Raw genomic sequence first — 126,552 nt, forward strand, 5'->3', positions numbered from 1 at the left:
GCCGCACTTCAGTCACATCTCGATCTAAATGCAGGATCTAATGTTCGCATGCGTCAGAGGAGATTACCTGGACTCTTTTCCAGTGCTGCAGATTTTCTTACTTGTTAGCTTGAGATACTGTACTTCACTATTGCCGCGAATAATACTGTCCGCAATAACTACCGTATAAACGATAAGGAAAACTAATATGTGTAAGTCATCGTCACATTTCTAGTGGAGTTACTGGAATATATAATAAAAGGAGTAAGGACTGCATTTGAGCTTGCGGCTGATAAACTCCCCATGTACCGCGAATTAACGGTTAGTAAAATGTCCTTACTGTATTTTGACTTGTGCTGAGGCGTGAATCGATCAAGGTACAATAACAGCAAAAATCTTTGTGCCGGAAATAGTAAGCACGTCTTAATTTACTGTTAAGTGTTTAACAGCTAACTGAATCACAGCGAGTTTAATCCAATTAGCATTTGATCGATAATTCGGTACAAAACTGAAAGCGTGTATATGACCACACGTAGTTCGTTTTATGAACAAATTATTGTGTTTCCCTATTTTTTGGATCATCAGGAATAACCTTTCTACGGCTGTTACAGCAGATTAGGTACGCTTAAACGCACATGATCTCCGTAATCATTCGGCATGCCTGCCGTAAACTTTAACGGGAGTTTATTTGCCAACGCATCGGAAACGGATGTTACAAGTGCAGACTCAGGATGGGCGATTGCGGATCTAATGAAGCGACTCCATGACGTAGCATTATGCATCCGTGAAATGTTTCCTATTTCGCGACTGATCGGTAATTCGACGGAGGATTATTTCTGGCTGAATGGAACACAGAATAACACAGACAGCGATGTTCTTGCGGATCCAAATTTTTCGGAAGAAGACGAAAGCTCATTATTTCATACAGTTATTGTTGTATCTGTGTTCTGCTTGATTGTGCTTGTGCTTGTCATACGGTCCAGTCGGGGTGGATCCTGGGTGTCCTGCAAACTGGACAAAATCGCTGTCCAGAATGCTAAACTGCAGGAAACTCTCTTAGCCACTCAAAATACGCCGAACGCTGCAACATATCCGGTGATGCCGAAACCGATCAACCAGCACATCTCAACGGCTCGTACCAGCCAAGCATCAGCAAACGACCAGGAAAATGATAACTGACTTTATTGATTCTCCCAAAACACGCGAACAAACTTATACAAAAGGGCAATTTGTCAATTGTCGCCGCAACTGGTAAAATTTGATTACTATTCCGCCGCTTTTCCACACATGCTAATTATAATACTTGGATTCAGAAGACTGTGCGAGCACATATATGATTCGAATAACCATGCGTTGCTACGATTAATTGTTCTTAATCGTAGTGAGCGTGAAAACAGCTAGCAGCATCAGTGTGTGTTTTCTCTAAATAATTATGTTGCGTTTTGTTGCGCGTTGAACCGATTTACATCTTTAGGCACCGAAATTACTTGCACATTAATTGTTATAATGCCATCTTTGAACCCTGCTTGGCCACCCATTTTTCACTGCGCTATGATGTATACGTACTTCGAAGTGGTGCTTTAACGCGCTCTTGCTGAAAATAAAGAAAACTCCATATACATGTATAACATGTTTGATTTAGCTATACAGCATAACCTTCGGCTGGGGTTATGACTCCAACGCTCAACCGACTGGAATCGCGAAAAACTGGATAATTTAAATTAGCAGACAGCGATATGCCGGTACCATGCAGTCAATTACAGCAAAGTACTTCTGATATTAATACGCTTCTGTTGTAATTAATCCGAGACCTGGTTTAGCATTACATAAATAAATAATACGCTGCTCAGCAAACCGCTTGCTTGTACAGAATTACGAACACAAAGTAATATTAATAACCAATAATCTAATTAACCATCACATCGGAAGAACGATTGAATAGAAAACTTCATAATCTCCAGTTCTTTCATTGGGAGTCAAATGGTTTTACTGGGCCGGCACACGTCCCTCCTTTATTTTCTATTTGGAATGTTTTTCAATACCCAGTCCAATCCGTCCCGCACTCCTTCACCGGTAACTGCGCAGCACGGCTGGATCTGCCATACTCGATCCCGAATGGTGTGCAATTGTAAACCTTCTGCGATTTCATTGGCCGGTGCCGCATGGTTCAAGTCCTGCTTATTGGCAAAGACCAAGATTGGTACCCCGCTTAATTTTTCCTCCATCAGCAATTCACCCAGCTCCTATAACAAATTAATGTGCATATTGCGAAAATAACAAGAAAAAACAAAAAAGGGAAACTAATTCGCATGTCACAGCGAACTGCAAACAGCAAAGCACCACAGTACAACTGCCAGTAGTACGTTTGTCTACGTTCGTACCAAACAGAAAGAAAGATCATAATTATGTTAACGTATAAATAAGTATGTGGTAAATTATTGCTTACAGTGACCTTACCATTAATTAGTTTAGGTTGTTTCAAATTAGTGTAGGTTTTAGGTTGTTTTTAATTAGTTTAGGTTGTTAATTAGTTTATTTCACCTCTGTTGTTCCGCTCTAGAGTACTTAGTTAAATAACACAGATTGGCGGCGTCAACGCTGTACGTGTTGATATACCCAGTTCTAAACAAGTAATTTGCTGGCGCGATGAGCCGGCAGTTTTAGGGTCGCATGAACCCCACAAATGGGCACCCAATACATCCAGGCCTGGTCGCCGGGGTTTTCCGAGGTGACCGGACCCTGGATCATTGGTTGCGCTACTCGGAGGACATTTTCACGCGTTATTTCGGACGCACTTCGAGCCCACGATGGGCCACTGTTGACGCAGAAAAACAGCTGTTTTGGGGCAAGAAAAGGCCCATCCGTAGGTTTTAATAGAACAACAAAATACCGCTCACCGGCCGTTTTCGAAAGTCTTTACACTTTATTGTGCACCCAAAAAATAAAAATTACATGAGAAAGTACACCATTCGGCGACCAATTTCGACGTTTGCACAAACAACATAAACGTACAAAAAATCGCACAAATTTAAAATAAAACTACTAAATATAAAACTAAAAATAAAATACTATGATCAAAAGCCTTCACGCTGCGTTTTCGAACGTCATTTTTCAAGAATAATGAATAGATTACGAAGATCAAACGAAGTCCAAATCCTTCCTTTCGATTTCGACTGAAACGCGACGACTTGCTGCAACAGCTCCTGTAATAAACACAGCTGTCAATTCCAGTAAAGGTACAGTAATCGCACAAATGTAACGGAGAGGCTGACGGATAACTCGCCAACAGACAAAACAGCAATTAGGGAAACTGAGTTACACGTTTTCTAATTTCTCATGTAGCCAAGTTATAATAGGTTTACCTGTTGAACTTCGTGGCTTGAGGGACCTCGAATTCGGCGTTTCAGATCAGTCGAAGCTGAGACTGTCCACATCCAGAAGAGCGAAAAAGAGACTGGGAAAGTTCAGATGTTCGACCGTAAACTATACTAGATCAGGTTGCAACTTTCTGTCGATGACACCTCCATTTCAACGCTAACATCAAACTAAATCTAAGAAAAGTTTTAAAACAAAATCAGTCTCGAAATTCGTTTAGATTAACTGAAAGAAAAAACAAAAGTCTAAAACCTAGCAGACAAACATCAACAGGACGAGTTCGCTGCAGCTAAAATTTTAAAATAAAAGTGAAAACTAAACTTGCACAAACGCAGCGGCCATGCGTAGATTTGAATTCGAAACTGAATGGGCATTGGCGGAAGTTAAATGCCCGCCCCTTATGCAGCTTATAAACTGGAAGCCATGGCAGCCGCCTATGGCGGCGCAGTTTCAGCATGCCGTTCATTTTCGGTGTTTCGCCCGATCACTGGCGGCTTTCACAATAATTTGTGTTTAATATGCGTAGTTGCGGCCGCACAAAGGCCCCGGCAAAATCAACCATTCCGACTGGGATAGACACAGATATCTATATACTTACAGTACTTAAAAATTATATAAATATAATTAATAACACGCGCACCATCGAATTCTTAATAAATTGTAATGTCTGTACAAATTAAACAGTTAATAGTACAGGCTGTTTTTTTCAAATTCGATAATGATCGAGACAACTTTAGCTTTGCAAAAATTAATACAAAAGCTTATAAAACGAAATACTTGCATGACAAATGCAGTATGTACTGGGCATGCAAATAACATTAGAAGTACAGTAGTTGTACAAGTAAGTACAGAACACACAAGAACTACCGACCTGTGCACAGGTGGTAAAATTAATATGGATAGTAAATTTATCAGTTCTTATGGTACGAATCTGTAAGTATTAATTAGATGCTATCCTTTTACTTCCGAATAGATTGCGATCACGTCAGCATCTCTAGGACAGTTCTTATCTTACTTTAATGTATTGTTTCTTGTACATTTAGCTTATACACAACAGTTAACATCACAACGTAGTACACTCAATCAGCAGAAAACAGCCTCGGGAGGTCTAAGAACAGAGAACAACTGATCTAAATTTGCTCCCGGTGGAGCTATTCCCTAAACGGAGGCCGCGTTCCCGCGCTGGCCGGATTCCTATGCTGATACGCTGGCGCAGGTATTCCGGTGCTCTTGCCTCGCCAGTTTCGTGCCGTACTCTTCTACCCACTTATCTTACTTGCTTAAGTAATTTGTTTACTTATTTTCCAAATTATTTATATATCACAAATACAGGATTTTCACTACTTTCGAGTACTCGTACTTCACATGTACAGCATGGCGTTGATTGCTACTAATCATGAGGCGTGGCAAATTGTGACGTTTCTCCTACTCGAGTAATGGTTGGAAATTTGGAAAGAACTCCAAGATACAGTACATGGCCGAATGCAGTTGGTGGTGACAAAGTACAGCAAGCTGTCTTTGCTCAGTTTGCTGATTAGTTCGTGCGGAAATCGATGTTTATTTATCTACCTAATCGAAATCAGCAAGAGCCGATTTTGGCATTATTTTTCTACTCATAGTTACGGTATTTGATTACCAATAGCAAGGCAACATGTCCATGTGTTACCGTGCTGAGACAACTGACAGCCACAAAGACGGACTGCGACCATCGTTCTACAAGGAAGCGAATTGGCTGCAAGAGCTTGATGACCGCTTCTATTACCCCGACTGTGATGGAAAATGGATGTTCTTCTTCCCACGTTCTGCCATCGACGACCGCTGGAATGAAGCTGTGGGACTGTATCGCGCAGGAAAGCTTGCAGGAGTAGCTTCGATGCAAGTCAGCACAGCGTCGCCCAGTCCGCGTGCTGGTGACCAAGTGGACCACGTTATCCTCTTCTTTTGCGGACCTTCTCATCTTGAAGACCACGTGAAACGCATCGGTGCTTCCATTGCAACAGCTTTCCCGCCGGGGCACAGTGAAATCCGCTACAAGTCCAATTTCCAGACATTCTCAGGAACACGTGCGACCGGACAACGGATTAATTCGCTGTACAGACTGAGAGGATGTCCTACTCGTCCGAACGAGTCACGCGAAGAGTTTTACGACGCGGTCAAACCGGAGAAGACGGTAACTGATACGAGCACTTAATGGATTTTTATAATAAACTGCAAAGCATTTTGGGATCTGCTGCTGTATAATGACTGCAGATATGTCGATAAGGTCATGTCCGCGACGTACTGCTGAAAGTGCGGCATGGTTCATGAACTTTCTTTTTACGTATTGAACTGGAATGTGCGTTGCCAAAAGGTTTTATGTTTTTTAGTTTCAAATCTCATATTATTACAGGTTTATTAAGCACATAATTATGGCACTTTATAATTGAGAGTACAGGTATTATGTATATCAGAGAATCGCATATATCATTAAAGTTAATGGAGTTTTTCGATATATTCTGGAATTTCTAGTAGACGGGAAAAATAGATGTTGTGTACAATTAACTGGGTTACAAATACCTTGTGCTAAAATGATTCTGTGAAGCAACCGTAAAACAACGGAAATGTGAACATGAACAAGGCTGTTATCGTCTGCCAGCAAGAAATCTCAAGAATATTGACGAGTAAATAGAGTTACGCAGATCTTGCTTACGTAATTCATCGGCAGAATTTCACTGTACTTTGTCCATGCAAAATAGACTACTAATTAATTTCAGGTTATTATCAGTAGCGGCCGTAATTAATTCGTGATGAATTTTCATTTCGCGTTATCACAACTTCGATAAAATGTTGTACTCCAATCGACTGCACTTTAAAGCTAATATTACTAGTAAATTGCTACAGATAGTAGTAATATAGTGCACATAACTGTGATTATTAATAATACAATTATACACACAATGTCATATCTTGGAACTTTAATTTTCTATGAAATCTCAGGTCGTGCTTGTGTCGTCTTATCTACGAGTCGTAGAATGTGCCAGCAGAACACACCTGCTGTACGTATACACAATATGCAACCCGTAAACGCTAAAGCAATTTGCGGAAGAAACGGTAGCCCAAAAATTTTCGATCTGGAGCTTCGTGCAGAACGAATTTTCTGAAGATCTGCACTGCGCAACAGCTAAACGTAGCGGTGGTCGACTATTCTCAAGTCGCACATTGTGCAATGTGCATCGCGGTGATCTGCTGATGAAAAGCTTGCGGCATTGATGTCCTGTGTCGAAAAGAGAGCAACTTTTGCCAGCTTTTCTGTCGCATCGTTAAAACAAGTAATAGCGAGCAAACGCTGACTTAAATTGTTGTAATTAATGGGAACCCGTGCAACCGGGCAAAAAATAAATTCGCTTTATAGTTTGTTCGAATGTCCTACACGTTCTAATCTACCAAGCACGGCATTCTAATCATGAAAATCTTGTTTCCTGCGTTTAAAGCAGCTCAGATCCTGTTGTTAGTTGATCTTTACTGTCTTTGTGCCCTATCAAAAAGCCGCTCGCTCTCACTCACTTGTAAGAAGAAAATATTCAAAGGTTTCTCGCAAGTTGCGGAAGATTTTTCAATAAGGACGAGGTAGCTGCTGTATAATAAATGAATATTTCCCCGCAAAAAAAGTTATTAATCGAAGTTAACGCCAGCTGAGGTATCTACAATACCATACGTTTACGGACTGCCCATTCTTTGCCCCTTATGTATGCAGCGGCGCATGTTCGAAAATGTTTGATGTAAAAAGTCTTTTTAACGGTCAGATTTTCAACACGGTTTAAACGGTTCATAACTTCATACATAGCGGTCTTTACCTAAATAGCTAACATACTGGAATACAATAAAAGCGACTACTTTTATAGGATACTTACACCCGCAGTTTCCTCAAATCGATGGCGATCCGCACTGTCTATGACATAAATCTGAAACAAAAAAATGCAGATAATATGGTTGGCTCACAACTTGGCTGTAATGCCGCATATGTATATACTTCGTAATAGTGTAGTAATGCCACTTTTCATGTAAGCTATATTTACACAGTATAATATATATAATATGCGTATTTTTTAGTGTGTAACGTGTACTTGCACATGTACTTCGAAGTATGGTTTAAATATAATAATACTGTTTTAATGTAGGCGTAATTCGAAGTATCTAGTCTTTCTTTTTTGCAATGTTAGCCCTGTACTAAACAGCGGCTTCACGTAGGCTTGTCGTATTTAGTCACAAATCCCAAGATTGTAGTTAAATGTTGATTAATTGATTTCCGAAATAAGTTAGGAGCTGCACTTACTAGAATATCTGTATTCTCAAAGTAATTTTTCCAATAAGGCCGGATTTTTCTTTGTCCTAAAATTAGAAACGTATTGCAAAGGATGAACTTGCAGTGAAATGAACTCGCCAGCGTACCTCCAATATCCCAGATATTCAACTGTAAGGAAAGTATCGCATTAATGATATCATAATTATTATGATATGTTCTGATTCCCCCAGTTTACAAACGACTGGTTCACACTTACTTTAAAACCAGCTGACTGGACACTTTTTATGTTGAATCCTTGTGTTGGTGTAACATGCGTGACATCCTCCGTGGCAAGCTTTTTCAGCATTGTGGTTTTTCCGGCGTTGTCTAGACCGAGCAGCAACATTCTTATGTCACGGTCTGGTGTTGATTTCAGTTTCCGTAAGAAGGCTAATAATCCCTGTATGCCGATATAAATATTATATGTGTATACACATTTAATCGATGAAGGCGATGGTATGAAGGAAAACTTGCCATATTGGTATCGGTATATGACTTCCGGTTTTCCAAAGAATTTCAGTTACGATTGAGTTCTTTTAAGGCAAATGATCACAACAGATCTTGACAAAATCTCCAGTAAGCAATAGTATTTCGACAGTTAACGAGGGAAGACATCACAGTTCTTTATGCAAAGCAATGAGAGCATTAATTTTCCTATTCCCAAGTAATAGCGGAATTATGTCATAATTTTCTAACATAGCTGCGGGAATGCGGTTGCACTACGGTGTAATACGGCGGACTACTGTTTATATGGTACCTACTACCTGTTATCCGTTCCCGTGGATGTTCTATAATCACCTTCAGTCAGAACCTGCTACGGTATGACTCGGATCAATAAAAATCCCGACATACGGGATGACTCGTAGTAATAGCACGGTGCAGGGCAGGCCTGTGATATCATTGTTCGGGAATGCACCACTACCGGCTATAACCTGCGCAGACAAGCATTGTTGTCGTACCTTATCCACGACTTTGCTGTCGACCGGTCTATCACTTACTGCAGCAGCATCTTCAAATTCTGCTCCAGAAACGAATTATCGACGAAATGGGTTTAACGCTTCCCACGGTGAGATAAAAGTAGTCCATAACTCAAAGTTACTTAATACTGATGCACTGAGCCAATAATAGGTAGTATGTATTTAATCCAGTACCATAGTTATGTGCACCTCCATCAGCTCTATGCGCCGTTCCTGGCAGCCATTATTTTCCACAGATCATACTCGGACTTATTAACACAACAAACAGAAGTTCTTGCCGGCGCGCTCTTACCAGCCCAAAAATAGCTATGTAATTGTAAGACAATTAAATCCACACATGGAAATAGTATACTGGAAAAATATCCAGCCATAACCGCAATGAAGACATCAAACCAAAACTACTAAGTCACTGGAAGAATTAAAGGATACCCTAACAAATCAACAACAACAGCAGAAGTACTAGTAATGCTGAGTCAGTTGGAGCTGCCTTACGGACTCACTACAGGTCGGCGGATCTTTCGTCGTCTCCGGCTAAAATTCCGCTCTCCTTTCAGTTTTTGTTCACTGGAAGCATCAGAATCCGAGTCGGAATCGTGATTTAAAGCCGAAAATTTGACCGGGAGGGTATACTTTTCCAATATTCGTTCGATATCTCCAACAGAGAACTTGCCGGCAATCTGATTAAGAGTGCGCTCCATCTGCTCATCGAAATGTATGTCCGGCAAATCTTCGCCGTTGTCCATTTCATCATCCGATTCCGAGATACCCTCAACATCTGACGAGGAGCTGTCGGCGGGAATCATACCTTCTTTCCCGTCCATCACCATCATTTCCTCGTCCGAACTTAGATCAAAATCCACATTTAAGCCGGGCTTATAGGACTGATTAAACGGCCGCGTATCGGTTTTTAAACCATGGAAGAAATTTGTGAGGATGGACTTCGGATCTCCAGTCGATACACTGTCAATGTGTTCACAAAAAACCTATAAACAACAAAAACTGTCAATGCGTTTACAAAAAACATACAAAACAAAGGCACTGCAGCAAAATCGAACGAAGCTAAAAACTACGCTATTAAAAGCTAGCAGCATTTAACGGATTCTAACCCGAATAAGCTCTTCTCTGGTGGAATGGGCCGGAAGCTCGATATCGAAAAACTTCATGTATGTGAGAAGATCTCCAGTCGTAAAACATTCACCGATACCGTACTGCAAAGAGAACACAGAATCAGTTCAAAACACAGCAATCCTTGAATGCAATCAAAAGGAGTGGCGCAAGTCAAGAAAAACAAAATATCTCGTAAATGTGCAAGGAAGGACAATGAAGAATGTGCCACAAAACTGAGAACATTCATCGTATCTGGAATCCTGCAATTTGAAAAGCTGTAATTCACCTTTCACAGATTCAGTTGTACAATCAGCATTTTGGGATCAAACATGCTGCATTCAAAAGAAACTTATAGCGACCTTTATGACGACATTTTGCACTGCATTCCTTTAGTGAGCCTTCTGTCGTCATCATTTTGCCATCCTATGTCCTAGCTATACACTAAGCAGAACATTTACTTACCAGAAGGTCAGCAACAGCCGGTCCATTCAGCATTTCTTCTTCTGAACTGTCATCTGTTCCACCATCGGGACTCTGCTTAGCCGAAGATACTTTAGTTTCGTGTGACTGAGCTTTCCGCATATCAACAGGCGTAGATGATGGCTCACTGTACTCCTTAATTTTTCCTTCTGCTAGCGCACCAGCAGGTTTGTGAGCCGGAGATCCATTCATCCGTTTGCTGTCCTGTTCAGTACCGGCATGGGAGCTTTCTTCAGGTTTCATAGTAACTCCCCCATGTGAGGCGGTTGGTTCACCGCTAAATGTCGGGAAATGTGACGTATGAGAAAACTGCCCCTGACCAGTGTGACCACTGGAATGGCTGGGAACAGTGTTAGGAGGGGTAGCCGGAGCTGGACTGGGTCCAGAGGGCACAACGATGCGCAGTTTTTGGATGTAATTTTTATGATAATCGCAAATGTATTGGTGTCCCGCCTGCAAATCGCATTTGCAAAATCTGAAACGGTGATGGTCTCAACTGCATAACATTAATTACTCTTATTTACCACATTGTCTTCGGTTAACAACGCTCCGCTCCGTGTCACCAATTCGCGAATTTTTATTGTAAAATTGGCAGTACCAGCCGGACGATTGCATCGCGTCCCACGATCCAACAAACAACAGGTTCGGTTCTCAGGACTAACGAAGATTGTGCTAATAGGATAGAGAACTCCAGAGCCCGAGGGAGTACTGTAGGCACCGCGATGAAAATCGTCCGTTCTGGATACCGGAATCAAGCTTTGCGGGAAATAAGGGAAACCAGCAGCGTCAGGTAAATGCATGCGCAAATCCTGTAGATGCGGGGTGCTGAGCATGATCTAAATAAACAAGTGCAAAGTAAGAGCTTACGTGAATTATGAATAACAGAAATTCATAAACCAAACTGACGGTCCAACTTTCAAATTAACACAACATTTGCATATGCAATGTATTAGTTGTTTCTTGCTGGTTATACAGATTCGTAAGGCCGTACTATTAGGATTAATCCCTAAATCAAAACGATCTCAGAAATGTTCAAAGTTTTGGGCAATGCATTTTAAAATGTATAGTAAAGCACATCTACCGATCTACGTTAGAAGCTAGCATGTGCAAATTCAAAGCGGCGAATCTGCAACTTACGGGGGCATGAATAGGGTTCTGGTGCATCTGAGCAGCGATGTGTCGCTGCAAAGAAGCGTCAAACTGGTTCAGCTGCTGCTGATGGGGTGCGGGAATCGGATGCGCAATCAAGGCAGTTCCCGGGGGAAAAGTGAACGCAGCCTGCGGGACAGTGGTTCCTGTCAGCTCCATAGGGGCCTGTTTCGGCCGAGAAGAGTGCGGATCGTCCAACGCTCCCAAACCAATCGTACTCATCACAGGAGAAAGAGACTGAGCTGGTTCTTGAGGACCTAATGAGATGAGATCAGGAAACTTGCATCTTCACACCGGGCTCAACGCCAATTATTATTAGCACTCGTAGCGGATACTGATACAGTGATGCAGTAGCAAGTTGTAGTATGAATTGAATAGTGAATCGGAATGACTGTAGCAGATCAGCCTGCTGTGTTAGTATTGTATTTAATTTCAGATGACATTGCAAATTAATTATACGGTGTATTCACCTGCGGCACTTACCATTCATTCGCAGGTCTTTATTGTTAAAAATAAATCCTACAGGATACCGATACATGCCCAGAATCAGTAACCGTCCGAATGTTGATCATGATCGTGACTTTAAAGTATGAACAGAAGGCACATTCCGGACATTCGGATTCCTTTAATGCTCGATGTCATCACTTTGTAGTAGCCTGAGGCTTCACATGAACAGGAACTAAAAAATTAGCCAAAACGAAGGATAGAAGATCACAGAACCACAAGGTGAAAACGATACGGGATGAACTCAATGAAGAAAAACTCGCCAGGTGGGATAAAATTGTTCACAGCTTGCTTGCAAACAAGAAACTGTGCCACCACCAAGTCCTCCCAAGTTCTGAACGAATGGCGAAAGCTACGCGTAAACTTATGGGCGGAGTTAAGTTTTGCAGGCTGTAATGCAATGAGGCGGTTGGACCTGCGACAAAGCCGATAGTGCGGTTTGTAAAGTCAAATTGCTTCCAGGTTCCGAGTCCATCGGTTATCATCGCTGCTCGACTCACAGGCCACATCCAAATTGCTGTACAGTGCGGGCTCATCGGGGACTGACGATGGGCGATGGCGATGGCGATGATGGATAGGAAGATCAGCGCCAGCGGGCACCGTAAGCAAAGTAACTGAGTGAGTTTGATTTCCAACGAAAATATGTGTCCTTTGGAGTGTAGGTTCCTTTTTCGTTTTTATTTAAAGCGAGCAAAATGGCTTAAAAATATGTACTGCATAATTTAGCTCAGACCCTTCTGCTCTAGTAGCCAGTAGCCAGTGGCCCAGTTGCTAGCCACTAGCCAGGGCCTCCACTCCGCCAGGCTATTCAGTAGTGTGCACTATGCATTTTGCACCTGCTTAGGTAGACGGTTTCGGTTTTCCGGACCGACAGCTCTAAAGTCTAGACCAAGAAAATGGCTCCCGTCTCGATTTTGAAATTCCTAAAAATGCCCGATTTGGCGATTTCAAGACAGCTCAAAAGTCAAAACATACAGGTTACGGGGTGTGGAATATCGAATAGTGACGAATACGCATATCGTATTCATGTAGTCTTACGATCAAGAATGCTAACAAATTAGTAAAAAAGCTTTGTTGGTTTCCCATTTGGCAGCCAGACTGCATTTTGGCTCACCACACCTTTGCGATACTTCTATTGCGGTTTTATCGCTAATTTGCTTGCGCTAACGGTTTGTCGAGCTGCGTAACTGCGTTGTATCACTTGTATGATAATTTGTTGGATTTGGATCAGTCGTTTTCCGGGATTTTCCAATATTTTTTATGCTCATCTGTAGTATCATCAAAGCCTGAACATTGTCAACCGCATTGAGAGGTAAGCCTTTTCTCTTAATAACACGCTGCAAGCACGTCAAACGTGCCGAATGAGCTAGCGTTGCGTTTTGACGATCCTTCTTTTCTTTAAAATAATGAAGCTGGGTTTCTGAGACTTTCCACCGAGCCCGAATAAGTTACACTTATTCTGGCATGCATCAGTTGCATAAAACAAACGGTATGGTCAGTATGGATCCACACTACCTGTACTGTCGATAACAGCATAACCATTATGGCATAACTACTACTATAGTACTTGCGGTCCGTGTTTCTTTCTGAAAATCACAAATATGCGTGACAATCGGCCAATCTCTGAGGCAGTTGAAAATTAATATTATTTATTACCGTATGGCGTATAATAGCATGATTTAATGCTGATGCCGTGTTGTGCTGATTTATAAGTTATAAGAAAGTGGAACCAATAGATAAATGTTGCTGTGATTGTTGTAACTTTTTATTTTGGGCTGTGCTTCCATATTTGACTCCGCTGTCTGAACGGCATCGTAAGTTCATAATTACTAATAACTGACGAACTAAAATTTCTTGAGTTCACAATCAGTTTTGAACTTTTGAATGATTACAGCAATAAAGGAAACGAAATGAAGATTTCGGCTTCGAGTTTTGTATTAGCTGGAGGTGCGATTTTGTATTGTATCGAATCTGATATTTCGTGTATAATAGATTTAGATTGTGAAGTGTTCAATGTAGTATACAAGATATGGGGAGTTCCGTGAGTGCACAATAATATTGTGCAGAAGTGGCGTCTTAGGGGGCATCCATAAATTACGTACGCAGAAAACCACGATTTTTTCACCCCTCCCTCCCCCTTCGTAGCGGTCCGTCACATTTGCTTGACCCCTCCCCCCTGGTTCGTTCAATCGTAATATATGGAGCTGACCACCCCCTCCCCCCTGGGTTCGTCGAGGCCGTCACAGCTTGTCACGCTTTTTGGACCCCTCCCTCCCTGGTTCGCTGCGTACGTAATTTATGGATCCCCCCTTACTTGATTTTATTCGTGATTTTACAGCCATTGCACCATCTGCGGACCCTCCAGTTGTTAAGTGACAACGTAACAGAAGCACGCGTGCGGTGGCCCATGCCACAGGCTGTTTTAACGTAAATCTTTGAAAATTCATAACTTTGTTCATTCCTGCATTAAAATTTTTATGTATAATCTGAAAATGCAAAAATAATGCACAGTATTAGGCAAAATAAATGTCTTCTCTGTTTCTTCTTCAGGGTAACGCACTAGGAGCCCCTGCGGTTAACATAGCCGCCTATGACAAATCCTCCATAGGCGGCTATGCTAGCCGTACAGGCTAACAGTGCATAACCCTGAAAGAAAAACAAAAAGAATTTATTTTCCCTAATACTGTGTATCTGCATTTTCAAAGATATACTAAAAATTGTATGAAATAATAGTATCTTTCAAGATATTAAAGCAGCCTGTAACATGAACCCCGCGTGCTTCTGATACGTTATCACTGGAGATCCTATCAGGAATGCAATGGCTAATAAATCTGAATAAAATAAAGTAGACATACTTCTGCTGTCAATAAATATGCCTCGTTCCGTAAATTTATAGACAGATATAGGTGTATATGCACATAATATATGTTGCATAATTGCACGATAATTAATAATGTTGTTGATGCACCTTTTTTGCTTTTAAGATACAAGTACCATTTTGGCTTTCGGAATGGCGAATCCATTTATTCCATTTTATCGTACATACTCGTATTGTCAATTTGTCAGTATTATTACGCACCTCAGGACTCAGGTCAGCAGACTGAGTTACAAAGTGAGATTGCTAAATCGCTTCTATTGTACTGTATTGTCCAAGGAGTCGGATCATACTTGTATAGCACTATACCTGCCCAACACAATAACATTTCGGCTTGATTTCAGTTTCAAAACACCTTTCAGTTTAGACTAACCGAAAATGGCCTTACTTGTTAGATCAATAATGGTGACTGGCTTGATATCGTCTCGACATATTGGGGCGAAATCACGTACAATACGTATATATAGATATAAAGGTTGTATACCTGGAGTAGGTGGTATGCATACTCTTATGCAAACCCGTCTGAAAAGCAGTTGCAGATGGCAGGAGTAGAACTTGAGAAGTATGCAGTAGCATCGCCAGTTGCTCTAGACTGGTTAAACATTCCGCTGGATTGCCGTAGATTATAGAATTAAAATCGAATGGAGTCGTAACGAATTAAGAACAATAATGAGTTAATGACTGAAGATGAACTAAAAAATTCCGATGTCCAAAGTGAATGTAAAAATGATGACATTCTAGACGCTGCCGTTTAGGACCCTTGTATGGAAGCAAGAACTAGGGTAGTCCGGAAACTTAAGAATTATGTATGCACAAGACGATAAAAAGTAAACTAACAAGTAAGAATAATAAAATCTGTCTACGTTGTGCCGTGTTTTGTTTTGAAAATATCTATACATTTCTCGTAGGTAGTGATACACTGACTACGGTACTTGTAAAGCGTAGTATACATACTGTATCTGTAATACTAGAATATTATAATGATCTGATGTGTTATTGACCACGATCTGGCCTCAGAGCTATTAGCGCAAAAGTGACCCTAATTATAGCAAAATGCTTCTGTTCTGCCGATAATTGTGGGGCAGTCGTTTTAATGTGTGGATTGATGTGGTGCACATGCTGAAAATTACTAAAATACACTTCACATTTGTGATTTTTTGACAGTAGATGTTAACGCTGAATAAGCAGATAAATCTTCAAGTTTGCCGAGTAGTAATATTATGCGCTCAAATTCTTGATGTACACCAGAGGTTGCCCATCTCCATTCTATTATGGGATTGGATCCCATTTTTTCCCCATTTACCATTTTTCCATACTAAAATGGTATGGATGGGAAAACTGTATTTATGGATGGGAAAAACGAAGAAATGGGCGGAAAAGGGAAATTTAGAAAATAGGATAAAAATGACGAATTAATACATTTCTACAAGTATTTTGGTTGGCAAAATTCACAAAACCCCCGACACCTTCGCGCTTCGCGCGGAGATTACGCAGGTCGCAATAATTTTTACACGTTATGATGGAGAAAATTTTGGCAAAAACAGCGCTAAATTCACGCTTTACGTGAATAGCTGATTGCCAACAAGGTATTCCGTAAGCCAGCGTCAAGCAAGTTTTTGGTTGTACGTTGTAATTTTATTTTTAAAAAATGGGACGCTAAAATGGGGATGGAAGAAAATGGGTCTGATCCAAAAATTATGGAGCAGAGATGGGTGGGAAAAATTGTAAGAAAATGGGGTATGGATGGGATATGGAAATAGCAGAAATGGGCAACCTCTGATGTACACATTGTACAGTAATAGATGGTCTTTGGTCGTATTACAGTAATGTACTCGTACAATGCTTGATAATTTTCAGCGCGCACAGTAGTTGATACCACGCTCTACGCAGACGCTTAACTTCTTGTATGAAGTTATGAACACTGACATAAATCAATTAGTGCCATTTATGGCCATATATTTTCGAAAAAAACAGCCGAAATACCGGATGGTTCTGCCAGTATTCGGTGCACGTAACACGTAGATCATGCCATCGCCATCAGTGGCATTTGAACAGTAATGAAGAATACAGTGAGCGGTTTTCAGTCTGCTCTCCCAGTCTGCTGGAGAGCAAAACTTTCTCTGTTTCGTATTTCACTACCATTTGTTCACCGATAGTTTAAAATTCTTTTTCTCGTAAGAAATTATTAATAATAGGCAATATCTACACTTGCACGAAAAACAATCACAGGTGTGTTTCGATATTGTATGATTAAGTACTACGTGAAATTTTTCGCTTTACATATTATGCCGAAAGTGTCGTGAGAACTGCACGGGATACTGTGTTATTCGGTGGCATTTGTATTCAGTATCCTTACTTGACCAACATGAAGTTTGTAGAACTTTGAAGTGAGAAAGGACGGCTATTACGAGTAGTAATTTGGTTTCTTTATTTTCATTGAGACGATCATTGCCGTAATAATCCTTATGTACTGTATATGAAAGATCCTATCTGGATGAAAGGAAACTCATCAGCCACTGCAGCACTGAATGTGGTATCGATGATCGTCACTGTATACGAGTATCATGTATCATCCCGACAAATTACTTGATAGTTGGTAGTATTGGCGGACTTTTGATTGCTGCTCTGCCGAACGTCGCTGTAAGTGAATTGCTTCACGAGATTGCTTCGCGGCTGTGCCAAAAAAAACCGGGCAAGTTTGAATTGATTTTATATTCGTACTCAAAAGTTTTAAGGCAGTTTAGTGCCTTTTTCTGAAAATGTTTCAGTGTTATGATAACATAACATATTATGATATCATGACATCAACACTGTTTTAGCGTTTGCATGTGCGTAAGAGTGAAATGTTGAAATGATGATTTGTTACAGGATTTTTGTGCCTTGAAAAAATGTGCTGAAAATTTGGTCGTGTTCCTTCTAGAATTCATCAACTCGGTTAAACGAAAAGTTTAGCTCGCACTTTACAGTTACGGTAGTATTGGAGCTGTTTCCTCACAATCAGGAAACGTATTACTGTACATTATTATGTGAAAAATAGGTTGCGTTTCTTTTATTAATATTGGCATTTTGAAACTAGAGACTTGTTAGGCTTTAGACTAGAGACTGCTTACTTGTTAGTCATTATTGTTTATTGTATTAATTTTAATTACTGATGATTTAATGATTACTTCCATATTTTTATGTGAAATCAATTGGGTGAGACATCTAGTGCTTACCTTTTAGTACGTACGTAGGCTAGTTAAGCAAGTCAGTTAAAGCTGGTACAGTATGCTGTGGGTTCATGCTCATACTCGTACAGCCGTAAGATGTACCTTAAGAACCATGCGGGCGGTACGCACGTTGGCAAACGTCGGCGGTTCTGGTTTGGCAATAGTGCCTAGCTATGTCGCGCATGCAGGCGCGTTTGGTAAAACGGCGGTAAAATGCCGCGTGGCGGCGCGGGCTGGATGCCGTATCATGTTGCTTTACGAGAGTTGCCAGCAGAAAATTGACCAATAAGAATGCGCACTGGGTGGTGCTTAACCCTTTGAAATGAATTTGGTTTGCGTAGATTTTTTGTAGCGTCGAAGGCGCTTGCTGACTTTATTTTGTTTCTCTTAGATTGATGAACTTTTCATCACGGACATGTTAATAATATTATTATAACATTCGATCGGAATAATACGCGTTCTGCGAATCAACCCGACCATTTTGTAATGAGGAAATTGGATATTTTACATCAAGATCGATTTAAAACTTACCCGGATAGCTTATACATTGTGGAATCACTGAAATCAACGGATTTGTTACTGCCCATACAAATGGACTTTGAATGCCACCTGTTATTATCATACTTGAAGTATCAAATTACGGGTGACCTCAGGGCGGAAAAGTACAATGAAGGCGGTTCTGTTGCTTCTCTGTTTTGTTTGGTAATGATTTGCACCTGTCCAAGTTGAATAGTAGCGGTATGTCAGCAATATTTCGTGAACGATTCGGAGCAACGGGATCCTATAAAGTACGGGAAGCGGAAGCCGTGTCGGAACCAAACATACCATCAATGCGTTCAACTGTGCCGGCTACTGTCCAGTTCCTCGATGAGTCTAGTTGCACATTCTACATTGAAGTATGTGAAGATCTCAGCGAGCGATATCTCTAATATCCGTAAAATATTGTCTATGGCTGTACACTATTTTGTCTGCATTTATGATAATTCCACATTTTTGCAGAAGAATGCCAAAGGACAAGATCTTCTGGATCTGGTTGCGGATCATCTTGATCTGGTGGAGCCCGACTACTTCGGTCTTCAGTTTATTGACCCAGATTTCGAAACTACTTCTGATGGATGGGTAAGATTCTCAGCAAGCTGAGCACTAGACTGATTCTACAAAAATTACGGATTACGCCAGCTACGCACCGTCCTCACCTTTTAACATTAAATTTCTCTTGTAGCTCTTATTATATACTGTATTACATCTATATAGTAATGTCACCTAGATTCCATATTTATAGCAAATACTATAATAGTGAGCACCTTTTAATAATTGTAAGGTGGAGGTTTATGGTTACTTTTCGCTAACAATCTGAAACCTTTGTATTACAAAAGAATGGTTCATCATCGTTTTTGAAATTACATGAAAGTTAAAATCAGTTACTTCGAAAGTGTATCTTGTAGGCATTGTGGTTTTTTGTTTTCTTGCAGAGGTGGCTTGAGTCTCATAAATTTGTGAAGAAGCAAGTGCGAAGTACGTATGTCACTATGAAATATTTACAACTTGTGACTTCTTAATTTTATGGGATGGCATGCCCTATTTGCACAAATGGATAATTTTTCAGCCGGTGTTCCATACGTCTTTATCTTCCGCGTGAAATTTTTCGTATCGGATCCTTGTTTACTGCATGACGAGTACACTAGGTAAGATTTCAGAAATAACGTTTTGCGCTGCTTGCCGGTGGTTCTCTGAGCGGTGTATTCTTTTTTTTCTGGTTGTAGGTACAACTACTTTCTTCAGTTGAAAAAAGATGTCAGGAAGGCAAGCTACCAGTTCCTGAATCCATAGCAGTATTACTGGCAAGTTACGTTGTACAGTGTAAGTGTCATAAATTAACAAATTTTATTCGAATGGTTAAAGCATAGAGAGACCGAGCAATACCGCTTCGCTTTGCTCCGCTCTGTATTAAGAGGAGCGTATTCGTATTGTTCGGTCTCTTTATGGTTAAAGTCTGGCTCATGTTTTGCATTTCTGGAAATACTGGAGTTATAGTGTGCGAGAAATTATCGCCGGTGTTGGGTGTTAGTAATTGTGTGTGCGCTTAGATACCGCACGAATTTATAATCGTGATGGTGCTGTAGTGAAATCTTTCTCACGCTCTTGTTAGTGCATTTTACTACAAAGTTTGTGTTTTCTTGTTAGCCGAACTCGGTGATTTCTCACCGGAAGACCATCGACCTGGCTACTTGTCCGATTACACATTCATTCCACACCAGCCTCCTAATTTTGGTGTCAAAGTCCATGAACTGCACAAGTTGCACAGGTACGATTCGGATATAATTGTGTTAGTTTTAGTGGATAACAATATTAATACGTACTCACATGAAACGTAAAAGAGTTTGTCATATCTGGCATTACATGGTTTCACAGCAGTCTCATATACCAGTTCCATGTTAGGAGTATGTAAAGTAGGGAAATGTTGAGAGTTTAGTAACTTCAAAAGACTGTAAATAAAAACCTCGGTAATGTAACTTTTTACAGATATTCCAGAAACGGGAATATCATCTCTGCAAAAACAACAGTGCTTCGAATTTTTATTGAACAAAATCTGATTAATTTAGAGGCCAGACTCCAGCGGATGCTGAGTTTAACTTTCTCGACCAATGCAAAAGACTGGAAACATACGGCATCAGTTTGTACAATGCGAGGGTGCGTAATCGAACGGATTACTAGTATGGTGTTAACTTTTAAACGCAGACTAGAAATTCGCCATGCATTAAATGTATCTAACTTTAAATAACTGAATTTTGATAATATCACATTTAAGAGATGGTTGACTACGGCGTTAGGCGTTTCTGATATGAGCTTTGAGTTTTCATTAACGACAAGCTGTTATTTCTTAATTCAGGATGCTAACGGAGTTGATATCCAGCTGGGGGTGACTTTTAATGGATTGGTAGTATTCCAGAATGGGATGCGGCTCAGTATTTTTGCATGGTTTGTACTTTCACAAGCTTTAAATTGTATCCCTAACATTTCCGTTGTGCTGCGTCAACCTGTTGCATTGTGTTTTGCTCTTTTTACGACAAAGCACGAGTTTTCCTTTTTAGGGCCAAGATTGTTAAAATTTCCTTCAAGCAAAAACAGTTCTTCATCCAGATACACGAAGAAACGGTGAGAAATTTGGTGGAATGGACTATTGTAATTGGTTAGAGAATAATTGCTGGTTATAGAAAGACTACGACACGCTTTTGGGATTTTACATGCTGAGTTATCGCACCTGCAAAAATTTGTGGAAATCTTGCGTCGAACATCATAGTTTTTTCCGTTTGAAATCCACACGTCCATTGATCTCAAAGAAATTTAGCTTTTTCTCGCTGGGATCCAAGTTTCGATATAGGTAAGTTTGTTTTTTGTCGAAAATTTGCTGCTAGGTTAAAGTTTTCATCGAGATCTATTGTCGGAATGTGTGTGCAACCTGCAAGTCATGAGAGAATTAAGTATTTTTAAGTCTTCATTAAAGCATTTTTGATATTTGGCCTATAATTATTTATAATTAAATTTTCGTTTTTTTTGACGTCACCAGAATTCGCCATAATTTTGAAAACCGAAAAATGATACGAAGTGGGTTTTCCGTTTGTTTTATTGTGATTATAACTTTGGAAAAGTGCGCTTTCCTCGCGTGGTTTACTTTATATGCATGAAAAAACGGCTGAGTTACAAATGTGATACAAAAACAGCGTGACATTTTTCCGTTGCTCTATCGTCGATGTAGTACGATTACGAAAGAAGAAAATGGTTCTGTCGTACGCGAAGTGTGGAGATCAGTTTTAGTGGATGGTGATAATTGCCGAAATGCCATCGTAAGCAATGTTAAGAAAGCTGTTTAGACACGGCCTTTACGTAGCGTGAAAGTGCATTGGTTATATTGGTTGAATGTGATTAGAGTGAAGTTATACGTCGACTTTTACGACAAATCTAGATGAACATGGCGATTGTGCCTGGGCTGTCATGTTTTTTTCTACGGCTTGTAAATCATCGTATCATGGCTTGGGCTGTCGACTAATAAAGCCAAACCTGTCATGCCCCCGGCTACCAACTTTTACTTTTGTATTCGGCCCCCAATGAAAAATGCTTTATTGCTGGTATTTTTTGTGCATCATTGATAATGATCGTACGTTTGCACGTATTAACAAATAACTGGTTGGGAATCCTTTCGGCTTAATAGCTTCGTTTAGCCCCATTTTTCGACAAAAGTTTTGTATTCTTAGAAGTGTAGCTTCTGTTATTTGTCACGCGCCTGTTTTTATTTCAAGCACTTCTTAAGCGGTGTTAGTGATTGATCTGGTTATTCAGCATGTAGCTTCTGCTTTTGAAAATCTGATTTGATATTATTTTTACAGTACAGATATGTTGATTTATGCGAACATCGCTTAAAGTAATCGTGTATTTTGCGGAACTTCGAACTTCGGTTCCATTATGGATGTTGATATGCTGGACGAACTGACCGGCGACGATCACATGTTTCGCTGTGTCATGATTGTTGATTATCGTCCTTACACTAACAATAAATAGTAAGTGCAGCAAAGAGCGACATTCTTTATGAAGTTGGACGCCTTTTTCTGGAACAGTTTCTTTTTTATGGTAATTTTTTTCCCTTTTTACAACATTGTACGTACTTCTTCATATTCTTTATATGCAGTGTAACTGTGTAACTAAATTTAAATAGATATAACTAAATTTAAGTTGTAATGCAAAAATTTTATTACATAGTATTGTAAGGTATGGTTTGGAATGCATAGTGTCGTCGGCTTTTATGATAGATTTCGTTTCGTTGTCAGTATAGTAATGTTTCGTTATCAGTATAGGTGATAATGACTTTTCGTTGTGATAATGACGAAAAGTCGTTCGTTGTGATAATGACTTTTTTATTTGGCATGGTCTTTATGAATTAACTGAATTTACTTTAAAAAACTCAAAAAATTGCCCATTTTCAGTTGCTCACTTCATTTCAGCCTATCGAGCATTTAACTTCATTTGGCGAATTTTTTTACCACTTATGAATCTTCCAGCGTTGGTTTGCAATGGAGTCGTGGTAACTGCAAGTAGTGACAACAGATACATTTTTATTTATATGCATATTATTGTCAGATTTAAAAATATTTTAAAGTCGAGAATGATTATCTTAAAAATTTGGTCCTGACTTTTGTTATGGCACACTTTGTGTTTACGTAATTTGACTTCAACGCGATATTGTGCCTTTTACGGGCTGTGGAGTGTGGACACTGGACTTACTGTTAGTGTAATCCGAAGTCGACCAATTACTGGAGCACGATGTTTACGTTAATTGTTTTGGTCGTTAATGAATGTAAAGTAGCGTTGGAAATGATTTAATTTTCGCTTCATGTCGTCCGAATTTTGCAAACGTCAATTACGGCGTGTTCTTTTCTGAAATTTGCCAGTCTTAGACAATTAGAAAAATTTATTGTAATTGTTAATCATTGGACTTTGAATCGTAAATGAACAAAAAATGTGATTGACGAATTTTGGTGTTATCCAACTGACACTGCATGCCGCGCAATCTGCCTACAGTGTGGCGCCTTTGAGACACTGATTGTGATAAATGACCGTATTGTTCTTGATTTTTTGCGGTTTAAAATCGCGCAGGCGGTATATTTGGCAGGTTTTTGTTCTTCGTCGAGATTGCGGAATGGAATTTGTAATGAGTTCTAGCTAGTTATTTTGTAAAATTTATTGGCAGAAATGTGACAGTTGTTTCCCGACTTCAGTGTAATTGAAATTCTTTTGTATACGTGCTAATGGCAAACAACGACATTTGTTTTGTTTTCCTGTATTATTTAGCGGACGGACCGAATATGAAACGCTCGAGGATGGAAAACGGCGGTTTCGTGTGGAAAAGTCAAGTATTACTCGGTGAGTGTTGTTTAGTGGTTCGGTTTCGATTACCCAATTATTTTTTGGTTTGGTATACCATATACATATAGATATGATATAGATCTGGTGTGGTTGAATCATATTTTTGCATAGAAAACATGATGGTTGATTGCTTGATTGGGTCTGTTCGAACTACAAGTACCGACGGACTTTTCTAATCAAAGTGTCCCAAGAAATCTGATTTCGTAATTAGGTAGCTCGATTGTAGTTGATTGCAATGGTTGGCGCTGCTTGCTGACCACAGCCGTGGGTTCGTAATGCAACCAGGTTAAAAATCCCATGCTAGATTCTCACCCTGGTCGGATGTGGGCTACATGCTGTGCTCGAATTATATCAAATTACAGATAAATAAAGTGTGCAGACTGCGGTGAAATTTTGAAGTTTGAAATTTTTTGAAGAATTTATTTGAATGTTGGTACCCCGGCTGAGTGTTAACGATTTAAAATTCATACAATACCACTTGTTATCTATAGTACATACTGTATAGCGCCCAAAACTGTACTACTAGCAAATTACGAGCCAGCGTATAGAAAATCGTTTACGCGTTTGCTCCTTAGAGTGAGCCTTTTTAATTTTTTTCATAAGAGAATTTCAGTTTGAGTGCAATGAGTGTTATCAGATAGTTACAGGCGACTGCAGTACTATCTACTTGCTTCATGAGATACAAGACCTGCGAGATTGAAACGCTCAGAATTTTAAGTACAACTATTTTGGGTTAACAATTCTTGTCTGGTAGCCAGTTTATAGTGCTTTTAAACATTTTTGTTAATTATTGTCGGTTCCAGTTAATAGTAACTGCTGATTCATTTTCATGTCTTTTATTTAGCTTTAAGACAAGGTGGATTAGTCCAAAACCAAAATGCATTGCACATAGACGTGATGCATTGAAAAATTGACGGTTATCGCAGGAAGACTTTCGATGAAGTTTCAAAACCTCTGCCGATCATTCTGCTTTGCTTGAAGTAATTATAAGTACTGCTGTAGAGGTACTATGGAAGTCTACTGGTTCTTCTGGGCAGTTTTCGTAAGAATACGCATACTTCTTAATTCGTATAAATCGAAAGCAGTCACTATAGCCCCCTGCCCCAGTAATATGTCAACACTAACCTAACCGTAAGGTGCATAGGAGAAATCTCCTGTGTTATGTACAAATTTACAAATACTACAAGTACCTTTTTGACACTACCAAAACTGGGCTTTTTCATGACTTTCATGAAACAACGGCGTTCGTCATTCTGATGTCTTCCGTTTCTGATCCAAAATATAATTAACATAGGATAATAATAATATATACTTATTTTATAGGTTTTTTAATATTCTTGTAGCTTCTCAAATTGTTGTTAGAAATCTGACTACTAAATTTATTTTTGCAATACGCTAAAATGCATAAGGCAGTCAGATTGTAATCATTGTATGAGCAGCGCGTTTCGCATTTTTGTTCGATGCAGTGGTCAGTAATCCATATTGCGATAAAAAAACATTATTATGTTTTGAATGGTGGTAATTGTTACACTACAATTTCCGGAAACCGGCAAACTCTTTTCCCAGGAGAAACCACTATTAGAAATCTAATAGACATCGGAATAAACACTTTCGTTCACAACGTTTCCAGGTTTACTCGGTTTGTTTTTACTCGATAAGTTTTTGTAACAGGCAACACAAATGCCTGTTTGGGAAATATTACCTAAATTTGGCGGTTATGTTTTTACTTTTGGGTGGTGTGATTGGTAAAGCGTGGCATTGACCAGCTAGAGTGGCTAGAGTAATGAACTTATTGAATAGCTCTGCTGGGCGGAGAGAAAGAGTCACTTTCCTGCCTACACTGCAGCCGAGCAATGGCAATCGGTGCACCACCACCACACACAGAGAGAAAGCATAGCGCAGAGACAGAGTTAGCCTTATGTTTGGTTTTGGCATCTGCCAAGTGGCTTCGAAATTTCCATTCATAGCACTCTCCGTGTGCCTGCTCGTGCAGTGCAGTTTTTGACATCTCCAGTTCTTCATTGTACCCCGTAGTACGGTGGAAAATGACAGACTGGTCCCGTTGAGCTGTGTGGATTGTGTTGTTTTTTTGTCAGATAATGCATAGTGATGTCGTAGCCAAACTGGATAGCCTGTTCTCCTGTTTCAGAGCGCCCAGTAAGCGTTACCAGCGGCGCACCGTAGCTGGCACATCACGGGATCAGATTCTGGAAGAGAAGACCATCGCGCCCGGTTTCCAGGCGGGATTGGCCAAAGAGAAATCCCTCCCGGCATCCCAATCGCATTCCGCCGTTAATCGTGTGAACAGCAGCAGTAATATTATCAGCACCGGGAATAATGTGACGATTGTGCATGTTAATCACGCGGGCAATGAGCATACGAGCAACGGACCCCTCAACCCGACAACGCTGCACCGGAGGAGCCTGGGCTCCACCAATGTGACGCTGAACAATGGCATTCCATCCGTTGTGGCACCGGTTACCTTGTTTAGTCAGCAGGCCGTTAAGAGAAGCTCTCCGGGCCTTAATAGGAGCAAAGTCGACGAGTAAGTGATAGTATATTGCTGCGTTTTATTGTCTGTTTGCTCTCGCCGATCGAGGTTAATCAGTGTGCCTGGGCTCTGCTCGAATATCATTTCCGCTGTTAGAGCGTGTGAAATGCATCCGAAATGCTGGTGTTTGCATAATTGCTGTCGACAACAACGACGCGATATTTGTGCAAAAATTCATTCCTTCAGCTGTTTCGAAAGCAGGCGGTGGTGAATTTTTATTCCATTTGATATGTGTGGAAATTACGCTGGGTGTGCTAGTGTGCGGAGGTAAGACTCTGAAGAGTCAGACTGTTTTTTTGAGGTAGCTATTGATTTAAGTTTTTTCTACTCGGTGTGATGTGAACTGCTGCTTATTAGGCCCTGGCTGATTAATTCAAATTCGACCCCGGTGACAAGAGTTTGTAGAATAGGTACATGTAAACGGTGTTTGGTTGGGGCCGTGCGCTGCTGCTTAGCCAGCCACTGTCGAGGATGTGATGTAGCTTTTTATCGGCAGAAGTTTGTATGGCTGCGGGGCTTGTCCATCTTGTGCTGAATAGGTTCTTGTCTTGAAGGTCTTGTTCAGATGTTCCGGCAGTGTGAAATGGTGATGCTCATAAGTTTAAGCTACTCGATCGTCCGTCGATGACGTACGCTGCTGATAACAGAGACTTATTTAAAAGCCCAGCCAGCTCTATATTTCGGAATATTTCGGAAATCTTTGATTTCAAGAGCAGTATTTTTTGAAACTCATTTGGTAATAACTGGTACACAAAATATTAAGAATATGTTCTGTGAGCTTGTTCTAATAAGTATTACGAGCTACTAGTTCAAGCAGCGCTTTCGCCGTTTTGTGTAAATGATAACCATAGTAAACACAATTTCTGAAAATCTGTTTTTACGTTTGTCAGGTTAATTAGTTTTTAAAATCCTTTTTGAAAGTTTTAGTTAGATACAGTACATAATTTGTACATTTGCAGAGCCAGCTAAATGGCTTTACTTTGCATTCACCGTAGTTTGACACTTTGACTGTTTGGCTGCTGTTCCTAGGAGGACTTGTTCCACTGTTTTGGGCCGCGCGTGAAGCCGCATATGAAGTAATAAAAATGCAATAATTCCAACAGTTGTAAACTTGGCGCTTTTGCATGTAGTGTTATTTTTCCAAAGAGATTGATAGAAGCGTTGGCGTCCGGATGCTGGTAGTAATCTCTGAGAGAAATGCCGAGAGTCAGCCTCGAAGAATGTAACGTTATTTATGAAGTTTACCATTCACATGTGTGTAATAGTCGTATATTGATTTTTTTGCCATTTGGCCTCAGCATGTTTCGGCTGCGTCATAACTGACCTGAATTGCGAATTCAGTTTTGACCGCGTACGAATTTTTTCCATCGTGATACTTTTATCTAATTGCGAGTATGGTACTGTAAAGACATGCGGAGAGATTCTCAGCAGCATAATCGCGCACTACAAGCAGCACGCTGTCCGCTGGTTTTATCGCATTTTTGTAATTGATATTGACAGTTTTATATAACGCTGAACTGAAGCTATTTCCTAGATACGGGTTATCACTTATCAGTCGGAGCGGTTATCATTAGCGATTGGAAGAGAACTAAAGTTTAAGAAAAAGAAAACCTTGCAATAAAATGTTACCAGCCGCTTTCATAAGTCGTGGCCAGTTTTTTGCTTTGTGCGTTCCCGCATATGATACAGTTTAAAAGTTTTATTAGAAATGCCGTTTAGAAATCGCCATGTATTTGTTCAAAATAAGTAAGAAAGTACAGTATCTTTTTCTAATAATATGTGTTTTCACTCCACTAATAGGTTCGATGCATTGCATTACGTACTTTCCTACTGCGTTGTTTGTTATTCGTTGGGGTCCCTTTTCTTACTCCTGTGCACCAATTTTTAGCAAGTGAAACGGATTGAATGATATGCATGTGTGTGCTATGAAATATTTTCTTCTTACATTACCATCTGAAAAAGTACCGTACAATGGATCGAGGGATCGGATGGGATGCATACTTGTGGCATTACTAGTATACTGTATGTTGTACAAGTTATGACAGAAGCGAAATGTGACCGAATTATCGATTTGCGGCTTGGTCGCCATTTGGTTTAAGTAAAATTTATCTTGGACGCTAGATCGATGAGATTCCAGGATTTAGTACTTGCCGGGATTCCTGAGGTGTAATCAGTTCTGTGAAATCCTAATCCATACTGGGTCCATCAAAATCCCCTAATTAACGTCATATGCGCTTTCCAAATGGATTTTGTGAACTTATATTGATTGATCTTTTCGTTGACCATGCGCATGGCTTTGATCATACTCGGTAATAATTTACCTCCAGGTTTCATGAATTTCTCTGGATAGTGGATAGTACGCTAAGCACATACCCGTGGTGGTGCGATTTTTGGAAAATGACTGCAGTCTTACTTCAGTCGAAGATGGTTTGAAGTCTTCATGCACTGCTGGAATGTGGAGCTTTTAACAATTTTCAAGGGAAGTTTTGTAGATCACAAAAGTCTTTTCCTACACGACTAGCTTGAACGAGTGAGAAGTTGAGAACCGGAGCTCGCTAAAAATCGCTTGTTATTTTGTCAAACGGAACCATGTTCAGCTGGAATGTGTTATCACGGTTTTTCCACAAAAACGCTGATATTCGTAGCAGAAAATCCTTCGAAGCCAGTCACTGCAGATCAGGTGACGCTTATCTTCCCGTCTCTATAAGGTATGCGAAATTGCGAATGCGAGGCTTTGCATCGACAATCGGCGACTTGCAGGCATTTAAATTGGATGCAAATTCCTTCACTATATACCTAGTTGACAGTTTGCCTGACTGTGAATATTAACTTATGAGCGGCGGTAAATATTCATTATGATATGAATACTTCCGCCGCGCGTCTGAGGAAAACTGGTTTTGACTCACTGGCGCTTACTCAAAGCGTGCAGTACTGTAAACATTAGAGTACAGTTGTAGCTGCATGTTGTCCATGCACCTGAAACGGGTCAGACTTGGTTAAATACTCTTCGTATTTCGTAGTTCACTGCTGAATAGGTAGCTATGTATGATAACTCGTAAGTTGAAAAGTTTCCGCGATTAACAGTTTTACTGTTTGACGCTCACTGTCTAGTTTCCAGAAAGCGATCACCGACCTGTTATAGTTGCAAAATATTATTTAGACTGCCAGATTTGATTGCTTTGTGGAAATCGTCCATTATTTCCAGACATCTGTAATATTATCAGTTTCTGGATTTTTTGTGCTGGTAATACTCCCGACAGATGTATCGATGCTCGTTCGGCGATTGCCAGTTTCGTATTGAATTTGTATGGAAACAGGTTCGCATTTCGCTCAGGTTTTTTGCATTTTTACGGTTTTCATTAGTTTTGCTCTCGCAAATACCGTGCTTTCTTTTGCATGTATAGAAGACTTTTGTTTTTAAATTTTTATTCGTTCGCATTGCAAAAGTGGGAAGAAGTTAAAGCTTTTTACAACAACAGAAAATCTTTCTCTGAGTCAGGTTTTATCAGTCTACCTTTGTCAAATTTTACTTGGCGTTATCAGTGTACCCTTGGATAGATTTGCGGAATGCTTAAAAGTTCTCTTTTTGAGGATGATAAATGACGCAGTTGCCGGAAAGTGTTGGCAATTGGAGAGTTAGTGGTAGTACACCGGAAGCCCATCAAAACCGAAACCACCTGATTAGCTAATGAAGGCGCAGGCTAGCTGCTCGTACAGATAGTACCGGATGAATATTCCTTTTTTCTTTAAGGTGTGCCTTGAAGCAAAGACTTTTGGCTGTTCTGTACTTCATGTGTTGTGCTACTATATGAAGTCAAACGGCGCTTTTTGATTCCGAAAATGCGCACATGTTTATCAGATGTGATAAATTAATGACGTGGAAGTAAAGGTAAAGCGTACGTAGTGCTTTTACGTTGCACACAACTCTTATGGTTAGTGGTAGTAATTTATTTCTGTTTGCTCTGTATGTGTCTGGTGTTATTAGTCAGTGTCTGAAAAAGGTGTGGTGTGCCGTCTGTAGGAACGTAGGTATAAGTAATTCGGTTCTTGCAATCGGTCCGGATATGTGTCAGTGTATTCTGCGGTTTGTGACAGTACTAACTCGTTAGTTACGAGGAAGTTTCAGAAATTTGTTCCGACGGTGATATTCGTTCAGCTTTCTCCAGTTTCTTTCATGTTCGCTTTCTGATACTGCAGTTACAAACTTGCACACGAGCGGCGAAATTATTAATATAATTTTTTTTTTGAAACACGGTATCTCTGCTACATATTGTCGCAGTTATGCATACTAGTCTGTGGTCGTGTCTTATCCAGGGCGATTCATCGAGATTATTCAGGTGCCGTTTGAAACAATGTACCATTGCAAAATTGTATTTTTTGGCGGAAAGTATTTCTTAAGGGTGTTTAGAAGCCGGCTGAATATCAGCAGCGACGACGTCAAAATTGCGTTTTTTCAGTGATGGAGGCTTCAGGGAAGCTAATTTCAGCCGATCAGCCGGTACGAAGTTCACCAGTAATCACTTACGATTGGATACTAATGAGACGTCTCCTCATCATGCCGTTAATGGATTATCCTACCGTGTTATGCCGGAAAGGAGTCTGGATGGAGTGCAGTCGCCTTCGGGTGGTGCGGTAACCAGCAGCTCCAATCGCGTTCTACCGCCTCCGCTCAGGAAAGACTTAGTGCATCCGCTCCAGCCTTTGGAAAGTGTTGGTAATGGGATCTCTGCCGGTTGTGTCTGCATCCGAATTAAGCCGGATGCCGATGGGAAATTCGGTTTCAATGTGCGGGTATGTTTGTGTTTACTGCGCTGTCCTAAACTAGATATTTTTTAAGTATTTCCGATTGGAATTTTATTCCGTGTGCTTAAAGTGTTAACGGATATTTCACGTTTTACGACGATAGTTCGTGACTGAGATTTGTTGAATTACCAAAATAATTCGCTCAGTTTTAAGAGATTTGGTACTCCGAAAAGGTTAAGCGAGGCATAACCAAGTCTTTTCTGCGTGTATATAACCGGTAATTTCTCGAACTGTGAATATTCATGGAGATGAATGTCTTTCGTCGTTTAGGGTGGGGTGGACCTAAATTTGCCTGTGATTGTCACCCGTGTGGCGCCTAATACGCCAGCCGACTTGGCGGTGCCGAGATTGTACGAAGGTGACCAAGTTATCTCCATTAATGGACAGGACACATCCATACTCAGTCATGACGAAGTTGTTCGTCTGATAAAGTCCTCTTATCAAAATCGGACAGGGGAATTGGTCCTCTACGTTAGACCAAATGGTTAGTCGGTATTTGGAAACAACATAAAGAACTTTCGTTTCAAAAGCTATAATTGCCATGGTCATCTCTTTTTAGTGTATAACGGCGGCGAAGAACCGGATGAACCAGAATTTCAATACGTTCCTGACACACCCAAAGCAAATGGTCTTCTCAGTTCCAGTCCTTTGCATGAATCCATGATGCTGCTGTCAGAAAGCTTGAAAACTGGGAATGCTTTACTGCAGTTCGAGGTGAGATGGAAGTTTTTTTGCTCCCATGTTTACTAAATCTTTGCAGTAAAATCTTCTCGAAGCCTAAGTAAAATCTTCTCTTGCAGTCTCTTCTTATTTAAAAATTCCATATCCATATTTCGTTTTGTATTTGAATGTTGCATAATTCCCATCTTTGCAAATTCCGGTACAAATTGTGGTGTTATTTATTGAATTTTGTTCCGGTTGACAGCAATTATATAAGCGGAATCCGAAAATGTCCATGAAAGATGCGGAAACACTGAACAACAATCCTCGGAATCGATACAAGGATGTGCTGCCATGTAAGCCGAGAATTTGTTGGCTGACTAATTTATGAAGAATTTTCAGTGTTTGATTTGGCAGATGATAGCACTCGAGTACTCATCCATGGCGTTCCAGGGAACGATTACATTAACGCTAATTACATCAAGGTACCGTATTGCTTGCTGTCTGTTGAATCCTTTTCCAATAACTAAATAGCAGTTTGCTGCGTAGATGGAAATTCCTACTTCCGGCATTGTCAATCGTTACATCGCGGCGCAGGGACCCCTTCAACATACCAGCTTTGATTTCTGGCAGATGGTTTGGGAGCAGCAGTCTACGTTAATCGTCATGCTAACGTGCTTAGTGGAACAGGGTCGGGTGAGTAATTTTCTGATAATTTTTTATACTTACTCGCTTTTTGGGCTTCTTTTTTCGCGAGATTTTTGTGAACTTGGGGGTGACTGAGTGGGTTGAAGCAACGCTTTGAAGGATTCACGGAAATGTGCAATGTAATATGTATGACCGCGTAATCGGTCGTTTGACATGCATGCGCATACCGTATTAGACGTGCTCTTGGGTTTGCACAGTGTTCCGTATTTGTATGTGTAGCCCTGTTTGATTACTAATGCTCTTGGTGGGTTGCAGATCAAATGCCATCAGTACTGGCCCAAACTGTACGAAACAACTGATTATGGCGCACTGCAAGTCACTTGTGTCAAGGAACAAGTGCTTGAATGTTTTGCATTTCGTGAACTGACTCTCATCCATATGGAGGTAAGGTGTGGCACTACTAACGTCGACATTGACGGTTTTCGGATTCTTTTCGCAAAGCACCGTGCAGGAAATCACTTACCACTTGCGGCTTTATGATTTCTCTTATAAGGTTTTGTCTCTTATGTATTAAATTTTTGTCTTTTAGCTTTGTAGTTTTCTCGTTTAATTGCAAACTTCGAATATTTCTTACCGGATTTAGTGAACCGGAGCATTTTGTGAAAGTTTTCGGTTTTGAAAATTGTATTAAGAATGTTTGTTTGTTTTTAATGTTTGAATGTTTGTTTTTAACGCCTGATTTTTTTCACAGTATTTCGTTTTTTTGGTGACTCAAAATGAATGACGTGCTATGCATATTTGCAGACAAATGAGGAACGGCACATCACACACATGCAGTACATTGCTTGGCCTGACCATGGCGTGCCGGATGATGCCAGTGATTTTCTGGAATTTGTGATACGGGTGCGGCAGTACAGGGTGGGCATGAATGAGCCCTGTATTATTCACTGTAGTGCCGGGATTGGACGCACAGGAGTCATTATCCTAATGGAAACCGCCATGTGTCTCATTGAGGCCAATGAACCGGTGTATCCTCTGGATGTTGTACGGTGCATGCGCGACCAGCGGGCGATGCTCGTCCAGACCACTGTACGCAACGCTTTTACCCTTTACAATGCTGAAGTGGTGTATTTATTCCTTGCGTAATCACACCATGGTTTTAATTACAGAGTCAGTACAAGTTCGTGTGCGAGGCCATTCTTAGAGTGTTTAACGGTAAGTCACTGCACTGAAGATTGTCTTTTTAATTAATATTTTAGAGATTTTGCTTTTTCTGTTAATGTAAAAATTTTCCCGATTTTTTTTCTGTCGCTTTTCTGTACGTTTGTACGCTTGGATTATTTTATGCGATTCTGGCATTTACGAAATTATGGGTGTGATCGTTTTTTGTGAAAGTTAAATGTCTTGGTTTTACAGACGGATTAGTGAAACCGTTAGATGAATACAGGAGATAGGAAGGTCATGCCAAGATTGATCCGGCGGATGGTGTATTGGCAGTGGTATCCAGACGACGCCGAGATGTTGTCAAGTGTTCTCATTCCCTCTTGTTTCCTTTTTTGACCTAATTTAAGTCAATTGGGGCCTTGGTGACAATTTGAAAGTTCCCTGGAGATTTGCTGAGTATTTTTGGGGTTCGGTTTAGTGTAATGGCAATGGGATGGGTTATCCCAAGAGGATGCTGGCTATTTTGGCCAGTTACTGTTTTTATATATTGGACGTTTGACCATTTGTTAATGCAGCTCACTTCTGGGCTCAGTGTGCGCGGTCTCTGTCGCATAACGGCGTGCCTATGCTGTGATGGTATATAATTTTTCAGAGTGTACAATTCGCACTTGGATGTACAGTGATTTATACAAAATGAAGCTTTCGATTCACTGATTCTGGTTTGTGTAGGAATACCAACGTTAGTACAACAACATAAATAAATATCAACACTAATAGTACGCACTAAATTATCTTAAATAATAGGAACAAAATGGTCGAATAGGAAATGCAGAGTGTTGGCTTGTTTTAAACATGTTAAGTGCTTGCACATCGGTATTTCGGATTTCCTGCTGGTCACCCTCAGATTGGGGTTGACCGCCGGTATGCGCTGTATTTTTAACCAAACGTCATTTTTATCATCTGCTTCCAGTTGCTAACATCGTTCAGTACGTCCAGTCAAACAGGAGTTACAGGATAATGAGTTTTAGATCGGCAGCAAAATTGCGCAGCATTTCATTTTTTATAATCATTTAAGCAGCTATCGTAAGCAAAGGACAATCCGAGTGCAGCATGCATGCAGATAAATATGTACTGTATGTGCTGGTGGCAACATACAGATAGAGTAATGTCTCACAATCAGTTGTATACTCACTCCTTCGTGTTCAAATTGGAGTAATTTCCGTCCACATGCGTAATTGTTGTCCACTTTATAATTCATAAAACCTCAAACACGATTCAGCATCATCACTGCGGCACACCCGCCAATTTTGCCTGGCGTTTCCGGGCTCGCAGTCGGCCATATTGAGCGTCGCATCCAAGTTGGCGGTTAAGCACTTGTTGCTGGGAACATGCATGATCTTAATAGCACGTCGACCTGCCGACACCGAGTCGGCGTTGCTGCTGGTGGCGCTCTGTGCCAGGAAGTAGTTGAGATTCTTATCGCACAAACTATCCGAACGACGCAGTTCATTCAGCGTGTCAACAAAAAAGCACTTGCTATCCGATGCTATCAGGGAGAACTGTGTGCGCTCCTCATCCAGGATGGCATCCACGGTAAACTGCTGTGAATCATCGGGATTCTCGCGGCAGCGTGACAACACCACACGGTCATCATCCATACCCGGAGCAGCGCGATCCAGCGTGAAACATTTCTCCGAGCCTGGTTGCTCGATGGTGAACAGACCCGATAGGGTTTCCGGTTGCTGAGCGTAGTATATCGGTACTATTCCACAGATGACAAGACAAACCAAATACTGCATTTTTGCAACTGACCGTACAAAAAGGGTTTCAATTACGCTTTGGGCTGGCTTATAAGAACAGATTTTCGACAAAGTCACCTTTTAATTTCTGTGTTTTATAATCTGACCTCGCTTAATTACACACATTCGCCTGGTAGTTTTGTGGTGCTTGGAAAACAAATACTGCTGATCGATGTTTGTATGCGTGATATGGTACAAAGATTGTATCGTGGACTTTCGTCCGAAATTCGTTAGCGCGCTAATTAACACTTATGACACGTACCGGAAATGGGGGTTGGCTTCGCCGTTTAACAGAATCGTTAGAAAATCGCCCGCGTACTATAGAATACGCACTAATAATTTTATACGTTTAACTTTTGGAAAACTATCTACACTCATGTTTTACACACAGCCTTTAGTGAATAGGGACCAGCCGGCGTATAGAGAGAGATTTCGAGGTTTCCTATACATATACGTCGGCTGGTCACTAAAATGTCTCTGAATTCGTTGATAACTTCTAAAATATTTATGGCAAGACATGTAGTCGAATAACCTGTGTAGAAATCAGCCGCTCGCAAAGGCATTAATTTTTTATTGCAAAGGATATTATTAAGTACGTTACTGTATGTATACAAACTTGCACGTTAAACTTGTAATAATAATACGTAGTTGATATAATTTACCGCGAAGAACAGAAGCACAAAACTGACCATTTCCAGTGGAATGGTGACGGTTTCCACAGGGCACAGGCCCCTGATAATTCAATTCCACTTTCAGCGATGGAAAACTGGTCGGATAGCGAACAAGTTACAAGTGACTGGAAAGTGGATATTTCGTCATTTTATCGATTTTAAATAATCAAATGCATTTTTGGCATAGTTTTTGGAAAACTAAGTCCAGGTTTCGAGCTTAATGTTGGTACTAGGTTGTTGACTAAACAAGGTTATATTCCGCATTTTGCAGGCGTACTCGTACAGAAACTCTCAGCTGATGTAAAACCTGTGAAAACGTACTGTAGTCCCTGCACCCAGACTCAGTGCGTCGCATATCTTCCTAAAGCGGTCGTAGACTCGTAACTGACAATCCCGGATTATGTCGCGATTTTTCGAGTCTACTAGGCCGCTGTTTGAATGGATGAACACCTCCAGCGGCCGTCAGACCGTGCTCACCGCTACCGGGGGTGTTGGGGCTGTTGCATCATTACTGTATTGGATACCTCATGCACCGGCCATTAATTCAACCAAAAATATTTCTCAGATGTACCTGGGCGGTCTACCGTTACAGCCTCCGCGCCATATGACCGACCTAATCGCGGAGGTAAGCATTTAATCGCAGACGCGTCGGTGGAAAACCTTTGGCTTGGTTGGCCGTCCAGTCTACTGGCTCCCAGTTCGCAGTTCACATTTTACTGTATTTTTATAGTTGCCTGCTCGCTGTTTCGTTTGCGACTGCTGATTGCAACCCGTTTTCTTCGTAGACTTTGGGGGACTGTGGCATTACGGAGATCGATAGCCGACGCATACGATGGTTTACCGCGTTTGGCTTTGATCCCATTCACTTTGGACAAGTCAGTTTTAAGAAAGGCTGTACGAAGAACTTTTTTAATTCTGTCCATGATTATGTAAAAATACCGTATTTCGGACTATTTCCTGCAAAAACATGTGGAAACTACTTTTTACATGTTTTTGTTAGCATGCTGTACTGCTGAAATACGGTTTTTTACATACGCAGTAATGAGTAATAGTTAGAAGCTTTCCTAATTAACGTCGTTGTTTTGCAGCTATTGTCGGCGTGCCAAAAACGTTTTACTATAAAGATATAGATGAAATAGACAAGACCGATATCAAAATCAACCGCAACAAGAGTGTGCCGTGGCGAACGGAAGCCGGAACAGCGCTGATGGAGGCCTTAGTTTTGTCGGATGAAGCCAAAAAATTCGCGGTTGCCGTCCAGGTTCACCACGTGTGTTGGAACGAAGTGTTAACCAAGCTGCTCATCGTCGGTATACCGATTCCAGCAGCGGCTACGCTGGCTGCCTTCATAATGGAGAGGTTCAATCTCCTGAACGCTCCACCGATCTACCGACGATCCGTGGTTGCAGTTGCCGGCTTTCTGTTCTTCGGTATTGCAATGGCTGTGTGGGATGCGTACACGCGCTATCTAGAGTCCTCGGCGGACCGGGAAGTCTGTCTGATGGGTGAAGATTACGCGCGCGGTGGAGTGGAATATTACGGCAAGTGTCTCCTGCGCAACCGAGCACTGCGGGAGCTCTTACAGAAATCGGGCGAGCGAACCTACACAGTGGAAGGCAATATTAAGCGCTGGTTTCATCGACCGGAAGTACCTCTCACGAAGCGGAAAGCAAACTGTGAAGAGTCCTTGAAGGAAGTCAAGCTGAAAGAGCCGGCTGCTGCTGTACCGGAAACGACGGAGGAACCCACTCCGGCGGGGAGTGTCAGACAGAGTTTCCTTTTCAGCCGACCCGCAGCCCCGAACGAGGTGTTTAGCGGTGTCCATGCTACGCAGACTGGTCGGATCAAGCCGCCGCCTCCTCAAGGTGGAAAGGTTCCAGTGAGCAGTGACGCTGTGCCATCTGTTTCGGAACCTGCTAAATAATTTCTGAATTTTTGTTCTTAATTGTTTGTACGTATTGTAATGGATTTATTGTTGTCTGCTGCATACTGGAATTGCCTTTAGTGGAATAAAAGCATTTCCTAAAAACCGCCATTGCATTCTATCACCACGCTGAAAATATCATACGGCAAGTAACTTGAAGTAAGCAGCTTTGCAAACGTTTTTGGGATGATGCTAAAAATAAATACGAGTACAGTACGTAGATCAATTAAACACTGAATGATAGTGCAGTAATTCTCTCGGTGATCCAAAATTTCCCAGGACAGGAGTCGAGCACGTTTTCACCAGAGTAGCAAGTGGGAAGTGGGAAGAGACCGAAGAGTACTTCTGTAGGTGTAATAGTTCGTACGGTTCACTCGTACAGAATAGTTATCTTCTCTTAGTTCTCTACTATTTACAGTCTTCACATTTTATTAATTGTTATTGTTGACAACGGAGCGCCCACAGCTCTGGATAAAGTGAAAATCCGAAAGATATTTCAAGATATACTATGAACCAATAGCAGGATGTATTAAATTTGTATTCCCTGCCTTTGAAAATAAAATTATAAATTTAAAAATACGTACTCTCACAGACTAGACTTACACCACCAGATCCAATAATTGTAAAAGCGTGGAATAAGAAAATGCAAAGCTTGTACTGAAGAAAGTGGAGTTCATAAAAAATTTCCAATCTTTTGGACGTGCGGTAAAGCAGTTAAGGAAATGTCGAACAGTAACTTTGCTTCTATAGAACTCATAACGGAAGCTACAGAGATAAATTAGGCGGGTATCAGACTTGGGAGAGGAGACGCATCCATCCACATGGAATATGTATTGTAGTTCCCTTCAACGAAGATAATCTGTCTCATTCTTCCGTATCTTCCAGTTTAGGCGCCAAATAATACCGAATGTAACCAATTGAAGGAAGAGGATACTCAATACCTGCGAAAGTTTAAATTTAATTTGAATTTTTTTAACATTAGTTATAGACTTAATAGGCTACAGCTCAGACATTACGTGTTTCTTAATAATTTGCAAGGAATTAAAATGCTTACATAATGGATGATTGTTGGACATACACAATCGGACTGTATCGGAAAGAGGCGTAGCACGTGTGAAAAAATTCAGATATTTAATGGCAAAAATTAGGGAAACCGGATTCTCCATTTCGATAGTTATTTCCTGTTCGGCTTTCGACAATTTACGTGCTGCAAGCCTGATATTGCCTAAAACAGAGATTAGAGTAAAACCGATATTGTGCCAACAGCATCGTAACACGCGGTCGCATTAATTTATAAATAATATAATTTTTCTTAACAAGCAAAAAAAAATGTCAATATTGCAGTTATTCTCCGACATCCTCTATCGATGTCTGACCTTTTCCAATATCACCCGTGGTTTCAAATTTGACTTCCGATTTCGCACATGCAATATTAACGCTGTCTCCAAACTATAATCACACAATTTTTGCGAATAATCATTTAGCTCAGGGAAGATAGCAGTGCAAAACTGGTGTTAAACAGCCAACCAATCACTGTACTGAGTAATTTACGGCACTTTCGGAATACCTGAGTGAGATCTTGGCAGATACGCTTCAACTCGAGCGACGGCAATTTTATTATGCAGTCGTACTCCGTTTCCTATCAAATGAAATTTGAAAGTAACGGCTTTCATAACACGTAATGGAAAAAGGCTCACCGGAATTCCCAGATGCTCCGTATCTATGTTCATGAGTTTTAATTCGAATTCCGCTGCGCGTTCCGCCTCCAGGTTATGAAAGGCAAAAGAAACAACATTACTGTTGCTGTCATGGCTGATGGTGATGCTGTCCTCGTTTCCGGCACACTTTAGCACCTTTGCCATGCTGAAAAAATTCTTCCAGATAAAACTCAATCGACGCGCAATATGAATGGCCTTTAACCGCACTGCAGTAAACTGGAGCCATCAACCATACAACCATTGATGAAGCACTTCAGGCTCACTTCCAGCATTGATGCTGCTTTTATTTTTTCGACAACAGATTCCCTACCTGTTCAGACTGATTCCCATACTAATATTTCTCGAACACTTGTAGCTGTCGAAGCCTTCGCTTCTCATGAGCACATTTACTAAGGCAACGTGTGAACTGTCCATCGACTGCAAACTCATTCCCGTATTCGTGCAATCCCATGATGTATCCCCAATCAAATCCTTAATGGCATCAATAACTTTCTTGAACACCGAAGCACTGTCCAACTTCGCTTCGAAAACGGTGTTATCGGCAGGCATCGTGGACGGGAATTCAGGTGAATCAGGTCACTGTGTCTGAGTTCCTTTTTCTCAGCTTACCAGCACCGTGGGAATCTGAAATTATAGTGCAAGGGCTGGTAATCTGACTGTTGGCGTCGCTGTCAGTACTTACATAGTTGACGAAAACTCAAGGTCAGTTGCAGAAAGGTACGGAGAAACCAGCGGAAATCAATTCTAATTATTATTATTCTATCATCTGTGTACGACCCGCTTTCAACTGCGATAGCTTAAAATGATTAATGCCAGCTAAGAAGGAAGCAATTCTACTTAGACTACCTGTACTCGTAGTATTGATTATGTTCAAATTCATCCTTACCAAAACCCGTGTTGTGGAGTTCCGGAAGACATAACAATTACGATAACACATGTAACACAGGTGCTGCTAAAGCCTAGTACCTACATACCGATAACTTAGAGCAGCGAATTCCTCTACAGTTAAATTTTTTCTTGATTTCGTATGCCTTTTAAAAGAATCGCACACTTCTCTTACCTCTTACCGAACCAAAACAAACTTGCACGAACACGCTTGTTTGCTAGAGTAGGGGGTTGACAGCTAGTCGCTACCGCTAGAGATGGAAGTCATCAGTGACGCAGTACAAGGGCGGAACTTAAGCCGTGAGTAATGCATAGGTCCTGTCCCGCATAGGTGGCGCTAGCAGACAACCGCAGATATTATTCCCCACTACGATATTTTTCTGAATGTGTAAAATTGGTTTCTCGCCACAATCCTCGGTGATTTTCAGATTCTGATAACAGCCAACAGGATCGCATGAGTTCTTGGCTATCTTTAAAATAAATTTGGTGAACCTTTGCAGTTGAACTCCGCTTTGAATATTCGTTGGCCATGTCGTCCGAGGTTGGAACCGCTGAACAGGTCCGTTGAACGCGAAGAACTTAGCTTGAGAACTGTAAAGAATTATGATGATAACCACGACGGTCTTCTTATTTACGCTCTGCTGACATATATTTTCCCTCGTCTGATTTCTTTTTTCCTGGAATTTATGGACATTTGCGTGTAACTTGTATGCCACTAATTTGACGCAAGCCGCAAACGTTTACTTTGCAGACGGAGAGAGCCTTCCAGAAGCAGCCTACCATCTTCTTAAACAAGAAGACTCGCGTAACCGGCGGCGTTGTGAAGGCAAAGAAAACCCTCCGTTACAGCAAAAATGTCGGCCTAGGCTTCAAGACCCCGCGAGAGGTAACTTAAAATCGTTGCACTGGGAGATTTAGGATACCGAATTTCGATGCGTGGGACGTCGAACCCTGACGAACCCGGGGAGGTTCTTCGCGTTGTTGCATGTTTCGTAAACCGCTTGATGCAAGAAATTTACGTATTTAGTCAAACAGTTCAGCTTGAATATTGAGTAATGTTGCAGGCCATCGAGGGGCACTACATCGACAAGAAATGCCCGTTCACTGGCGGTGTCCACATCCGCGGACGTGTTTTCACTGGTGTGGTGCAGAAGTTGAAAATGCAGAGGACAATCGTTATACGACGGGATTACCTGCATTATTACCGCAAATATAATCGATTTGAGAAACGCCATAAGAACATGAGCGTGCACATGTCCCCCGCCTTTCGGTAAGCTGTGAAAACTGAGTAAATAGTTGCGCTTTGCAGTACTAATAACTAATAGCTAATGATGCGGTTGATGTCTTATGTTTTCATATTTCTCCTTGTAGGGACGTGAACATCGGAGATGTCGTTACCGTTGGGGAATGCCGACCTCTCAGTAAAACCGTTACATTCAATGTATTGAAAGTTACAAAGAGTTCTGGCTCTAAGAAGAGCTTTAAAAAGTTCTAGATTGTCTGTGCTTTTCTATTAAAAAATCAGTGTCCGTGTACCGGATAATGAACTAGGTTCCGCTGGATTGATCGGCAGCGTGATTTGTAAACGGACCCTACACTTTCTCGCATCCTGTAACTTAAAATTTATCGCGACCATAATCACCGACACTACTAAACCTTGAACTGGAAATTCTTTATTTCCCAGAGACTTAAAAACACTTCTTTTGAAAACTCAAAATACTTGATTCCTGGCATTTGGTCATTTTTTCCGACGGTATTTAGTATTTACTCTTTTTAAAATGTTCCAAGTTGCAACTTATGTTATCATTTACGGCAATTCTTTCGGCGGAATTTACTGCATTTGGTATAACTTATGTTGTCAGTTGCGTGCTGCAGCTCTTACAATCGCTGAAGTTAATATTAATGAGATAAATTAGTTATTCTAACAATTTGCAGACAGTCGATATGTGAAATTTGGACAGCGTAAACGTTGTCAAAATTTTGATTATTAGAAGTCATAAACTGAAGTTACTAAACCCTAAACCAACACTCAGTAAACTTCCAAAATTTTTATTGCATGTTATGGAAAGTACAGTGTATAGAACAAGACCGAATCCGGCGATTCGTCCAAGGAAAACGCGTGTAGCACTGCAGAACTCCCAAAAAGCAAAAATATAAACATAATAAGATTTACGAATATTAATACCGTTTAAACTCAGAATCAAGGACACACAGTAGAACCGCCGTAAGAGGTTGCTAATTTGTTTTAAGTTACGCGGTAAAAACTCAAAGATACCATGTTTCTATAAACACAGATATTTATAAAGAGAAATATGCAGCCGCTTCGCTAAGTTTGTTACAGCAGATTCGTAGATGATGGCTGTCAAGAATTTTTGGAGAACAAGGCGCAGAGGACACAAGGAGCAAAAGCCAGCAGTGTTCATTGCCGTATTTCAATCAGCAAATTATCTAGGCTTTCGGCTTCCGTCCACGCTTTGCCGGTGGCGCTTCTGAAGTTCCAATGGACAATGCCACAGCAGCAGATCGAGTGGCACGCTTTTTAGGTACAGGCACACTGTCAGCAGAATCCACACTTTCTTGAGCAGCGGAAGCGGTCGCAAAAAGATCGCTTTTGCGGGCTTTAACATCTTTGGAAGCCTTCTGAAAAATTTCGCGAAGCTTGGCGTAATTCGGTTCGTCATGATACTGTAGATCCCGAATGGCCTTGAAGTAATCCGTAATCTCCTTAGGAGCACCATCCGGGAAGGCAACGCGGAAGAATTCACTCTGATTCTGGAAATACCTAAAATTCCAATATTTCCATATTAGTTCAGCCTTTCACTACTCGTAGACCGTTAAAAACTGTTAAAACACTGTAGATTCTACACATACGTGATTTTCTGAGATCGGACAAAATTAGGATCCGTACTGTCAGACCACGGTAATGATCCGGTGAGCCATTTTATCAGATTAAATCCAAGTATTTGCAAATCACCTCGCCGAGATGGAGCTAGAAAGTGTCAAACAAACGTAACCACGAGCAACACCGGCACTTTAAGTAAAGATAAAATCTGCTCGTGCTGGAGTCAAACAACCACTTGATCATTTGCGTAAATAATGGCTAAATTATCTCTACAAAATGACGAATGATATTCATATTCCCTTACCAGCCCCCTTGTGCGCATCGGTACTAGTCAACTCGAGAGTCCCGTCATGAGCAGCCTTCGGTTCCTCCTTGTAAGGAATGTGCTTATTGTCGTCCATAAACCGCTTAACTAACCCGAAATCTATCAGATACACTTGCGAAGCATCCGTTTTGCTTAATCCGGTCATTAAATTGGTGGCCTTCAAATCCGCGTGCGCGTAACCCTGCTTATGGATGTATTCCAAAATATCCAACTGCAAAATTTTAAATGGAATTCTCACCTCGTAATTTTCAACAGCACGTCCAACAAGTTATTCCACTTGAAGAACCCATCGCTTGTAAATATTCAAAATTAGTACCAGTTGCAAGGCCAACAGTATCACACATTGCCGAGAGAAAATTCCATCACATTCGTCCAGGATTTGCTGAACGTTTCGGTCCAAACGAGGCAAAATGAGCCAGCGCAAATTTTTATCATTGACTTCCATAACACCACTAGAAATGTATTCCATGATGCCAAGAGATTTGATGCTGCGTTCGCGCAGGAAGGCAGCAACTGAAATAAACACGATAAGGTTATTATAAGCGATTGCACCAATTTCCTGTCATCCTTTCCCTAAAACTATTGCACATGCATACGATAACGCTTTTAAACTTTCAATACTGTCTAGCCCTACTTTACAGAATTCAGATACAGGAATTCTGTTCCTTTCGTGTTGCATGAATTAAAACAAGGCTACTATGACCGCTTATGCAGTACAAAATTTTCAAAGAGAAACCTACTTGCATCCGATTTTGCAGCAGCTTTGAAGAATTTCACTTCCTGATACAAAGGGCCATTATCCGAAGGCTCCTAAAAGAAACAAAACTTGGGCAAATAAACACTTCAGTCATGTATGAACTTCAAGCGTGCAAGTACCAATTTCATGACATGTTTCGCAGTTCCTTCGGTGACAGGTTTGCTGGCTTTATCGGAAACTGTTAAAAAATCGAAACCGCAGATTATGACACTATTAACGCATTTAACCAAAAGCTGATAGTAGAGAACGAAGTCTTTCTGGCTGGACGTGGACGGACGGATCCCACTCACCGAGATACACATCCGCAAAACCACCCTGCCCAATAACGGGCCCCACTCGCCAGGTTTTCTTTCCCGTTTTATCCTCGATGATGTACCCATCTTCCAGCCGTTCGGGTCGTTTGTACCCACGAGCCGTATTAACTAAAACAACACACCATAATATTATAACTTCTTCTTGACGCTACCATGCATACCGTTACTAATTTTAATTAAAGCTAATTTTCTGTTGTTGTAACACTGCGATAAAGAGGTGTCTATACACAAAACACCTGAATCCAATCAAAGAAAAATTCCACTTTTCCATATTTTGCGTTCCTTATAATTTCTGTAAAACGACAACAGTCATTCACTTGCCTGGGCGCTTGGCAGCGGGACGAGCCGCTCCATTTCCTGCTGAAGTGGATGCATGAGCACCTACAGAGTACAACGCCTCTACTTAATTTCTGCCATACGATCTGCGCCGTTCGGATTTATTGACAATGTGCTAATTTCACATCCAATGGGATGATAAACTTACCACCTGAAATTCGTGTAGGAGATTTCGCTGGTGCTTTCTTTGGCGCCATAGATAAACGGAAAACTCAAAAGCTCTAAAATCTAGTTATAGTTGTACGTATGGAACGTTGAATCAAAATTCTTTTAGTTTGACTGTTTGAGACTCGAAACCCGATATCTTAAACCGAATTCCAAATTAAAAGTCACATTAAAAACTAAAAAACCCGTAATGAAAACATCTGCCTAATAAGTAACAAGTAAGCAGATCTGGAAATTTGATAAAATCTTAAAAGTCATAAAATAAGAATGATGCATTAGGATACTCATCGCGATTTCAAGAACCACGGCTCGTGGGCATTCAAGTGTTCTCCACATTCAGAGCAGCCGTTACTACTTAACAGGAGCCATATGGCACTCAGGGCGGTAGCTGGTAACTTTGTCTTAGCGACCACGGGAAGGCAGTTTGTTTACATGTCCTTTTGTCATGTGTCTTCACTAACCAGGTGAGTCCACTCGTACAGATTTGTGTGATCTTCTTGTTGTACCTGTGAGGTTGCACTAATATCTGTACAAGAGCTGAAGAGAAAAAATGGGGAAAAAAGAATAATTTTATAAAAAACTTTTGATAGGCTTAGATTTGGTGCGACAATTAAATTAGCCCTGTAAAGTGCAAACCGAACCTCTTAAAACTTTTACGGTGATTCTGGCATGGTCACCAAACGTCATTATAATCCGAAATCCGAATTGTTTCTTCTAACTGTTTCTTTTTCACCAGTTATTAGTGATTTTAATTAACTAATTTTATGATTTGTATAGCAGCAGCCGACAACGATGGGTTTTAAAGGTATAAATAATTAATGATACTTTCTAGAGTAGGAGTGCTACTACCGTAATAGTAATGACAAACCTAGGGTAGTGTATGAATAAGCAAATGCTCTTTTAAGTTTTAACGGCATGTTATTTACACGAAAAGGAGATAACAAGATAGTGAATTAATATACTGGTAGCGCGAACTAAATTAAAAGTAAGTTACAGACACTAAAGATATACTCAAAGTTGAAAATATGTAAAGAGGATTATATCAATGTCACATGCGTAACAGCGTAAGTAAGACAACATGCAAAGCAATGCCGCAGTGCGAGCGTTACACGGAGTGCAGTGAAGCGCAGCAGCAGCCCGGCCCGGCCCGGGAAGCAAACAGAAGTTCGCATTTTACAGTACCAGTTAAAATCATGACAGCTTTTGTTATTATGTAAATGTATGTACAGCTATAATTGTAAATATCGATGAATCCGGTAAGGAAAATTAGATGCGATCAGTACGACCGCGATGGTCCTCCAGGAAGCGCAATAACAACCGGCGTATTCAACAAATGATCAAACGCACTTTTCTGTATAGTTTTCCGGTGTGACAATAAGGCAAACGCTTCCTTCCACAGATCCAAATCCTCCTGCTCTTCCGTGGCAAAACAGTAGACATCGCCCCGGCCCCATTCATGGCCGCCCACCGCGAACAACAGCGACTCCCGCGTCCGTCGCGGGACGATGCAGGTCAGTTCCTCTGACGCCGGATCACCTTCTTTCACCGTCGACGGCGATGGCGGAACGACCAGGGAAATCACCGACGGTGAACTGCAGACACACAGGCCTTTGGTGGCTGTTTCGAAGAAGGCCGCCAGTGTTCCTTGTGAGGTCACATTGACCAGGCGTGGACTGGATGGCTCACTGGTGCTGGTCCTCTCCGTACCATCCAGCTGCGACCGCTCCGGATCTAACTGCTGCGAGCATAATTTTTGCATGACATCCGGACCAAATGCGCATACCCGCCATGGAATGAAGAGGACTTCCTCCAGCTCGGCACCGGCACGTTTATTGTATAAGGACACTTTGTTCGGTTTGTACCAGGCAAAGCGGCCGTCATCCCAGATGACCGCATAGTAGCGCTTCCAGTTATTCCGCCCGCACCGTGGATCCAGGCGCAGCATGCGCCCGTAGCGTTCTTCCCGGCTCTTCCAGCTGGATTCTTCCTGGAGCTTTTTTTCTGGATTTTGGTTATAGTGCCAGATGTAGCCCATGTGAATGACGCCATCGTAAACGTTACTGCTACTGTCTTTTTTCTTGAGTGATGGCTTTTTCGTTGCCGGTTGATGGTCACCGGGTGGCGGTGGTGGTTTTGGAGGGGGAACAACGACATCGGCGCTAACAATGGAATTGTCTCTTGCGGATTCTGTGGGTGAAAGGGATATCTCGTAAAATCCCGAACTCCCAGACCCGGCATGGGACGGCGATCGCACAGGTGACTGCAGTGGAACGCATTCATCCATTCTTCGCCCCATCAAGAATGCTACACGTGATGTGGCGCACGTTGGTTTGCCGATCATGGTTATGAATATTAGTCTGTAAATCAACATCACGACGTTCACCGAGACGTCTTCATCAGTCCCTTAGCGTTCTTTAAGAAGTTGTTAAATTAATTGTACTACGCCGCGGTTTGACAATTGTCAAATGACCTGCTGCACAATGTTAATTCGGCATCAGTTTTAGAAGTATCCACAAATTTAATTAGAATTAATTAGAATTTTCCGGCATTACAACTACTTCTACTGATGTCGATGCACATGGTCAGAGCCGCGGAGATGGTTTCGCTGATTACTGTGTTGTGGGTATTTACTGGGGAATGTTATCTTACTGCATGCTAATGACAAAGTCTCTGTTTGTATGGGAAAGAAAATAAAATAGATGTATTGTATTAACTAAAAATCAATATACTATACAATTAAAAAAATGTTAGCATCGCTTATTATCCATTGCTTCAGTTTGGCAGATAAAAATTCATAACAATAATATTAAATTTTCATACCTTTAAAAAGCTAGAATAGCTGTCTCAGGTAAGGTCACCGTCATGCAGTACTTCTCACTGCTTCCTGGAATATAGTAACAGTCGTGAACAATTTATCCAGTTTGGGAAGAAATACTGATCGACGTCTCAAAAGTGATCCGCATTGGAAAAATATACAATCATCGGGAGAAGATTAGAATAAGCTGTTTTGACAATCAGATAATCATGATCAGCAGCTAGTGCTGACGAAAAACGTAGCTCGTGCAGCTTGCGTATACCTAAGTAAGTACTATGGCCAAAGTCTGTCGATATCTTGAAGAACTACGGATTACGGGAAAGGTAAACTGGGAAATTCTAGAATCACCATTTCCTAGCAGGGATTTGAATGATGCAAGCGCAGGATTGCTCAGCTCCATCCGAATCCACAGCGCTAGCGCTATAGAGCATGCTTTCTCATCCATATCTCGGTCAGTACCTGATCCGCGCGTAGTACCGTACAATATGTGCACTCTCGATGAATAAGTACCCGTAGCTGCAGTACATTGATTTCTATCGTAGCCTACTGAGTACGTATAAGACTTCTGGTACCGTTAACGTCGGGACTCGCATGCATGCCAGTGCCACGCAAGTGTGGTTCCTGGATAAACGTCGATAAACCGATTTTGAGAGGAAATTGTGCAGTAGGAAATCAATATTCGCTCCACAGTAAAGAACATCCAAAGTTTACGATATTTGGTTGCCGTCCAGTACGGCCTCGTTTGCTGTATGCACATATAACGATAATAATATTAGATATACATCATATACTGTAAACTGTACATAGGTCGCAAACAGCTACAGGCTTTATTCATACACTGTAACAAAATGCCCATTCTCAGAATATGTTTCTTTACTTTATCTGGTAATGCTGAATACAGTATAGTATTCCGTGTGTATGTACTATTGCAAATCAATAACATGCATAAAAGAATCGTGCGTGGAGAAGACATACGTGTACATCAAGCTTTCTGCAGTTTACGCTACTGCTTGTAACGGTAGTGTACTGCACGCTCCCAATTGTGCAAAAATTTTCCCTACTCCTATTCATAATTACGTATGTCATAATGTTGCAGGAAGAGTATCGCACCAGTACAGTAAGTGATTCTTTGATGGCACTCGTGTCGGCAATTATCCTTTGAGTGTTCGATCTACCGGCGACGGTGCGTCATGCACATCGCAATTGCCATACGAGTACATGATGCGCAAAAGCGATGGGCTTTATATCTATATAGTATGGATTATGATTACACATCTGTATAACTGTATCAAGCAGGCAAGGAGGATGGAGTTCTTATTAATAATACGGTATTATACGAATCCTTCACAGCTTACCGGTTCAAAAACTTTTGTGCGTCTGCGAAGGAAATTATTACGTACCGGTGCAGGAGTCAGGAGTCACCGTCGTCGATCGGGTTTTTTCTTGACTCCGGGCCGAGTAATATAGATATAGAATATTGTTTAATTTATCGAATATGAACACCAAATTTTACTGGATGCAGCAACGCTGTAGATCTACTACACATTAAAAAGTAATTATTAACAATTGTAAATGAGAACTCACCTAAAAAGTAAGTAGCAATAAATTATTTTTATGACAAAGTTGGGTCGATATTAATGAGAGATATAAAGATATTAGTATTCCTTCTGATTTGAACGTCATGAACACTAAAATACCACAAAAAAGATCAAACTCACCATCAGGAACATACTATCTAATTGACAGTTATTGCAAATGTATCAATGTATGTACGCGCGCATCACTCCATAGCGCAGAATATAGTATAACTACCCAAATAGTGGCAGTTACGTGGGAAAATTTAACCAACCTACCTTGGCAGGTGGTGACTTTATACTCATTGCTGATTGCTCAGTATTTACTTACAATAATTAAAACTGTCTATTATTAATGCTCGAAGTATTATAAGTAATTAATAATAACTTTGTTTTTTGTAGTTGGTAATGTTTAAATTAATGGAAGAATATGACTTCTGATTGGCATTTCACATATTAAACCCTAAGTACATTGTCAAAGTCATAGAGGTACATAACATGTCTGACATCTTTATTAAATTTTGTATTGCATTTTGGGCTTGAGTTTCAAATCTTCCTTAAAAACTAATTGTCAACCTGGTCTGCAAAATGAATCGATTTGCATGGGTCGATCCTCAAAACGCCAACAAGTTGGTCAATTCTTCAGACGTGGTGGCAAAGCAGGCAACCGTTCGCCTCTATGATGGCGAGGAGAAGGTACGTGGCATTTGACAGCGACTTGCAGCTTATGGGAGTTTGCTACGAAGGTATCCATTTGGCGTCTAGTTTACCTGTTCCTCGTGCAAGCTCGCGAGATTTAGGCCTGCATAGAGAACACGAGTACTTCTACCGTAAGAATAGGGCTGCTAATTTCTGAGTCTGCTTCCGTATTTCGGAATTTTCGTTCCGGTATTCTTGTTGGTTGAAAATGACGTGAGGTATTGTAGATTTCTCTGGTTATGAAATTGGTAGCACAATAATGACAATATTGACAATAGGGTTTCTGTCGCAACTGTGAATTATTTTCGCACCCTTAACATTTGAGCGTGACAGTCCGATTGTGACTGTGATCTCTAGATTCACTTTGAAAAACATAATTACGAGTGCGTTCTTTTAAATCTTCTACGATAAAATAATGGAAAAATCTTTCAGAAAAACCTTTTGATTTAAAAAATAACATTTTTACGTCTCGCACGGCAGTGACGGCACCATGAGTTATATAAAATAAACACATTTATTTTGATAATTTATTTTTTGCAGCGTGATACTAATAAATGTTGATATTGGCAAATATAATTTCGCGTGCTGGCACATTTGTTAAACAAAAACGTTTTCAAGCTTTTTTCTTGTTGGATTTTTTCTTTTTCTTCTCCAAATTCTGCTTCCTTTTTTTGATGAACTTTCCGTTCATATCGACACCAGGAGTCTGTTCGGTGGCTTTCCTTTTCCCAGCGTTCTGCAGTGCATTATCCAAATCCATGTCCGCTGCGGCGATTTTAAACTGGTCCAGATCCAGCGCTCGTACGGCCTCTTTCTTCCCGACCACTTTCTTAGAATATTCTTTTTCCGCTTCTTCCAGTTCTTCGTCCAATGTTGGACCGCTAGGTCGCATAGATGTTATGTCAACGGCTGCTGGACGAATCATTTCAGCATCGATCTTTTCTTCGGCCAGCTTGCGGAAGAATGCCACCACTTTCCGAATCACTTCCGACTGCAAAATGGACAAAATAGACGGAATGGTGGCATTCAGTGCCGATGCGAGATCATCTACGCTCTTGCACTGCAGTCCCAAACCCAACAGAAATCTGGCCTGGGCATCCGACAGATGGACAGTTCCCAGCTGTCCGCTGAAATACATTCGACTGATCACGGGTAATAAGTCCACTACAACGTGGTAATCGAACATCTTCGCTGCGTAGCTGTTCAGCCGCCGAATGTCATATTTCGTCAAAAACAAATCCGTTTCTGCCCATTTTATCGGTTTCAGTAGCTCTTCTTTTGTAAAGTTCTTATAGTCCTGTAAGACGTCCAACGCTAACTGCGGCGCAAATGTTCGGAACTGATAAGGGAGTAGGTTAATGAATCGCTTTCGAAAATCCAGGAAGAATTCTTTTAACCACCCCGCATCACCATCAACGATCTTCATCATCGTACAACTGTGTTCTCCCGTTAATTCACTCGACGTCTGGCGTACGTACAACGGAACAAATCCACTGCGCTTCCAGAATCTCAACAATTCTCCCGTAAGCCCAAATGATGTCCCTAACCAGTCAATCTTTTCCGCCCGCCTTTCTGTGAGCTTGAACAGCAGAGGTGGTGGATTCTTGCGCGGTTTAATTTTTTCCTGCAGCATATCAATTTCATCCTCTTTCACTGTGCTTATAGTGCCCGTATCCTCTTCAGGAATCTCATCGGTTGCCGGTATCAGACCCTTGTAGTACATTTCCAAAAGATGAAGGGCACGCGACCCATAACCCATCTTCTGGTAGTTCGGATGCACTGCAATTCGCACAATCCGGACACCGGATAACGACGGGAAACTGTTATCTTGAAACTGTTGTCCGATTGTCCAGGGAATCATATCACCGGAAGCTCGACTGGCGTTCGAGAATTCTTTTTTTACCGTCGACTTTGAGATAGCACCTTCCAGCGCAACCTGTCGGAATGAAATTTTCGCGGATCACATAAGCCAAATGCAACCACTATTTCGGGAATATCTTATGGTGCTGCTAAAAGCACTTTTACCTGAACTACGCAGTAAATTTCCGGTAATTCGGATTTAGTATTATCCACTGGACCCAAAAGGCAAAAAATATGGTGAGCTGGAGCATCGGACAACATCTGCAAATCGTTCGGAGAATTTTTATAATGCGAGGCCACGAGTAATGACATCACTCTGTGGAGGAATTCTTCCGACGCTTTGTGATAACTGAACAGCGTATCTCGATTAATATAATACAGATCGCAAGTGTCTGGCGGCGGTGATCCTGAAAGAAATCCATTTACAAGCCTTCTAATGCTGAAATACATTTGACAACTGTAATACCTCCGGAAAGGCTGTTGTACATCGTTTCGCTTGAAACATTCAGGCAAAGAAGATCGTTGAGCCATGCTTCCACGGCATCACCCGCGCGATACCGAATAGATTCTGTCAATTCCAGTTCACGAAGACGTCTGGCATTCGCAGAAGCTGAGTTGGTCGACTGCTTCCTTAACTGATTAATCAGTTTCAACGACAGTGCCCTAAAAATGCAAAAGGAGCATGCTATACTTGTATATGCAACGTACGACTGACATGTTAATGTACCTGCCAGTTCCTTCGTATCCATTTATCGTGGAAGCCATGAAGACAAGATAGGGCCCGATGAGTTCTTTCACAAGCGGCAGCGGAATAGCTGCAGCTTCGTCAATGACAACCAGCTCGGCCTGCCCCAGTTTTTGACCCTCCGTTGGCAAAACGTACTGCACCGTTTGTCGATGGTTGCGGTAGATGTTCAATCGGATGATGGCTTTGTTCTGATCGCGGGCACTGGAACGGACGATGTCGTAATCCGTGTGTTCCTGATAACCCAAAGCTTCAAATCCTTTTAGCACCAGGTCGAATAGCGTTTTGAGATTTTCCGGACTGGGGCTGGTGACGAAAATGTTGGAATATCCATGGGCGACGGCGGCCGCGATGGCCAAGCCCAGCGCTGCTGATTTGCCGCGGCCTCGCGCGGCAGTCAGCGTGACAGTGCTGCGTAGCGTCTTCTCCGTGATTGCATCCGTGAACTGGAGCACCGCTTGGGCTTGATCCACGGTTCTGCAGCAGTTAATCAGCGAACCAATTGGCTGGGTCTCCTGTAAACTGTCTTTCAGCATTTGCAGCTGCTTTTCGTTCGACTCGTCTAAGGCTTTGGATGCGGCTGCAAGATGGTGCATTCCTGCGATCTTGGAAGAAATCGGCAGAATGTTGAATTTATCGTCCATCACCAGAGCCGTTTGACAAGAACCTGTGCGAGAGAGTTTTAATTCGTTTATATAAATCTTGCCATTTACGGTGATTTACTATTTAATATGCGCTAAAAATAAAAAGAGAGCAGAAAAGCAGCCTTATAGAGAAACTACTGATCTCAACGTTGTCAGCAGAAAATTTGAAACTGCAAAAAAAGCGAAAACCACGAAATAATCTGCACACTTACCCAGAGAAAGAATGAAGCGCTCGTTGAATCGCGGCACAACATTTCTGTGGGCTTCAGTTCTGTATCGCGAATGAACATCCATCGTCATGGTGTACAGCTGTTTCAACGAGCTGACTTTATTGAACAGCACCACGACGATCCCACCTCCTTCGGTTGTTTCAATGGTTCTGGCCAGAACATTCGGTGTGATAGCTTCAAAATCCTGCAATACGCACATGCCGAACGTATTGCCCAGAATCTTGTCTGTTTCGGCGTAAAAGCAGAAGCGAATCTTCGTCGACACGATGAACTGCTGATAAGGGTCCTCGGTGGTTTTGTCCATGTTCTTCCCGAGATGTTTCCGCTTCTCTGCATCTTTAATGCCTTTCTGCAGCTTACTAATCTTTTCATTGACCTTGTAACACCACAGCACGGATGGTCGTGCGCGAACCGAGGCTTTGCTCAAAATCTGGTGAAGAATGGGAACTTGGTCGCGAGCCTTGTCGCCGACTATAATGAACAGTGATCGGTGCTGGTTCGCGACTCCATTCTCGATCAGCAGCTTAATCCGTGGATCGATTTTCTTCAGAACCATTTCATCAGATGTTATAACTGCTATTACATAATAACAGCACGCAACTCCGCAACAAACCTTCTTTTAATGCACGGCAAATTTTCAGTGCGTGAAAGAAAACCAATATGAGAAAGGTTCATTTTGTGATTTTGAATTTTTGATGTCAAAATCACAAAGTGGATCGTAAATGAACGGTAGTGAGTAGTGCAAGAACTGCTGCCCGGGGAGGGGGGTTGTACCGTTTCTTCTTTTACAATGTACTGGTCATTTCATTTTCAACTTGTTTGGTCATTTTGGTCTAAATGAGTAAGATACATAATTATAGTTATTCTATATTCAGTAATGAACTGGCAGGAATAGAAACATATAAGATTTGTACGGTGTGCCATCATGACGAGTTTAACATACATGGACTTACGCACTTCCCGGAAGTGTTGTTTTACTACTCGCACAAAGGTTTAGTTAACAAAACTAGAACAGCGGTTTTGCTGTTTTTAGACCCCTTTTGATAGCGGAACGCTCTATCTGTTCAACACGCAGCTGATTTGGATTGACGATCAAGATTCGGTACGAACTTGCAGTGAATATTGAAGGAATAATCAGTATTTCACTTTATGTTTACTTTTAATTGTTAGACCTGCATTATGAGCCTCCATCTTTCTTTGATCGTGTTGACCGAAGAGCACCGTACTGGTTCCGGTCGTAGGTGCAAAATACATTAACTTTTTTCGTGGATCAATTTTTCCTGGTATTATTTTGATTCTATGTTTCGTTTTCAGTCCAAAAGTTGTATTGTATTTAAATGCGCCGTTCGCCAACGTTCAGCCGGTGCAGGTCAGCGATGTGGACTTCGTTAAGCTGTCTTTTCGCAATGGAGGCATGGTGGAGGTGATTGTCTGCAGTATATGGGGAGGTGATTTCCGCGAGTGAGTTGGACTAATCTGAATTTTTCCAGTAGTTTTCTCGGCGGCTTTCGGATCAGATTTCACGAAAGCGATGGGATACAGTTGATTCTCCCGCCCACACGGCAGTCGTAAGTCAACGTTTGATATTATAAACCTATGTACACAACATGGTTGATATTATACAGCCGCGTCGCGAAATTCGCACCGGTATTGCGGGGATTGAACGCAATATCCAAGCGCAACAGACTTCGGCTTCCATGCATATTAGCAAAGCTTTCGAAGACCTGAACAGCCTGATGAAGATGGCCAAAGAGACTGTGGGGTTGTCGAAGAGCATAGTTGCGAAAGTGAAGAATCGTCAGGGTGAAATAACGGACGACGAAACCACGCAGTTGAAATCGTATTTGCTCAGTCTGGGTGTGGATGATCCCGTAACGCGGGATGTGTGCGGAAATGACAACGTGTATCACCAGAAATTGGCTAAGGAAGTTTCGCAGCTTATGACCAAACCGCTCGAGGTATTTGAACATCGTTAATAAGACCGATTTCACCGAGTTGATAGCACAATATAAACTATTTCATGGATTTGCATTCATTTATAACGCGTTACTAACTGCTGACAGTTTATATGCTTCTTTTATTTCCACCTCTGATGTTTGTATTTTCTGGGTAGCTGCTTGACGGTAATCTGTCACTGTGTAATAGGAAAGTGGAGGTTTGATGACCTTGACGGACGTTTATTGTCGTGTGAACAGAGCGCGCGGATTTGAAGTAAGTTGATTTTCTCGCCTGTAATATGGGGATCATTATAAAGGTTAAACTATGAAATTACATGATTTTCATCCTTTGCAGCTGGTTTCACCAGAAGATTTGCTGCGTGCATGCCGACAGATGAAAAATCTGGGACTTCCTACAGAATTACGAGTATTTGATACGGGTGTTATCGCACTGGAACTGCGCACGATCTCCGAGGCTGTACTAGTTGAACGTACGAAAGAAGCTGTAAGTCTTGCGCAAGGTTTGTCGAACGAACTGTGATGAGGGACCTTTTGCTTTTTCAGTTAAATAAGGCGCCGATGACGGCGGAAATGTTTGCTAAAGCTCTTGGAGTATCTGTCGTTCTGGCGAAAGAAATGTATGTACGGTTTAGCATTCTGTATGGATTTGACGGTTCGCTGAAGAAACATGTTTTTTTTCGTCCAAATCAGGTTGTTTCTGACGGAGAAGCGAGGCTTTGCATGCCGTGACGAATCGATGGAAGGTTTACGGTTTTATCCCAACCGGTTCGTTGAACCGTAGTTATTTTCGATTATTCCAGTCCGGATATTTGTATGATGTACGAAACATCTCGAATTTTCCACATGCTTTTTTGAATATTTTTTAACTGTTATCCGCTTATTGTAACGTTGTGGGTTTCGAATATTTTATGCCTTCGGAGTCTTGGACCCGTGTAGAATTCTAAATTTTGATTTTACTATTGTGAATGTACGGTAAACTGATAGTCGTTAGTTTTGGATTTAACATGCACAAGTTTCAGTGAAAATAATTACAAGGCTACAAGCCCACGAAGGCGGAAAATGAAACGCATCGGTCTGTGGTCGACATCTCATTAAGTATCGGTTATTTCAGCAAAGATAACCTCACTGTCAGTCGTCAGTTAACAGAAAGTTATCTGATACTATAGATAAACTGATACTACATCGTACCTGACGAAAATTTGATGGATCACTTACCTAACCGTTAACTTATCGATCAGGAAGCAGTAAGAAAAGAGCGTTCCATGAGAGTGTGGATGTTCCATGGCAAATCTTAAAAGCTTGAAAATTATAAGATTTTCTAATTCTCGCACGTCAAGCACTTCATGCGTATATTTGATTTACAAATTTTAAGGAAAAGTGACAGAAAGAGTACGTTTCAAAGTCATCGGCGAAAACATTCAAACGAAGTCCGCCGTAACCGAGCGGTGCATCTCATCGTGCCGGCGTCCGCTAAGTGACTGCGACTTTAACCGGTCGAAGTGTCGCAAGCGGCGGTTTCGCCAGCGCGCCTTGCTTCCACTGGAGTAATAGCGCGCACTGTGCCGGTAAAGTTGGAAGGACGCGTGTAACTTCCGCGTACACCGGCTTTTAGCTAGCACAGGTACACATGCTTCGACCGAAGCCGCGTGCAGGCTGACCGTATCGTGCCACTGCCCAGCGTCACGTCGGGCGGAAGTGCATGACCTGGCAGAACTCGGAAAAGTAAATGCCAAAAATTGTTTGCAAGGTCCTAATCGGGCCACATGAAACAAAGAAAAGAGAAAAAGCCACAAAGCGTATCAATTATAAGTAATGTTTTTAATTTCCCGTTATTCCGGCGCCGTGGCATGTGAACACTGAACAGCCTGTGAGTCACCCATAGCCCGTAAGAGTAATATCCCTCCCTGGCTGTGACAAAGTCTCCAAATTTGATTATGAGCTGCTTGTACTCTCTTGTAACCAGTAACTGTTGGTAACTTGGTATTTTCGGAAAATTCAAGATCGTTACAGCGGCAGAAGTGTGTACTACAGTAAAACGTTAAACAAAGAAGCATCGGCAGCTGGAACGTTTGCTTCGTTGCTGCTTATCTGTGCATTTTCATATGAACATATAGTAATATCCGAAGATTCGGCTAACCAGTGTAACCACACAGCAAATCCGAACTGAATCCGGGCCCGAACTGATTGCGGCCCGGATTCAGTTCTTCCAGATGAGATTTTTAAAAGATGTCAAAGTTTGAATTAGTAATTATAAAACAAATTTCCTTCAAAGCCGATTCAAACTAGAAAAAATATCTCTAACAAAATCACAGATGCAATAAAAGGAAATTTTAAGCGTTGACATCCTCTGAAACATAGGACGCATCCACGAGCGGATCTCTTTCTTGACTATAATCGCTAGAGTTTTCGTCTCGCCTGAGCTTTTCTCGTTCTGACTGCGAGTAACGCAGTCGATGACCACTTCTCCAATCACTCACATTCAACCCAACCGCCAGCAGCAAAGCCAATCCGGCACTGGACGCCAAGAACCACATCACATCGGCCCACATGGCCATCTTCTCCTTTCCCTGGCTAAGTATTACACCGATCAACGCATTAGAAATTCCCACACCGAACATCTGGAACGACGTCAACAGCCCCATCGCAGTTCCTACGCCGTTCGTCGGGACTAAAAATGGTGCACAACTCCAGGCAATGGCCGCCACGAGGGTATAGGACACACCCATCATCAGACAAAATGCCAGGGGAAGAAATCCAGGAATGAGGATAAGGAACAGATAACCAAGGAATAAAATTGCAGGGGCTGCCAATACCCATAACCCGCGATGGCCCACTTTATCAGTGAGAAATCCAAAGAGCGGGGAAATCAAAGCGACATCGTATGTTGCACCGGCAATATAACCAGCATAACCTTGGGAATATGAGTAACGGTCCTACAAAAAGCGTTGTACATGAGATACCGTGAGCGAATAGCTAACTTTATCAAAAACGACAAAATTAAATAAACAGCAGGAATTAACTGCAGCAAAAGAAATGAGGAAATCACATCAAATGCCGTTAAAAAAACATTCAAACAAATTCAAATTCAGAACAGCATACCGTCCACATGTTGACTGCTGGACTTTTTAAAATAATGCTACCTTCATAATCACCACAACTGCAATTAATAGACCTTGCCATTCTTACCTCAAAATATCGCGGTGCCTCGGCAATGAATGGAAATACTCCGGCATAAAAGAAGATCAAAAGCAATGCCAGTATCCAAAAACTCCATTGAAATTCTTTGATCACCTTAAATTTAAAAGGCTCGTCTCCGTTTTCCGCGTCGGGATTACGATTCATTTTCTTCAGTCCCCTCGTGTGAACATGGCCAGCGGCCACCGCCCCGCCCAGTCCAATGGCACACAAGGCAGTGCCGAACCACAGAGTCCATCGCAATCCTATCGCATCCGCCAGGCTTTCCGTGAGCAGAAAGTTAACTACACTGCCCAATCGACCGGATACGATGGAGATGGCAAAAGCCAAACCGATTTCATGATCCCGAAACCAAAAGGACTGCATCCGTGTCGTTACCACCGATGCGGATGTGCAACCGATCCCAAATACCATCCGGCCGATCATCATCAGAACAAAAGCAGGAGTTTCATCCATGTACGAACTGCTGGCAAATATTGCACTGCAAAATACGGCACACGTAGCAAAGTCAGTATCGTACACAAAAGGGTAAATATCAATTTTTATGCATGTATTATGCTGCTGATTTTGAGCACTGCTCATTTATGGTAAACTCTATGACAAAGATGCGACGTTGACCCTCATAACTACAACAGTCACAACAACCGTAATACCTGCCACAGAAAAAGAGGAGACTGAACCCAACTAGGGTCTGCTTGCATCCCAGTTTATCCGCCAGCATCCCGGAAAATGGCACGATGCATGCGCCGAACCAGGCATAAACGGCATACAGCAAATTAAACTGCGCAGGAGACAGGTGAAGGCACGTGTCCGTTCCATTGGAGCAGGCCGTGGCATTTCCCGTTAGCAAATCCTGAATAACACTAGGAACATCGTAGAAATAATCGGCACTGAAGGAAATGAAACTGGTGCAAAATAGAACTGGCCATCGTACGGACATTTCCAGATTCCACTTTCTTCAGCCTTATGTGTAAAGGAACGCGGTTTAAATAATAATTATTGTTAATGCCCAGATTTATCGTAAAACTAAAAAGCAGCCAGAATCTGTGAACCCTGAGGTCTCCGAATTTGTAATCAATCAGTTCACTGAGAACAACAACCAAAGAATCCCAATGATTATAATGATCACAAAGCAGTTCCAAACGGCATAGAGATTAATCGTTCTCATCCTTTGAGATGGCGAAGACTGCCGAAGAGGTACTTATTATTGCACATATAACGCACAAATCCCAACACACAAAAGTTGGCAAAATAAATCTTATTCGCAGAATGCGGATGCTAGAAAATTACGTATGTACAGTAAGTCGTTTACAAAAATTTACGACAACGATGTTTAAAATTTAAATACTATGCTGTACCACCAAAAACAAAACTGGCATGCGTCACGCGACAAATTACAACCCAAATAAATCGTAGTACGGTACAGTGTGTGTAAACGTAGTACGGTAGTAGCGTAAGCACTATGGCGGGCAAGTGGGGTAATCGTCTACGAAACCGGTGCTCATTGAGCTCATTGCCAAAACTTTTGTTTGTTTTTGTTGGGTTTAGACTTTTTTCTGTTATTAGTTACGCTGTTTTGTGGTTATTGTTTCAAGCGAATTTATTAACTTTAACTAAGACCTTTCTTACGTTAACTTTTGTTGATCAGCTAATAAGTGTTTGCCTGTTTGGTGGCATTTCGTGATTAAATTCCGCTGACTAGTGTGCTCTGGTAGAGTGGTACTAATCCTGGAAGATCGTAAAGTGTGCAGAGATGGCGCAAGTCAGTATGGGCATGGATCATGATTTCAAAATGCGAACATCTCAGGAACGTGCCAGAGTGGAAGATATTTTTGATTATGAAGGATGCAAAGTTGGTCGCGGAACTTATGGCCATGTATATAAGGCCAAACGCAAAGATAGGTACAGGAATGTCACTATAATCCCTGCCAAAATGTGGAAGATTAGAGACCCCGTTTTGATGTTTGCGTTCGGTGATGCAGGTCTGATGAAAGGGAATACGCGCTGAAGCTGATTGAAGGAACGGGAATCAGCATGTCCGCATGCAGAGAAATCGCCGTGAGAATTCTGTTACGTCGTATCTGAGCCGTTGCTGTATATTATTTTGACAGTTGGCTTGAGCAGCATTCATTGTACTCTGTAGTTATTACGGGAACTTCGTCATCCCAACGTTATTAACCTGCAGAAAGTGTTCCTCTCCATGGGCGACAGGAAAGTCTGGCTGCTCTTTGATTTCGCCGAGCACGATTTGTGGGTAAGCATGTGATTTCTCTATAGAGCGGAAGAGGATATTCATCGTCAGGATCTTGCTTTGATCCATATGTGCATATATAGTATAATATATATGTTGTATGTAGTGGGCGTCCATAATGGTTTTCAAAGAACATTTTCGGATTTAAGATTCAATTTTGCATTTTGTTACACTACTTATATTGCACAAACTTGTTGCCGCATTTGTCTTTAGTAAATTTCTGCTGGAAAACGAGTCCTTTGTGTTAGTTGTTGTTTATAATATTAAGTAATCTTAACGTTTGCATGGATTCGGTTACGAACTTCAAAATTTGTGATGATGGTAATAATTATCCCAACGGCTCAACCAGAATAATTTTAACTTTTTAAGGATTTTGCATTTGCTGTGTGAATATCTAACAATAAGTAATGTATTTAGGTATGAATGTGCCAACAAAAATCGCATTTATGAGATCACATTATTGTAGCATATTATAAAATTCCACCGGGCGGCGAAAGCTACGAAGAAGACAGTCAGTGTTCCTAAAAGCATGATAAAAAGCCTGCTGCATCAAATTCTGGACGGCATCCATTACCTGCACCAAAACTGGGTGCTGCATAGAGATCTGGTAAGCCGACATAGTTGTTTAATTTTTTTTGCGTGCACTGATAAGGACAAATGATTAGTTACGTTTATCGGCTAACAGGATATGTTAAAATGTAGAAACCGGCTAACATTTTGGTGATGGGCGAAGGAGCAGAGCGTGGGCGCGTCAAGATTGGTAAAAAAACATCCTTCTCTTTCGTCTTATCTGGTAACCAGTAGATTACTGGACTGGTTTGATGACATACAGCGGATATGGGATTTGCACGCCTTTTTAACTGCCCGCTGAAACCTTTGGCTGATTTGGATCCGGTTGTGGTAACGTTTTGGTACCGTGCACCGGAATTGCTTTTGGGAGCAAGACATTATACAAAGGCGATAGGTATTGGATACACATATTTATTACTGTTCTTGGGAAAGGTATAATGCGTTTTGCACATATTTGATTAGCATACGGTTTGTAAATGTCGATTCTGGTTGGATTTTGGAGGCGGCTCTGTCCTTGCATCATAAATTTTACTACATTATGTGCGTTTGTACTTTGCAGATATTTGGGCCATTGGATGTATTTTCGCCGAGTTGCTCACAAGTGAACCTATTTTTCACTGTCGACAGGAAGACATAAAAGCGAATAGTCCGTATCATCATGAGCAGCTGGACAGAATATTCAATGTGATGGGTTATCCCAATGAAAGAGACTGGGAAGATCTGAAATGCATGCCGGAGTATGGCACATTAAACAAGGATTTCAAGCGAACAAAGTTCGTCAGCCTGGTGCTTTAGCATACGTATGTAGTTTGAAATAAGAAGTTTTGTTTTGTGTTCATAGTTACGCCAGCTGTTCTTTAACGAAGTATACAGAAAAACACAAAATCAAATCCGACAGCCGGGCGTTCCAGCTGGTACGAATTGCGTTGACTACAAATACAACGCCAACCTAGCAATCCTTAATTGTTATTATATATTTTTAATAGCTTTCCAGACTGCTGATTATGGATCCTACGAAGAGATTAACGTCTGAGAGTGCTATGAAAGACCCCTACTTTCTAGAAGATCCTCTCCCAACCGCAGAGTAAATAGCAGTGCAGTGGAAGTCTTGCTGTTAACAGTCTAACGATATCTGATGGTGTAGCGTTTTTGCCGGCTGCACTATTCCTTACACGAAGCGGGAATTTATTACAGACGAAGAAGAGAAAGAGGATCCGAATAAGGTAAATATTTCACATGAAAGTATGTTAAACTTTATGCGGTGTTCTAAAGTATAAATGACCTGCCAAAAATTGATTGGTGCTGCGTCTCCACTGTAGTGGTACTATTTCCTATGGATTTTCCAAATGCTTGCTTTTGAACACAGTCATTTCTGTACTACTCGAGCAGCTTCAAAAGTTTTCGATTATATTCGTACCAAGTATGCCTACACGTTCATATTGTAGCATCCTTTGTATCGCTTTTAATCCTGTTTAGGTGCGGGCGTCGTCTGCGTTGGACACATCCAGCACAGCAGCTGGAGTAAATGATGCCTTGGCGCAGTCTTCGGCTCCTAAGAAGCCGAAACTGTCTACTCAACAGCACGGCCAGGATTTTCAGGTTCGTATTAAACGATTTCTTTCTGAATTCAGATATGTTTATTTGCTGATTTATGTGATCTTGGACATTCTTATTTGTTGGGATTAGGCTCCGGGACATTCTGGTGCTCAGGCAACCACGACAACGGACACGCAGTCTGGCACAACCATTTCATCAAGCACATTTACCCCAGCGGTAAACACATCGCACTCTTCTAGTTCCCGGCATTATTCCCAAAGATATTGAGTGATCTTCTGAAGACACCAAATTTTGGATCTCACTTACAGTACAGTATTAACCTTCAATTGTTTCAATTCAACTGTTTGTCTCGGTGAAGTGGTTCTGCACTTCTTGCTGACTTTTAAATGTTTCCAACTTCGATGTGGTATGCTGTTGCACCATTTAAATGTAAACCTGACACACTGGCCTTTGTTTCGGTTGTTTGTAAGTGGCTACGGTTAGTGCAGTATTATGGTTGAACACTTCTGTACATTATAAATAACACTAGAGGAATAAATACGAGTAATCAATGAGAACTACTCTAATCTAGGTTGGATAGTGAGTGGATCAGTGTGTGCACTGCGCGCGTACTGCAAAGTGCAATCTCCGTTTGGACCATTGTTTAATTTTGTTGGATCGAGGAAATATACTGTTTTGTTTTTTATCAACTTGTATTTCTCATTTATCAAAAGATGCGTCGGAACTTGCTAGCGTTATCAATCTTGTGATTACTGATACATCCACGAGCCACAATTAACCTGTGCAAATACTGCTCGCCATTTCGATTTTTATACATGGCACTTTGGCCAAGACCGTTCAGTTCGTGATGTCGCATTATAAGTTAATGAGAAATTTTCTTCTCAATGACAATAAAAACATAACAAAAGTCCTACTGTTCAAGACAAACAACAAATATGTCATATTACGACTCATATCGTCTCAAACAACGACAAGTCCAAGTAAATGATACCATTTCTTACGTCAACACGATTTTTCATTTTTGGAGATACAAAAAAGTCAGGCTATGACAAATGGAACTAACAGGCGCCCTCCGCAACAATTCGGTGCCCTTCAGCGCATATACGGATGAAATCCCCGGACTGCTCCGCGTGCTGCGGCTCCGGCCGCCCCTCGCGCTGCTCCCCGGGGAGATCCGGCTGCCGGAGCTCCACGTCCACGTGCTCCCGGATGCATACCCCCTCGGGCAGGAGCCGCTGGATAAGCTGCAAGATCGTACCAATCAACCTCTTATCCCAATAAGCGCATATTTCAGCCAGCAAGCAACACAAAAATGATAATTTTGCGGGTGCTGCCAAGCGGGTCATAATTTACCAGCAGTGGTGCCGTCAGTAGCACCATATCCAGCCGTGGTGCCGGCTGTGGCTCCAGAATAATCATACCCACCCGAGTAATCATAGCCACCATAATACCCGCTAGCCGCGTTGGGATCGGCATAATAGTTCTGATCGTATCCTTGCGCTCCATAGTACGAGGCGTAAGATCCGTCGCCGTATCCCCCAGCAGCGCCATATCCCCCGGCACCGTACCCGCCAGCCCCGTATCCCCCAGCAGGACCGTACGGGCTGCCGTAAGGATTACCGTAGTCCTGCCATCCTCCTCCGGGGGCACCTTGCGTTTTCTGCTGGGGTATGGCCTTGCGTACATCGCACTGAAATCAACAAAACTCAGATAAGACTAGCCGATTGCCCACGGCTTACGCCTAGTGTTGTTCCAACAAATTATAAGAGGTACTAACGCAAATAAATACACAATGATGATAAGCCATATCATATTAAAGCCACTCAAATAATTCAATGCGTTATAAGCATGAAAGAGTAATGCATACGTACCTGACGGTCACCGATTGTGTGCTTGGGTGTCTTGATCAGTTCTGTAACCACCTTCTCGTCCTCAAAGTCCACGAATGCGAAATTTTTCTTGGCATTATCCCGCATACGATCCTTCGGCCATTCGATTGTTTTTACCTGTACAAAAAAAATTTTGCGGACTTGATAAGGGGCTATCGTTTATCAAGACTTATTTCATACTTTGCCGAATTTCTCAAAGAATATCTTCAAATCATCTTCGCTCATGTTACTGTCAAGCCCTCCGACAAAAATCTTCGTCACAGGCTCTTCACCAGGACGGGGTGCGGCAGCCTTCGGATCGATCTTTTTCCCCTTCATCGTGTGACTGGGAACTGCACCCACCTAAATTACCACAGTTTAATATAGTTTATGTAATAATTCTTCAAGTGTAATCTTTCCAAAAATATTGAAACAGCTAACAAACAAAATCGGCCACTCATTACTTACCGCCTTGACTGCAGCCGAATCTGCAAACGTGACGAATCCAAAGCATCGTGATCTTCCACTTGCAAGATCTCTTTTTACGGTCGTATGCTGCACACTGCCGAACTGACTAAAATATGTCTTCAGATCTTCTTCGCCCGCATCGGCTGGCAGTCCACCAACAAAAATCTTTCTATAAATGCAAACAAATATTAACAATTATTACAACTATGTTCACCTAAACGAAAACAATAAAACCTTGAATACGAACGAACCAATTCAAGGATAACAAAACCCAAAAATAACCTCAAAAACAACACTCAATCTCGATTTATTTGAAGCCAACTGGATTAGCGATAATCTTTGATAAGAACTGGAGTAAGATAGGCAGGAAAGGACACAACTTTTGACGGATCTAGTTGATTAGCCATGTAATACTAATTTGCAGTCGAGAATCTGTATGACGGAATCGAAGTGTGTTAATCGCTTTAATTTAGTTCTTTATTTCGCTTTTTCTTAGCCCCGTTTACCCGCTTCACGGTGGACTTTGGAGCTCGCCAACGCAGTCAATCAATTTCCCACTTGGATAATCCACTGCGAAACCACGGTCTGGAATGATCAAATCTTTGGTTCCGAAGAACCGTCCATGCACAACCAACACGAAGATGGCCCACAACTTCCAGATTTTGTACCGATAGATGTTTTGATTTTAGAAATCTCCCGATACTAAGCGAAACTTCACGCTCCCTTCTATCTAGCTTCAGCTTCTAAAGCTATCAGTATTTACTCGCTATTCTAAATTTTCATTCCCAAGTACATAATCGACGGATAAATTCGATTTGCGGAATTACACCCCACTCCTTGTATTATGTATTATAAAATTGTTTTAGCAGATGAAAGTAAAAAAGACTCCTGTAGATTAGCGAATGGTAGCTTTGCAGTTTTTACTAATCATAAAAAAGTATTAATTCAAGAGCGAGAGTACCTGACCCTATAGAACGCAGCATTTACAAAGTTCCTCAGAAACGAAATAAGTGATTCGAACTAAATAACAAATGACAAGTACTTACATAAATACAAATAACTGAAGAAATCGATAACAATAATATGCTTTGAACTCTTTAAGACAATCTCCACATTACTCATTATTGATAGTTTTACCTAGTTAGAAATTACTTAGTGATTTAGTTAAGCTTTTACTTGAGAACTATAAGATTAGATCCTAATTATGCTGAACGATCAATATTCTGATATCTACGGTTTCTACGGTTCTATGTGCAAGTTTTGGCTTTCGACAACCCGGATTCGTGAAATTAAGGACGCAAACGAACGCAGTAAATAACTACCACTAAAGTAAACTAAGATAAAAAATATGTACCGTTTGTCAACTGGTTCCGAAGATTCCGTAACTCCGTTCGCAGTAGCAGCAGCATCTCCATTGCCAACGAACGCCATTTTATTTCGTAAAGGGTTTAGCGTAAAGAAAAGATGATAACTTCTCCTTCAAAGGTACTTCGACGAAGTCAAAACCGTGTTCTATATAGACTTGGTATTGACAACTCAAAAATTGCTATTCCTCTATAAAACAAAATGACCAGTAAGAAAAAGCTTTCAGGGTTAGACTGTAAAGCTACTGTAACGAATGCCGTACGGGTAAAAAGAGTAAATCTCGTTCTCGTTGTTTACGCAAACTAAACCCGCACTTTCTCCAAGGTCCACCGCCAACTTACCTCGCACGATAATCTGAAGAACAGAAAAAGCGAAAGATCCGGGCTTACTAATACGTCTGCAAATACTTTAATCAACAGGATGCCACAACCTGCAAAGGTCTGAATTTACATCGAGAGCCGGACAAACGCAAAAACTAAGCATATGTAGAAAAAATGGTTCTTCGCTGTGAACTGACTTATGAACTGACGCAGGCTACCGAGACGAAGTACACAGCACTCAAATCGGCTCAGACCGAAGCGGCGGACCGATGGCGTAAACCGGCTTTTTTTTAGGCCGAGTGGCTTATTTTCAAATAGGATGTGACTCGTGAGCATCCACCCAACAAAAGCTGCGGACCGTTAAAGTTGTCGGACCGAGCCGCGGGCTGCCCAGCAGTATATTTTTCTCCATACAGCGCCATCTGGAGGCAAAGTGGGGACACGGTTCCACGGAAAGTGAATCATCCTGAGTCGTTTAACCGTATGGTGCCGCAAATGTCGTACTTTACTACTTACCAGTTACACGTGAAGGTTGCAATTACTGTTCAAAAGTTTTAAGCAGCTCCATGGAGAGGCAGCTGGGTTAGCGGTAAATTAAATTGGCTCAAAGGTTTGCGCGAACTTGAAATTGCGCAAGACACTAGAGCAAGCACACTGCACAGATCTGTGGCAGAAAAGACAAGCCACAAAAGAGGAAAGTTCAGCATATAATAATTTTTTATAATTTTTTTGACATTGTTATAGTAATCAGCAGTTCCTAATTTCATGAGTTACTTGTTTGCAGATTTCCATCTCTAGCCATGCAGGTCTAGAAGTGCCACTGCGTTCACTGTTCAAATCGTCATTACTGAAGTCCAGGCTCCAGACGATACTCAGATTACCCATTACTGGACTGAAAAGTGGAAACGACGGATATTTTAACTGAAGTGGAAGTTCCCGGTTCCGCGTTAAACGGTGAACCGTTTCGAGAGCAGGTTTATGCTTGGGACTGACGAAGAATGGATTTCATCAGCACCAGTCCTGCTGAAATGGATGTTGAGCATCAGGAGCACCGGAAAGTTTTGGCGCAGCTGAAAAATGATCAGGGAGAAACCCTGGGACATCCTTTGGACATTCCCGTTGACATATCGTTTAGAGATCTGCAAACTATCTGTAATCTCCTTCTTGAACAACAGGTATCTAGGGACATAATTTCACTGTTTTGAAGTATTATAATTAGGCTTAATTCTGCGGCCCAAAAGTTTTCAAGATTTTTCGTTAATTGATATTTATAAAAAAATATGCTTATCAGTTAAACTTATCACTTATTGGTTTATGACTTAGGACGAACCTCTTCCTTATTCATTCTTCGTGAACGGAACGGAAATCCAGAAAAATTTATCCGATGCGATCGATTTCAGTGTGACAAATACGGAAAAATGCTTGGAAATTGTGTACCAGCCACAAGCAGTTTTCCGAGTCCGTGCAGTTACACGCTGCAGCAGCACCATCGAAGGCCATGCCGAAGCGATAATAGCCGCTCAGTTCAGTCCGGATGGCCGGTATGTCGTCTGCGTTGCGTTATAGTGTCATTATCAGTATGATAAATGAGTGAGAATACTTCGAATTTTGGTTAAAATTTTCTATTAATAACTTGGATTTGTTGTTGTTAGATACCTTGCCAGCGGTTCCGGCGACACAACTGTAAGGTTTTGGGATGTTACTACCGAAACGCCACAGTACACCTGCAAAGGCAAGCAGAAAATAAATGGAAGTTTTACAGTTGCTTCGGTTGGAAAATACCCTTACATGTTTAGTTTATAGATTGAATTGTGGATGTTGCTAGTAGTTATGTTTTATGAACTTGCGATTAAGGAGAAGTATTTGATTCTGGATTTAGGTCACAAAAATTGGATTCTTGCCATAGCCTGGTCGCCGGATGGCAGAAAATTGGCATCTGGTTGTAAAGATGGCAGAGTACATTTCATTAATCGAATATTCTTCAGCTCCTTGCAGAGATCGTTGATGTGTGAACTGTGTTTTTTCGCTTGTTAGGTTTGCATCTGGGATCCCTCTAACGGCAAACAGTTAGGAAAGACTCTCTCCGGCCATCAGCAATGGATAACATGGCTATGTTGGGAACCTCTGCATTCCAACGGACACTGCCGATTACTGGCCAGCTCGTCCAAGGACGCAACGATCAGGATATGGGATACGAGTATGCAACAAGTCCTACGGATCCTTTCCGGCCACACGCAGAGCGTCACATGCCTACGATGGGGTGGCGTGGGCCTATTATATTCCTGCTCACAGGATCGCACGTTGAAAATCTGGAGAGCGTCCGATGTACGCTTGAATCTTTCGTTCCTTCAAGTACCCTTTGATTATGTCTTCCTAAAAACGAGATATTTTAGGGTATCCTGGTTCGAACTTTAACGGGTCATGGACACTGGATTAATTCAATGGCATTGAATACCGATTATGTTATGCGTACGGGTGCGTTTGATCCTCGAGATGCTGATGTGGTGCATTCACTGGACACCGACTCCGGTATATTACATTTCGCGCTGGCATCCCATATTGGTTATGAATATCTAACAAGTTATTATTTGTAGCTGAAGATTTACAAAAGAAAGCTGTGAAAAGATATGACGATTTTCGGGTTTGTCTGTCTTAACCACGGTGACTTTTGATTTAAACTCTACTCAGTACTTTGTGTTTTGTGTAGAGGTCGGTTGTCGCGGAACGCCTTGTGTCTGGTTCGGATGATTTTACTATGTTTTTGTGGAATATTGAAACAGACAAGAAACCCTTAGCTCGTTTGACTGGTCATCAAGGAACGATTAATCAAGTGTGCTTTTCGCCAAATGGCTACTTAATCGCCAGTGGTTCCTTTGATCATAGCGTAAAGCTGTGGAACGGCTTTACTGGCAAGTAAGTTTTAGCAGCAGCCCCAAAGTACAGTTTTTTGCAGTAGAACTCGTTCACCGATATATACTCAAAAATTTATTTTGTGAATTGGGTATTGCTAACTTGGACTTTTTTCTGCTTTGAGTACAAAATATGGTATCATTTTCCCTTTACACTGTATTGTACCTTTGGGTTCGCTTCTGGGATTTTATTCATTTCTAGTAGCAGGTACCGCTTAGAGCCTTAGACAGTGAGGTATTTTTATTTTGTAGGTTTATTACATCATTTCGTGGACATGTACAAAGGGTGTACCAAATCGCATGGTCGGCTGACAGTCGACTATTAGTCAGCGGTAGCCAAGATTCCACGTTAAAGCTTTGGGAAGTGAGTACGAAAAAACTCACAGTGGATTTGCCGGGACATGCGGATGATGTCTATGCAGTGGACTGGAGCCCCGACGGGCAGCGCGTTGTCAGTGGTGGAAAAGACAAAGTGCTGAAAATGTAAGTGATAATTATGTTGCAGAAATTTAAAATAAGCTGTAGCACTGGTTTCCTTGTAGATGGAGGAAATGAATAATTAATGTTCAAATTTCGGGATGGAGCTCTAGAAAACTGACGTGGCCTGGGAAAGAAGTATGCCTTGTCCTTTTTTGAATGTATAAGTTTTTTGAGTGATTGGAACGGCATACACGTACCACGAAGGCTTTATTGCGATTTTGCAAGGAAAGCGAACTGGTTATAACAATAAAAACTACTCGTATTGAGCAAGTTAGTTCAAATACTTCAAAACGGCAAGAGAGCATTCGTCACCGCAAAACAAATATGTTAGCACTAAAATTTCAAATTCTAAAATCACTCGTTGTCTTGAAACATTGTCACTGGAACACCTGGTGTAGAATTTCTTTCACTTGCTGCTCATGGATAAGACCAATCCCAACAGCAGGTAAAGGAAACACCGGTCTGCCGGCATATTTTGCCTAAGATGCAAAACGGGCCGCTGAAACGTTCTGCTGATTTACACGATTTGTAATTGTTCTCTCTTACATTAATTCCTAACAAATTCTGCAACCTCGGTTGTACAAATGTCCACGCCCCCATATTCCTCGGTTCCTCCTGTGCCCAGATAAACTCTTTCGTTTTTGTATATTTTTTAATTTCAGTCCTTAAGTTATCCACCGGAAAAGGACACAATTCCTGAAACGATGTTCCACATGAAATACTTTAACAATACAAATCAGTATCGAAGGATCTGTTACCTCCACGCGAATCAGTGCTACATTTGTTAGCTTCTTCGATTTTCTTTCTGCATCCAGAGCATAGAAGTGCTTGCCCGATACAAAACCACCTTGTCTACTTTTGATGGATCCACAGCACTGTCAGGCAATACAGGGGAGAAAAATGTGCCGGGCGCCATTTCGCTCAACTGACTTGTGGCAGCGGCCAACCTCAGTACGGTTTTCGGTGCGGCTACGACTAATGGCTTCCGAAAGTTACGCAACATTTGTCGCCGTAGAAGATGGAAATACTGAGCCTGAATTCAATAACAATTAGTGCAAGTAACTTAAGGCATTCAGACAAACCCGACGCACCGGAGTGGTGGCGTTCACGAAGCCGAAATTCACATTATCCCCATCAACACTGGTCTCTGAGCTGTCGGTCTGCTGCAAGAATCGTTCAATGCGACAGGAAGAATGTTCCGGACCGGCGCCATCGTATCCTGCAAACAAGAAAAGCCATAAGAAAAGCCATTCAGTAGAATTGCTTACCATAAGATAGAAACAGCTGGTATTTCCTCACCATGAGGAAGCAGCATAACCATGCCGCTTTGTAGTAACCATTTGGCTGCAAAATACGATTACAAATTCCCAAATTACTGTCGACATTGTAAGTGTCAGATTCCAACCTCGTTACTTACTTTCGCCTGTTGCAACGTAAGTGTCAATGATAATTTGCGCACCATTGAAGAAGTCTCCGAACTGTGCTTCCCATATAACTAAACGGTTAGGGTCTTCAATGCTCATGCCTAAAACAAAAGCCATCAAATTCTGTGCCTAAAACTTACAAGATTTCTTCGGTGATTACCGTATTCGAATCCCAGTACAGCTTCTTCCGAGAGAACACTGTTAGCAACCTGCACAATAATCATAACACTGGCCAAAAGTAGCCAGCGCTTCATCTAACGGAAACAATTACCTCATAACGCGCTTTTTGGTTGTCTGCCATATGATTTAATGGTACAAAGCCTTGATTGGTTTTCTGATCCGTCAAACGAGCATGCCGATGGCTGAACGTACCTCTTCCAACATCTTGACCGCTGATTCGTACATCAAAACCTGTCAAAGGTGGAAATGCAAAGACAGTACAAGTCTAATCAGTAAACAAAACAAATCATGTGCGCACATATGTACTTATCCACAGACAATTCGCTTCTAAACCATTATGCTAACAAGCAACAAGCATAAAACAGAAACAGTAGTAGTCACGTTAATCATCGCTTGATTTATGATTGCATTTTTAAACCTTGGAGCAGAAGAGATCCAAGCGCCATAGCTTCCGCTGTTGCCCAATCAATTCCTTTTCCTTCTTTCAACTTTTCCAAACGAGCCTTGACGTGTGTTTTTAAAAGGTGAGGATGAATGTTAAAGTCACTGGGAAATTCAACTGATTTGGCTCCCACGAATTTCAGACCATCCACAGGAAACCCCGTATCCCACAAAGTGTTGATTTTGCCGGCCTGCGCCAACCCGCTCCACTGTCTTTGCAAGTGATATGCCTGTAATTTATGATTTTTAGGTTTACGCATTTATTCTATACAACCGTTAAAAACTGTCTGCGCTAGCGCACACCTCGGGCTTAAAACTAGAAAGGTTGCTAAATTTTTCTCTCAGGTAGTTCGTGTATTCCTCAGCCGACGCCTTGTTTTCTTCGGGAGTAATTATTCCTTCTCTCTATGCAAGTAAATGTATTAGCTAAGATACGAGTACGAATACGTGCAATAAAAAACAGTGCATATCAAAACGCATAGTTGTAGTCAAACCTACTGCAAGATTTTCAGCGTATGTGTCTGGCAAGCTTTTGCGAGACTGTATGGCGCTATACATAACCGGTTGAGTAAAAGTGGGATCATCCACTTCATTGTGTCCATGCAGTCGATAACATATCATATCAATCACGACATCTTTCCCAAATCTATTCTTGTAATCAAACGCGAGTTTTGTAGCGCGCAGGACGTCCTAAACCAAGTAAACCACTGCGTTAATTAACTAAAAGACGTAACTTGCACAATAAAATAGGGAAACGGACATTTCGTGTCCTTTTTATGATAAGGCATTTGAATTTCTTATCTTTATCCCGGTTGTTCTGTATCCGAAAACTGACAGTTTGTAAATTTTATACCAACTAAAACGGAATGTAACGGAACTGTACTGTAACAAAGTGAAAACGCCAAAAAAACTTGCAAGCAGAAGTTACTTACTAACCTCGGGGCAGTCTCCATTTACATGGATCACCGGACAAGAATTCATTTTTGCAATATCACTGGCATAAATCGAGGATCGTCCAATACTTCCAGGTGTCGTGAATCCAACCTGGTTATTGGTTATAAAATGCACACTTCCTCCCACCGTGTAATAGGGCAGATTGGCAAAAACGAAAGTTTCTGGTACGATACCCTGTAAAGCATCAGGTATAAAGCATCATGTAAAGCATCATGCAAAGCATACCCTGTAAAGCATCATGCAAATCAGATCACTATTACTGTAATACAGTTACTGTATTTGTTCGGAAGTTTTTAGACAGTAGAACGTCGTTCTGCATTCATACCTGCCCCGTAAAGGAAGCATCGCCGTGAATCTGGACACACAGAACTTTATTCGATTCCCTGTCGTCTTGTCTGTACTCCCCGCTCTTCTGCTTCTGCTGACGCCCTCTGGCTTTCCCCACCGCTACAGGATTATTGGCCTCCAAATGGGAAGGGTTGGGGATCATGCTTACATGGAGTTTCTTTCCTTGTCCCAAATCCAAATCGACAGAAGTAACTACAAAACACACCGTGTCATGCTTTCAGGCCACCGGTACCGGCACCACAGAGAACGAAGGCTCACACAGGTGAGATAATACATCACCGCATCCCGCGACACCCTCAGGGAATTCAGACTTGCCGGTAATCTGATAGCAGGTTCAGATTGGATAATGCAAAATGGTCAGGAGAAAAGAAAAGCCTTACTTTTAAAAACATGTAACTGGGGTCGTAGTTCAAATTCAGCGCCAAAACGTTTAAACGTCCTCGATGGGGCATACAGATTACCACATCACTGTAACCATCTGAAAATGCAAACAACTCCAAGGTATTAACGATGGAAATATCAACAAACCACATGTCATCTCAAAATGTACTCATTTAGCTAAGCACCAAACCACTGGACACAAACGTGACGATCACTAATCACCACTAATTTCAGAATCTACCGGAGTTATCGATTTATAATTAAGTTATTACCCATACAAGGTTATCGGAAAAACTTTACCACAATACGCACCTTGTGCTGCGGACTTTAATATTTCGTTCACAAATATCAAATTTCCTTCCGCTCCTTCTCCACCATATCTTTTTAATGTTGGAAATTTGTTGGCCAAAAAATTGTCGAATGCCTGTTGCAAGCATGAGCTTTCGAATAATTTCAATCAAAATGTATTAAATTTCGACGTTACCAAGCGGAATTTCACAGCTGTTTTCGATAGTCATTCGACATTAGCCGAAGTCATAGAAAAGGTGCATAATGCGACGAACACTGCCAGATACACACCTGAGTCTGCGCTAAAAGTTTTGCGATATCCTTTTTCGCCTGGACGGGCACATTCTGTTTATGAATTCGTTCAAAATTCTCCGCAAACCAAATTCGCTCTTCAAGTGTCTATGAAAAAACAGAACCTTTCAGTAAAAAGGACACCATTATAAAGTGGCAAATGAAAATACAGTGTTAAAATTTACTGAAATCCAACTCTGCAGTTTACCTGCACATGTTGAAATTCGGCAGATATCGTCGAACAGTAAACATTCTGCAATGCGGCAACCAATTCGCCCACAGATGAAAACTCGGACAAACCGAGAAACCCGCCGACGGAAATTTCGTCCTTAAATCCAGAGAATCCGTACATCGCAGGATGCAGTTCAGGCACCTCCCTGAGAAAAATATTTAGATGGTAATTCTTGTGCATGATTTTCTTGCTTGAGATGTTGTACAAGTGAGCGATTCGCGTGTTATGTACAACTCGAGAAATTTTAACAATTAAACGAGTACGGCAGATAACTAGTTATATTGTCATCCTCATTTTCTGTCAATGCAAACTGCCATTTAGGTGCGAAACCATAATAAAACGCTGAAATGGTGCTGAATTAGTGTCTCACAAATACAAAGCAAACGTTCAACTATAATTAGGTTTGTGTGTGTGTTAATACGTATTTATACTATAAATTATGGCTGCAGTATGCAATACGCATAGAAGTATACTGTATACCTGACAGGCTGCCAAAGACCAAGGGGATCCACGGATGCCAGTTTATGCCCATGTTCCCGGTATGCATTAATCAGCTGGGCTACGCCATCCGAGAACTTCTGTGTCTCTACAATCATTCACACATGGACGAAAGCGTAATGCATTTTCAGCCCAGCTACTTACGTATATGCCCGCATATCATTTACGTTTCTAATTCGCAGAGGTGGAAAGCACTAAGTACAATAGCTTGTAGTGCACACTGCACATTAATTTGATTTTGGTTAAGAATCTATTTAGTTTAGTTCACACGAATTTAGCATACAGAAGAAGTTATCACAACATACCTGGAAGAGGAGATTTTCGTTGGAGAACATTTTGCAAATCTTCGTTCACAGAGGCAGCTCTTCGAGAATATTCCCGCGCTACGGAATTTGCAGACGCAGCATTTTGCAGCCACCGCGATAGCAACGGTTTTCGGCAGTATCTTAATAAGGCACGCATTGTGCAAAAAATAGTCCCTTCACTCTGTTAAATGGTGCTCATGCGGGAAAACGCCGGAACCAAGATTTAGCGTTTTGTCTGAACTCCAACCTCCTTCCAGGTATGGTAGTCTCTCCCCTATCCTTTCCGCAGCTGCAATGGTATTCTTCTTTACTACGGTCTTGTAAAACTCTTGTTCCCTAATCTGCAATCAGCTGACTGACTGTGGAGAAGTTGTCAAGCTGCCCACCCCAGAGTGCCGGCTACATGTTCACATAGTAGTTTGACTTCGTAAGTACTTAAACCACAAAATCAAAATTGGAAAGATCAACGCTTGATCCTTTATAATGCTGCTGTAATTTCGTAAATTATTTAAAGTAATTAATCACATGGATTACAGGTTTCGAAATAAATTCCGCACAAGAGAAAATTTACTAATCCTAGAAGCACGACAAGCAAGATTGGTGAAGCTTATAAAAGGCAGAACCCCCACGTGTACATTAATTTTGTACATCCCACTGATCCCACTAATCGCAGCACCGGAATCGCAGCACATAAGGTCACCGTTGTCTCCTAATATTAAACACCTAAAGTAAATTAAAACTCCTGTGTTTCAACTGGAGAAGGTGGTATCGCCAAAGTTCTACAATTTACATACCGTAGCGATTCGGGAAGAGTAAGTAATTGAATGCATGCTATGCATTGGCAAAACCTACAAACTGAACTTTGTGGAAGATTTAATCACTAAAATATTGCCAAAACCTAATTTAACTTTGTGGAAGTTTTAATAACGAAAATATAGATATTCATAGACTGCAAATACGGTAAAATTTTCAGTTTGTCAATAAAGCCATCAGCACACAATACTGTAAGTAGGTTGCGCATAGCATTAATATGCCGTCAGTTTATTTTTCAAGAGATACTTTTGTGAAACTGTAAAACTTATGTTTGAAACGTGTCTGTACTGACTTGCAGAATTCCAGTACTGAAAAAAAGTTTAATACTAATATGTAGTGGTAGTTTTAACTTTTAAGCTTTGTTTTAGTGCACATCTGTATTGTTCACCGCGGAAACATAAGTCGAAGGTAGAGACTTATGCCGTTATGCGCAACACGTTTGCTTACGATTAGTCATTTCAACTTTCGAATGACAACAACAACCGGCACGCACTGCAGCTATCCAAAATTGTTAGCCTATCTGCACTTCCTTAGTGTTAGACAAAGATGTTTACACGCATTATGAATTACTGTATACAGGTTCTTTGGAAAATGCACGTGTGCGGTATCAAAAACACTCACAAACATACACAGGCTTGCTGTGAAGTACCGTGTTGTTTCTACTGACAAGTGAGCCAGCAGTACATACAGTACTTACCTGTTCTGAATCGTTGCGCTATTACTTCCTACGATGCCCAAGGCAAAAGCAAGATCTACTGCTTTTAGCTTTACATGAATAAGCTGCAGCATTCGCCCATACAAAACGGAAATTTTGGGAGCACTTCGAGAACAGGCCTAGATTTACAGGTACATAATAATGTATCACGTTTTGCCCCGATTAGCCTAAATTGCTTAGTAGTAGTGTGATCAGTGCTCTCGTCCGGTCCGCGCAGTTTTGTTTGTGTTAACAAGTAACAACTATGGATTCCGGCGTCCACTCGCCATCATGTCCAGGATTTTTAGATTTGCCATGGGAGCTTATGGAGCATATTATCCTGCAGAATTCGTTGTCGTTCCGCGATATGGTATCCACGATACGTGTATTAGCACCGAATGATCAAACGGTGAAGTGCTTTGTCGCGTCGGCAAATTATTCAGAAACGCTGTGGGAGAAGAAATTCAGGCGCTTATATCCTGATCTGTACCGCATTTTTGTGCAGTATCCGACCAATAAATTCTGCCGAAAAATTGACTGGTACTCGCTGCTGCAGACACGTTATGAAATTGGTAAAGAAATCGGTCCAGTACTGCGTGCCATGCGAACTGACGCCATGTATTCTTATCTGGAAACGGCTGGCCATCAGCAGGACAGGCTGATTACTCATTGGCTGGATTCTGACCCAGGCGATATACGCTATCCCCGCAGCGAGCGGGAAACCAGATCGCCCAATGCCGGTGTACTCAACACTGCACTGGATTACAACTTCCACAAGGTCAGTTCAGTGCCGGAGGATGTGGATCAGTGCAAAATATGTACGGAGTGTCATTATGGACCGGCTGCCGTAGTTACTTCCTTTGTGATGCAAATGTCCGGAGCTTTAAACACTGATAATTCTGAGACGTTTAGACTTCAGAAATGCGGTCAAGTGCAGCATCGTATGACGGAGCTTCTTCTTCGGTCCGGCAAAATTACGAATCCATATTGGTTGGGTGAAAATGGCGATCATATCGTGACTAGTACTGTTGCTGCGGGTTGGCTAATTTTGGATGCTTGCCGAGAAAATATCGAAAATCTCACGATATGTAAGTCATAACATTGACGACAAGTCTTGATTGTTTATAACTTCAATAAGTTTATAATATATTATTAAGTTTAGCTTTGAAGCAACTTCGCGAAGTTGACTCAGAGAATTAATTCTCTGTAAGTGTGTTATGCATACAGATTACTAACATTACTTTAATTAAGTTTTGATACGTCTAATTTACTGACCGGTTTTAAAGGCAAAGCATAAAATACCTTGATTCAGAATTTACTAATGCATTTCGTTGCACACTTGCACACCTATTTTGTTTCAGCCGAAAAAAAGACAAACTTGGCGCACACTGGGACAATAAATCACGGCGTGCAACTTATGCGGATGTGCCAGACTAAGGTGTCAACTATGGAAATTTGCTCGGGATTTCTCTCCGTGTTATCTCAAATTGCAAGCGACGACTTGCACGCATTTGGTGGAACGTGCGATGAATTTTTTGTTTGCTTGAATTTTTTACAAGCCTGCTATCCGTTATGTTCGGATGTAGTCGGTAAATTTTATTCGAACGTGTGGAAAGCCGCATCACGGGTCCGAAAGCTTATGGCTCAACGGAAACATTACCCAGTTCAAGGCATGGATTTTATCCAACTTGTGATATCGTGGATAAGTCAGGCTGTGCAGGAAATGGGAACGGATCTCCTGCCCGATGAACTCGCAATAGCAAGTGGTGCAATTTGCAACTTTCCTTACACTGCCGTTGTGGAAACCTGTCCGTCGATTTTGACCTTTACGTTTTTAGCCAAATGTTTCCTTGCCCGCGATAACATTGCTGTAACGCTAAGGAAATTATGGCTGAATATTGCAGCTACGAATCCAGAAGGCAGCCAGGATACATATCGGAATAAAATTTACATTGTGCTGCCTTGTTTTACTGTTGAAGGACGCGATCATTTGTGTTTGCCTTACCGGCAAAATGGACGTTTTCCCGAAATCTTCTGCGATTATGCTGTCTTGGCGGCTGCTCTGCATAAAAATTTGTTTGATGGAATATACGAATCATTCGGAACGGTTCGGGAGTTAAGAATAGCATCGCTTGCAAGTACAGGCCTCGTTGATCATCTACATGACTATTTAACTAGCGACTTCCATCAGCCGGACACTTGCATTGCCCGCGCTGTAGCAAAAAGATCAGAGTCGTATGGAGGAATTTTTGTGAAGGATCAGCGTGCACTATTCGGCGAAATAAGTCCATCTAATTTCGGATTTTTCGCTGATTATTGCAGAATGCAAGCTACAACTGATACGAACGCTCACAGTGAGCGGCCTGTGCGAAATTCCCCGGCGACGTACGAATCTGAATGCACGTTGCCTGTTGGCACCGTAGTCAGCATGAAATATCGAAGTTTTATACTGGATATCGAGGACGACAGCGTGGATCACTTAGCCGTAATAGTTAATTGGAAATCATCAAGAAAAGCTGGCGTTTCTGATGAAGGAGGCGCTCAACGTATCCGTTACTGCCTGTTGTGCCTCGACTCTCCTCATGAAAATGACCCGTATGTTCCGCCCGCCTGCGCAAAACTTGCCGCGAAGATGACCGTAGTTGACAATATTCCAATCCAAGTCCAGGCGCATTTGCACACAAACATTGTTCTCTGGGCATTCTTTAATAGTTTTGATGGAATGTTTCTTGTTCCCCAACCTGCTTTAAAAGAAATGTATCCGGACGATTATAAAAAACAAGATGTTATTCGAGCCTTAGCCGGGCATACGGCTCGCGACCGTGTCATGTAATGCGCATAATGTTGCTTTTATGTTAAATGGGATGCCTGCGATGCCGCATTATAGTTGTAAATAGTTAAGAGAAATAATAGTGCGAGTTGACCTCTCATTTATGCTAACTATATTAATCTACATATGTCATTATAAAACGAATCTAATTACGCACACAATTCAACATCTGAAGATCGAAATGACTCTATACACTTTTGGAAAAAGAAAAGGGGAAGGCTCCGCACACTACCATGGTGGTGATGAAAGGTGGTGTGCGGCGTTTTGTGAGGTAAAACGTGGTGCCCGGAGCATTCTCCAAAAGAAAATGCACAATTTCATTTTATCATATAGATGTGCTCAGTTACACAAAATGATGCTATCTTCAATATTACATAATATGTATATAGATATATTATACTTATGTTCAGTTCATGTGTGCGGTGTGGAATAATTTCCCTATTTGCATAGTAGTGTACTGTGCATGTAAAATTTAAAACAGCCAGAGATAATTCAAGTGCAGCCAATGCAATGAATTAATTATTATTCTGCCATTTCGTCGAAAACATTGTCAACATTCACACAATGTGTAGGTAAAACACAATTAACATAAGTTTAACTTTTCAGCCAATTTTTAACACAGAACTAGGGGCAAATTGCTAGATCACAGCATGTAGAAGCCAAAAAAACGAACTCACAAAATATGTGCAAACTGCAGACGCTCTTACAAAATAAATATGTGCAAACTGCAGACGCTCTTTAGTTACAACAAAGTTCGACCCATCTCGGGACAGTTTTCAATCAAAACTGGCAAACGAAATGTACAGCTTGTGTTTTTTCAACAGTAATCGGATTCACGCCACAATTCTACCAGGGTATCACCAATTTCCGTTCAAGGAATAAGCGCGTAGCTATCTTGGTGGAACGTCGGATTTTTTATGGGATTCCATAAAATCCGTTACTTTGGCCCAGATTTCGCTGGGATGATCCAGCCTTGGCACCTAAAACGATTCAGATGAACTTTACCTGTAGCGGTGACTCTATACACTTCAACATTTTGAAATATTTGCATTGTATGAACAGTCATGCACAACATAGGTACCTCGTATACTATTTCAGTAAAAAATTATGCACGCAACGAGGTATGCAATAATTAATTCTTTGTTATTTCTCTACAACCGGAAACGAAAATTAAGGTACTGTAATGAAATACACCAGAATTAATACTTTCGGTTAGAAGTACGGTACGCAGCCGCCTAGCCGCCAGAACAGATAGCCGGTAGCGTGCACAGTTTATTTAAGTAACGTTAAAATTCTGTTGATTAATTTTCAGCACACTGGCATAAATCGCATACAGTAATAATATACAAACATTTTGGAAAAAACGCCATCTGTTTTTATCCAAATTTGCGAAGCGAGATTATTGTTTAATTATTGTCTTTCTGTGGAAGCCATATACCAATATCTATCAAAGGCAACTGCTTAAAAAATTTTAACAATAGTTAGATTCAAGTGGTCACGACTCACCTCATAATTCTGCGATACGTAGATACCAGCATACAGGCCCAAAGAAAACATTATCTACAAAAGGATGCGAATTTATGCGAAATATCTATACTATCGCGTTCTCAAGTGAATGGCATTCCTCAGCAGTACTGTGCGGAGTTTCTACAAACTGTAACAAACATTAGATTTCTCAATCAGCTGTCGTCCAAAGAAACATACAGTAGTTTACTAGTTAGGCTACATTCTACAAGTTAACAAGTACAGTGAAGTACTGTTAAAACCTAAGTATAGTAATCTGTGACAGGAGACTTACCAGCCCGCGAAACATCGTTAACTTTGGATTCGATCCAAGAATCTGCAGGATGGCGAACCCAGACGACAACGTATAATTAACTCCGACAGGATGTACTGTTACTGTCTGTGCACTGTACAACAAGATACGACCAAGAAAACCCACGAAAAGGCTGAGCCGAGTTTCAGATTGTTGAAGGATTTATGTGCATATGATCGTATTCCCGCAAACAACGCCAAAATATTTATTAAAAACAGCAGTAAAACCGACTCCAGCTACATATCCGGGAAACAAGAAGCGTCGAATCAAATTTTGCGCGAGATCTCATTTTTTAGACTTTTCTAAAAACTCAAAGGGGACAAGCATAAATCTCTTTCAGACTCCCAAGTAGTAGTCAAGAAATGAATCTGATGAAATCCTATTGAATAAGATGTAAGCTGCCGCCCTCTTTGGGGGGGTTGCAGTTGTCTTTGTCAACCACGGATTTGAAACCAAACTTCCCTGTGGACTGCGGACTGCGGAGTGTGGAGACTGGACGCAAAATTTTCCATTCTCTTGTTTTACTTGTTTTCTAATTTTTCCGGTTGATTGCGAAATTTTCTGAATATATATGTGTAGCGCAGTCACACTGCTAAAATACGATTGGAAGGGGATTTTTAACCTTTAACGATTAGCGTAAAATTTAGGAATAATGATGGATAATCCCGATGATCGCCAAATGCCGTCAGCATCAAAGGAATCAGCTCCCTGCGCGAAAGAACGTACAACCCGCGAATACGGACTCTATCGGTCGAAGATGTCTGTTTTATCTGACAACTGTGATCAGGAAAAGCGATCGAAAGCTCAGAAAGCGGTAGGGTTTGAATTTTGCGCGCAAGTTATTTTCGGTATTGCCAAGTCTGTATCAAGAAGATGCGCGTTGATCGTCAGGTAATACCTCCTTGCGATGTTTGTGGAAAATTGCTCAAAACCCAGGAATCCATGCGAAGACACTATCGTCGTCATACTGGCGAAAAACCTTATCCATGCACTGTGGAAATGTGCAAGAAAGCTTTTCGCACGAAAAGCGATCTTCTGCGACACCTGCGAATGCATACGGGCGAAAAGAGATTTAAATGCCAAGTTGCACAGTGTGGAAAATCCTTTACCACCTCCGCAACTTTGAAAGTCCATGAAAAAGTTGTCCATCTTAGTAAGAGAACTTGCTTTGTGTGTGGGCATACTTCTGGTGTGATTGTTTATTGGCGTGATATCGTTATTGAACTATTGTTTGCAGATGAAAAACGGTACAAGTGCGCAACATGTTCCAAAGAATTCGGATATTTAACAAATTTTAATAATCATCTCCGGACGCACAGCGGTAAGTAGTAAAAAGTCACTGGCCAATTGTTTAAATGAGAATGCGTAAATTTAATAGTGGAAATAATGCCTTCATATTTAAGGCTTGAAAAAAGCATTTTGAAATTACTGACATTTCCAAATTGCATCTGGAATCATTTGCCTAATAATGATACAAATTTTCATTTGAATTATGTAATATACTGTTCCTTCATGTCGTCTTTGAGAATCTGTCAGTACTGGGTCAAAATTATTCTGTCATTATAATTGATTATATTGCATTGTTTCGTTATTTGTTTGAAATTTGGTGCTTATAATTTTCTGTTTTTTGATAGGCGAAAAACTCTACTGCTGCTCTCACCCCGGTTGTGAAAGCAAATTTGCTGAATACTCAACTGCGCTCAAGCATGTGATTAACATCCACAGTGATCCCGCGTCGTTTCGGTAAAGCACAATGAGGATCGAACACGGTTTTAATAATTGCTTTGAGTCGTTTGTTTGTAGATGCAATGAGTGCAACAGGTTTTACCGATCACGAAATGGGCTTTCGTACCATGTCCGGACATTTCACGCACAACGGAAGCCAGACAACAACGACAGCGAGACAAGGGGTACGAATAGGGGTGCAAGGAAGTGGTTCGAACATTCAATTAACAAAAATTGGCTTGTTACAGAACAAGTGCGAGATTTAATCTTGGAGGAATTTCCCAGCCTGTTCCACATAAATGGCGGGCTTTGTGCGGAAGATGAACAGGAGGCTGCCTTGTTGCTTGGATTTCGTCGGCGTAAGTTAGTGGTATAATATACGAACTTTTTATATCACATTTTTCGCACTCCTTTTAGGAACTGATGCATCGGATGCTGATAAGTGTGAGGGCGGAAGTCGTGATATATCGCATCCCAGCGTAAGCGCTATATTTTGCTATCTGCTATGATGAGTGCTATCCCGTGTCCGTTGTGAGCCTGTGCTTTTTTTTCTTGGTTTGAAGTTAATTTTCGCAGGCTGGACACCACCACTCGTTATCCGATCGTTGGAATTCCGATGGGCATTTTCCTTACAGAGATGCTTCATTTGTTGACGGATTTCCTGAATTACTAGTACCGGAATCCGACATGTGATTCATGCCATTGAAGTTCACAAGGCCCAAAACAGGAAATTTGTGCGTAAAGGAGAGGCATGCAGTGTGCACCTGTTGTCGGTTGCGGTTATGGATTTGGGAGGACTATGTGATCCGTTATAATTATTTGTAGTGCCTGATCGACTGTGAAGAACACATTTTCTTGGAGTTTCTTCATGAACTAGAAATTATTTGCACTCAGTTGTATAGCGTTTACTCGGGTTCACTGATTCAAGTCAAGTTTATGAGGAATTTTTGAATGAATGAGGTACGAAGTATTTTTGACTTAAATATCGGCAACTACGGCAAATTAAAAAAAAACGTCGCAAATCGCAGCATATAAGTCAAGAAAAGTTGCGCCACTCAACTTGAATGTAACCGTATGCTAATCGAAAGCCGTATAGGCTGCAAATCCTGCAACCGAAAATTTTTGTAGACAAGAAGTGAAATCCAGCATCCGAAAGTTTTAGTAGACAACAATTGTTTTGATTTCTGACCAAATCAGTGGAAAAATAACAGAACATGCTTTGGACACGATTCCTAAGGGGTACAACATAAACCTTCGCAAGGAGCGAAAAGATCGAATGTCCCGGTAATTGCAATATACGGCATAAAAGGCCACAGCAAAGAAGTGTCCTAGTAGCTTCCAAGGACTTGGGTTGAGACTAGATCCAAAAATCGTTTTCAGTAATCGCAAGAATGAAAAACTGCGTCCACTGCGCATATGAAAATATGACTGTTAAGTTGAATCAAAGTATGACTCACACTGATAATAATCCAACAGGACCGGCGACACATTCCCCGCCAAGTTTGAAGTATTCGAAGCAGGCTTTCCTCAAACTGTGTAGGTATCCTGGAGCAAATTATCAAAAAAGAAGCTCTGAATAATCACTGCTATTCAGAAAAAATATAACCGACCATAAATTGTTTATCAGATCACCTACTATCGCTAGCTGAAAACAGTGCGTACAACGCTTGCGCTAGTACGTTGACGACAAAGGCGTGATTGTTCTTCCGCTGCCGGTGAAAGAGAGTCTGAGCTTTACGAACGGCGTAGACATCGGCGCAGTCCGCTACATTCCGCAGAGCGTTCCGCCACAGGATCACATCGTGCAGTCCAACGGACATCCCGCCTCCTGTCAGCGGATGTCGCATGTTATACGCATCGCCTAGAATAATCGCACCGAGACGATAATGCGGTCGCGGCGGGAGAAATGATGAAGGCATGCTGCGAATGCGAGTACCGCTTGATACAGCATCCAGAAACGGCTGCCGAATGTGGTCTGCAATGCGAATATGTTTCGGCTTGCCCTTAATGTTTTGCATGTTCAGCTAAGCAAAATTACTGTTCGAATAATCGCGACAACACGTTTTGGATTGTTACGCGTAAAATCATCCATTTTTTTGGTTTGTGAACAGGTTATTAACTCTCGTGACGCACTGACCAGGCAACTGCGGTGCGATTTCCGATACCATAAAGTCCGGCATATTTTTGGGTAGTTTGCCTTGAACGTCGACCAGCACTCTGGTGTGTTGTTCAGATATGCAGTAGATTAGAACCGGTGATGGATTACCGAGAACCAGTTCAGCGTGTAAAGGCAAGTACTGGGGACATTTCTCCATCAGCAGCCCCACAAAATGTGAGGACACCTGGACATTTTCGCGTACCAGCTTCTGCCGAAATCGAGAAAAATGTCCATCGCACACGATGGTCAGTGGAGCAGTTAAACGGGATGTCTGCTCAGAATCGCGCAGTTTGTATTCGACTCCAGTAATGCGATCAGAATCCTCGGATTCCAACAGGTTAACGACATTCGCTTCGATCATTCGAATTCTAAGAATTTACCGTTATGTAATTAGCTGGATAAACCGCTTTATACAGAGTAGTTATACTCTGTAGGGACAATTTGCTTTAGAGCATACTGAGATACCTAGGCTCGTCCTGAGCTAATCCGCGCAGATTTTGGACAAACCGCCCGTGATGAAATGACCTTCCTTGTTGCTTCTGGCTGCCAAATGTCGGATAGGGTATCTCCACGTGGGCTCCGGTTTCCAGATCGTGCACCACATATCCGTTTACTATTTGCGCGTCAATGTTTTCTACACAATCTGTCGAGAGAATAAGAGAAGTGAACGACTCGTGAATAAGATATTGCATATTTTTTTTGTTCATATAATTGTTTCTTTAAGAAAACCACGCAAAACGTTGTTAAAAAAAGCAGTTTGTTCCACATGCACAAGTTGCTGTATTATTGACCTACTAGTAAGTACTGTACTTAATGTATTTTAGTCCTAATTAATTAATACTTTATAGGTACGAGTATATTCAGTGTTGTGTATTTATGCATCTGCCTACGTTCTGGTCAGCAGTTATTTCAGGCATTTCCACTTACTGGACAATCCCAACTGATGCAAAGCGCGCACTCCGCCAGGTTGTAAAAGTTCACCAACGATTCTGTCCGGCTCATTTAAATCCCGTTCGATAACCGTTACAAACCGGCCGTCGCGAGCCAACGCAGTCGCAACCGCAGATCCAACAACTCCCGACCCAATAACGATAACTTCCGGTTGTTCAAGTGAATAAACATTATTGTGACGTCCTTTTCCTGTTACAAATGATTCCCGCTAAAAAAAACGAAAGCTCATGGTATATAGTGCATCCGTCTATTGGGAAGCGACTGCCAGCAGATTGCGCAGATATTAATTTTAACATGTTATGCATAATTGACTACTTTCCACTATAATTTTAGAAATCGTTTTGAACCAGCTGCATCGCTCTTCAGCAGCAGTTAACGTTGTGCGGATGTACGTTACCTTTGGTGTTTGGCACAAATTTCAGTAAAGTTTTCGTACCAGCTGCATTAAGAGTTATATTTATCGCATACCGTTGGTTTTTTGCCCCTGCGTGCGCATGCAACACCGATATTCCACGCCAAAATTATTACCGGTGCTGTTAAACCACATATTCCGATCAAGTTGGCGGTATCCATGAGCTTTGACTATTTTTGCAGACGGTATACCGCTAAAAGTTTTAAAATTTGCTGATGAGGACAAGATTCTGGCCTCAGGGTAAGCCTATTGTGATCATTCTATAATCAGACTAACGTCTAACAAGTTCTCTGGATCACTCCAGGCTACGTCGGAAGTTCTGACTTGATCTGTTGAAGATGATACAAACCAGTAACTTTGTTAATTTTGTAATGTAACTGACCCGCAAGGTCACGCCCTCCTGGTATGCGATTGCGCCTAACAAACCACCAGATCTTGCAAAACCAAACGAAACTTGGCTGAAATAGGCAAGCGATTTTATCAGCTGTAAATTCGTGCACATTCTGCGCGAATGCAAAGTCTAGCCAGATTTCCGGACTCGTGAGGGCAAAGTCGGAACATCAGACGATTAACAAAACTGACCAGTTACTAAATTAGTGGAACAAGACAAAACAATGAGGCCACCAAAATAACCCGAAAGCAAAATTTATTACTCTGCAGAGTTGCCAAACAGCTAAAAATAAACTAGGGAAGTGCACCGCTTTAGACTAGCACTATCAGACCGAAGCGAAGCCGGAAACTGAGTTCTGTACAAAAAATACTTCATCGTTTGTTTGGTAGTCACAATCACACCTGCAGAATCATCCTGTCTTGTTCTCCTTGTTGACCTCCCTGTTGACCCTACCGCCTTTCGTTTGAATACCTTTATTGTCTTTTTAAAAAGGAATTCAAGAATCGGCATAGTCGGTAATGCCAGTAAACGTGACCTTTACGTTTTCCTATAAATTATTAATAATTCTTAATCCGTGAACTACTGTTATCAATGAATAAAATCTATATTACAACTACAAAAAAAGCTTTAGCTGCAATATCGAGATCGGAAAAACCAAAACCTAATAAAAAAGATTAGATTCAGCATCTTCAGAAACTGTCACGTGCATTTTCTTACAAAAATCTTTTAAATCGTCCCTCCGATGCCGATTCCGGCAAAACTGGCTTCGCTAAAGCTTTCTTGAGAATAACAGCAGTGCCAGTTGCTTAAAACATTTATTAAAGTATTAAGTAGTACTAATAAAGTACTATATAAATTTGTAATTATTTTATTTGCAAACGGGTTGAATTTAAACAATCGGCTTGCTCTAAATCAACAATGTCAAACGCCTAATAAGAAAAATTTGATTTCGAAGTTCGTTTGAATTTCAGTTAAACCAAGGTTTCGAAGGGATGGCTTGCATCGCTATCAAAACTGAAAACACCTGCTACCGGATTCACGAGAATTAAATGTTCGAAGTATCAGATATTTTGCTTCTTCGATCGCCAAACACGGTCATTAGAATGTCGCACTTCTTTACAGTAGAAAAAAACAAAAACAATTTTTAGCACGGAGTTCATTGAAGTTCCAGTTTTTGTTTCTTGGACATCCTTCGAAAGTTCGAAACCACCCATTGTTTAAAAATAAGCCCGAAAAAATCAAACCTTTCTTATCTATTGCTCTTTCGAATAAACATGCCAATCAGGCGCTGGATAGACCCACAGCGCCTTAGCAATGCCAGAGGGCCATTTTGTTCAGCAACCGGGAAGAATTATAGCATCTATGTACTGGGTGGCTGAACAAAATGGCCTTCTCGTTCATCATGGTGTGCTGGATCCTGCCAAAGCCTGATTAACGTCATATTAGTTTCATTGGAAAGAGCAAATTTTGCAGCATACAAAAGGAAAGTCATATGGACGTTAAAGAAAAGTTTGACGGTGTTATAAATTGTTTTTAAAAATAGGGTAGGGTCGAAACCTGGCCCGGAAGCAAAAACCCGAGTAAACCTAATTCTAACTAAAAATTGCTATGATTGAACTAAATAATTTACTGTACGTCAAATTGCTACTTCGGATAGAGGGGTTGTTTCTGGTTTTTTTGCTGTAAAGAGCTGCGATATCATGGTCACCCGCTCCCCTACCGGGCTCTGTGCACGAACAGAAGTGGTAACTCGGTCACTCGTTTAAACGGGCTTTCTGCGCCGGACAGCAGTGGTAGCTCGGTCACCCGCTCACCTACCGGGTTCTTTGCACTCGTTTACCGAGCGGGCTTTGTGCACGAGATAGTAGTGGTAGCTCGGTCACCTCGGCTTCGCCTCTGCGTTTCTTGTGGTCTACGGGTGGTCGATTCGCGGAGGCGAAGCCGAGGCTGTTTCTGTTTTAATCGCTTTTATTCGTACCTGTTGGCTTTGTCAACTGGACTACAGTGGTGGACTCGTAGTTCGGTCACTCATGTGCACTGTACAGTAATGACAGCTCGGTCACTCGGTTCTGTGCACGGACCGTAGTGGTAACTAGGTCACGTACGCGCTCCCTAACGGGCTTTGTACGCTGGACAGTAGTGACAACTCGGTCACTCGTTCCCTAACGGGCTTTGTACACTGGACAGTAGCGACAGCTCGGTCACCCGCTCACCTCCCGGGCTAGCTCTGTGCACGTACGGACAGTAGTGGTAACTCGGTCACTCGTTTACCTGACGGGCTTTCTGCGCCGGACTGCACTGGTAGCTCGGTCACCCGCTCACCCACCGGGCTTTGTGCATCGGACAGTAATGGAAGCTCGGTCAACTGCTCACATAGCTGTCCATAGTGGTAATTCGGTCACTCACTGGCTTATCGGGCTATTTTAACTAGAATATAGTGGGCTATTTTAACTAGAATATTTTAACCAGAATATAGTCACCCGCTGAACTAACGGGTTTGCGCAGTGAACAGTTGCGGTAGTTCGGTCTATCACTGATTGAACAGACGATCGTAGTAGAGATAGTGTAGCGATAGCTGCTCGGCCGGCACTTATTTAGAAATTGTTCTCGATGACAACGTTAGTTATGTAGTCGTTCTTTGTCGTAATAACGGTCTGCTAATAAATTCATTCTGATATTTTAATTAGTGGAAAATACTTTGATTTTTTAACTGTATTTTAGTTGGTTTACGTGGTAACACTGCCTCGTTAAAAACACCACGACGATAATTATTATTGTAATAATTTGGGCGTATTCATTTGGTGAAGGTAGTGTAACAGACAATGGCGAGGAGATCACGAGTGTGTCTTTATTGACAAATAAAGGCTGACAATGCTGCGTAATAGCAGTAAACAAGAACAAAGGCGCTGATGGCCAAAAGTAGCAAGTGTGTGCTAACAGGGTTCCTGAGCGTCTGCCAAGGCGTTGAAGAATGCTGGCGGCAACCACGTGCTGTGTGCCATCAGCGGTGTGATGATGCGCAGACTGGACTCTATCCAACGCGAGCGTACGAACGCTGAGTAGTACTGCGAGAGAGGAACGAGAGAGAAGTACAGCTCAGTGTGTGCGCTGCGTATATCCGCTTCAGCGGATGAGTCAGTGCAGCAGCAGCACACGTACGTACAGCAAGAGAGGCGATAGCGGCATGCAATGGGTGCAAGTACGTCCTGTGTGGACCGTACGCACCAGGCGCAGGCTGCCGCCGCTGACATGCCTCTGGGCGGGAATCCGAGCTCCTGCGAAGGATGCTCCGACTCGGAACCGCACAACTCTCCGGTCGGACCCATTGTGTGGTCGCCGGTACGCGTCCTCTGGCAGCGGGAGCCCGGTGTCTGGTCGACCGTCCCATCTTCACTTCCAAACCCGTGAGAGGAAGCCACTCACGGCTGAGGAATCCGGAAGTCGCTCGGGCGTTTCGTTGGACCGGTGATGCGTCTGTTGGCTGGCTTCTTGCTTCTGTTGGCAATGTAAAAGAAATGTAATGAAAGTTTATGCGCGAAAGAAAGTATGAAATAAAGTTTAATCACAATTTCAGTGAGCAAAAGGGGTTACGAAACAGATCTGTCAAAGAGATCGGACTAGAAAAATACAATTCCGTTTGTTAGGAAAATGCTAAAAAATTGCAAAAATCTGTCCTGGGGTCCTATTCCGACTAGGATGACGTCCACGGGGCAATTGAGTCTCCACGGGGTCTCCTGTCCACTTTCATCCGGTAAGTTGGGTCCGGGGCATCGGTTCCCGGGTTACCCGTCGTAACCGGTTAAATTCACCGAGGTCGGATAAGCACGGTTAAACACTTACTTCCGACTCGTATCCGTCCGTTCGGGATAGAGAGGCACTGTTGCAGATGCAAATGCCGAGGCATCCTCTCTGAATGGGGAATAGGACCGAGGTCGGTTTGACCAAGGTCGGCCTACCGGTAAGTCGACCGGCGGCGAGGGTAATTCGGCTATGTTCCGAATTCGGAAAGTTCAGGTCCGAAAAAGCTGTATGTAAATCATGTGGCCTGTGTGGTCGTCATGTACAGCAATTCCGTTCAAATGTGGTCGGTTAAAACCGTTCAATCTGCTACCACGAGCCTGGTTTGGAGTAATCCGAGTCGAACTGGCTCGAAGGTCCGGTCGGAAATCATGGGTTACTTCATTGGAAGTGTCTAGTCGACTTCCATCCGGTATGTTCCGTGGTTATCCGACCTGTAGTCAAGGTCGGTTGTCCTATCCGTCGGTGGCCGACTCGGGTTAACCTGCAATAACATGCCCATGTGGGGCCAAACAAGTTCCGTCAAGTCGAATTCGTCCACCGCAGACAGTTACTCGTCGTCTTTCGTCACGTTGACTGGGTTAACCGACCATTTATTGGTCGGTTAATAGATCCGACTTCCGACTTGTGGTCGGTTGTCCAAGGTCGACTTCGGAAGGTCGGATGAACTGTGTGTTCATCCGTCCCAAAACTGAATTCTTCCGTTAGGAGGTCAGTATCTGACTTCTAGTTGTATTTGCCGACTTGTTGTCGCGCATTTCCGACCTCCGTTTGGTCACTTCCGACCTCCGATTTGAGGTCGGTTATCCATATCAGTATTCTACGGTCGGCTATGTCCGACTTCCCCAGGTCGGATGAACTGTGTGTTCATCCGTCCCAAAGCGGAAATCTTCCGTTAAGAAGTCGGTGTTCGACTTCCACATGCCTTTACCGACTTGTTGTCTCATCCTTCCGATCTCTGTTCGGTCACTTCCGACCTCCGACTTCAGGTCGGTTATCCATATCAGGTCGGCTATATGTCTGACCTCCCGAGGTCGGATGAACTGTATTTCCATCCGTCCAAAAGCTGAATTCTTCCGCTAGGAAGGTCGATATCCGACTTCTAATCGTTTTTCCGACTTGTTGTCGTATACTTCCGACCTGCGTTTGGTCACTTCCGACCTTCGACTTGAGGTCGGTTATCTGTATGGTGTTCCAAGGTCGGCTATGTCCGACTTCCTTAGGTCGGATGAACTATGTTTTCATCCGCCAAAAGGCTAAATTCTTCCGCTAAGAGGTCGATTTCTCACTTCTGGTTGCTTTTCCGACTCGTTTGTCGTACGCTTCCGACCTCCGTTTGGTCACTTCCGACCTACGACTTGAGGTCGGTTATAGATATCGGTATTCCTTGGTCGGCTATGTCCGACTTCCCAAGGTCGGATGGACTATGTTTCCATCCGTCCAAAAGCTGGAATGTTTCGCTTGGAGGTCGATGTCCAACTTCTAATTCTTTTGCCGACCTATTGTCGCGCATTTCCGACCTCCGTTTGGTCGCTTCCGACCTCCGACTTCAGGTCGGTTATCTATATCGATGTTCCGAGGTCGGCTATTTCCGACTTCTTTAGGTCGGATGAACTGTGTGTTCATCCGCCAAAAGGCTGAATCCTCCCGTTAGGAGGTCGATTTTCCATCTTCTGATCGCTTTTCCGACTTGTTGTCGTATACTTCCGACCTCCGTTTGAGGTCGGTTAGGCGTCCTGACATTACCTCTGGGTCGGATCCGAGCTTCTGTTGGCCGGTTAATCCGAATGACATGCCTCTGGGCGGCCGAGTCCTGCGAGGTAGGAGTTTCCTTGGCATCTATTGGACGTTACGGTCGACCTGTGTGGTCGGCCATAATGTCGACTTCCCTGGTCAGCTACCCTGTACCTAGTCGATCTGTGTGGACGGCTAGGGTAGCGAGTCATGGTTCTGCCATCTGATCTGGCTATCGTTTCCGAAACCGACCTGCGTGGTCGGCTTGCACAACCGACCTTTGTGGTCGGTTAATACAGCTGTGTCCGCAATTTCTCTGCTTTATTGGCGAAGTACAAAGTCGACGTTTGTGGTCGGCTCAAGTACATATAGTCTAATCCGAGTATTTTTCTGCGCTGTTGGCTGCTCGGCCGAGGGATTTCCGCTGTTTACAATGGTGAAGGCTGCTCGGCTACCCGGTTCCGAGGTTGGCCACGGGTGCTTGGCAAACACGACGATGAACACGCAGCGACGTATTCCACGCCATGTTAGCGTAATTCTCTCAGTCTACACTCCAGAGTCGGTTGGCCGGAGTAATCTTCGCAGCCGGTCGTGGTCAATGGCGTAATCTGTACCATGTAACTGACGATCGGTTCCATGTAACGCGGATTGGGGTTTCTGTTGGCTCCATTGGTCGCAGAACGTGATTGACGATCTGCTATGTTAGCAAATGATCGTGGTTCGCGATTTGTTAGTGCCATGCTGGGGAACTGAGGTCGGTTTGCCCAGTTCTATCCAGGGGATTGCTTGGAAGACGTACCGGAACGGTGGAAAAAGGCCGGCTTGTCAGGTCTAACCACTCGTGTCCGGGTCAAACTGAAGAATCCGACCGACTTGTGTAGTCAGCACTCTGGCAAAGTCATCGTTGACGTCCGCTGTATACATGGTTCATCGGTTTCTGTAAGAAGAACTAAAGAGAAGTGTCCATTCCGAGGTCGTTTCTCGACGAAGCTGTTTCTCAGCTGGACTGTTTCTCAGTCAGGTCGGTTCTCGACCATGCCATTTCTCGGCGTGAAGTCCCCTTGGGTGTTCCAGGTCGAGATCAGGTTCCAGTGTGGGAACCTGATCTTATCCCAAGTTCACAGGGACCGGCGGGGCCGCTATGACGGAGTCTGTCCGGTTTTGAATGCAGTTTTAGGTGCCTTTGATTCGGTTATTTTTAGCCGGTTTCTCCGAATCCGCCCGTCCTTTTGAGATCCTCTCGAGGATTTCCTTGTGTGCTTCGTTTTCAACAACTTCAATTTCCTCTAGCATCTGTTGTGCTGTCGACTTCGGTTTTTTCACTGTTCCATACTTCCGTTTAGGCTTGTTCGGTTTGACTGCCTGGTCGGCTGCTACGACTTCTGTAGTCGGCGGCGATGCGATGGTCGAGTCCACCTTCCGTTTAGTGTACTTCCGATTTGATTTAGTTGGTTGGACTGCCGAGTCGGCTACAGCGACCTCTGTGGTCGGTACCGACGAGTCGGTTTTGTTGACCGTCCTGTTTTTCCGAGCTGGCTTTGTCACCGGCTTCGGTTCCTCCGTAGGATGGTTGGCTGGTTGGACCGGCATTTCCGACTTGTCTTCCGACTCCTTCGGTTTCTCCGTGGTCGGCTGAGCTTTGTTCAAAGCTTCTTCCGAGGTCGGTGCTGGTTCAGCAGCTTTAACGTCTTGCTTCTGAAGTTCCTTCCGTGCTGGCTTTTCGAAGTCGATCGGAGGTTTCTTCCGAGGTCGACCTCGTTTCTTCTTCAACGTCGGTTCGGCCTTATCCGCGTCGTTAGTCGGATCCAGAGGTTTCTCGACGGTTTCTTCCGGTTTCTTCTTCGGCTTCCGAGTAGCTTTCCCTTCTGTAGGGTCGGCTACTGGGCTGGTTGACCGAGTTGCTGGTCGACTTGTCTCGACTCGGCAATGTTTTACTCGGTCGACGGCTACCGTGTCTTCACGTCCGTCTTCGCATCGAAGGAGCAAGTTGTTTGGGCCAACATAGTTGATGACCGTCCAGACTCCATCGTAGCGTTCCTTCCGAGTTGGGTCCTTGGTCGGGAATTCCACCGTTACCTTATCCCTCGGTTTGAAGGTCGGATTCGACTTCTTTTTATTGTAGTGCTCAGCATTTCGTTCGAATGCCTCATCGATGTTGATGCGGGCAATCTCATGCGAGCGCTTAAGTCGTTCTTTAATCCGTCAGATGTAGTGTTCCTTATCCGTGAAGGTTTCCGGTGTATTCGTTCCGGCCACTACGTCCTGTGGCATGGTCATTTCTCGACCGTACAGCATATAGAACGGTGAGAACTTAGTCGCGGCATGGACGGCTCGGTTCATTCCGCAGACGACGTAATCCAAGGCTCTGTGCCATCGGTGTCCGTCTTTTACATCGCAGAACTTCCTTATTCCGTCCCATATCGTTTGCATTTGCCGTTCGACTTGTCTTTGTCCTTCCGGATGATGGGCAGTTCCAAGCGTATGTTGGATGCCGAAGATCCGTGCGACCTTAGCGAACGTCTTCGCTGTAAAGTGTGTCCCTCTGTCCGAGTGGATGAAGGTCGGCATTCCATGCTTCAGGAGGACATCTTTGACAAAAAACCTTTCAAATTCTCTCGCGGTATTCGTCTTCGTTGCCCGTGCTACGGTGAACTTCGTCAGTTGGTCCGTTACCACTGCGATATACTGGTATCCCTTCGTCTCCGTCCGAGGAAGAGGACCTTTGAAGTCCGCGTATATGCGATACCAAGCTTCACCGACTTCCGTCTTTTGGAGTTTACCCGGTGGTGGACATCGTTGCTTGTTCGTCATAATGCACTGTCGGCATTTCTGGATGTAGGCAATGTCGTCACTATTCATCCTTGTCCAGTAGTAGCGCAGCTTCAGTGCTTCGATCGTTTTCTCCCGTCCGAAGTGGTTTCCGGTTTTTCCGTCATGGAGTGAACGGATAATTTGACTGCGCATAAAGAGTGGTACGACGAAGCAACGCTCCAACTTTGTGTTGATCGTCTTCAGTCTGTACAGTACTCCTTGCGCCATCTAATAGTGTTCAAGATGTTTCGACTTATGGTCGAGTTTCTCTGGATTCTCCAGTTCATCAATGATTTTGCGTAGCTGCGGGTCTCGCAACTGCGCTTTCCGAAGTTCCAAGTTCGGTTCGGGTGGAGGTGGGAGTGTCTCTTCGACTTCCAACTCGTCATCCTCTGCCGTGTTGACGGTCCGAACGGTCGGTTCCGGTGTCTCCGGTGCTGGTGTGTTAATGACTCGGACTTCTGTGGTACTCAAGTCATCCCAGTCAGTTATGACGATGCATCCGGGAAGAACCGGTGGAAGGGGGATTTTCGGTGGGTTTTCCGTATCCTTCTTCCTTTTCTTGGAGGCGTTCGCCTTCAGACGTCTAAGAGTCCGTATTGTGCAGACCTTAATTTCGTCCTTGGAGTCCTCGAAGTTGGGGACTTGATCCAACTCTTCGTGTGGATCTTTGTCTTCACTGCGTTCCAGTGGCCATCTCGACAGGGCATCTGCATTGTCGCAGAATACTCCCGGCTTGTACTGGATGGTTATGTCCCGTCCTTGTAGAGCCAGTACCCATCTCGTTAGTCGACGGTTGATGCCAGGTCGGTTCGACTCGCATCGGAGCAGATTCTGCAGTGCTCGGTGATCCGTTCGTACGGTAAATGGTCCGTGGTCGATGAAGTGCTTGAATTTCTGCACTGCCCACACCACGGCCAAACATTCCCATTCGGTAACTCCGTAGTTGACTTTGGCCACTCGTGCCTTCCATGTGTTGAAGTGCTCCGACTTCTGTTCGTCGGTTAAGTTAGCCAAGGTCGGTTGTTCCGTTGACAACTGCTGGCCGACGATGGTTAGAGGTTGGAAATCGTCTTCTTCCGGTTTACCTCCTCCGAATCCCCACAAAGCCTTAAGTTGGTCGAGTTCCTCCTGTTGTTCAGAGTCGACCGTTTTCTTCTGTTCGGTTTGTTCCGGTGGCTCGTCTTTAAATTCTGTGTGAACTATAGACCGTAATGCTGTAGTTAGCCGGACATCGTAGGTCGGTTCTTCGTCCTCCGATGACGAATCATCCGAGTCGTTTATGCTCGGTTTATCCGTCTTACAGTGTCGGACTGACAGATCGAATTCTTCGTCGTCTTCTTCCTCGGATTCTTCCGATGGTCGGTTATCGGAGTCTATGTCCGCCGAATCACTCGTACTTTGTATGTCCGAGTCGTCCGATCTGTAACCCTCGAATTCGATTTCCGATCCGTTTTCGAGGTCAACTTGTGGCGTGTTGTCGAATCCGACCTTTGTGGTCGGTTCGAGTTGATCGACTTGTTCCGTCGGTTGGGTTGGTCGACTTGTTCCGTCCTGATTCTCAAGGCCCGTTGGCACTGAGTCTATGTTACTCAGCCATCGGATACTCGCCGGTTGGGGCTTCCGAAAGCGGTCTACCTTCCGTTCCTGTTGCGGAGGCGACGGTGACGACGGTCTGTCGTCCGACCAAGTCAGGTCGTGATGAGCTTTTGTTACTCGTACTACCTCGTCAATGTTGTCTTGACAGATGGCACACCGGTAAGGTCTGTCGGTTTCCTCCAGGATTATGTTTTCCTTGGACTTGGGTAGGCTACTCTCAAACTTCACGTAGGTCGGAGTGTGCGCCATGAGCGGTGGTAGCCGTCTAGGAACTTGTCGCGTTATGGCGGTGTCCTCGCCGTACCGTTGCCAGAATGCAGTCGTTGACGATTCTCCGTGCAACCGAATTCGATGCAGGTAGGCAAAAAGTTGGGAGCCTAATTCCTGGCAGGGCATTTCCAGCGGGGGTGGTATGGGAAGTCCGTATTCCACGTACTGTCGGTGAACAGGGATGCGTCCGTCTTCCCATTCCCATGCTTCGTCCTCTGTGTCGTTCGCGAGGGCGATTACCGGTTCGCACATTCGTTGTGCTTCCAGTATCTGATCGGGGGTTACCGCTCCGTTCTGTTGCAGAGTGGTCGCCATTTCCGACGTCCGTTGGTTGAGAAAGTGTCGAACTCCCGAGAACCAAGTTCGGTACTTTTGTCGTACTTGTTCTAGGTTCTGGGCATCCGCGTCAGCGGGTGCCTCTGGTATCGGGATAGACTTCAGTACGGTCTTCGCCGATCGTAATGTACCAGTGCTTTTCCGTTCTTCGTACGTTTCGATGGCGTTGTGCAGCTTCAGTTCCTCGAGCAGAGTCAGGTTGTTGTCACGGCAAATGTTACGCAAAGGTTCCGTCAGCGGGCCCTGCTGGGTTACCCTCACTTTACTTATTGCCGTGCCCGATGCCTCTGGCATCGGGATAGACTGCACTACCGTCGTTCCTCCTGGTTGTTCTGGGGCAGGAATCGGTGTTAAAACGAAGGTGAACTTCGAATGCAGGTAGTCGCATCCGAGTAGCACTGGAATGTCCGCTTCGGTCGGCTGGACGTGGAATGTGTGGTGGCTTGTAAAGCCCTGCATTGTTACAGGTGCAGTACAGCAATGAGACACCATGAAGGCGACTTGTCCGCCTACACCAAGTATTTTTGTGTAATGTCCGAGGGGTAGTATCGTTAAACCGTTCCTCTCGCAAAACCGTTGTTCGATGGGCGAAGTCTCCGCCCCGGTATCCAGCATCGCCAGTGTGGGCGTGGATCCGACTTGGATTGCGTGTGTCCAAGCTTGAACTGTCTTCGGTTTCTTGTGTGTTCCCTTTTCAAGGGTAACTTCCCGTACCGTTAGTCTGATCGGGATTAAAGATACTGGTCCGTGGTCGGTTAGCTGTTGTGAACCTTGTGTAGGTTTAACGCCGGGGTTGGCCACTTCGCGCACTTCTGGTCGGTGCGCGACTCCGTCCGTCGGTTTGCTAGTAGCATTTGCCCGTCGTGCCTGATCCAGTATTCATTCCTCCTTAGAGACTTCCGTTGGTCTCAGTTTCGACCAGGTGTAGTCGAGGTTCAAGAACGTTCGAGAGCCGGCGACTGATCGCGCTGGCTGCTTGTGTCGCTGTTGGAAGAGGTCCGCTTCCTCCGGCCGGAAGGGGGCGGGTACCTGTGCTTCCAAAGGGAATGTGTCCCATTCCTCGAATCCTCCCGGTTCTTCGGTGAGGTCGGTGGCTGCCGTTGCTGCAGCGTATCTATCCGTTGTACGGACGGATGATACATTGAAGAAATTTCTGTTGCCCCTGTGCGTGGATCGGCGTCCCGGTCCTCCACGTCTTGGGCCTCGTCTGGGCTGCTCGGTTGAGTTTATGCTCACCGGCAATCCAGTCCAACTTCCGTGGCCGGGCCGTACTGCGTCACTTTGTGTGGCAGACGGCGCAGTCGCATTGTTTGCGATGCATAGGTCGGGCAATTGTTGCGTTCCGACCGGGTCGGCCGTTCCGGGCAGTACTCGCGTTCCGACCTCCGACGTTCCAACGCCGAGTTGATGCGCTGGGTCGATTTGGTCGGGCATTTCTTGCGTTCCGGTCCGGATCTCGATTTCACTATTGTTGATGAAAATGCAGAGTTCGGCTGCCATAGTTCGGGCAGCCGTCGCCTCCTTTGTGGGGGCTGACAATGCTGCAAGGAATTCGTCTTCCGTGCAGCTGATCCAGTCCAACCCTAATGCGTTTAGGACTGTTGCTATCCGTTTTTGTAACGGATTGAAGTTCGGTTCGTTCCGGGAAGTAAGCGGTTGGTTAGTCGGGTTATCCTTGTCCGGTGGTACGGTTGGATGTTGGAGGTCGAATGAGTCACCGGAACTCATCGACCTTGGGCGTTTCCCGGAGTGTTATCCAGAGCCGACCCATTGTTGGGTGGCGTCGAGCCCAAAGACTGACGAGGCGGTAACGGTTCTCGGTACGCTCCCGCGGCTATTTCTGCGGTTCCCGCCATTTCCTCTGCCGGGCGACCGGTTTCCGTTGTCGGAACCGCCCGAACTGCCAGCCTGTTGCTGGCGGGGGCGCGGTGGTGGCACGATATCCCGCCAGTATGGGTTATCCGAGCCAACCGGGCCATCTGTCGTGTACAGCGGTACCAATCGTTGTACCACCGAAGGTTCGGGTTATTAACCGGTTCGTTGGCGGCGTATCCACAACGCGCTCCGTCGTGGTTGTTGAACATGCAATGTCTGCATGAGAAGGTCTTGTCCTTCGTCCACTGGAAAAACGCTGCTTCCATATTGTTTACGAAAGTTGTAGACTGCCGAGCACTGCTGCGGTTGGCGAAGGTTCCATGGCCCCTTGTCTGACCGGCTCCGCGTCCATAACCTCCGTTGCCGTATCCCTGTGTGGGATCCTGGCAGTATGCGGAGTACTCCGGCAGCCCGTGCGGCTGAAATACGGTCTGCTGCGGTGCCAGTGGTGGTGGGGTTTGAGTCGGTACGAGCGTTGTAGCCCGGACTCTGATGTAGTCACCGTCCCGTAAACCCCTTGCCACATTGTGCATTTCCTTGCCCTTGACAAACTTCCTTATAAAGTCGCGAAGTTCGATCGGTGTTTTCGGCATCCTGATTTCCAGGGCTTCCCGTAGTCTGGGTTCGAGGATGTTCTCCTTAAGGTAGTAAAGTGCCGTCTCATCAGTGATGGTGCGGACCTGGGACTTGATATACATCATTGCGTCATAGTACTGTTCCGGCGCCTCTTGTCCGAAACGGTACGTGCGTTTGACCATCGTTCTCATGGCGTTGATTTCGCTATCCTTATCCGCAGATCGTTCTTCGAACTTGGTCAACCATAAGTTGACTGGCCATCCACCGAGCGGTTCTTCGGCTTCTCTTAATGTGTGCCATTTTTCCGCCTGACCTTCGAGTACGGCCGCCAAGTCGGCCATGAAAGTCTGATCGTCCTCGTACCATTGTTGGCTTGACGATGCAGGCTTCGGATCCGTTTTAGCCACCCATGGAGCTTAGTGTGGTCGCCATCGAACGGCGGCATAGGTTGCTCCGTCCTCATCATATCCGTCCTGTTGCGGATGCGGTGCTTGAGCCTGGTCTGCGTGACGAGGCTGTCCTCCATACCAGTTCTGTTGTGGAGGGGGCGCTCGATTTTGTCTCGGCGCCTGCGGATAGAATCCACTCGGTTGGTCGTAGACTCTTCCGTACTGGTTGGGCTGTGTTCACTGAGGCGGCATCCGACCATGTGTTGGTCGGTGTGGAGGCCTTCGACCTTGTTGGTCAGAGTTATCCTCCGGATACCGAGCCGACCGTTGCTCCTCGTTATATCCGTCCTGCTGCTGGTCGGTCGTGTTGAATGACCGAATCCGTGCTCGTTCGAAGTCAACGGCGAGTTCTGGCGGAGTAGGTTTGGGTTGGAATTCGTCCTTGGTGGGCGATATGCTTGCGTGCCAGATCTCGGTGGTTGGAGATGTGCGGCATCTGTTGTCCGATCTCCTCCCACATTGGGTATCGGCGCGTACGTTGTTGCCCGCGTCGAGTACGAGGTGCTAGTATATGCCCCGGCTAACGTCGTTGTCGCCACGTTCAACGTTGGCACTTGTGGTGCCGCAGTCGACGTATTGTGTTCCGGTTCCGGAGCACTCGGTATCAGACTAGGTTGAGAAGGCATTCCTGTGTTCGGGTCGGTTGTTACGACTCCGACAAAGTAGGTGTTGTTCTCCTTCTTTGCCAATTCCTGGGTCGGGTTGATGCCCCACAGGATGTCGCTTATCATTCGCGACGGGTGTTGATCCTGTGCCATGGACGTTCGGTGTGAGGGAGGTTCGGCCCGGCTTTAGTTCCAGGTGCTTCCTCTCCTCCCTCAGACACCATGCTTCAGTGTCCATTTCGTCCATCCGCCGCATCATCTCTGTGATATTGCGGGCAGCCTGTTCACCGAAGTCGTAAAGTTCGACTTCGCGGGCTTCCAGGTAAACGATGCGGTTGCGTTGCGCCTCGTTCACCTTTTGAGCTTCAGCCAAGTTGTATTCCAGCTGAGCTTGGAGCTGGTGGAAGGCTTCTACTGCCGTTTCCGAGGCGACCAATGCTGTTTGCTAAGGATGGTAATATCCACGAGAAAGCCTCTGGATACGGGATATATCCAAAAATTATCCGGATATATCCAGAAATATCTTGGATATATCATTTCTATCCAGATATATCCAATAACTTATTTTTTTTATGAAATTGCTTTAAAAAAGCCTAAATATTAAAATAAAAGCATCATACAACACACTAACAATCAACGCCAAAGTTAGATATTAGAAGGAAACAAGAAATACACTGATTATATCTGTACATACTTCGACTTTTCTCGACAACGGATAAGTTTAGCTGTACATCTTGAAGACCTGAACAACGGATCCCCCACGTATTCCAATAATTCAGTAGTAAAAAATATCAGAATTTATTATTTGGCGTGGCCGTCATTTCAACCTTACGTCGAGCACATGCTAATCGTAGTTCCTATGCAAGCCTTTGTGCAATGGCTCCTAGTTTTTAATCCAAAAATTTTGTTTAAGCGAGAAATCAATCCTTGTGATTTGCACATCTATGATCTATGTGTATTTTTGCGGAGACACCAATATCATCTGACGTTGTACCGGTATACAACCTCAGATAATATTGGTTTCTACTAGTTGCTCTTGAAATTTTTGTACTTACTATCAGAATAGTTGAATAATCGGGTGATCCGTTTTTAAAATATTCAATCAAGCTGATCAGTTGTTAATTAAGAAAAGTCGAAGCATGTATTGCAATGTAATTTCTAACTGTCTTTTCTGGAAAAAAATATATTCGTATAAAACGGATCTGTCTCATATCCGTCAATATCCACCTATATCTTTGTATCCAACGTATCCACCAAATATCCATATCTTTCCAGACAGCTCGGGATATGGATATGATATTTGGATATTCAAGCTTTGGATACACTTTTGGATATTGGATATTACCATCCTTACTGTTTGCACATCGGCCAAATCCTTCTGTGCCTCTTCGAGTGCTTTGTGCGACTCGGCGAGTTCTCGGTTTAACTCGTGGACCGCATTCATAGATCGATCCAGCATGCCTTTAAATGTAGTTACTTCATTGATGTCGTATCGACACGGTTGGTCGGTACGCTTCAGTATGGTGTTGAGCCGGTTGATTTCCCGTTGTTGGGTGGCGATGTCTTTGTTAGCATCGGCCATATTTCGTTCCCACCTCCTCCGTTCGAGTTTGTGGGTGTCTTCCGAATTTCGAATCGAACCTTCCGCTGAGTCGACAATTTGGTCTGCTAAAACTATCTGTGTGATCAGTTTACGGCATCTTGCGCGGAGTCGGTCGATGTCGTCGATCTTTTCAGGCGGTGTAGCCGCCATCCACTTCTTCGCCGTTTATTCGAGTAAGCTGGCTTGGTAGCCGAGGCTATCCTTGTTGGACTTCAGTGGTGTTGTGAAAAATCCGTCCGCACTGCTCGGTCGTGACATTTCTGTTGTGCCGCAGACCTCGTCTGTCGGTGACGGAGTGCTACCGAGTTTGCCAGGTTCGAACATCAGTGGTGACGACCTTATGTTCGGGTCGATAGGTCGATTTTGTGTCGCCTTAGTCGACTTTACTGTTGGTGACGACCTGGTTGTCGGGTCGACAGGTCGACTTTGTGTCGCCTTGGTCGACTTCACTGTTTGTTGAGCTTCGGTTGCTCGAGTCGACTCGCGTCCGTTTGGCGAAGGTCAGCTCAACGGCAAAATAACTCGTTCATTGGGTGCCGGTATGGTAGTCGGCGATCCGGCTGGGTGAGGGCCGCTTCGTGGCGGTACCTCGGAATCTTCCGTTCCGGTCAGTAGTTTGGTCGGCTGGACGGCCGCATCCGACTTTGTGTCGGGTGGTTGCCGTTCTGGGTTGGTCGGCTTCGGATGTCCGACCTCCTTTTGACCGACCTCTGTGGTCGGTCGCTGTTGACCAACCTTCAAGGTTGGCGAAATCCTTCCGACCTGTGTGGTCGGTTGGACTTTGCCGACTTCTGTTGTCAGCTGTTCTGGTCCAGTCGTGGTCGGCAACTGTTGTCCGACTCCGGAGATTAGCGATTTCCGACCGACCTCCTTAGCCGCCTCGCCAATGTTGGACAAGGTCGACTTCGGTTGCTCACCCTTTGAGTTGGGTGATTTCCGTCCGAACTCGGTGGCTTTTGTTGCCGTTACCGAGTCTTGAGCTCTGTGTGAGCTCGACTGTTGGTCGGCATGAGACAATGTGGTCTCTGCCTGCAGCTGTTCCACATCCCCCCCGGTCGGGTGGGACGGGGCTGCTAGGTCAGCTCGGGTGTCCAGGAATGTTTTGTCCCTGGCTTCCTCAAAACTGTCATCCGAGGTTGGATTCGAGTCGGCAAGGAGGATCCGCTCGTTGCGCTTTTCCCTTGCTTCGGCCGACTTAGTCGAGTCGGTTGAGGAAGGCTGACTTCGTTCTTGACCAGCGTACCGGAGTGAGTACGCAGTGGTTGCTGTTGCACGCCGGGAGTAATCGGTGTTCAACTTCCTAGCGTATTCGTTCTCCCTGGGATTCGACATTGTGGTCGAACCAGGTCGGCTCTGATGAAGCCTTAAAGGTTTTATCAGTTAGGAAAAACAAGTCGAACAATCTTCTGTGTGAAGATGTTCGGAGAGATTAGGAACGTCTTTTGGTTCTGGAACTTCCGAGTGTCAGGACTATCCGGCTTATTGTTGTTTGTTGTGTCTGTTGGTGACTCAGTACACAGGGTTAATATACAGTACTATGGTACAGTACAGTACGTAATAGTAGTACAGTATGGTACGGCCTATACTACTGTGCTGACCAGTATGACGTCACAGGGTCAAGTGGTCTTGCACTTATCTGCCTACGTCACAGATAGCGAGCCGCGTGCAAAAGTTACACAAATGATGACTCACGCCTATGTTAAGCGTATGGGAAGTTTCCCCTGCACGCTGATTGGCCGACGTTTAAGTACTGAAAATCGGTCGTTCGGACGTCACAAGGAAGTTCGAAGAATTTTCGCGCTATTTTCGTAAGCGAAACAGATCATTCTTAGTCGGCCAAAAATTTATTTGGTCGGGTTTTTGAGCGTCTGCCAAGGCGTTGGAGAATGCTGGCGGCAACCACGTGCTGTGTGCCATCAGCGGTGTGATGATGCGCAGACTGGACTCTATCCAACGCGAGCGTATGAACGCTGAGTAGTACTGCGAGAGAGGAACGAGAGAGCAATACAGCTCAGTGTGTGCGCCAGTGTTGGCCCGTTTCAAAATTTCGGCTCCCGGCCCGTTACCGTCCCGTTAGCCGGCCTTCCCGTACCGTTTACCGTACCGTTTACCAAAACGCCGCCGTTTCCCGGCCCGGTGCCCGTTTTTAAAATTTTTCGAAAAAATTTGAAATAAAAAATTACAAAAAAAATTTTCCGCGGTTTTAGTTTAGGTATACTATTATTACTGTAATTCCAAAACCTGCTTGTAAAAGGCAATCAACAGTCGGCTTGCACGGATAATAATATTCAGGGCCGTCGCGAAGTCCGATGATAGGGGGAGCGCGCGGTCGCGCGCCAGTTCGAAAATGGCTCAAAAATTCAAAAAAATCGTAGAAAAGCGGCTCAAAAAACGCACTTTTCTGCGCTTTTCTATTGTTATTTTCGGTGCGCCAGCCAAAGCGCCAACGCCAGTTCGATTTTTTTGAGCCAGCGCCAATTACGCTAGCTTCCGGCGCACCATTTTCTCGTTTTTTTCCTTCCGTTTTTTCCCTCGCGACGGACCTGATAATATTGATTAGTAGACCCCGTGCAAACTCTGGTGCAGAAATGAACAGTATCCAGAAGATAATGTACAGCAAAATTAAAAACTTGCGGCCACGAACAGCTTTTAATGAGCAGACTAAATACTTCGATTTTCTCATATTTTGCTCACTTCCTAACAAAATTAAAATTACCTACAGAGATCACTACATTTCGTAGTAAAAACTTGCCCTGTCACTTCTGATGATCCATAAACTGATAAATGCCAATAAATGTTCAAACAAACACAAAAGGATCAACAGGAAGAGGACGGTGTGCGAGGCGAATCTTACATGCATTCTACTAGTTTCAACAATTTTAGTTTTCATTGAATCGGTTTGTACTAGTATCACAATTATTTTAATTATATAAAGCAGAAGATACCGGGTTGCTAACATGTAAAAAGCTCGGGTTTTTCAGCCCCTACTATTTCAGCCAGCTTCAGTGTACAGGGTCTACTAATACTTGCGTACAGTTAGTACTTACCGTAAATGCTAAGGGTGGGCCTCAGATTCGACGCGAATCTCGCTATGGTACGGTTGCTTAACCGCCCGAGGTGGCTGTTTGCAGTGACCGCGCCTACAGATACGGTACGCGAAGGCACCTCGCGAGGTGGGAATTGCTGGATCATCTCTAGATTCGCTTCCAATCTGAGACCTACCCTAACTACATCAGCCATTAGGCAGTCGTATATTCATAACATGACTGTGATTTCGTAATTTTCATCTGTAAATTTTTTTTATCAACGGAAACGGGAACGGGAATTTTCCCGTAAGAACAGCCGTTCAGTTCCCGGCCGGTTCCGTTCCGTAAGACGTCTGACCCGTTCCCGTTTTTCTACGGAAACGGGTAACGGAACGGGAGACTTTCCCGTAATTTTCCGGTCCCGTCAAAAAACGGGCCAACACTGGTGTGCGCTGCGTATATCCGCTTCAGCGGATGAGTCAGTGCAGCAGCAGCACACGTACGTACAGCGAGAGAGGCGATAGCGGCATGCAATGGGTGCAAGTACGTCCTGTGTGGACCGTACGCACCAGGCGCAGGCTGCCGCCGCTGACAGTAGTCAAAATTCTTCCGCTTTGGCGTTCGAAACGGGAGAGGTTTTGAAAGAAATGAATACTATCTGGCCGGGTTTTAGACTACAGGCTTTCAGAATATAATATTGGTTTTGGTCAGTCTTGTTTGCCAGCTCTGGTGTATCCCATTCGTGGCAATATAGATCTGAATCTGGGTAATTGACATATATTTTTTACTAAGTAACACTTCTACTTGCGTCCCAGTGCAGATCGCATGGATCGTATCTACAGATATCAACAGAATAGTTCCATCTATGTAACCTCAAAATCAGCACAAGCTGTCATACAGTAAAATAAACTAACAAAATAACTGCACTCATATATTCACGCGGAAAAGAATCACAGAAACCGATAATGTACGAAGAACTCTTAAAAGCTATTCAATCTAAAAAGGGTCACATTGCAAAGGCAATACTGCAACAATAACCGTACAATACACAAGAACCAACAAAAAAGGAGATCAGGCGCTTTGAGGGGCACTCTTTGGTAGGAGGGGTGGAGATTGCTGGTTATCGCGAGTGACCACAACAACCGGTACCGAGCGCAACCGAGCTTGTCGACCAGATCTGACAGCAAAATATGCGTAGAAAATATGGCCAGTCGCAACAAATGCGAAGGAAGTAATGACCAAAAAGCCAAATGTTTGGGGATTTGGCAGACAGATCACTAAAACGAATTTTAACATGTCCATGAACCGGTTAAAGGAGCTCTGCACACCGCCAATAATTCCCCTCTCCTTCTCAGGAACATTTTCTTGTATGAGCTGTGTAATGGTAAGATCAGCCATCCATAAACTAAGAAGCAAAACAGATCATCGTGTTTTATTCAACAATATTTCTATGGTTCACTTTCTTACCCGAAACGTGCCGCAATCATTCCGAACAGGAATACAACAACGGAAGGAAGTTCATCTGATGATTTAGTGAACCATTTCTTTTCATCGATTCCGGTAGCATTACGATTACCTTCAGCTCGTTGAAGCACCGTTTCGTTGCTACTTTTCGAATAAAAGTAAGGGTCAAACGGGCTGCCGGGTAACCATACAGATAAAACACAAAACATTAGGCAAATCAGCTGAGCACCGAGCGCAAGTAATCCTGTTCGTTCAAGTCCGAACTTGGCCCACATCGTGGGAAATGCAAAAGTGCCGGCAATTCCTACAGCTGCCCCGAGTGCAATCATCACCGAAATCACAGATTCCGATAAGCCCTGTGTCCGAATGTAGGTGTTGGTTACTCCACCGAAAGCCAGTACAGTCATATAAAGGAAAGCTAATCCGACTCCAGCCGGCCATACTCGCGTTCGGAAGTACGTCTTCCACCCGTCGTGAATTGCAAAACAAGACTTAAACAATTTTCGTGATAGGTACTTCTTCACCTTTTCGCTGGGAGATGGTAAAGGCTTGAATGATAGACGAGGCACTCTTCGATAATTTTTCATTAAAATTGCATATTCAATAATCATGGAGCACACATTCCAAACAGATACCACAATCGTGCCGACATAATGCTCGCTAAACGTCATGATTTGGGCGATAATGATGGGAGAGAGAATCTGACAAGTTAAATCAATTCGACGAATTGTAGCATTCAAATCTGAGAAAGGATAATCAATTAATTTGTGCAAAGGAAGAAACATTTGCCCGAAAAGCACATAAATTCAGGCCCACAATTAATATACAAATTTTTTTTACCTGCTAGTCCCTTCTTGTTGCCACCCGCGATTACCACCACCCAGTCTTTTTCGATAATTATGTTCATTCCCTACAACAGAATAATAACCAAAAATCAGCAATGAATTTGAAGAGTGCATTCGTCTCATCATGATCCATTCACTATTTCGACGTACCACACTTGCACAATCACAGCAAACACCAGAAAGTCAACCACGCAAAATATTCGCCCATCACTGCTCATCTCCTCACGATACAGAAAGGCAAACGTTAGTATCAACGATCCACAAGCTACACATGTACTCGTATTCTGAATGAACAGAGCAGTCCGCACCGCTGAAAGAGATTCAGAAGGTCAATTTTTGCATAATGGATTCACACTCGAACCGAAAAGCATTCACTAGAACTGCCAGTTGTTCACAAAAGCTTTCGCGCAACTTACAAAGCAAAACTACCATAAAGCCGTAAACATAATTTACGTACTGTAGTAACTGTACCTAACCGTAAACAAGCCTGTTATAGTGTTAAACATAAAATGCACCTCTTAACCGAGCTGTCGCATCCACCCACTCTCCAATGGATGATCCAAATAATATAACACATGATCCTGTGACAAATCCATGTATTGCCGGAAGCAGCATAGATCCGGGGAAAAGTTCCAACAAAAACAGCGCCGCCGTAAATTTCCACATTCGATCACCCTAGAAAGAAAGATGCCCTTAAAAATTAATTAATTAAATTGACATGATCCAATGCTACATTCCGCGAACTATCAGCTATCGTGCACGCGAGCCAAATTTTCAATTTTTCAGAATTGATCGCAATTGTATGTTCTAAAAAGCATTGTTGCTATTTAGCATTATGTTTTTATTTGTCAATTGCTCAAACGTCAAAGGTTATGAAAGCGCTGTTTTCTCTGGATCTGGACGTAACAAACTGGCGCGTCACAATCAAGTATCTCGCATCGCGCCCAGAAGTCAATAAGACGCGCTTTCTTACCCAACGACCAAAAACCTCCGCCAAATAAAGCCACCATCTAACCAAATGGATACTGTCTGTCGTTCTTGCACTTTCTATAAAAACAGCCAACCAACGGAATATTACCGATACATCTCCGAATCGCTAAAGCAGCCAAGCCTGTTTACCGGTGGAAACGACGAGAGGCAACGGTGTGGGCCCACTTTTCACCTGCTTTTGCGCATGCTCATCGAGAAGCACTCGTTTTTCCTGATACCGCACTCGTTCCTTAGATCCTCGAAGACTGGGTGAGGGGGATTTGGATACAGAATCATCTGCACTGAGGATTTTTCCTAATGTTGCCTAGCCCGGGAGAGAGGCGTCGAGAACCGCTCGCTCTTCCAGATAAGCTTTCTCCACATCATGCGGAGCAACTTGGTCAGTTGCATCCACATTTTCCACATCTGCAGGTGCTGCGTAAGGGTTGTCAGTGTCAAACGGTTCAAGTTTCTCAGTTTCCATAAACTCCCGAACGGCCTCTTCTTTTTCGTTTGTAGCAGTCAGATCTTGGATAGGATCAACAACGGGATCGTGAGCATTTGTTACAGGTTTTGTAATAACATCCACGCTGGAAACACGAGTGGGTGTTTCTGGATCCATGTTGGGTTCAGTTTGGAATTGCCATTGTCAAAGAATGTTATCACGGATCTTGAAGCTCTGCTCAAAGCATCAACATATCATCAATCACGTCATCGATTCGTCAAGCTTAGGGAGAGCGCGGAGGGGTCACAAGCTCGATTACAAACGGAAACAATACTCGTATTATTTGTTTTAAGCTCCAAACCACAACAATGGCTCCACAGAACAACGTACCACCACTCAATTTCGCCAGCACCACATGTTTAGTAAGCGCCTTGCCATCGCATGTGCCCATAACTATAAGCGCTTTTGAAAGTATCGTGGACGAATGGATTCGAGATGCAGCGTCGAATGAAAATGTCGGCTTGATTCAGCAGGTAAGTAAGACACCTAACGGGCGGCCACCTCGGGGGAGGCGGCCAAGTGGCAGGCGATACAACAGGAATAATGCCGTAAAAGAAAATGATATGTGAAAAGAAACAAACCTGGTCACAAGCACCGCCGGGGCGGAAATGGGTCCGCCTGTGGCGCACTCGTTGCGTAAATTTACTTGCACACTGCACAGCCCGAGTGTAGTCCCTGCGTACTCATATCTGTTAACATTGACATTTGACAAGAAAAGTTGTTTTTATTCCGCTACTTAAATTTTTTTCCTTATTTGTTGGTATTTCGTAAGCGCAAGTGATAAGTTACAAGTGGACCAGTGGCCATTATTGTACAGTGGGTTTTACATTAGAACTTGGTTGGGGAACTGACAATTTCGGATCGCTTAACAATTTCTGTTCAAACCACTGTTTTTAAGTCATTCCTGCCAATAATGAGTAAGGACATCGTACAAAAGCACGGACGTAGTCCTGTCCGGTCGAAAGATACTTACTTTTAAGATTTTTCTCCCAGTATGAGAAAGAGACTTATTTAAAGTTTAAACTGTAAAAAGCCAAACTGTCGTATTCCAGAAATCCTGACGGTTCGATTTCCAAAAATTAGTCACAAATTAGTAAACAATTAGTAAACGTTATGACCTTCCATGTTCTAGCACATTGGAAGAGCCACGCTGAGCAGCACCATGCTAGTATTCTTCCGTCCGTAATCGTACTTCCGGAAACGAAGTGCGCTTCAACAGTAAATCTCCTATCCTAACAATAGAAGATAAAGGAAGTGCGCATATTTATAACGTACACTTTATTCTAAATACTACCGCCTACGAGCAGGCTGTAAATGTCAGTTGGGCGCAGTTGGGCGCATATTTATAACATGCACCTGACTCTAAATCCCACCTCCTACGAGCTGGCAGTAAGTGCTGGTTGGGCGCAGTTGGGCGCATACTTATAACACACACCTGACTCTAACTGCACCCTCCTACGAGCTGGCAGTAAGTGTTGGTTGGGCGCAGTTGGGCGCATACTTATAACACACACCTGACTCTTAACTGCACCCTCCTACGAGCTGGCAGTAAGTGTTGGTTGGGCGCAGTTGGGCGCATACTTATAACACACACCTGACTCTAACTGCTACCTCCTACGAGCTGGCAGTAAGTGTTGGTTGGGCGCAGTTGGGCGCATACTTATAACACACACCTGACTCTAACTGCGCCCTCCTACGAGCTGGCAGTACCTGTTGGTTGGGCGCAGTTGGGCGCATACTTATAACACACACCTGACTCTAACTGCGCCTTCCTACGAGCTGGCAGTAACTGTTGGTTGGGCGCAGTTGGGCGCATATTTTAAAATTTACACATCTTAATTTTTAATTTTACTTTCGCTTATTGTTACCACACATCAGCTGACTTTCAGATTTTGTAATCTGTATGATTCCCGATCAAGATAGCATAATACAACTGTTCTTTTCGTTAAGACCGTTTTGTTCTAATGCATATTTTGTACTCGTACCATGATAATTATCAAAGGTTCTCAGCTACAAGTAAGTTGTTACTTGAACTCAGTAGGTCGCATATTTATAAAATATTATGATCTACTCAAACTTGAAAACAAAGAAATTGCCTTATTTTTTTCGTCCTTTATTTATTGGTATTTTTAAAAGTTAATTACTGTACTACAAAACCAATACAAAATAACAAAATAAAAGTGTAGTTCAGTATAAGAAAAATACTAAGATACAAACTTTACAAGTATTAAACGAGTAATACAACATAATTACATCACATAGATAATAATACCGCACCACCACTATCAGATAATAATACCACAGATAACTTTAATGCACTTAGATAAAATGGTACAATGGCGCTAATAAATTGATGAATCACTCAAATAACAACAAAAATGAAAACGATTGGTCCATCTCAAAGTAAAACCAACGGTTCATGCTATTCCATTCATTTATTTCGTTTCTTCGGAGTTCCTGTATAAACAAATAAATGGTAAATAAATAAATTTAGAAAAAATAAATTTAAAATAAATAATTATATTTAATTTCTTACCAGCAGATCGTTTGCTGGATTCAGGCTGCAATACGGTTGTATTGTCGTCGGTGACAACAATATCCATAGCACTTCCTGGAATTTCATCTATCAAAATAAAATTTATTATTAAATACCATAAAATCATGTTCTGCAAATTTTCCGAATTTACTCTACAATAGAACATTTGTAAACCACTAAATGGAACATTGCTCCCACCTTTCTCTCATAACTCCAACTTCACTTGCCAATCTCAAAACGAATCAAAATACCCTAAAATACTGAATGATGCGGAACGCTACACCCACCTGTTTCTTCAAAATATTTAGCAGCTTTAGTAAAATAAAAATCCCTAAATACAACAGTGAACAGACTTCACATCATAAGGATCGTTACACCCACCTGTTTCTTCAAAATATCTTTTTCCCACACACATAATCATTCATCCATAACTATATTTACTCCATAATATACCCAGATTCAAACCATAAAACCAGTCAACTTTACAGTACATTATACGCACCATATACTATACAATAAACCATACGGAACACTACATCCACCTGTTTCTTCAATTCGATTTTATCAACTACAATATCTACACAACATAAACTCCATAATGCCAAATAAATTTCCTTTAATGCCACTTGTTCTTTCTATATTTTTACCACAATATTCTTTTCCATATTTTCCGTAATATATTTTCTATTTTCCTTCATATATTCCATATTTTCCTTTTCTTACATAATATCTTTCATCATTTATTAACCTCATAAATATTATTTCTACCACCCTATTAATAAACTCACTATACCTTAAAATGATTTTCATTTTAACTTCCGCCTATCCAAATCACTCATTTCCAACTTTTTTTGACAGTCTAAAACTAAATGATGATATAACATTTAAATAAATCCTTCGTAGAATCAAATCAATTCCCTTTCTTAAATCGTACCGAAAGTCCTCTAAGTTCAACGCCAATCCAAAAATGTATCTGTGTTCGTTACGAAAGGTTGTTACCAAAGGTCATTACGAAAATGTTCCTGGCTCGTTATATTCTTAGGTTAAGTTATTGATAATGTTAAATACTGAAAGTGTTACTGGTAGCACGTTAAAAATTATTTATCTTTCACACAAGCGAAAAGCTGCTACGCTCCGGTCTGCCAATGCACACCTAGTTTTCCTACTTTATAAACGTACTCTGAACAGCATCTACACAATAAACATTCGAATATACAGATAACTGTATAAAATTGCAAGAAAAAATTAACTAACCTCCTTAAAACTAACCTTCTTAACACTAACCTTTTTAAAACTCTCCTTTTAAACCACACTGCCATAAAGTCAAAAGCTAACCAATACTCTATTTATTCCTTAATATCTCTTAATCTATTTAACTTAAGAAACCAAATACATTAATGCGTAATGCAGAAATGCGTAATACAATTTTAATTTACATACATATTTTTCTTTTTTTTCCTCTAGACAGTCTTTGTCTAGAGTCCTTTTGAATTTCCTGTGTTGTCATTTTGTTTTTGCGGATATTTTTGTGTGGTAAACTGAGCCCTGCCATTCTGGTTAACGCCAGATTGGCAGGGACAAGTCCTGAGCGCTTTCACGGTCGGGTTCTGCCAGCATCCGCCACTGGAGGCTCTCTAGCACCCGTGTAAACATCTCACTTCGCCATACTCATCTGGTGGATCTGATTCGCTTTGTTCATCCGTCTCTCATATCATGGAGTTGAATCGGTTCCTGAATTCATCCCGCGGAGAAGACTTCGTCGGCCCTGTTGGCGGGAAGCTCGGTGTTTCTGAACGTTGTGCTCGATGTGATCTGGGGCGAGTATTAACCCAAGGCGCTTCGGCGCATTTTCGCCATTCAACCAGTGACCTAGTTGGTGCAGCGTTCGGGAATTCTGCTGTTTTTGCTTTTGGGAACGGTGAGGTTGGAAACCGTGGATGTGCGCTCGGGAGCCGCGCTGACTCCGAGACTTGCCGTCGCTTGCATACGTCATTTTCACATTCCGGATTCATGCGGCCTGAGGGTGGGGAGCCTGGAGTTTCTGAATGTTGTGCTCGATGTGATCTGGGGCGAGTATTAACCCAAAGCGCTTCGGCGCGTTTTCGCCGTTCAACCAGTGACCTAGTTGGTGCAGCGTTCGGGGGCTCTGTGTTTTCTGTTTTCGGGGACGCATGGATGTTCATTCTGGAAGCTGTCGTTTCGCTCACATTGGACCGTGGAGTGGATCTCCCGAACCCTCTGGATGGGTGGATGGGACATGGAGGTGTGAATTCGGAGTCTCTGTGTGTCATGCCCGATGGGACCTGGGGCGAGTATTACCCCAAAGCGCTTCGGCGCGTTTTCGCCATTCAACCAGTGATCTAGTTGGTGTGGCGTGTGGAGATTCTGAGTTTTATGCTGATATTGTTTTGTCTGACTGTCTTTAATGTTCGGTAGATTTACGAATGTTACACGTTGTCTTTGTCCTGCTATCATCGCACTTCACTGTACTTGTACTGTTGCTGAATTAAAGGATTGACATTTTAATACATTAAAAAATTAACAATAATTTAAAAAATTTCACTATAAACAAATATTCCTTACTTGTTACAAATCTGCCAAAATCCCTTCAAACACCTGTTCCCAGGCACTCCAAATCACTCTCCACCTTACTACAACAACCTTTACTATCAAATAAGAGCTTACAACACAATCCACACAACAAACTTCTCACAACTTCCCTTAACCAACTAAATTTCCACCGCACTCCGATTTCCTTTTATATACCCACAGCACACTATGCTTCACAAAACCACCAATCACCAGCAAATACCTACCTCCCCCATCCGATAACTTCAAATCCAAAATCATTTCGTCAGAGAACTTGAAAAGCGGCCTCATTTATATCGAAACACCCAACCCGAAAATCGTCCTTGACAGGACACATATGGCTAAACTACTGCTTCTAAAAAAAGACTACCCTTACAAATTCTACACAACAAAGCCATATGGTCTCGGGTGCTAAACACCCTCTGTCGCAGTGGCAACCCCACCGCCTGCCGGAAAAGCTAAGCTGTCTGGCATTTGCAGATGTCCTTATTTGACTGCACAGGAAGTCAGGAATGTAAACAAACTACGTTTGCGTAGTCATAGTGCCTGGCACCGCGTAGTAATTTCAGCGTAGTTACATCAGCGAGCTTATATTATTACTGTGACCGTGGCGGGCTGTAAACACAGCTGAAGAAATGGTTAGAAAACTAGCTACGGCTAGCGATAAAATTTGACGTATAATGGACGTTGCGGGCGTACGCCTTTTGCGTAAACAAAACTTGGGGGCCGGTATTGCCAAATGACGTCACGAAAGAGAAAATTTATTTCTGGGCTAATTTGCTTTGCTGTAAACTTGGCAGCATTACCAGCACCTTTACTCATTCAAAACTTTAAAAAAGGACGCGTATTTGAAAATAAGATTTCGCAAACTCTCGAAAAATTTAACAGGAAAAGCCTACCGTAAAGTAATGTCAACAACCGGTTAACGCAGAAGCTTATGGGCGGCGAAAGGGGTCACCGCAAGTTGCGGCAGTTATAAAAAAATTATCATTTTTTTATGTCAGACTTTTATTTTTCAGTTTTGGAGTTTACGTTTGATTTCACGTTACTTGCTTTTTTATTCACTTTCCAGCTTTGTTTGATTATCGTGTTTTTTAAACAAAACTTTTTCAAGTAACTGCCGCAACTGTCGCTGACCCGGTTCACCGCCCATTGTAGCTGCCACCTCGTGCTCTTTGCTTGGTGTTTGCTGGCTTTTGGATTATCCAATCAAACTTGTAGTTTGATGGATGAAGATCCCAAGACCTTTAATAAGTATCACACGCTAGTACACACTTAGTACTAAAACAAAAAGAATATTCATAGCAAAAACACTTCCTCAATGCTATCCTGGTCGGGAATTGTACCCATCACACATATAGCGTTTCCTCTCTGTATTTGAATAGATAGCCGCTGCCTAAAAAACTCTTTCGCTCGTTTCTGGCCTGTTGCAGCAGCTATCCCGTTTCCAACCTTATCCACTAACGTCTTAGTTCCACATCCCCATGGCCCGTAAATTTCGAACGCTGCTGCCTTGAGGTTGTACCGAGGTTGCAGCCAGGCGTGTTTTGTCAGCTTCGCCCTTTCCGCTTGTTCAGCTGCTGCTCCGACGTTTACAGAGGTACGGTCGATATACGAGGCGGCGAGTGTGTCGACGCATGTTACATCCACGGCCAGCGGTTTTCCACGCTCCCATGGTACCAGAGTAATCACATCCGGCCTTTTCTTATCCTTCAAAGACAGACCCTTTGGCTCCATTCTTGCAGGAAAACCTGCCGTTTTCAGTCCACGGGCGATCTCCGCGCTTATGCCGTCGTGTCGTGGCAGTCTGCCTGCTGACCGTTTACATCGGAGCCCGTGCCGCCCCAGTTCATTCACCAAGCCGCCACATACGCACAGGTGAGGAGTAACAATTGGAGCACCCAGTCGCAGCGCAACGCTTATGCGAAACGCATTGTTCTCCAGAAGATTACCGAAACAAGCTGCCGGTAATGCATGAATCCACACACCTGATTCCGGTACTGATACTGCTTTCAAGTGGGCGACTTCCTCCTGTGTGGTCCTTATGGCTGCCAGTCGGAAAAAGGCATGTAGCGTCGCAGGTGTGTCCCATGCTTTTTGGACGTGGCGGAACGGGAGGGGCGGAAGTTCATCTGTATCAGTCGTCAGTTTCCAGGCATGCGGGGCGGCGGACACATCCGTAGCCGTTAGCTTCGGGCAAAGCTCGGAAATCAGCGGGTGCAACGAGGAAGCCGATGCCATATAGGCAGAGGGAGCTAGCTTCTCCGTGCGTCTGATCCCCAACCCACCGAAGCGAACGGGAAGTGAGGCTTGAAGCCACGTCGGGTGGTCCATACGTACATTAGTGAGGGATTCCACAGCGTCGCGGAACACCTGGTTGAGTCTGTAAAGTTCATGAGGGAACACCCATGCTAAAGAAGTACGAAGGATGTGGACGATCTTCGGCACTGCTAAACAGTTCTTCAAGAGGAACAGCGCTTGATGTTTAGGGAGCAGCCGAAGGCGATCACACATTACTTCCATTTGGCTTATCTTCTCATTGACCATTGGTACAACAGCGGCGGGCAACACGGGGGACCCGAGAAGGTTGAGTTTTTCTGCCGATGTGATAGTTATACCAGGGAATAAACGGGAAAATTCGTCCGCGGCAGACATTCGTTGAGCGTCTGTGCCCCCGCAGAGGAACAATTCACACTTAGCAATATTGATAGTAAGGCCGATTTTCTGTGCTTCCATGATCAGCTGCTGAAAATTGAGGATGAGACTCGCCGGACGGCCTCCAAGAGTTCCGTCGTCCATGAACCAGGCGTTCAGATCAGTGTTCAGCTTATCAATGACGATCTGCAGTACCAAACAAAACAGGGCTGGGCCAAGTGGATCTCCTTGCTGCACACCGGACTGGGAAGTGATGACAGTGTCGTCCAAGAACAGCGATGAATAAGAGCCGTAGCACATTCTGATGAACGGATAATATTCTGGGATGACGTCAGCTACAATTTTCAGCACTTCCTCCCGCGATATGCAGTTAAAAGCGTTTGTGAAATCAATTTTGAGTAGTGCTTTGACGTTACCGCTGTACTGGAGGAGAAAATCTCTGGTTGCGTGGATGATGCCTTCAACTCCTTTCTTAATTCCGCAACCAAGCTGATGCGGCTGTAGAAATTCTGATGTGACTGATCGTATGCGGATATTATAACGTAGACTAAACGCTACGTACTGGATTGCCTTTCCGGCGGCCCAGTCGCCTAACTTGATCTAACTGTAATCAAGTTATGATGGTGTAGGAATAACGGGAATACAGGAACGCAAGAACAACAGGTTTTGGCAGAAGTTTAATGTCGATCGATCGGTCGTTCGTTCGTAAGAAGTCGTAAGAATTCATCTTCGTATACAGTAACAGACTGCCATTTTATAGGCGAAGAAACAATGAGTGTTTAGGAAGGCTAAATGAAATGGGATGGGTTTTTTTTGATTTAAGATTACACTCACAAAGTTTACACTTTACACTCACACAGTTTACTCATACAACACTTGTACATTATTAGTCACATACGCTATAATATCCACTGCTTTTGCGGCTATACGGCGGTAAATGTTTCCGACTGCGGTTGGACGCAGGCCTCCGTCCTTCTTGCGCAGTGCAATTAGTCGAGCGCCGCAGAGAAGAGGAACGATGTCTGCAGGTATATTACCAGTCAGTATGAGATTCAGGAGATCCGTGAGGCTGTCGCACAGATCGGACGATGCGTCATCCAGTCTTCCGCCAATTAGGTCCAGCAGGTGCTGAGGACGTAAGAAATCTAGTCCTCCAGCGCTGCCGCGCGGCATGGCTTCCAAAACAGACAACACTTCTGCGGGAGTGAGAGGGACAAACGTCGGGTTCGAGGTAACTTCCGGGGGCGTGGGTAAGGGGGCTTCGGGGTGTTTACGCTGCATGCACTCGATCACTTCCGGAGTAGTATCGGCGACCGAGTCCGACGAAAGAAGGGTGCGTACTGCTCCGCTGACATTGAAGTCATCGATTTGTATACCCACGCGGCGGGGAATCTCTTCTTCGGAGGTAGCGTGCCGAGGCTTACCAGGGCCTGTGCTTATTTACTTTACTTACATTGTAGTTACTTATTTACCCGCCCGTTGCTTTGCACGCATTGCGTATGTGCATTGCGTATGAATGCAAACAGTAAGAGTAATCAATTCTATGAGAATTATCTCACTGATGTTTTGCCTGAAGTGGGGCACAACGCTCCGTTGCGCGCCCGTGAAAGATAACGCGAGTTAGTCACCACTACATTCTCAAGCCGAAAGCTAACGGCTGCGCTCATTGGTCCGCTACGTGATCCACAGATGAATTACAAAACGCAGCTTCGAAGCTGCGTTTTCTATTTCACATACACATTCACCTCCGTTGTGGTGCTGCCGGTGCATAGCCAACCGACCTTTACACAGTGGTCACCGGAACCCGTAACCTATAGTAAATATTAAAGCATTCTAATTGCTAGTTTGCTAATAAATGTGGTCAGGGATTAATCCGCATTAATAATTTAGCCTCACTTATTGTTAGATTGAAAAGTTGTTACTAGTTGTTGTTATTAGACTATTAATGATTGTTAATTTAGTAATTACGATTAGTAATTAAAGTAATTATTATTAGTGATTGCAATTATCAATGCACACTTGTAATATCGTGTAAGTTGCGTTACTGTAACTAAGTCTAATTACATTAATTAATAACGCGTATTAATTACCTAAGTTACATTGAGTAAATGGATACATTCTTTTCTTCAGTTAAGTTGTAAATTATTGCATTAATTAATGACACCTCAAGCATGTGGATTAAAACGCGCCTGCGGCCCTGCTGTACAATTCGTTTGTGTGTACGCAGCACGATTCATTTAACAGTCACTGCTTGCGTTTTCTGTGGTGATCCACTGCTTATTACTGGTCCAACGCATTTGTATTTTTTGCTGTGTGTCATCCATCGGTGACGCATTCTGCTTTCACATTTGATTTCGCGATATCTTTCTTAAGAGACAGGATTGATCGGGCCTAGTGTCACAGGGTAGCAGCGTATCCGCCGTTTTGCGTTCTCGTAAACCAGAAATTTAAGAAACACATAACTTTTTGTTTTGTGAAGGTTTACCACTTCTGTAACGTACAGATAATTAAGAAATTATTTTTCTGCAAGCTAGGACTAAAGGTACACGGAGAACTTCTGTTTTCGAAAAGCAGTGAGTGCAGAAAGGCAACGACTGTTGTAGCACTGAAGATGGCTACAGGTTTGTTGATAACTTTAGCCCAGTTTCGGTTTTCCGGACAATTCCGAAGCATTGGCCACGGTTTAACGGTTCGTACTAATACATACACGCTGGTTACATCAGAGCCTTGGTAAGAGCAGGGCCCGTGCACTTGCCGCAAAGGCTCACTATGCTGTTTCACTGTGTAAACGAAAGTGTACAAGCCCATCCAACAATTCTTTGACCGCTGTAAGCGCAGCGCATATAAATCGCGCAAAGTAATGCAAATACGCATCGTAGTGTAGTGGCAGATATATTTATAAATATTCAACCAATAATAATATATTAGATCACAATCAATAGACCATTATTAGACCAACGTGGAATCAATCATCTTTAGCCCGGGCATGTTGCAATCAGTAATTTGAAAGTAATATGGATATTAAGTACCACCGCGATATTGTATTGCAAAGCAAAGATAATACTGTTACAAAAGCATAAAATTAATATAAATTATGATGGCAATAAATAATGCTAAACATATTACATTGTATATCACAGATACAGTAACTGCAACACATGCAGATTTGTTGCTTATTTACGCTGAATACGCAGACCCCTGTGGCGTGACGTGTCGAAGCACTTTAAATAGCTCAAGCCCACGTTTCTTTAAATTCCCGCTTACAGCGGTCAAAGAATTGTTGGATGGGCTTGTAGCAAGCCCGGGCATACATACATAATAATAAAGACCACCCGAAACGCAGATGTGTGAAATGCAACACATAACACCGCAACAACTACCGCTGTCAATATAGATAAACTGAAGTCACATTTTCCAATAACATATAACTTTTATTCCCATTTAAAATATTTATACGGTGCAGCCGAAGAATCCAGTGTTATTCTCAAAGGCACACTTTAACTTTCCGCTAGATAGCACTATAGCAGGCGAGTAATGTGCACGTGAAGAAATAATGAAGTCGCAAGCCGTTCTGCTACTGTCTTTGCAGAACTTCATTGGAAACGGTCTGCTTTGTTTCAACCAAACAGACTCAACAAAGCTCTTTTGTCATACACGCCTTTGTGTTCGAGAGGCACACATTATGTAGGCCCGGGCTTGCTACAGGTTTTTATGGCTTTCTTTGCCAGGAGCATAGTTGAAGGAGCAGAGGCAGTCCTGCCTCCACAGCGGTGACTTGAGCGTAAGCTCAATGTACAGACTTTGGTAGAAGTCGGTAAGCCTTGGTTTAAATAACACCTAACGGGCGGCCACCTCGGGGGAGGCGGCCAAGTGGCAGGCGGTTTAAGAGTTAGAAGCGCCACCTGGTGTTTGTATAATTGATTGAATGTTGGTTAATGAAGAAGAATGGTTAATGAAGTTGGAAGTATGGTTGTGCGTAGGACTCCGATAGAGACGCAGCTCAGTTAGTTTATAACATAAATAAACTAACTGAGCATATTTATAACATACACCTGACTCTAAATCCCACCTCCTACGAGCTGGCAGTAAGTGTTGGTTGGGCGCAGTTGGGCGCATACTTATAATACACACCTGACTCTAAATGCTACCTCCTACGAGCTGGCAGTAACTGTTGGTTGGGCGCAGTTGGGCGCATATTTATAACACACACCTGACTCTAAATGCTACCTCCTACGAGCTGGCAGTAAGTGTTGGTTGGGCTCAGTTGGGCGCATACTTATAACACACACCTGACTCTAACTGCTACCTCCTACGAGCTGGCAGTAACTGTTGGTTGGGCGCAGTTGGGCGCATATTTATAACACACACCTGACTCTAAATACTACCTCCTACGAGCTGGCAGTAAATGCTGGTTGGGCGCAGTTGGACGCATATTTTAAAATTTACCCATCTTAATTTTTAATTTTATTTTCACTTATTGTTACCACACATCAGCTGACTTTCGGTTTGTGTAATCGGTATGATCCCGATCAGGATAGCATAATACAACTGTTCTTTTCGTTAAGACCGTTTTGTTCTAATGCATATTTTGTACTCGTACCATGATAATTATTAAAGGTTCTCAGCTACCAGTAAGTTGTTACTTGGACTCAGTAGGTCGCATATTTATAAAATATTATGATCTACTCAAACTTGAAAACAAAGAAATTGCCTTATTTATTTCGTCCTTTAGTTATTGGTAACTTTAAAAGTTAATTACTACAAAACCAATACAAAATAACAAAATAATAGTTTATTTCAGTATAAGAAAAATACTAAGATACAAACTTTACAAGTATTAAACGAGTAATTCAACATAACTACATCACATAGATAATAATACCGCACCACCACTGTCAGATAATAATACCACAGGTAACTATAATGCACTTAGAAAAAATGGTATAATGGCGGTAATAAATTCATGAATCGCTCAAATAACAACAATAAAAATGAAAACGATTGGTCCATCTCGAAGTAAAAGCAACGGTTCATGCTATTCCATTCATTTATTTCGTTTCTTCGGAGTTCCTGTATAAACAAATAAGTGGTAAATAAATAAATTTAAAAAAATAAATTTTAAATTAATAATTATATTTAAATTCTTACCAACAGATCGTTTGCTGGAGTCAGGCTGCAGTACGGTTGTATTGTCGTCAGTGACAACAATATCCAAAGCACTTCCTGAATTTCGTCTATCAAAATAAAAATTCATTATTAATTTTGAAGATTAATAATTAATTTATTCTCGTAAAAAAGGTTATACCTGGCTTTTTTTCTTCCATATACGTTTTGCTGATTGTTTCTTTGCTCCGACCCTATATGAATATTTTATAAAAATTAAAAATTATAACTTGTGTTAATATCTTGTTATATTTATGAAACGTTTTTATTGCTAACTTCAATATAAGCATAAGACTGTTTCAGTATGACGCGATATTGCTTATTCATAGCTGAAAAATCGTGAATCCCAATCAATCCGCTTTGATGCGCAGCAGCTGAATGTCCAAATAATTGCTGTTGAATTTGATTATATCCCACAACATCCACAACACCACTGTCGTCAACGATTTGCAACTACAATAACAAAAGAATTTATAATATAAATTAGGACCTTATGCTTCATGACTATCGTAATTACAGTTATTGGCTTGTAGACAAATGTAACTTCCGATGGTTTCGGCTCAGTCAAGGATAATAATTAACCATAATTTTATTAAAATATGAACTGCCAAATATTTGTTCTTTTATCTGTTTCTTAGGTTTCTTAGGTTTCTTACTCTTTTCACACTTTCGCTTAACACCTCTTTTTTCCATCTTTGTATAACTTACCCAAATTCTTGTCCCCCATTTTCGTTTCAATACCTTAAAAAACCAGCAAATAAAAATTTTTGCACAATCAAATTAAATTAAAACACTTACCAATAAAAACCATACACCTAAAATGGCATGTATACAAAAACAACTCAAACATACAACCAAACAACCGCAACAAAAATCGGAATGAAAGTCATGTTCTCCAAATTTTTCCGATTTTAATCTACAATAAAAAACATTTGTAAACCTCTAAACGGAATATTGCACCCACCTGTCTCTCATAACTCCAACTTCACTTGCCAATCTCAAAACGGATCAAAATACCCTAAAATACTGAATGATACGGAACGTTGCACCCACCTGTTTCTTCAAAATATTTACTAGATTTAGTAAAATAAAAATCGCCAAATACAACAGACTTCACATCATACGGATCGTTACACCCACCTGTTTCTTCAAAATATCTTATTCCCACACACATAATCATTCATCCATAACTACATTTACTCCAAAACATACCCAGATTCAAACCATAAAACCAATCAACTTTACAGTACATTATACGCATCATATACTATATACGCATGCGCATCATATACTATCGCAACATATACTATACAATAAACCATACGGAACACTACATCCACCTGTTTCTTCAATTTGATTTTATCAACTACAATATCTACACAACATAACTCTAAAAATCCCAAATAAATTTTCTATAATGCCACTTATTCTTTCTATATTTTACCAGAATATACTTTTCCATTTTTTTCCATAATATAATTTCTATTTTCCTTCATATGATCCATATTTTCCTTTTCTTTCATCATTTATTAACATAAATATTATAACTACCTTCCTATTAATGATAACGTCAGTTACCGGTTACAGAAAGTCCTCTGCAGTTAAGTAAACTGCATTTATGTAAACTGTCCCAGATAACAGTCTCAAAAACGACCTATACGTCGTGCAACAACCTACTCTAGCGATACCGGTGTTTAGTGAAAATAAGTAAGCGCTCGCTACTATTTTAAAAATTCTATAGTAATGCACCATTAATGTGCTGCACATTTGAATTCTCACAGAAAAAATGATTGGGTGTAGTTCGAAAAAGTATATCAATAAGCGTCAGTGAATATAACGATGAATACCGCGCAACACCATAGTAAGTACTACAGTAAAACTGTAAATAGTATAGCTGTTTTCTGGGCACTTCATCAGTTGGTAGTCGATTGAAAGTTAATCTTGATCGAAGTGAATAAAAGAACAAATAACGTTCGCCACAAAGCAAAAAGATAAGAAAGAAAATAAAATTAAGTAATAAATTTAGTAAACGCAGTAATGGAATAATATATTTTCCTACTATGTTTCAAGAGTTGTCATAACTGGCACTTGACTAATAAAAAACATAAAAATCGCAAAAATAACAAAACACCCACCCGAAACACTCAAACCCCAAAAAAGCATTAAAATTTTAACATGAAATTCCAAAAAAATCTACACGAGCAAAAAATCTCTCCTTCTCATATTCTTTCTGACGAACGACTAATGTATCTCTTCGTTACGAGAGGTAATTACCAAAAGTCATTACAACAAAACTCCTAGCTCGTTATATTAGTAAGTTACATTATTGATAATGTTAAGTACTAAAAGTTCTACTAGTAGCACGTTAAAAATTTTTTATCTTTCACACAAGCGAAAAGCAGCTGCACTACATGATATTATCTACACACCAAACATCCGAATATACAGATATACTGTATAACATCCTTAAAACTCCGTAGATATCCTTAAAACTCCGTTTAAACCACACTACCATAAAGCCAAAGCCAACCAATTCTCTAATTATTCCTTAATATCTTTTAATCTATTCAACTTAGAAAACCAAATGCAACAAAAAATTACCAATAATGACAAAAATTCACTAAAAAAATTCCTTACTTGTCACAAATCTGCCAAAATCCATTCAAACACCTCTTCCCAGGCACTCCAAACCACTCTCCACCTTACTACAACAACCTTTGCTATCAAACTATCAAATAAGATCTTACAACACAATCCACACAACAAACTTCTCACAATTTCCCTTAACCAACTAAATTTCCACCGCACTCCGATTTCCTTTTATATACCCACAACACACTATACTTCACAAAACCACCAATCACCAGCAAATACCTACCTCCCCCATCCGATAACTTCCAATCAAAAATCATTTCGTCAGAGAACTTTAAAAGCGGCCTCATTTATATCGAAACACCCAACCCGAAAATCGTCCTTGACAGGACACATATGGCTAAACTACTGCTTCTACAAAAAAGACTACCCTTACAAATTCTACACAACAGAGC

The 126,552-nt window shown here is 42.6% G+C and overlaps 22 protein-coding genes and 2 long non-coding RNA genes across 31 annotated transcripts; 9 read left to right on the top strand and 15 right to left on the bottom strand.

Annotated features, from left to right (window-relative positions):
* Positions 1-1,578: 1,578 nt before the first annotated feature.
* LOC129597113 (ADP-ribosylation factor-like protein 3) lies at positions 1,579-8,396 on the bottom strand. The gene is made up of 6 exons (XM_055494554.1): positions 8,150-8,396; positions 7,893-8,075; positions 7,783-7,804; positions 7,667-7,722; positions 7,245-7,295; positions 1,579-2,222 (listed from the first exon to the last, which is right to left on the bottom strand). The coding sequence occupies exons 1-6, from the start codon at positions 8,150-8,152 to the stop codon at positions 1,992-1,994; spliced, it is 546 nt and encodes a 181-aa protein (XP_055350529.1). The 5' UTR covers positions 8,153-8,396; the 3' UTR covers positions 1,579-1,991.
* Positions 4,427-5,841, top strand: LOC129597114 (uncharacterized). The gene has a single exon (XM_055494555.1). The coding sequence runs from the start codon at positions 5,006-5,008 to the stop codon at positions 5,543-5,545; it is 540 nt and encodes a 179-aa protein (XP_055350530.1). The 5' UTR covers positions 4,427-5,005; the 3' UTR covers positions 5,546-5,841.
* Positions 8,397-8,815: 419 nt separating the features above from the next.
* On the bottom strand, positions 8,816-12,199 carry LOC129597061 (uncharacterized). Its single transcript, XM_055494491.1, has 6 exons — positions 11,872-12,199; positions 11,377-11,645; positions 10,764-11,075; positions 10,222-10,692; positions 9,759-9,860; positions 8,816-9,635 (listed from the first exon to the last, which is right to left on the bottom strand). Exons 1-6 carry the CDS (start codon positions 11,924-11,926, stop codon positions 9,141-9,143), a joined length of 1,704 nt encoding a protein of 567 aa, XP_055350466.1. The 5' UTR covers positions 11,927-12,199; the 3' UTR covers positions 8,816-9,140.
* A 659-nt stretch (positions 12,200-12,858) lies between these two features.
* On the top strand, positions 12,859-34,435 carry LOC129597154 (tyrosine-protein phosphatase non-receptor type 4-like). The gene is given in 24 exon segments (XM_055494602.1): positions 12,859-13,204; positions 18,368-18,872; positions 18,976-19,095; positions 19,449-19,491; positions 19,583-19,661; positions 19,740-19,771; positions 19,774-19,836; positions 20,161-20,281; positions 20,580-20,667; positions 20,867-20,955; positions 21,069-21,132; positions 21,192-21,358; positions 23,821-23,892; positions 26,045-26,440; positions 30,904-31,237; positions 31,520-31,733; positions 31,809-31,963; positions 32,175-32,265; positions 32,327-32,394; positions 32,459-32,605; positions 32,873-33,001; positions 33,362-33,646; positions 33,727-33,772; positions 33,974-34,435. Coding segments are annotated over 23 exon segments (2,997 nt in total). The 5' UTR covers positions 12,859-13,204; positions 18,368-18,716; the 3' UTR covers positions 34,012-34,435.
* A 219-nt stretch (positions 34,436-34,654) lies between these two features.
* Positions 34,655-35,693, bottom strand: LOC129597156 (uncharacterized). The gene has a single exon (XM_055494603.1). The coding sequence runs from the start codon at positions 35,518-35,520 to the stop codon at positions 34,969-34,971; it is 552 nt and encodes a 183-aa protein (XP_055350578.1). The 5' UTR covers positions 35,521-35,693; the 3' UTR covers positions 34,655-34,968.
* A 215-nt stretch (positions 35,694-35,908) lies between these two features.
* LOC129597056 (transmembrane protein 177-like) lies at positions 35,909-38,309 on the top strand. Of its 2 annotated transcripts, none has more exons than XM_055494484.1 (4): positions 35,909-36,122; positions 36,463-36,816; positions 36,977-37,085; positions 37,280-38,309. In XM_055494484.1, exons 2-4 carry the CDS (start codon positions 36,592-36,594, stop codon positions 38,113-38,115), a joined length of 1,170 nt encoding a protein of 389 aa, XP_055350459.1. In that variant the 5' UTR covers positions 35,909-36,122; positions 36,463-36,591; the 3' UTR covers positions 38,116-38,309. The 2 variants fall into 2 exon arrangements, with proteins under 2 accessions (XP_055350459.1, XP_055350458.1); XM_055494483.1 differs by having other exon boundaries at positions 35,909-36,112.
* A 217-nt stretch (positions 38,310-38,526) lies between these two features.
* LOC129597057 (proliferating cell nuclear antigen-like) lies at positions 38,527-40,927 on the bottom strand. The gene is made up of 7 exons (XM_055494486.1): positions 40,720-40,927; positions 40,144-40,457; positions 39,813-39,978; positions 39,683-39,754; positions 39,492-39,564; positions 39,170-39,340; positions 38,527-39,056 (listed from the first exon to the last, which is right to left on the bottom strand). Exons 2-7 carry the CDS (start codon positions 40,380-40,382, stop codon positions 38,980-38,982), a joined length of 798 nt encoding a protein of 265 aa, XP_055350461.1. The 5' UTR covers positions 40,383-40,457; positions 40,720-40,927; the 3' UTR covers positions 38,527-38,979.
* Positions 40,928-41,090: 163 nt separating this feature from the next.
* Positions 41,091-42,265, top strand: LOC129597058 (40S ribosomal protein S11-like). Its single transcript, XM_055494487.1, has 4 exons — positions 41,091-41,277; positions 41,470-41,604; positions 41,783-41,988; positions 42,090-42,265. Exons 1-4 carry the CDS (start codon positions 41,248-41,250, stop codon positions 42,211-42,213), a joined length of 495 nt encoding a protein of 164 aa, XP_055350462.1. The 5' UTR covers positions 41,091-41,247; the 3' UTR covers positions 42,214-42,265.
* A 486-nt stretch (positions 42,266-42,751) lies between these two features.
* LOC129597070 (serine/threonine-protein kinase VRK1-like) lies at positions 42,752-45,749 on the bottom strand. Its single transcript, XM_055494504.1, has 9 exons — positions 45,441-45,749; positions 45,278-45,337; positions 44,933-45,064; positions 44,762-44,820; positions 44,626-44,695; positions 44,202-44,398; positions 43,865-44,096; positions 43,590-43,707; positions 42,752-43,500 (listed from the first exon to the last, which is right to left on the bottom strand). Exons 1-9 carry the CDS (start codon positions 45,487-45,489, stop codon positions 43,167-43,169), a joined length of 1,251 nt encoding a protein of 416 aa, XP_055350479.1. The 5' UTR covers positions 45,490-45,749; the 3' UTR covers positions 42,752-43,166.
* A 625-nt stretch (positions 45,750-46,374) lies between these two features.
* Positions 46,375-49,691, bottom strand: LOC129597084 (uncharacterized). Of its 3 annotated transcripts, none has more exons than XM_055494521.1 (3): positions 49,673-49,691; positions 48,278-48,341; positions 46,375-47,814 (listed from the first exon to the last, which is right to left on the bottom strand). In XM_055494521.1, exon 3 carries the CDS (start codon positions 47,796-47,798, stop codon positions 46,734-46,736), a length of 1,065 nt encoding a protein of 354 aa, XP_055350496.1. In that variant the 5' UTR covers positions 47,799-47,814; positions 48,278-48,341; positions 49,673-49,691; the 3' UTR covers positions 46,375-46,733. The 3 variants fall into 3 exon arrangements, with proteins under 3 accessions (XP_055350496.1, XP_055350495.1, XP_055350494.1); XM_055494520.1 differs by lacking the exon at positions 49,673-49,691 and adding an exon at positions 48,621-49,015; XM_055494519.1 differs by lacking the exon at positions 49,673-49,691 and having other exon boundaries at positions 48,278-49,014.
* Positions 49,692-50,212: 521 nt separating this feature from the next.
* On the top strand, positions 50,213-57,049 carry LOC129597031 (vacuolar protein-sorting-associated protein 36-like). The gene is made up of 10 exons (XM_055494448.1): positions 50,213-50,542; positions 55,058-55,126; positions 55,195-55,265; positions 55,339-55,447; positions 55,518-55,592; positions 55,650-55,982; positions 56,170-56,235; positions 56,317-56,466; positions 56,526-56,599; positions 56,673-57,049. Exons 1-10 carry the CDS (start codon positions 50,435-50,437, stop codon positions 56,761-56,763), a joined length of 1,146 nt encoding a protein of 381 aa, XP_055350423.1. The 5' UTR covers positions 50,213-50,434; the 3' UTR covers positions 56,764-57,049.
* On the bottom strand, positions 50,997-54,737 carry LOC129597029 (RNA cytidine acetyltransferase-like). Its single transcript, XM_055494446.1, has 5 exons — positions 54,007-54,737; positions 53,133-53,817; positions 52,872-53,068; positions 52,571-52,812; positions 50,997-52,481 (listed from the first exon to the last, which is right to left on the bottom strand). The coding sequence occupies exons 1-5, from the start codon at positions 54,578-54,580 to the stop codon at positions 51,159-51,161; spliced, it is 3,021 nt and encodes a 1,006-aa protein (XP_055350421.1). The 5' UTR covers positions 54,581-54,737; the 3' UTR covers positions 50,997-51,158.
* A 966-nt stretch (positions 57,050-58,015) lies between the features above and the next one.
* LOC129597030 (major facilitator superfamily domain-containing protein 1-like) lies at positions 58,016-60,555 on the bottom strand. Its single transcript, XM_055494447.1, has 3 exons — positions 59,831-60,555; positions 59,169-59,658; positions 58,016-58,915 (listed from the first exon to the last, which is right to left on the bottom strand). The coding sequence occupies exons 1-3, from the start codon at positions 60,115-60,117 to the stop codon at positions 58,313-58,315; spliced, it is 1,380 nt and encodes a 459-aa protein (XP_055350422.1). The 5' UTR covers positions 60,118-60,555; the 3' UTR covers positions 58,016-58,312.
* A 143-nt stretch (positions 60,556-60,698) lies between these two features.
* Positions 60,699-64,295, top strand: LOC129597045 (cyclin-dependent kinase 8-like). Its single transcript, XM_055494470.1, has 12 exons — positions 60,699-61,079; positions 61,160-61,235; positions 61,321-61,431; positions 61,895-62,035; positions 62,131-62,188; positions 62,261-62,392; positions 62,558-62,771; positions 62,840-62,912; positions 62,985-63,082; positions 63,143-63,221; positions 63,475-63,597; positions 63,685-64,295. The coding sequence occupies exons 1-12, from the start codon at positions 60,931-60,933 to the stop codon at positions 63,820-63,822; spliced, it is 1,392 nt and encodes a 463-aa protein (XP_055350445.1). The 5' UTR covers positions 60,699-60,930; the 3' UTR covers positions 63,823-64,295.
* A 54-nt stretch (positions 64,296-64,349) lies between these two features.
* Positions 64,350-67,781, bottom strand: LOC129597046 (RNA-binding protein squid-like). 2 transcript variants are annotated; one of them, XM_055494472.1, is made up of 7 exons: positions 67,598-67,781; positions 67,246-67,445; positions 65,892-66,060; positions 65,625-65,786; positions 65,427-65,561; positions 64,981-65,245; positions 64,350-64,799 (listed from the first exon to the last, which is right to left on the bottom strand). In XM_055494472.1, the coding sequence occupies exons 2-7, from the start codon at positions 67,320-67,322 to the stop codon at positions 64,648-64,650; spliced, it is 960 nt and encodes a 319-aa protein (XP_055350447.1). In that variant the 5' UTR covers positions 67,323-67,445; positions 67,598-67,781; the 3' UTR covers positions 64,350-64,647. The 2 variants fall into 2 exon arrangements, with proteins under 2 accessions (XP_055350447.1, XP_055350446.1); XM_055494471.1 differs by having other exon boundaries at positions 64,909-65,245; positions 67,598-67,779.
* Positions 67,782-68,212: 431 nt separating this feature from the next.
* LOC129597137 (notchless protein homolog 1-like) lies at positions 68,213-71,229 on the top strand. Its single transcript, XM_055494583.1, has 10 exons — positions 68,213-68,751; positions 68,900-69,117; positions 69,229-69,308; positions 69,456-69,532; positions 69,611-69,901; positions 69,970-70,105; positions 70,171-70,217; positions 70,284-70,489; positions 70,738-70,968; positions 71,028-71,229. The coding sequence occupies exons 1-10, from the start codon at positions 68,575-68,577 to the stop codon at positions 71,038-71,040; spliced, it is 1,476 nt and encodes a 491-aa protein (XP_055350558.1). The 5' UTR covers positions 68,213-68,574; the 3' UTR covers positions 71,041-71,229.
* LOC129597133 (2-oxoadipate dehydrogenase complex component E1-like) lies at positions 71,160-76,648 on the bottom strand. Its single transcript, XM_055494578.1, is given in 21 exon segments — positions 71,160-71,444; positions 71,512-71,661; positions 71,724-71,809; positions 71,812-71,998; positions 72,057-72,184; positions 72,265-72,309; positions 72,383-72,490; positions 72,550-72,598; positions 72,661-72,800; positions 72,988-73,240; positions 73,314-73,415; positions 73,509-73,700; positions 73,947-74,138; positions 74,290-74,504; positions 74,571-74,634; positions 74,693-74,790; positions 75,006-75,117; positions 75,273-75,380; positions 75,481-75,649; positions 75,985-76,090; positions 76,308-76,648. Coding segments are annotated over 21 exon segments (2,763 nt in total). The 5' UTR covers positions 76,465-76,648; the 3' UTR covers positions 71,160-71,342.
* Positions 76,649-77,704: 1,056 nt separating this feature from the next.
* LOC129597134 (uncharacterized) lies at positions 77,705-80,727 on the top strand. Its single transcript, XM_055494579.1, has 2 exons — positions 77,705-78,902; positions 79,176-80,727. Exons 1-2 carry the CDS (start codon positions 78,080-78,082, stop codon positions 80,645-80,647), a joined length of 2,295 nt encoding a protein of 764 aa, XP_055350554.1. The 5' UTR covers positions 77,705-78,079; the 3' UTR covers positions 80,648-80,727.
* Positions 80,728-81,152: 425 nt separating this feature from the next.
* On the bottom strand, positions 81,153-82,813 carry LOC129597143 (uncharacterized). The gene is made up of 3 exons (XR_008691524.1): positions 82,443-82,813; positions 82,151-82,204; positions 81,153-81,624 (listed from the first exon to the last, which is right to left on the bottom strand). It is a non-coding gene; the product is annotated as an uncharacterized LOC129597143 (long non-coding RNA).
* A 131-nt stretch (positions 82,814-82,944) lies between these two features.
* LOC129597140 (zinc finger protein 135-like) lies at positions 82,945-85,200 on the top strand. The gene is made up of 8 exons (XM_055494587.1): positions 82,945-83,274; positions 83,352-83,613; positions 83,698-83,781; positions 84,095-84,203; positions 84,264-84,370; positions 84,434-84,544; positions 84,603-84,664; positions 84,762-85,200. The coding sequence occupies exons 1-8, from the start codon at positions 83,113-83,115 to the stop codon at positions 84,876-84,878; spliced, it is 1,014 nt and encodes a 337-aa protein (XP_055350562.1). The 5' UTR covers positions 82,945-83,112; the 3' UTR covers positions 84,879-85,200.
* LOC129597136 (squalene monooxygenase-like) lies at positions 85,142-88,055 on the bottom strand. Of its 2 annotated transcripts, XM_055494582.1 has the most exons (8): positions 87,763-88,055; positions 87,271-87,502; positions 86,809-86,986; positions 86,323-86,711; positions 86,122-86,160; positions 85,822-86,046; positions 85,643-85,730; positions 85,142-85,542 (listed from the first exon to the last, which is right to left on the bottom strand). In XM_055494582.1, exons 1-8 carry the CDS (start codon positions 87,865-87,867, stop codon positions 85,344-85,346), a joined length of 1,455 nt encoding a protein of 484 aa, XP_055350557.1. In that variant the 5' UTR covers positions 87,868-88,055; the 3' UTR covers positions 85,142-85,343. The 2 variants fall into 2 exon arrangements, with proteins under 2 accessions (XP_055350557.1, XP_055350556.1); XM_055494581.1 differs by having other exon boundaries at positions 85,822-86,160.
* Positions 88,056-107,633: 19,578 nt separating this feature from the next.
* On the bottom strand, positions 107,634-111,034 carry LOC129597138 (solute carrier family 40 member 1-like). 3 transcript variants are annotated; one of them, XM_055494586.1, is made up of 7 exons: positions 110,208-111,034; positions 110,062-110,135; positions 109,604-109,763; positions 109,239-109,398; positions 109,084-109,153; positions 108,247-108,944; positions 107,634-108,184 (listed from the first exon to the last, which is right to left on the bottom strand). In XM_055494586.1, the coding sequence occupies exons 6-7, from the start codon at positions 108,912-108,914 to the stop codon at positions 107,851-107,853; spliced, it is 1,002 nt and encodes a 333-aa protein (XP_055350561.1). In that variant the 5' UTR covers positions 108,915-108,944; positions 109,084-109,153; positions 109,239-109,398; positions 109,604-109,763; positions 110,062-110,135; positions 110,208-111,034; the 3' UTR covers positions 107,634-107,850. The 3 variants fall into 3 exon arrangements, with proteins under 3 accessions (XP_055350561.1, XP_055350559.1, XP_055350560.1); XM_055494584.1 differs by having other exon boundaries at positions 108,247-108,985; XM_055494585.1 differs by lacking the exon at positions 109,239-109,398 and having other exon boundaries at positions 108,247-108,985.
* A 1,667-nt stretch (positions 111,035-112,701) lies between these two features.
* Positions 112,702-115,892, bottom strand: LOC129597144 (uncharacterized). The gene is made up of 3 exons (XR_008691525.1): positions 115,682-115,892; positions 113,099-113,185; positions 112,702-113,019 (listed from the first exon to the last, which is right to left on the bottom strand). It is a non-coding gene; the product is annotated as an uncharacterized LOC129597144 (long non-coding RNA).
* A 7,726-nt stretch (positions 115,893-123,618) lies between these two features.
* Positions 123,619-126,377, bottom strand: LOC129597081 (uncharacterized). The gene is made up of 5 exons (XM_055494517.1): positions 126,142-126,377; positions 124,304-124,421; positions 124,214-124,246; positions 123,782-123,958; positions 123,619-123,699 (listed from the first exon to the last, which is right to left on the bottom strand). The coding sequence occupies exons 1-5, from the start codon at positions 126,165-126,167 to the stop codon at positions 123,619-123,621; spliced, it is 435 nt and encodes a 144-aa protein (XP_055350492.1). The 5' UTR covers positions 126,168-126,377.
* Between the last annotated feature and the right edge of the window lie 175 nt (positions 126,378-126,552).

Source organism: Paramacrobiotus metropolitanus, unplaced genomic scaffold (genome assembly GCF_019649055.1).
Source record: "Paramacrobiotus metropolitanus isolate TYO unplaced genomic scaffold, Prichtersi_v1.0 Parri_scaffold0000100, whole genome shotgun sequence".
Taxonomy (NCBI): Eukaryota; Metazoa; Tardigrada; class Eutardigrada; order Parachela; family Macrobiotidae; genus Paramacrobiotus; species Paramacrobiotus metropolitanus.

What these genes read in the sequence shown, in the direction of transcription:
- LOC129597114 (XM_055494555.1), top strand. Translation starts at nt 5,006, where the DNA reads ATGTCCATGTGTTACCGTGCTGAGACAACTGACAGCCACAAAGACGGA.
- LOC129597113 (XM_055494554.1), bottom strand. An exon ending in GAATATCTGGGATATTGGAG is followed by an intron (nt 7,723 to 7,782) that starts GTACGCTGGCGA and finishes TTCTAATTTTAG; the next exon opens with GACAAAGAAAAATCCGGCCT. An exon ending in GATTTGAGGAAACTGCGGGT is followed by an intron (nt 2,223 to 7,244) that starts GTAAGTATCCTA and finishes AATTTGTTATAG; the next exon opens with GAGCTGGGTGAATTGCTGAT.
- LOC129597061 (XM_055494491.1), bottom strand. Translation starts at nt 11,926, where the DNA reads ATGTATCGGTATCCTGTAGGATTTATTTTTAACAATAAAGACCTGCGA. An exon ending in AGAACCCTATTCATGCCCCC is followed by an intron (nt 11,076 to 11,376) that starts GTAAGTTGCAGA and finishes TTGTTTATTTAG; the next exon opens with ATCATGCTCAGCACCCCGCA. An exon ending in CCAGAGAAGAGCTTATTCGG is followed by an intron (nt 9,636 to 9,758) that starts GTTAGAATCCGT and finishes TGTTGTTTATAG; the next exon opens with GTTTTTTGTGAACACATTGA.
- LOC129597156 (XM_055494603.1), bottom strand. Translation starts at nt 35,520, where the DNA reads ATGCAGTATTTGGTTTGTCTTGTCATCTGTGGAATAGTACCGATATAC.
- LOC129597056 (XM_055494484.1), top strand. Translation starts at nt 36,592, where the DNA reads ATGTCGCGATTTTTCGAGTCTACTAGGCCGCTGTTTGAATGGATGAAC. An exon ending in TGACCGACCTAATCGCGGAG is followed by an intron (nt 36,817 to 36,976) that starts GTAAGCATTTAA and finishes TTTTCTTCGTAG; the next exon opens with ACTTTGGGGGACTGTGGCAT. An exon ending in AGTCAGTTTTAAGAAAGGCT is followed by an intron (nt 37,086 to 37,279) that starts GTACGAAGAACT and finishes GTTGTTTTGCAG; the next exon opens with CTATTGTCGGCGTGCCAAAA.
- LOC129597057 (XM_055494486.1), bottom strand. Translation starts at nt 40,382, where the DNA reads ATGCCTGCCGATAACACCGTTTTCGAAGCGAAGTTGGACAGTGCTTCG. An exon ending in CGGAGCATCTGGGAATTCCG is followed by an intron (nt 39,755 to 39,812) that starts GTGAGCCTTTTT and finishes TTCATTTGATAG; the next exon opens with GAAACGGAGTACGACTGCAT. An exon ending in TCTGCCAAGATCTCACTCAG is followed by an intron (nt 39,565 to 39,682) that starts GTATTCCGAAAG and finishes GTGTGATTATAG; the next exon opens with TTTGGAGACAGCGTTAATAT.
- LOC129597058 (XM_055494487.1), top strand. Translation starts at nt 41,248, where the DNA reads ATGTCGTCCGAGGTTGGAACCGCTGAACAG. An exon ending in AGGTTGGAACCGCTGAACAG is followed by an intron (nt 41,278 to 41,469) that starts GTCCGTTGAACG and finishes TTTACTTTGCAG; the next exon opens with ACGGAGAGAGCCTTCCAGAA. An exon ending in CACATGTCCCCCGCCTTTCG is followed by an intron (nt 41,989 to 42,089) that starts GTAAGCTGTGAA and finishes TTCTCCTTGTAG; the next exon opens with GGACGTGAACATCGGAGATG.
- LOC129597070 (XM_055494504.1), bottom strand. Translation starts at nt 45,489, where the DNA reads ATGGCGCCAAAGAAAGCACCAGCGAAATCTCCTACACGAATTTCAGGT. An exon ending in TGCTGCAAAATCGGATGCAA is followed by an intron (nt 44,399 to 44,625) that starts GTAGGTTTCTCT and finishes TGTTTATTTCAG; the next exon opens with TTGCTGCCTTCCTGCGCGAA. An exon ending in TACTGTTGGCCTTGCAACTG is followed by an intron (nt 44,097 to 44,201) that starts GTACTAATTTTG and finishes AAAATTTTGCAG; the next exon opens with TTGGATATTTTGGAATACAT.
- LOC129597084 (XM_055494521.1), bottom strand. Translation starts at nt 47,798, where the DNA reads ATGATCGGCAAACCAACGTGCGCCACATCACGTGTAGCATTCTTGATG.
- LOC129597031 (XM_055494448.1), top strand. Translation starts at nt 50,435, where the DNA reads ATGAATCGATTTGCATGGGTCGATCCTCAAAACGCCAACAAGTTGGTC. An exon ending in CTCCCGCCCACACGGCAGTC is followed by an intron (nt 55,593 to 55,649) that starts GTAAGTCAACGT and finishes GATATTATACAG; the next exon opens with CCGCGTCGCGAAATTCGCAC. An exon ending in TTGAACGTACGAAAGAAGCT is followed by an intron (nt 56,467 to 56,525) that starts GTAAGTCTTGCG and finishes TTGCTTTTTCAG; the next exon opens with TTAAATAAGGCGCCGATGAC.
- LOC129597029 (XM_055494446.1), bottom strand. Translation starts at nt 54,580, where the DNA reads ATGGTTCTGAAGAAAATCGATCCACGGATTAAGCTGCTGATCGAGAAT. An exon ending in GGATACGAAGGAACTGGCAG is followed by an intron (nt 53,069 to 53,132) that starts GTACATTAACAT and finishes TTGCATTTTTAG; the next exon opens with GGCACTGTCGTTGAAACTGA. An exon ending in AAATTTACTGCGTAGTTCAG is followed by an intron (nt 52,482 to 52,570) that starts GTAAAAGTGCTT and finishes TCATTCCGACAG; the next exon opens with GTTGCGCTGGAAGGTGCTAT.
- LOC129597030 (XM_055494447.1), bottom strand. Translation starts at nt 60,117, where the DNA reads ATGTCCGTACGATGGCCAGTTCTATTTTGCACCAGTTTCATTTCCTTC. An exon ending in CTCCTCTTTTTCTGTGGCAG is followed by an intron (nt 59,659 to 59,830) that starts GTATTACGGTTG and finishes CGTATTTTGCAG; the next exon opens with TGCAATATTTGCCAGCAGTT. An exon ending in AGGCACCGCGATATTTTGAG is followed by an intron (nt 58,916 to 59,168) that starts GTAAGAATGGCA and finishes CGCTTTTTGTAG; the next exon opens with GACCGTTACTCATATTCCCA.
- LOC129597045 (XM_055494470.1), top strand. Translation starts at nt 60,931, where the DNA reads ATGGCGCAAGTCAGTATGGGCATGGATCATGATTTCAAAATGCGAACA. An exon ending in CCGCATGCAGAGAAATCGCC is followed by an intron (nt 61,236 to 61,320) that starts GTGAGAATTCTG and finishes TGTACTCTGTAG; the next exon opens with TTATTACGGGAACTTCGTCA. An exon ending in ACATTATACAAAGGCGATAG is followed by an intron (nt 62,393 to 62,557) that starts GTATTGGATACA and finishes TGTACTTTGCAG; the next exon opens with ATATTTGGGCCATTGGATGT.
- LOC129597046 (XM_055494471.1), bottom strand. Translation starts at nt 67,322, where the DNA reads ATGGCGTTCGTTGGCAATGGAGATGCTGCTGCTACTGCGAACGGAGTT. An exon ending in TCGGAACCAGTTGACAAACG is followed by an intron (nt 66,061 to 67,245) that starts GTACATATTTTT and finishes TTGCATTTATAG; the next exon opens with AAAGATTTTTGTTGGTGGAC. An exon ending in ACACAATCGGTGACCGTCAG is followed by an intron (nt 65,246 to 65,426) that starts GTACGTATGCAT and finishes TGTTGATTTCAG; the next exon opens with TGCGATGTACGCAAGGCCAT.
- LOC129597137 (XM_055494583.1), top strand. Translation starts at nt 68,575, where the DNA reads ATGGATTTCATCAGCACCAGTCCTGCTGAAATGGATGTTGAGCATCAG. An exon ending in CTGGTTGTAAAGATGGCAGA is followed by an intron (nt 69,533 to 69,610) that starts GTACATTTCATT and finishes TTCGCTTGTTAG; the next exon opens with GTTTGCATCTGGGATCCCTC. An exon ending in AAATCTGGAGAGCGTCCGAT is followed by an intron (nt 69,902 to 69,969) that starts GTACGCTTGAAT and finishes GAGATATTTTAG; the next exon opens with GGTATCCTGGTTCGAACTTT.
- LOC129597134 (XM_055494579.1), top strand. Translation starts at nt 78,080, where the DNA reads ATGGATTCCGGCGTCCACTCGCCATCATGTCCAGGATTTTTAGATTTG. An exon ending in TATCGAAAATCTCACGATAT is followed by an intron (nt 78,903 to 79,175) that starts GTAAGTCATAAC and finishes ATTTTGTTTCAG; the next exon opens with CCGAAAAAAAGACAAACTTG.
- LOC129597140 (XM_055494587.1), top strand. Translation starts at nt 83,113, where the DNA reads ATGATGGATAATCCCGATGATCGCCAAATGCCGTCAGCATCAAAGGAA. An exon ending in TCATCTCCGGACGCACAGCG is followed by an intron (nt 83,782 to 84,094) that starts GTAAGTAGTAAA and finishes GTTTTTTGATAG; the next exon opens with GCGAAAAACTCTACTGCTGC. An exon ending in GTTGCTTGGATTTCGTCGGC is followed by an intron (nt 84,545 to 84,602) that starts GTAAGTTAGTGG and finishes CACTCCTTTTAG; the next exon opens with GAACTGATGCATCGGATGCT.
- LOC129597136 (XM_055494581.1), bottom strand. Translation starts at nt 87,867, where the DNA reads ATGGATACCGCCAACTTGATCGGAATATGTGGTTTAACAGCACCGGTA. An exon ending in ACTGTTTTCAGCTAGCGATA is followed by an intron (nt 85,731 to 85,821) that starts GTAGGTGATCTG and finishes AATTTGCTCCAG; the next exon opens with GATACCTACACAGTTTGAGG. An exon ending in CCTGTTGGATTATTATCAGT is followed by an intron (nt 85,543 to 85,642) that starts GTGAGTCATACT and finishes TTTTGGATCTAG; the next exon opens with TCTCAACCCAAGTCCTTGGA.
- LOC129597138 (XM_055494585.1), bottom strand. Translation starts at nt 109,150, where the DNA reads ATGAACATAATTATCGAAAAAGACTGGGTGGTGGTAATCGCGGGTGGC. An exon ending in CAACAAGAAGGGACTAGCAG is followed by an intron (nt 108,986 to 109,083) that starts GTAAAAAAAATT and finishes ATCCTTTCTCAG; the next exon opens with ATTTGAATGCTACAATTCGT. An exon ending in ATGATTGCGGCACGTTTCGG is followed by an intron (nt 108,185 to 108,246) that starts GTAAGAAAGTGA and finishes TTTGCTTCTTAG; the next exon opens with TTTATGGATGGCTGATCTTA.
- LOC129597081 (XM_055494517.1), bottom strand. Translation starts at nt 126,167, where the DNA reads ATGGATTTTGGCAGATTTGTGACAAG. An exon ending in TTTGGCAGATTTGTGACAAG is followed by an intron (nt 124,422 to 126,141) that starts TAAGGAATTTTT and finishes TTTTTATTGTAG; the next exon opens with ATTAAAATCGGAAAAATTTG. An exon ending in TAGGTGTATGGTTTTTATTG is followed by an intron (nt 124,247 to 124,303) that starts GTAAGTGTTTTA and finishes TGGTTTTTTAAG; the next exon opens with GTATTGAAACGAAAATGGGG.